Source organism: Pseudophryne corroboree, chromosome 3 (genome assembly GCF_028390025.1).
Source record: "Pseudophryne corroboree isolate aPseCor3 chromosome 3, aPseCor3.hap2, whole genome shotgun sequence".
In the NCBI taxonomy this organism is placed as follows: Eukaryota; Metazoa; Chordata; class Amphibia; order Anura; family Myobatrachidae; genus Pseudophryne; species Pseudophryne corroboree.
Genome location: NC_086446.1, coordinates 77037595 through 77181773, shown reverse-complemented (window position 1 = coordinate 77181773; position 144179 = coordinate 77037595). Strand labels below are relative to the sequence as shown.

General features: G+C 48.6%; 2 protein-coding genes across 4 annotated transcripts in view; both read right to left on the bottom strand.

Annotated features, from left to right (window-relative positions):
• Window positions 1-37641: 37641 nt before the first annotated feature.
• LOC135054791 (oocyte zinc finger protein XlCOF7.1-like) lies at window positions 37642-104049 on the bottom strand. 2 transcript variants are annotated; one of them, XM_063958122.1, is made up of 6 exons: window positions 103905-104049; window positions 85505-86008; window positions 40485-40634; window positions 39766-39939; window positions 39565-39688; window positions 37642-39449 (listed from the first exon to the last, which is right to left on the bottom strand). In XM_063958122.1, exons 2-6 carry the CDS (start codon window positions 85994-85996, stop codon window positions 38281-38283), a joined length of 2109 nt encoding a protein of 702 aa, XP_063814192.1. In that variant the 5' UTR covers window positions 85997-86008; window positions 103905-104049; the 3' UTR covers window positions 37642-38280. The 2 variants fall into 2 exon arrangements, with proteins under 2 accessions (XP_063814192.1, XP_063814191.1); XM_063958121.1 differs by having other exon boundaries at window positions 37642-39452; window positions 103905-104048.
• A 34711-nt stretch (window positions 104050-138760) lies between these two features.
• Window positions 138761-144179, bottom strand: part of LOC135054784 (oocyte zinc finger protein XlCOF8.4-like) — a 43338-nt gene continuing 37919 nt past the window's right edge. For both annotated transcript variants that reach the window (XM_063958104.1, XM_063958105.1), the window contains exon 6: window positions 138761-144179. This exon is cut by the window's right edge and continues 2435 nt beyond it. The gene's annotated coding sequence lies outside the window, so the exon portion shown is untranslated.

The following is a 144179-nucleotide window of genomic DNA, read 5'->3' as shown; positions in this document are numbered from 1 at the left end:
TGGGTGGGGTGTTTCTTGAAGGGTGTGACTGTGATACCAGAGCGGGGAGCAGTGACAGGGCGTTGTGTTACTTGTAGTGCCACGGGGAAACATGGAGCGCGTAAGGCAGTGGGGTGTATAGCTAGGCGTGTAAATGTAGACGGGCAGCGGGGTGACTAGGGGGGATGGAGGCGGCGTCTAACTTTGCACGGGTATCAGATGTGCAGCAGGGTGCCCAGGTGTGCTGGCAGACATGGGTGGGGTGTTTCTTGAAGGGTGTGACTGTGCTACCAGAGCGGGGAGCAGTGCCAGGGCGTTGTGTTACTTGTAGTGCCACGGGGAAACATGGAGCGCGTAAGGCAGTGGGGTGTATAGCTAGGCGTGTAAATGTAGACGGGCAGCGGGGTGACTAGGGGGGATGGAGGCGGCGTCTAACTTTGCACGGGTATCGTGGGGAATAGCGGGGGGTGGGGGGTGGAGGGTGTCAGCGTTGCAGATGTGCAGCAGGGTGCCCAGGTGTGCTGGCAGACATGGGTAAGGTGTTTCTTGAAGGGTGTGACTGTGCTACCAGAGCGGGGAGCAGTGCCAGGGCGTTGTGTTACTTGTAGTGCCACGGGGAAACATGGAGCGCGTAAGGCAGTGGGGTGTACAGCTAGGCGTGTAAATGTAGACGGGCAGCGGGGTGACTAGGGGGGATGGCGGCGGCGGTGTCTAACTTTGCACGGGTATCGTGGGGAATAGCGGGGGGGGAGGATGTCAGCGTTGCAGATGTGCAGCAGGTCAGGGTATTGTGTAGGTGCTGGATGTAAGGGCTAGGCAGGGATAGCGCTGTAGAGTGTTTTTCTATACTTGGCCTATTTATATGTCGATATATTAACTGTAGTGTCGGTCTATGGTTTGTCGATCTTCAGTAAGTCGATGTATTTGTTTGTCAAACAATTACTTGTCGGTCTATGGTTTGTCGATCTTCAGTAAGTCGATGTATTTGTTTGTCGAACAATTACATGTCGATGATTTGTTTGTCGACCTTACGTTGTTTCGCTGTTGTGCGTGATTGATCATCTTTTGTGTCGATGTATTGTTTGCCGAATATACGTATTGTCGATGTTCGGGGTTTGTCGATGTAATGTGTGTCGATGTTGGTGTGATGTCGATCTTGTGTTTGTCGATGTTCGATCACTGTCGATGTAGGTGTTGTCTATGTTGCGTGGTCGATGTTAGCGTTGTCGAACAAGCGGGTGCCGATCCATCGACCGGATACCGTCTACCGCTACTGCCTGAGGGTCACTTGACCTGGCACAATACCTCCGAAGCTTCTTGTTGAGGCGTGACGCCATCATGTCTATTTGAGGAAGTCCCCAAAGACTTGTTATCTCTGCAAAAACTTCTTGATGAAGTCCCCACTCTCCTGGATGGAGATCGTGTCTGCTGAGGAAGTCTGCTTCCCAGTTGTCCACTCCCGGAATGAAGACTGCTGACAGAGCGCTTAGGTGATTTTCCGCCCAGCGCAGAATCCTTGTGGCTTCTGCCATTGCCACTCTGCTCCTTGTCCCGCCTTGGCGGTTTACATGAGCCACGGCTGTGACGTTGTCTGATTGAATCAGAACCGGTAGGTCGCGAAGAAGATTCTCCGCTTGTCGTAGGCCGTTGTATATGGCCCTTAATTCGAGTATGTTGATGTGTAGACAAGCCTCCTGGCTTGACCATGTTCCCTGAAAATTTCTTCCTTGTGTGACTGCTCCCCATCCTCGGAGTCCGTGGTCACCAGAACCCAGTCTTGAATGCCGAACCTGCGACCCTCTAGAAGATGAGCACTCTGCAGCCACCACAGGAGAGACACCCTGGCCCTGGGGGACAGGCTTATTTTCTGATGAATTTGAAGATGGGACCCGGACCACTTGTCCAGAAAGTCCCACTGAAATGGCCTCGCATGCAACCTGCCGAAGGGGATGGCCTCGTAGGTTGCCACTATTTTTCCCAGTACACGAGTGCATTGATGGACCGACACCCTTTTCGGTTTTAACAGGTCTCTGACCATGTTCTGGAGTTCCTGGGCTTTTTCCATCAGGAGAAAACCCCTCTTTTCTTCCGTGTCCAGAATCATGCCTAAGAAAGATAGCCGAGTCGTTGGAACCAACTGTGACTTTGGTAGATTTAGAATCCAGCCATGTTGCTGCAGCACTCTCAGGGAGAGCGACACGCTTTTCAGCAACTGATCTCTCGATCTCGCTAAAATCAGGAGATCGTCCAAGTACGGGATAATTGTGACTCCCTGCCTGCGCAGGAGCACCATCATTTCCGCCATTACCTTGGTGAAAATCCTCGGGGCCGTGGAAAGCCCAAACGGCAATGTCTGAAACTGGTAATGACAGTCCTGTACAGCGAATCTCAGGTACGCCTGATGAGGGGGATATATGGGGACATGAAGGTATGCATCCTTTATGTCTAGTGACACCATAAAATCCCCCCCTTCCAGGCTGGAGATAACCGCCCGGAGCGATTCCATCTTGAATTTTAACTTTTTCAAGTACAGGTTTAGGGATTTTAGATTTAGAATGGGCCTGACTGAGCCATCCGGTTTCGGAACCACAAATGGGGTTGAATAGTACCCCTTCCCCAGTTGAACTAGGGGAACCTTGACAATCACTTGCTGTTGATACAGCTTTTGAATTGCAGCTAAAACTATCTCCCTCTCTGGGGGAGACGCCGGTAAAGCGGATTTGAAAAATTGGCGCGGAGGCATCTCTTCGAATTCCAGCTTGTATCCTTGGGATACAATTTCCATCGCCCAAGGATCCACGTCTGATTGAACCCAGACGTGGCTGAAGAGACGAAGACGTGCCCCACCGGGGCGGACTCCCTCAGTGGAGCCCCAGCGTCATGCGGTGGATTTAGTAGAAGCCGGGGAGGACTTCTGTTCCTGGTAACTAGCCGTAGCAGACATTCTTTTCCCTCTACCCTTACCTCTGGCGAGGAAGGAAGAGCCCCGACCTCTTCTGGACTTATGCGACCGAAAGGACTGAATCTGATATTGTGGTGTTTTCTTTTGCTGTGGGGGAACATAAGGTAAAAAAATAAGAATTTACTCACCGGTAATTCTATTTCTCGTAGTCCGTAGTGGATGCTGGGAACTCCGTAAGGACCATGGGGAATAGACGGGCTCCGCAGGAGACTGGGCACTCTTAAAAGAAAGATTAGGTACTATATCTGGTGTGCACTGGCTCCTCCCTCTATGCCCCTCCTCCAGACCTCAGTTAGGGAAACTGTGCCCGGAAGAGCTGACATTACTAGGAAAGGATTTGGAATCCAGGGTAAGACTCATACCAGCCACAGCAATCACACTGTACAACTCGTGATAACCATACCCAGTTAACAGTATGAACAACAACTGAGCCTCAGTAATAGATGGCTCATAACAACAACCCTTAAGTTAAGCAATAACTATATACATGTATTGCAGAGAGTCCGCACTTGGGACGGGCGCCCAGCATCCACTACGGACTACGAGAAATAGAATTACCGGTGAGTAAATTCTTATTTTCTCTGACGTCCTAGTGGATGCTGGGAACTCCGTAAGGACCATGGGGATTATACCAAAGCTCCCAAACGGGCGGGAGAGTGCGGATGACTCTGCAGCACCGAATGAGCAAAGGCAAGGTCCTCCTCAGCCAGGGTATCAAACTTGTAGAACTTAGCAAATGTGTTTGAACCCGACCAAGTAGCAGCTCGGCAAAGCTGTAAAGCCGAGACCCCTCGGGCAGCCGCCCAAGAAGAGCCCACCTTCCTTGTGGAATGGGCTTTTACTGATTTAGGATGCGGCAATCCTGCCGCAGAATGAGCTTGCTGAATCGTGTTACAGATCCAGCGCGCAATAGTTTGCTTTGAAGCAGGAGCACCCAGCTTGTTGGGCGCATGCAGGATAAACAGCGAGTCAGTTTTCCTGACTCCAGCCGTCCTGGCTACATAGATTTTCAAAGCCCTTACTACATCTAGTAACTTGGAGTCCTCCAAGTCCCTAGTAGCCGCAGGCACCACAATAGGTTGGTTCAAATGAAATGCTGATACCACCTTAGGGAGAAATTGGGGACGAGTCCTCAATTCTGCCCTGTCCATATGGAAGATCAGATAAGGGCTTTTACACGACAAAGCCGCCAATTCTGACACACGCCTAGCCGAAGCTAAGGCCAATAGCATGACCACTTTCCACGTGAGATATTTTAGCTCCACGGTCTTAAGTGGCTCAAACCAGTGGGATTTCAGGAAATCCAACACAACGTTAAGATCCCAAGGTGCCACTGGAGGCACAAAAGGGGGCTGAATATGCAGCACTCCCTTAACAAACGTCTGAACTTCAGGCAGTGAAGCCAGTTCTTTTTGAAAGAAAATAGATAGGGCCGAAATCTGGACCTTTATGGATCCTAATTTTAGGCCCATAGTCACTCCTGACTGTAGGAAGTGCAGGAATCGACCCAGCTGGAATTCCTCTGTAGGGGCCTTCCTGGCCTCACACCAAGCAACATATTTTCGCCATATACGGTGATAATGTTGTGCTGTCACGTCTTTCCTAGCCTTTATCAGCGTAGGAATCACTTCATCCGGAATGCCCTTTTCCGTTAGGATCCGGCGTTCAACCGCCATGCCGTCAAACGCAGCCGCGGTAAGTCTTGGAACAGACAGGGCCCCTGCTGTAACAGGTCCTGTCTGAGAGGCAGAGGCCATGGGTCCTCTGAGATCATTTCTTGTAGTTCTGGGTACCAAGTTCTTCTTGGCCAATCCGGAACGATGAGTATAGTTCTTACTCCTCTCTTTCTTACAATCCTCAGTACCTTGGGTATGAGAGGAAGAGGAGGGAACACATAAACCGACTGGTACACCCACGGTGTCACTAGTGCGTCCACAGCTATCGCCTGAGGGTCTCTTGACCTGGCGCAATATTTTTTTAGCTTTTTGTTGAGACGGGACGCCATCATGTCTACCTGTGGCCGTTCCCAACGATTTACAATCAGCGTGAAGACTTCTGGATGAAGTCCCCACTCTCCCGGGTGGAGGTCGTGCCTGCTGAGGAAGTCTGCTTCCCAGTTGTCCACTCCCGGAATGAACACTGCTGACAGTGCTAGCACGTGATTCTCCGCCCATCGAAGAATCCTTGTGGCTTCTGCCATCGCCATCCTGCTTCTTGTGCCGCACTGTCGGTTTACATGGGCGACCGCCGTGATGTTGTCTGACTGAATCAGCACCGGTTGGTTTTGAAGCAGGGGTTCTGCTTGACTCAGGGCGTTGTAAATGGCCCTTAGTTCCAGAATATTTATGTGAAGGGAAGTCTCCTGACTTGACCACTGTCCTTGGAAGTTCCTTCCCTGAGTGACTGCCCCCCATCCTCGGAGGCTTGCGTCCGTGGTCACCAGGACCCAGTTCTGTTTGCCGAATCTGCGGCCCTCGAGAAGATGAGCACTCTGCAGCCACCACAGCAGAGACACCCTGGCCCTTGGGGACAGGGTGATCAACCGATGCATCTGAAGATGCGATCCGGACCATTTGTCTAACAGATCCCACTGAAAGATCCTTGCATGGAACCTGCCGAAGGGAATTGCTTCGTAAGAAGCCACCATCTTTCCCAGGACTCGCGTGCAGTGATGCACCGACACCTGTTTTGGTTTCAGGAGGTCCCTGACCAGAGATGACAATTCCTGGGCCTTCTCCACCAGGAGAAACACCTTCTTCTGTTCTGTGTCCAGAATCATGCCCAGGAAGAGCAGACGCGTCGCAGGAATCAGCTGCGACTTTGGGATATTCAGAATCCAGCCGTGCTGTTGCAACACTTCCTGAGAAAGTGCTACGCTGACTAACAACTGCTCTCTGGACCTCGCCTTTATAAGGAGATCGTCCAAGTACAGGATAATTATAACTCCCTTCTTCCGAAGGAGTATCATCATTTCGGCCATTACCTTGGTAAATACCCTCGGTACCGTGGACAGACCAAACGGCAACGTCTGGAATTGGTAATGACAGTCCTGTACCACAAACCTGAGGTACTCCTGGTGAGGTGGGTAAATGGGGACATGCAGATAAGCGTCCTTGATGTCCAGCGACACCATAAAATCCCCCTCTTCCAGGCTTGCAATAACCGCCCTGAGCGATTCCATTTTGAACTTGAACTTCCTTACATAAGTGTTCAAGGATTTTAAATTTAGAATGGGTCTCACGAACCGTCTGGTTTCGGTACCACAAACATTGTGGAATAGTAACCCCGTCCCTGTTGAAGGAGGGGAACCTTGATTATCACCTGCTGAAGGTACAGCTTGTGAATAGCCGCTAGCACTACCTCCTGGCAAGGCTGATTTGAGGTAACGGCAAGGGGGAGTCGCCTCGAACTCCAGCATGTATCCCTGAGATACCACTTGTAGAACCCAGAGATCCACCTGTGAGCGAACCCAGTGGTCGCTGAAGTTCCGGAGACGCGCCCCCACCGCACCTGGCTCCACTTGTGGAGCCCCAGCGTCATGCGGTGGACTTAGTGGAAGCAGGGGAGGATTTTTGTTCCTGGGAACTGGCTGTCTGGTGCAGCTTTTTTCCTCTACCCTTGCCTCTGGGCAGAAAGGATGCGCCTCTGACCCGCTTGCCTTTCTGAGGCCGAAAGGACTGTACTTGATAATACGGTGCTTTCTTAGGCTGTGAGGGAACCTGAGGTAAAAAAGTCGACTTCCCAGCTGTTGCTGTGGATACGAGGTCAGAGAGACTGTCCCCAAACAATTCCTCACCCTTATAAGGCAAAACCTCCATGTGCCTTTTAGAATCAGCATCACCTGTCCACTGCCGAGTCCATAATACTCTCCTGGCAGAAATGGACATTGCATTAATTCTAGATGCCAGCCGGCAAATGTCCCTCTGTGCATCCCTCATATACAAGACGACGTCCTTTATATGCTCTATGGTTAGCAAAATAGCATCCATGTCGAGGGTATCAATGTTGTCTGACAGGGTATCAGACCATGCTGCTGCAGCACTACACATCCATGCTGAAGCAATAGCAGGTCTCAGTATAGTACCTGAGTGTGTATATACAGACTTCAGGATAGCCTCCTGCTTTCTATCTGCAGGCTCCTTTAGGGCGGCCATATCCTGAGACGGCAGTACCACCCTTTTAGATAATCGTGTGAGCGCCTTGTCCACCCTAGGGGATGTCTCCCAGCGTAACCTATCCGTTTGGCGGGAAAGGGTACGCCATCAGTAACCTCTTAGAAATCACTAGTTTCTTATCAGGGGAACACCACGCTTCTTCACACAATTCATTTAATTCATCAGATGGGGGAAAATTCACTGGCTGCTTTTTCTCCCCAAACATAACACCCTTTTTAGTGGTGTCAGAAATGTGCAACACATTTTTCATTACCGTAATCATGCATCGGATGGCCCTTGTGGACTGTACATTTGTCTCATCCTCGTCTACACTGGAGTCAGACTCCGTGTCGACATCTGTGTCTGCCATCTGAGCCAGCGGGCGTTTTTGAGCCCCTGATGGCCTCTGATACGCCTGGGCAGGCGCGGGCTGAGATGCCGGCTGTCCCAAGGATGTTACGTCATCAAACCTTTTATGTAAAGAGTTGACACTGTCGGTTAATACCTTCCACATATCCATCCACTCCGGTGTCAGCCCCGTAGGGGGCGACATCACACTTATCGGCTCCTGCTCCGCCTCCACGTAGCCCTCCTCATCAAACATGTCGACACAGCCGTACCGACACACCACACACACACAGGGAATGCTCTGACTGAGGACAGGACCCCACAAAGTCCTTTGGGGAGACAGAGAGAGAGTATGCCAGCACACACCACAGCGCTATACAACACAGGGATTTTCACTATACTGAGTGATTTTTCCCAATAGCTGCTTATTAACACAAATTGCGCCTAAATTTATGTGCCCCCCCTCTCTTTTTTACCCTTGTTGTACTGGATACTGCAGGGGAGAGCCTGGGGAGCGTCCTTCCAGCGGAGCTGTGAAGAGAAAATGGCGCTGGCTGTGCTGAGGAAGATAGCCCCGCCCCCTCAGCAGCGGGCTTCTCCCGCTTTTTATGTTAATGGCGGGGTTTTTTTCACATATACAGTGTTATACACTGTATTATGTGCTATTTGTGCCAAAAAGGTAAACTAATTGCTGCCCAGGGCGCCCCCCCCCCAGCGCCCTGCACCCAACAGTGACCGGAGTGTCTGGTGTGCTATGGGAGCAATGGCGCACAGCTGCAGTGCTGTGCGCTACCTTAATGAAGACAGGAGTCTTCAGCCGCCGTTTTTCATCTTTATCTTCCATCTTCTGGCTCTGCAAGGGGGACGGCGGCGCGGCTCCGGGAACGGACGATCGAGGTCGGGCCCTGTGTTCGATCCCTCTGGAGCTAATGGTGTCCAGTAGCCTTAGAAGCACAAGCTAGCTGCAAGCAGGTAGGTTTGCTTCTCTCCCCTCAGTCCCTCGTAGCAGTGAGTCTGTTGCCAGCAGATCTCACTGAAAATAAAAAACCTAACAAATACTTTCTTTTCTAGTGAGCTCAGGAGAGCCCACTAGGTGCATCCAGCTCTGGCCGGGCACAGATTCTAACTGAGGTCTGGAGGAGGGGCATAGAGGGAGGAGCCAGTGCACACCAGATATAGTATCCAATCTTTCTTTTAAGAGTGCCCAGTCTCCTGCGGAGCCCGTCTATTCCCCATGGTCCTTACGGAGTTCCCAGCATCCACTAGGACGTCAGAGAAAATAAGAATTTACTCACCGGTAATTCTATTTCTCGTAGTCCGTAGTGGATGCTGGGTACTCCGTAAGGACCATGGGGTATAGACGGGCTCCGCAGGAGACTGGGCACTCTTAAAAGAAAAATTAGGTACTATATCTGGTGTGCACTGGCTCCTCCCTCTATGCCCCTCCTCCAGACCTCAGTTAGAGAAACTGTGCCCGGAAGAGCTGACATTACTAGGAAAGGATTTGGAATCCAGGGTAAGACTCATACCAGCCACACCAATCACACCGTACAACTCGTGATAACTATACCCAGTTAACAGTATGAACAATAACTGAGCCTCTCTCAACAGATGGCTCATACAATAACCCTTTAGTTAAGCAATAACTATATACATGTATTGCAGAGAGTCCGCACTTGGGACGGGCTCCCAGCATCCACTACGGACTACGAGAAATAGAATTACCGGTGAGTAAATTCTTATTTTCTCTGACGTCCTAGTGGATGCTGGGTACTCCGTAAGGACCATGGGGATTATACCAAAGCTCCCAAACGGGCGGGAGAGTGCGGATGACTCTGCAGCACCGAATGAGCAAACTCAAGGTCCTCCTCAGCCAGGGTATCAAACTTGTAGAATTTTGCAAAAGTGTTTGAACCCGACCAAGTAGCAGCTCGGCAAAGTTGTAAAGCCGAGACCCCTCTGGCAGCCGCCCAAGAAGAGCCCACCTTCCTCGTGGAATGGGCTTTTACTAATTTAGGATGCGGCAGTCCAGCCGCAGAATGTGCAAGCTGAATCTTGCTACAGATCCAGCGAGCAATAGTCTGCTTTGAAGCAGGAGCACCCAGCTTGTTGGGTGCATGCAGGATAAATAGCGAGTCAGTTTTTCTGACTCTAGCCGTCCTGGAAACATAAAGTTTCAGGGCCCGGACTACGTCCAGCAACTTGGAATCCTCCAAGTCCCTAGTAGCCGCAGGCACCACAATAGGTTGGTTCAAATGAAACGATGATACCACCTTAGGGAGAAATTGGGGACGAGTCCTCCATTCTGCCCTTTCCATATGGAAGATCAGATATGGGCTTTTATATGACAAAGCCGCCAATTCTGACACACGCCTAGTCCAAGCTAAGGCCAAAAGCATGACCACTTTTTTCCACGTGAGATATTTTAGCTCCACGGTCTTAAGTGGCTCAAACCAGTGGGATTTTAGGAATCCAACACACGTTAAGATCCCAAGGTGCCACTGGAGGCACAAAAGGGGCTGAATATGCAGCACCCCTGTAACAACGTCCGAACTTCAGGCAGTGAAGCCAGTTCTTTTTGAGAGAAAAAAGGGATAGGGCCGAAATCTTGGCCTTTATGGATCCTAATTTTAGGCCCATAGTCACTCCTGACTGTAGGAAGTGCAGGAATCGACCCCCCTGGAATTCCTCTGTAGGGCCTTCCCGGCCACACACCAAGCAACCTATTTTCGCCATATACAGTGAAAAAGTCTTGCTGTCACGTCTTTCCTAGCCTTTATCAGCGTAGGAATAACTGCATCCGGAATGCTCTTTTCCGCTAGGATCCGGCGTTCAACCGCCATGCCGTCCAACGCAGCCGCGGTAAGTCTTGGATCAGACAGGGTCCCTGTTGCAACATGTCCTGACTGAGAGGCAGAGGCCATGGGTCCTCTAAGAGCATTTCTTGCAGTTCCGGGTACCGAGTCCTTCTTGGCCAATCCGGAGCAAAGAATATTGTTCACACTCCTCCGTTTATTACAATTCTCAGCCCTTGGGTCTGAGAGGAAGAGGAGGGAATATATAGACCGACTGGAACACCCACGGTGTTACTAGTTCGACCACAGCTATCGCCTGAGAGTCCCTTGACCCAGCGTAAAACCTTTTTTATCTTTTTATTGAGGTGGGACGCCATGTAGTCCACCTGAGGCAGTTTCCATCAATTTGCAAAACTGCGTGAAGACTTCCTGATGAAGTCACCACTTTCCCGGGTGGAGGTCGTGTCCACTCCCGGAATGAACACTGCTGACAGTGCGCTTACTTGATTCTCCGCCCAGCGAAGAATTCTGGTGGCTTCTACCCTCGCCACCCTGCTCCTTGTGCCGCCCTGGCGGTTTACATGAGCCCCTGCGGTCTGACTGGATCAGAACCGGTTGGTCGCGAAGCAGGAACTCCGCTTGACTTAGGGCGTTGTATATGGCCCTTAGTTCCAGGATATTGATGTGAAGGCAAGTCTGTTGGCTTGACCACAAACCTTGGAATTTTCTTCCCTGTGTAACTGCCCCCCACCCTCGGAGGCTTGCATCCGTGGTCACCAGGACCCAGTCCTGAATGCCGAATCTGCGGCCCTCGAGAAGGTGAGACACCCTGGCCCTGGGGGATAGGGTGATTAACCGATGCATCTGAAGATGTGATCCGGACCACTTGTCCAGTAAGTTCCATTGTCCTTGCATGGAACCAGCCGAAGGGGATGGCCTCGTATGATGCCATCATCCTTCCCAGGACTCGAGTGCAGTGATGCACTGACACCTGTTTTGGTTTTCAATGGATTCCTGACCAGTGTCATGAGCTCCTGAGCTCTCTCTATCGGGAGATAAACCCTCTTCTGGTCTGTGTCTAGGATCATGCCTACGCGAGGCAGGTGAGCTGTAGGAACCAACTGCGACTTCGGAATATATAGAATCCAGTCGTGTTGCCGTTTCACTTCCAGAGAAGGTGATACGCTGTCCAGCAACTGCTCTCTTGATCTCGCTTTTATGAGATCATCCAAGTATGTGATAATAGTGACACCTTGCTTCCGCAGGAGCACCATCATATCCGCCATTACCTTGGTGAAATTGGTAATGACAATCCCGTACCGCAATTCTGAGGTACGCCTGATGAGGTGGATAAATGGGGACACTAAGGTATGCATCCCTTATGTCCCGATTCATTTCAGGCTTGCAATGACCGCTCTTAGCGATTCCATCTTGAACCTGAACCTTTTCAGGTATATGTTCAGGGATTTTAATACAATATGGGTCTAACCGAACCGTCTGGTTTCGGGATTATAACATGGTCGAATAATAACACCCTCTTGTTGAAGGAGGGGACCCTTGACCACCACCTGTTGAAGATACAATTTACAATTGCAGTTAACACTGGCTCCCTCTCTTGGGGGGAAGCCCGCCGGGTCCTCGGTGAGGGGGCATCTTCTCACAGTCCAGCCTGTATCCCTGCGATACAATTTCTATTGCCCAGGGATCTAACAGGGAGTGAACCCACTTGTGGCTGAACTTACGAAGGCGTGTCCCCACCGGGCCTAGCTCCGCCTGTGGAGCCCCAGCGACATGCGGTGGATTTTTGTAGAGGCCGGGGAGGACTTCTGTTCCTGGGGACTAGTTGTGTTGTACAGCTTCTTTCCTCTGCCCCCGGCTCTGACAAGAAAGGACGCACCTCAGACTTTCTTGTTTCTTTATTCGAAAAGCTGCATTTAATAATGTCGTGCTTTCCTAGGCTGTGCAGGAATATAAGGCAAAATATCAGAATTACCAGCTATAGCTGTGGAGACCAGGCCCGAGAACCTTTCTCCACACAATCCTCAGCCTTCCATATGCCTCTTAAGTCGGCATCATCTGTCCAATGTATATTCTACAGGACACGTCAAGCAGAAATCGACATAGCTTTTGTCTCTAGGACCCAGTATACTCATGTCCCTTTGGGCATGCTTTATAATTATATATCTATCACTTAAGACAGCATCTTAACTAGGGTCTCAATCTCAGCTGATAAGGTACCTGTCCACGCTGCCACAGCGCTATAAACCCATGCCGACACAATCGCCGGTCTGGGTAGTATGCTAGAATGTGCACACTATCTGCAGGATCCCTGAGAATAGCTAGTGCAAACAGGACACCCAAGGGGAAGATTCTCAGCACATCCTGGCCCTAGTGGGGAAAGGATACAGCCTGAGAATTCTCTTGTGGGAAGCTGCCGTCTCTTGTCTGGAGATTCCCGCTCTTTTCCTCATGAGAGGAGGGAAATTTACCTCAGCATTCTTCCCCTTAACATGTGTACTCTCGTGTCAGGGACAGATGAGTCATCAGTGATATGCAAATCATCTTTTATTCCAATAATCATATATTGAATATCTTTTAGCCCTCTTGGCTGTAACTTTGCATTATCGTAGTCGACAGTGGAGTTAAACTCCGTGTCGATACTTTGTTATTTTGGATAGTGAACATAGAGAGACTCTGAAGGACTCTGTGACATAGGGACAGACCAGGGTAGATTTCCTTTCTGTTCCCTAACCTTTTGTGCAATAATTTTACCTCAGCACTTACACATATCCAAACAGGTGTCGGCGTTGTCGACGGAGACACCCTCCCACACACATATCCGCTCTATCACCTCCTTAGAGGAGCCTTTTACCTCAGACATGTCGACACACGCATACCGACACACCACACACACAGGGGATGCTCTATTTGAAGACAGTTCCCCCACCAGGCCCTTTGGAGAGACAGAGAGAGAGTATGCCAGCACACACCACAGCGCTATATAATACAGGGATGTACACTATACTGAGTGATTTTTCCCCTATAGCAGCTTATATACACAGTTTTGCGCCTAAATTTATGTGCCCCCCCTCTTTTTTACCCTTTGTGTACCAGGATACTGCAGGGGAGAGCCTAGGGAGCTTCCTTCCAGCTGAGCTGTGAAGAGAAAATGGCGCCGGTGTGCTGAGGAAGAAGGCCCGGCCCCCTCAGCGGCGGGCTTCTGTCCTTTTATGTACTTTAATGGCGGGGGTTAATGCACATATACAGTTTATCAGACTGTATTATGTGCTTTTCGCCAAGTAAGGTAATCTAATTGCTGCCCAGGGCGCCCCCCCCCCAGCGCCCTGCACCCATCAGTGACCGGAGTGTGTGGTGTGCTAAGGGAGCAATGGCGCACAGCTGCAGTGCTGTGCGCTACCTTAATGAAGACCGGAGTCTTCAGCCGCCGATTTTCAACTTCTCTTCGTTCTTCTGGCTCTGCGAGGGGGACGGCGGCGCGGCTCCGGGACCGGACGACCGAGGACTGGGCCTGTGTTCGATCCCTCTGGAGCTAATGGTGTCCAGTAGCCTTAGAAGCCCAAGCTAGCTGCAAGCAGGTAGGTTCGCTTCTCTCCCCTCAGTCCCACGTAGCAGTGTCTGTTGCCAGCAGATCTCACTGAAAATAAAAAAACCTAACAAATACTTTCTTTTCTAGGAAGCTCAGGAGAGCCCCTAGGGTGCATCCAGCTCTGGCCGGGCACAGATACTAACTGAGGTCTGGAGGAGGGGCATAGAGGGAGGAGCCAGTGCACACCAGATATAGTACCTCATTTTTCTTTTAAGAGTGCCCAGTCTCCTGCGGAGCCCGTCTATACCCCATGGTCCTTACGGAGTACCCAGCATCCACTAGGACGTCAGAGAAAGTAGATTTACCCGCGGTAGCTGTGGAAACCAGGTCCGCAAGACCTTCCCCAAATAAAACCTCACCCTTGTAAGGCAAAACTTCCATATGCCTCTTTGAGTCGGCATCACCCGTCCATTGGCGGGTTCACAGGGCTCGCCTAGCAGAAATCGCCATGGCGTTGGCTCTCGAACCTAGCAACCAAACGTCTCTCTGAGCGTCTCTCAAATATAAGACTGCGTCTTTAATATGACCTAAGGTCAATAAAATGGTATCCCTATCTAGGGTATCAATGTCAGCTGACAAGGTATCTGCCCAAGCTGCTACAGCGCTACAAACCCAAGCCGACGCTATTGCCGGTCTGAGCAAGGCACCCGTATGTGTATAAATTGATTTTAAGGTAGTCTCCTGTCTGCGATCAGCAGGATCCTTGAGGGCCGCCGTGTCTGGAGACGGTAGCGCCACCTTTTTGGACAAGTGCGTTAAAGCCTTGTCCACCTTGGGTGAGGATTCCCACCGTAACCTGTCCTGTGCAGGGAAAGGATACGCCATAAGGATTCTCTTGGGAATCTGCAGTTTCTTGTCTGGAGTTTCCCAAGCTTTTTCAAATAACTCATTCATTCAGCTCATGAGATGGGGGAAAGGTTACCTCAGGTTTCTTTTCCTTAAACATGCATACCCTCTTGTCAGGGACAGAGGGGTCATCTGTGATATGCAAAACATCTTTTATTGCAATAATCATATAATGAATACTTTTGGCCACTCTTGGGTGTAACCTCGCATTATCGTAGTCGACACTGGAATCAGAATCCGTGTCGGTATCAGTGTCTGCTACTTGGGACAGTGGACGTTTTTGAGACCCTGCAGGGCCCTGTGACACAGTCAAAGCCATGGATTGACTCCCTGTTTTATCCCTGGACTCTGCTTTGTCCAATCTCTTATGTAATAAAGACACATTTGCATTTAAAACATTCCACATTTCCAACCAATCAGGTGTCGGCGTTGCCGACGGAGACACCACAATCATCTGCTCCACCTCCTCCCTAGATGAGCGTTCCGCTTCAGACATGCCGACACACGCGTACCGATACCCCCACACACTTAGGGATATATCTATATGGAGACAGTCCCCCAATAAGGCCCTTTGGAGAGACAGAGAGAGAGTATGCCAGTACACACCCAGCGCCACCAGACACTGGAATAAAATCCCTGCTAGTACAGCGCTTTTATAGAAATATATATACAATTACACTCACTGCGCCAATTAATGTGCCCCCCCCCCCCGTTTTGCCCTCTGTAACCGTGTTCAGCAGGGGAGAGTCCGGGGAGCCAGCTTCTCTGCCGTGTGCTGTGGAGAAAATGGCGCCGGTGTGCTGAGGAAGAAGGCCCGGCCCCCTCAGCGGCGGGCTTCTGTCCTTTTATGTACTTTAATGGCGGGGGTTAATGCACATATACAGTTTATCAGACTGTATTATGTGCTTTTCGCCAAGTAAGGTAATCTAATTGCTGCCCAGGGCGCCCCCCCCCCAGCGCCCTGCACCCATCAGTGACCGGAGTGTGTGGTGTGCTAAGGGAGCAATGGCGCACAGCTGCAGTGCTGTGCGCTACCTTAATGAAGACCGGAGTCTTCAGCCGCCGATTTTCAACTTCTCTTCGTTCTTCTGGCTCTGCGAGGGGGACGGCGGCGCGGCTCCGGGACCGGACGACCGAGGACTGGGCCTGTGTTCGATCCCTCTGGAGCTAATGGTGTCCAGTAGCCTTAGAAGCCCAAGCTAGCTGCAAGCAGGTAGGTTCGCTTCTCTCCCCTCAGTCCCACGTAGCAGTGTCTGTTGCCAGCAGATCTCACTGAAAATAAAAAAACCTAACAAATACTTTCTTTTCTAGGAAGCTCAGGAGAGCCCCTAGGGTGCATCCAGCTCTGGCCGGGCACAGATACTAACTGAGGTCTGGAGGAGGGGCATAGAGGGAGGAGCCAGTGCACACCAGATATAGTACCTCATTTTTCTTTTAAGAGTGCCCAGTCTCCTGCGGAGCCCGTCTATACCCCATGGTCCTTACGGAGTACCCAGCATCCACTAGGACGTCAGAGAAAGTAGATTTACCCGCGGTAGCTGTGGAAACCAGGTCCGCAAGACCTTCCCCAAATAAAACCTCACCCTTGTAAGGCAAAACTTCCATATGCCTCTTTGAGTCGGCATCACCCGTCCATTGGCGGGTTCACAGGGCTCGCCTAGCAGAAATCGCCATGGCGTTGGCTCTCGAACCTAGCAACCAAACGTCTCTCTGAGCGTCTCTCAAATATAAGACTGCGTCTTTAATATGACCTAAGGTCAATAAAATGGTATCCCTATCTAGGGTATCAATGTCAGCTGACAAGGTATCTGCCCAAGCTGCTACAGCGCTACAAACCCAAGCCGACGCTATTGCCGGTCTGAGCAAGGCACCCGTATGTGTATAAATTGATTTTAAGGTAGTCTCCTGTCTGCGATCAGCAGGATCCTTGAGGGCCGCCGTGTCTGGAGACGGTAGCGCCACCTTTTTGGACAAGTGCGTTAAAGCCTTGTCCACCTTGGGTGAGGATTCCCACCGTAACCTGTCCTGTGCAGGGAAAGGATACGCCATAAGGATTCTCTTGGGAATCTGCAGTTTCTTGTCTGGAGTTTCCCAAGCTTTTTCAAATAACTCATTCATTCAGCTCATGAGATGGGGGAAAGGTTACCTCAGGTTTCTTTTCCTTAAACATGCATACCCTCTTGTCAGGGACAGAGGGGTCATCTGTGATATGCAAAACATCTTTTATTGCAATAATCATATAATGAATACTTTTGGCCACTCTTGGGTGTAACCTCGCATTATCGTAGTCGACACTGGAATCAGAATCCGTGTCGGTATCAGTGTCTGCTACTTGGGACAGTGGACGTTTTTGAGACCCTGCAGGGCCCTGTGACACAGTCAAAGCCATGGATTGACTCCCTGTTTTATCCCTGGACTCTGCTTTGTCCAATCTCTTATGTAATAAAGACACATTTGCATTTAAAACATTCCACATTTCCAACCAATCAGGTGTCGGCGTTGCCGACGGAGACACCACAATCATCTGCTCCACCTCCTCCCTAGATGAGCGTTCCGCTTCAGACATGCCGACACACGCGTACCGATACCCCCACACACTTAGGGATATATCTATATGGAGACAGTCCCCCAATAAGGCCCTTTGGAGAGACAGAGAGAGAGTATGCCAGTACACACCCAGCGCCACCAGACACTGGAATAAAATCCCTGCTAGTACAGCGCTTTTATAGAAATATATATACAATTACACTCACTGCGCCAATTAATGTGCCCCCCCCCCCCCCGTTTTGCCCTCTGTAACCGTGTTCAGTAGGGGAGAGTCCGGGGAGCCAGCTTCTCTGCCGTGTGCTGTGGAGAAAATGGCGCTGGTTAGTGCTGGAGGATCAAGCCCCGCCCCCTCAGCTGCGGGCTTCGGTCCCGCTCAAATTATTTATACTGGCGTTTTTTTTTTAATATACTGCCTCCGCAGTATAGATTCCAAATGCCATTGTCCCTTGAGGTTTATATTGCTGCCCAGGGCACCCCCCCCTGCGCCCTGCACCCTTACAGTGCCCGCTGTGTGTGTATGTGTGGAAGCAATGGCGCGCAGCGTTACCGCTGCGCGTTACCTTAGTGAAGATCTGATGTCTTCTGCCGCCTTTGAAGTCTTCTTTTCTTCTCAATACTCACCCGGCTTCTATCTTCTGGCTCTGTGAGGACGGCGGCGCGGCTCCGGGACGAACGGCGAAGGTGAGACCTGCGTTCCAACCCTCTGGAGCTAATGGTGTCCAGTAGCCTAAGAAGCAGAGCCCTTGAACTCTTAAGAAGTAGGTCTGCTTCTCTCCCCTCAGTCCCACGATGCAGGGAGCCTGTTGCCAGCAATGCTCCCTGAAAATAAAAAACCTAACAAAAGTCTTTTTCAGAGAAACTCACTAGAGCTCCCCTGCAGTGCATCCAGTCTCCTCTGGGCACAGGAACTAACTGAGGTCTGGAGGAGGGGCATAGAGGGAGGAGCCAGTGCACACCCATTCTAAAGTCTTAGAGTGCCCATGTCTACTGCGGAGCCCGTCTATACCCCATGGTCCTTACGGAGTCCCCAGCATCCTCTAGGACGTAAAAGAGAAATATTATATACCATTCCACTATTCACCAGGGCAGTGAATATTATTTTCTCTGTGAATTGCACCTTTTCACCGTCAGTAAAGAAAAGCAGCTGTAAGAACTGCACAAGAATTGGTCACGCATTCTCTCACAGCAAGCTCAGGAAAAGAAATAGCGGTGACGGGAACAGGTTATAGTGGAGTAAGGGCTCGATTCAAAACGCGATCCAACCGCAAAAATCATGCAGGTACATGCGCAGCGCCCGTCCTGTGCCCACATTTTCTGTGGGCGCCTGCATAAAATGCCTCTGCCTGTCAATCAGGGAGGGCGGTCAGAATGCTGGCCGGTCTTGCCCTGCGATGGGCGGCCCCCAGCAATCGTTCACAAGGATTGCAAATTTGCAATCCTTACTGAATCGGGCCCTAAATCCATGCTAGGACCCCTGCATTACGGAGTTTCCAGCACGGTAGCTACAGCATCTGCCTTTATGGAATAACACTAGCTTACGCTCTGGGCAGTGCTCCCCTTCACTGCATTTTTTTTAAATAGTCCAAGCTTATCCATCCACTGATATATTCATGATGTTTAAATCCTCTTCTAAATATCCATGAAAATACTTCAACCTGTACTCCCCCTTCGTAAGTACACATATCACCAAGTATTGTGGCTGAAGCTCTAGCTCCCTGTGCTCTCTGCCCAAGATAAAATTCACCACCTGTGCCAGGGGGTGGTCTTCAGTATGCCGACTGACGGGATCCCGGCGCACAGTATACCGGCTCCGGAATCCCGACAGCCGGCATACCGACACTTATTCTCCCTCGTGGGGATCCACGACTTCCCCCTGGAGGGAGAATAAAATAGCGTGCCCGTAGCGAGCCCGCAAGGGGCTAATTTGCGCTCGCCACACTGTCGGTAAGCCGGCGGTCGGGCTCCCGACCGCCGGCATACCATACTCAACCCGTGCCAAGTCTTCTTCTGTCTACTACAGGCCTTCCATTGCCCTGAACTGCTGTTGCCTTCATCCTCACAAGAGCGGAAGGTACAGTATACCCCATTAAAATAAGAATTTACTTACCAATAATTCTATTTCTCATAGTCCGTAGTGGATGCTGGGGACTCCGAAAGGACCATGGGAAATAGCGGCTCCGCAGGAGACTGGGCACAAAAGTAAAAAGCTTTAGGACCACCTGGTGTGCACTGGCTCCTCCCCCTATGACCCTCCTCCAAGCCTCAGTTAAGATACTGTGCCCGGACGAGCGTACACAATAAGGAAGGATCTTGAATCCCGAGTAAGACTCATACCAGCCACACCAATCACACCGTACAACTTGTGATCTGAACCCAGTTAATAATAAGAATTTACTTACCGATAATTCTATTTCTCGGAGTCCGTAGTGGATGCTGGGGTTCCTGAAAGGACCATGGGAATAGCGGCTCCGCAGGAGACAGGGCACAAAAAAGTAAAGCTTTACTAGGTCAGGTGGTGTGCACTGGCTCCTCCCCCTATGACCCTCCTCCAGACTCCAGTTAGGTACTGTGCCCGGACGAGCATACACAATAAGGGAGGCATTTTGAATCCCGGGTAAGACTCATACCAGCCACACCAATCACACCGTACAACTTGTGATCTAAACCCAGTTAACAGTATGATAACAGAAAGGGCCTCTTAAAGATGGCTCCTTAACAATAACCCGAATTAGTTAACAATAACTATGTACAAGTATTGCAGATAATCCGCACTTGGGATGGGCGCCCAGCATCCACTACGGACTCCGAGAAATAGAATTATCGGTAAGTAAATTCTTATTTTCTCTATCGTCCTAAGTGGATGCTGGGGTTCCTGAAAGGACCATGGGGATTATACCAAAGCTCCCAAACGGGCGGGAGAGTGCGGATGACTCTGCAGCACCGAATGAGAGAACTCCAGGTCCTCCTTTGCCAGGGTATCAAATTTGTAAAATTTTACAAACGTGTTCTCCCCCGACCACGTAGCTGCTCGGCAGAGTTGTAATGCCGAGACCCCTCGGGCAGCCGCCCAAGATGAGCCCACCTTCCTTGTGGAGTGGGCTTTTACAGTTTTAGGCTGTGGCAGGCCTGCCACAGAATGTGCAAGTTGAATTGTGTTACAAATCCAACGAGCAATCGACTGCTTAGAAGCAGGTGCGCCCAACTTGTTGGGTGCATACAATATAAACAGCGAGTCAGATTTTCTGACTCCAGCCGTCCTTGAAATGTATATTTTTAAGGCTCTGACAACGTCCAACAACTTGGAGTCCTCCAAGTCGCTAGTGGCCGCAGGCACCACAATAGGTTGGTTCAGATGAAATGCTGATACCACTTTAGGGAGAAAATGCGGACGAGTCCGCAGTTCTGCCCTATCCGAATGGAAGATTAGATAAGGACTTTTATAAGATAAAGCCGCCAATTCAGATACTCTCCTGGCAGAGGCCAGGGCTAGTAACATAGTCACTTTCAATGTGAGATATTTCAAATCCACCTTTTTCAATGGTTCAAACCAATGGGATTTGAGGAAATCTAAAACTACATTTAGATCCCACGGTGCCACCGGAGGCACCACAGGAGGCTGTATATGCAGTACTCCCTTGACAAAAGTCTGGACCTCAGGGACAGAGGCCAATTCTTTTTGGAAGAATATTGACAGGGCCGAAATTTGAACCTTAATGGATCCCAATTTGAGACCCATAGATAATCCTGATTGCAGGAAATGTAGGAAACGACCCAGTTGGAATTCCTCCGTCGGAACACTCCGATCCTCGCACCACGCTACATATTTTCGCCAAATGCGGTGATAATGTTTCACGGTGACTTCCTTCCGTGCCTTAATCAAGGTAGGAATGACTTCTTCTGGAATGCCTTTCCCTTTTAGGATCTGGCGTTCAACCGCCATGCCGTCAAACGCAGCCGCGGTAAGTCTTGAAAAAGACAGGGACCCTGCTGTAGCAGGTCCCTTCTCAGAGGTAGAGGCCACGGTTCGTCCGTGAGCATCTCTTGAAGTTCCGGATACCAAGTCCTTCTCGGCCAATCCGGAACCACTAGTATTGTTCTTACTCTTCTTTGCCGTATGATCTTCAATACCTTTGGTATGAGCGGCAGAGGAGGAAACACATACACTGACTGGTACACCCAAAGAGTTACCAGTGCGTCCACAGCTATTGCCTGTGGATCTCTTGACCTGGCGCAATATTTGTCCAGTTTCTTGTTGAGGCGAGACGCCATCATGTCTACAATTGGTCTTTCCCAACGGTCTATTAACATGTTGAAGACTTCTGGATGTAGACCCCACTCTCCCGGATGAAGATCGTGTCTGCTGAGGAAGTCTGCTTCCCAGTTGTCCACGCCCGGGATGAACACTGCTGACAGTGCTATCACGTGATTCTCCGCCCAGCGAAGAATCTTGGCAGCTTCTGCCATTGCACTCCTGCTTCTTGTGCCGCCCTGCCTGTTTACATGGGCGACCGCCGTGATGTTGTCCGACTGAATCAACACCGGCTTTCCTTTCAGGAGAAGTTCCGCCTGGCTTAGAGCATTGTAGATTGCTCTTAGTTCCAGAATGTTTATGTGAAGAGACTTTTCCAGACTCGTCCATACTCCCTGGAAGTTTCTTCCTTGTGTGACTGCTCCCCAGCCTCTCAGGCTGGCGTCCGTGGTCACCAGGATCCAATCCTGAATGCCGAATCTGCGGCCTTCTAATAGGTGAGCCTTCTGCAACCACCACAGAAGTGACACCCTTGTCTTTGGTGACAGGGTTATTCGCAGGTGCATCTGCAGATGCGACCCTGACCATTTGTCCAACAGATCCCTTTGGAATATTCTTGCATGGAATCTGCCGAATGGAATTGCTTCGTAAGAAGCCACCATTTTTCCCAGGACTCTTGTGCATTGATGTACTGACACCTTTCCTGGTTTTAGGAGGTTCCTGACCAGATCGGATAACTCCTTGGCTTTTTCCTCTGGAAGGAAAACCTTTTTCTGAACCGTGTCCAGAATCATTCCTAGGAACAGCAGACGAGTTGTCGGGATTAAATGGGATTTTGGAATATTCAGAATCCACCCGTGTTGTCTTAGCACCTCTTGAGATAGTGCTAAAGCTGTCTCCAGCTGTTCTCTGGACCTTGCCCTTATTAGGAGATCGTCCAAGTATGGGATAACTAATACGCCTTTTCTTCGAAGAAGAATCATCATCTCGGCCATTACCTTGGTAAAGACCCGAGGCGCCGTGGACAATCCGAACGGCAGCGTCTGAAACTGATAGTGACAGTTTTGAACAATGAACCTGAGGTACCCCTGGTGTGCGGGGTAAATCGGAACGTGTAGATACGCATCCTTGATGTCCAAGGATACCATAAAGTCCCCTTCTTCCAGGTTCGCTATCACTGCTCTGAGTGACTCCATCTTGAACTTGAACTTTTTTATGTAGAGGTTCAAGGACTTCAGATTTAGAATAGGCCTTACCGAGCCATCCGGCTTCGGTACCACAAATAGAGTGGAATAATACCCCTTTCCTTGTTGTAATAGGGGTACTTTGACTATCACCTGCTGAGCGTACAGCTTGTGAATGGCTTCCAACACCCTCTCCCTTTCGGAAGAGACGGTTGGTAAAGCAGACTTCAGGAAACGATGAGGAGGATCCGTCTCTAATTCCAACCTGTACCCCTGAGATATTATCTGCAGGATCCAGGGGTCTACCTGCGAGTGAGCCCACTGCGCGCTGTAATTTTTGAGACGGCCGCCCACTGTCCCCGAGTCCGCTTGAGAGGCCCCAGCGTCATGCTGAGGTTTTTGCAGGAGCCGGGGAGGGCTTCTGTTCCTGGGAAGGAGCTGCCTGTTGGTGTCTCTTCCCTCTTCCTCTGCCTCGTGGCAGGTACGACAAACCCTTTGCTCTCTTATTTTTGTAGGAGCGAAAAGGCTGCGGTTGAAAGGTCGGTGCCTTTCTCTGTTGGGGAGTGACTTGAGGTAAAAAAGTGGATTTCCCGGCAGTAGCCGTGGCCACCAAGTCTGATAGACCAACTCCAAATAACTCCTCCCCTTTATACGGCAAAACCTCCATGTGACGTTTTGAATCCGCATCGCCTGTCCACTGTCGTGTCCATAAGGCTCTTCTGGCTGAAATGGACATAGCACTCACCCGAGATGCCAGTGTGCAAATATCCCTCTGTGCATCACGCATATAGATAAATGCATCCTTTATTTGTTCTAACGACAGTAAAACATTGTCCCTATCTAGGGTATCAATATTTTCAATCAGGGATTCTGACCAAACTACTCCAGCACTGCACATCCAGGCAGTTGCTATAGCTGGTCGTAGTATAACACCTGCATGTGTGTATATATTCTTTTGAATAACTTCCATCTTTCTATCTGATGGATCCTTAAGTGCGGCCGTCTCAGGAGAGGGTAACGCCACTTGTTTAGATAAGCGTGTGAGCGCCTTGTCCACCTTAGGGGGTGTTTCCCAGCGCGCCCTAACCTCTGGCGGGAAAGGGTATAATGCCAATAACTTTTTTGAAATTATCAACTTTTTATCAGGAGCAACCCACGCTTCATCACACACGTCATTTAATTCTTCTGATTCAGGAAAAACTGTTTGTAGTTTTTTCACACCATACATAATACCCTGTTTTACGGTATCTGTAGTATCAGCTAAATGTAACGTCTCCTTCATTGCCAAAATCATATAACGTGTGGCCCTACTGGAAAATACGTTTGAATTTCTACCGTCGTCACTGGAATCAGTGCCTGTGTCTGGGTCTGTGTCGACCGACTGAGGCAAAGGGCGTTTTACAGCCCCTGACGGTGTTTGAGGCGCCTGGACAGGCATTAATTGATTGTCCGGCCGCCTCATGTCCTCAACTGACTGTTTAAGGGAAGATAAACCATCACGTAATTCCACAAATAAAGGCATCCATTCTGGTGTCGACCCCCTGGGGGGTGACATCTGCATATTTGGCAATTGCTCCGCCTCCACACCAATATCGTCCTCATACATGTCGACACCCCGTACCGACACACACCGCAAACTCACAGGGAATGCTCTAATGAAGACAGGACCCACTAGCCCTTTTGGGGAGACAGAGGGAGAGTCTGCCAGCACACACCACAAAGCGCTATATATACAAGGGATATCCTTATATTAAGTGCTCCCTTATAGCTGCTTTAATATATAATATATATATATATAGCCATTAATGTGCCCCCCCTCTCTGTTTTACCCTGTTTCTGTAGTGCAGTGCAGGGGAGAGACCTGGGAGCCGTCCTGACCAGCGGAGCTGTGACAGAAAATGGCGCCGTGTGCTGAGGAGATAGGCCCCGCCCCTTTTTCGGCGGGTTCTTCTCCCGCTATTTTTCCAGTCAGGCAGGGGTTAAATATCTCCATATAGCCCCTATGGGCTATATGTGAGGTATTTTTAGCCTTGTATAAGGTTTATATTTGCCTCTCAGAGCGCCCCCCCCCAGCGCTCTGCACCCTCAGTGACTGCCCAGTGAAGTGTGCTGAGAGGAAAATGGCGCACAGCTGCAGTGCTGTGCGCTACCTTATGAAGACTGAGGAGTCTTCAGCCGCCGGTTTCCGGACCTCTTCACGCTTCAGCATCTGCAAGGGGGTCGGCGGCGCGGCTCCGGGACCGGACTCCACGGCTGGGCCTGTGTTCGATCCCTCTGGAGCTAATGGTGTCCAGTAGCCAAGCAGCAAATCCACTCTGCATGCAGGTGAGTTTACTACTTTCCCCCTAAGTCCCACGTTGCAGTGATCCTGTTGCCAGCAGGACTCACTGTAAAGAAAAAAAACCTAAACTAAACTTTCTCTAAGCAGCTCTTTAGGAGAGCCACCTAGATTGCACCCTTCTCGTTCGGGCACAAAATCTAACTGGAGTCTGGAGGAGGGTCATAGGGGGAGGAGCCAGTGCACACCACCTGACCTAGTAAAGCTTTACTTTTTTGTGCCCTGTCTCCTGCGGAGCCGCTATTCCCATGGTCCTTTCAGGAACCCCAGCATCCACTTAGGACGATAGAGAAAGTATGATAACAGAAGGAGCCTCTGAAAAGATGGCTCACAACAACAAAAACCCGATTTTTGTAACAATAACTATGTACAAGTAATGCAGACAATCCGCACTTGGGATGGGCGCCCAGCATCCACTACGGACTATGAGAAATAGAATTATCGGTAAGTAAATTCTTATTTTCTCTAACGTCCTAGTGGATGCTGGGGACTCCGAAAGGACCATGGGGATTATACCAAAGCTCCCAAACGGGCGGGAGAGTGCGGATGACTCTGCAGCACCGAATGAGAGAACTCCAGGTCCTCCTCAGCCAGGGTATCAAATTTGTAGAATTTAGCAAACGTGTTTGCCCCTGACCAAGTAGCTGCTCGGCAAAGTTGTAAAGCCGAGACCCCTCGGGCAGCCGCCCAAGATGAGCCCACTTTCCTTGTGGAATGGGCTTTTACAGATTTTGGCTGTGGCAGGCCTGCCACAGAATGTGCAAGCTGAATTGTACTACAAATCCAACGAGCAATCGTCTGCTTAGAAGCAGGAGCACCCAGCTTGTTGGGTGCATACAGGATAAACAGCGAGTCAGATTTTCTGACTCCAGCCGTCCTGGAAACATATATTTTCAGGGCCCTGACTACGTCCAGCAACTTGGAATCCTCCAAGTCCCTAGTAGCCGCAGGCACCACAATAGGTTGGTTTAAGTGAAATGCTGAAACCACCTTAGGTAGAAATTGAGGACGAGTCCTCAATTCTGCCCTGTCCGTATGAAAAATTAGGTACGGGCTTTTATAGGATAAAGCCGCCAATTCTGATACACGCTTGGCTGAAGCCAGGGCTAACAGCATCACCACTTTCCATGTGAGATATTTCAAGTCCACAGTGGTGAGTGGTTCAAACCAATGTGATTTTAGGAATCCCAAAACTACATTGAGATCCCAAGGTGCCACTGGAGGCACAAAAGGAGGCTGTATATGCAGTACTCCCTTGACAAACGTCTGAACTTCAGGAACAGAAGCTAGTTCTTTTTGGAAGAATATCGACAGGGCCGAAATTTGAACCTTAATGGACCCTAATTTGAGGCCCATAGACAGTCCTGTTTGCAGGAAATGCAGGAATCGACCCAGTTGAAATTCCTCTGTAGGGGCCTTCCTGGCCTCGCACCACGCAACATATTTATGCCAAATACGGTGATAATGTTGTACGGTTACATCCTTCCTGGCTTTGATCAGGGTAGGGATGACTTCATCCGGAATGCCTTTTTCCTTCAGGATCCGGCGTTCAACCGCCATGCCGTCAAACGCAGCCGCGGTAAGTCTTGGAACAGACATGGTCCCTGCTGGAGCAGGTCCTGTCTTAGAGGTAGAGGCCACGGTTCTTCCGTGAGCATCTCTTGAATTTCCGGGTACCAAGTCCTTCTTGGCCAATCCGGAGCCACAAGTATAGTCTTTACTCCTCTCCTTCTTATGATTCTCAGTACTTTTGGTATGAGAGGAAGAGGAGGGAACACATACACTGACCGGTACACCGACGGGGTTACCAGAGCGTCCACAGCTATTGCCTGAGGGTCCCTTGACCTGGAGCAATATCTGTCCAGTTTTTTGTTGAGGCGAGACGCCATCATGTCCACCTTTGGTTTTTCCCAACGGTTTACAATCATGTGGAAAACTTCTGGGTGAAGTCCCCACTCCCCCGGGTGGAGATCGTGTCCGCTGAGGAAGTCTGCTTCCCAGTTGTCCACTCCCGGAATGAACACTGCTGACAGTGCTATCACATGATTTTCCGCCCAGCGAAGAATCCTTGCCACTTCCGTTATTGCCCTCCTGCTTCTTGTGCCGCCCTGTCTGTTTACGTGGGCGACTGCCGTGATGTTGTCCGACTGGATCAATACTGGCTGACCCTGAAGCAGAGGCCTTGCCTGACTTAGGGCATTGTAAATGGCCCTTAGTTCCAGGATATTTATGTGAAGTGACGTTTCCATGCTTGACCACAAGCCCTGGAAATTTTTTCCCTGTGTGACTGCTCCCCAGCCTCTCAGGCTGGCATCCGTGGTCACCAGGACCCAATCCTGAATGCCGAATCTGCGGCCCTCTAGGAGATGAGCACTCTGTAACCACCACAGGAGAGACACCCTTGTCCTTGGAGACAGGGTTATCCGCTGATGCATTTGAAGATGCGATCCGGACCATTTGTCTAGCAGATCCAACTGAAAAGTTCTTGCGTGGAATCTGCCGAATGGAATCGCTTCGTAAGAAGCCACCATCTTTCCCAGGACCCTTGTGCACTGATGCACTGACACCTGGCCTGGTCTTAGGAGCTTCCTGACTAGGTCGGATAACTCCTTGGCTTTCTCTTCCGGGAGAAACACCTTTTTCTGTACTGTGTCCAGAATCATCCCTAGGAACAGCAGACGTGTCGTCGGAATCAGCTGCGATTTTGGAATATTTAGAATCCATCCGTGCTGTCGTAGTACTATTTCAGATAGTGCTACTCCGACCTCTAACTGTTCTCTGGACCTTGCCCTTATCAGGAGATCGTCCAAGTAAGGGATAATTAAGACGCCTTTTCTTCGAAGAAGAATCATCATTTCGGCCATTACCTTGGTAAAGACCCGGGGTGCCGTGGACAATCCAAACGGCAGCGTCTGAAACTGATAGTGACAGTTCTGTACCACAAACCTGAGGTACCCTTGGTGAGAAGGGCAAATTGGGACATGGAGGTAAGCATCCTTGATGTCCAGAGACACCATGTAGTCCCCTTCTTCCAGGTTCGCTATCACTGCTCTGAGTGACTCCATCTTGAACTTGAACCTTTTTATGTAAGTGTTCAAGGCTTTCAGATTTAAAATGGGTCTCACCGAACCGTCCGGCTTCGGTACCACAAACAGCGTGGAGTAATACCCTTTTCCCTGTTGTAGGAGGTGTACCTTGATTATCACTTGCTGGGAATACAGCTTGTGAATGGCTTCCAATACCGCCTCCCTGTCGGGGGTAGACGTTGGTAAAGCAGAATTCAGGAACCGGCGAGGGGGAGACGTCTCGAATTCCAATTTGTACCCCTGAGATACTACCTGCAGGATCCAGGGGTCCACTTGCGAGTGAGCCCACTGCGCGCTGAAAATCTTGAGACGGGCCCCCACCGTGCCTGAGTCCGCTTGTAAGGCCCCAGCGTCATGCTGAGGACTTGGCAGAAGCGGGGGAGGGCTTCTGTTCGTGGGAAGATGCTGTCTGTTGCAGTCTTTTTCCCCTTCCTCTGCCCCGGGGCAGATATGAGTGGCCTTTTGCCCGCTTGCCCTTATGGGGACGAAAGGACTGAGCCTGAAAAGACGGTATCTTTTTCTGCTGCGAGGTGACTTGGGGTAAAAAGGTGGATTTCCCAGCCGTTGCCGTGGCCACCAGGTCCGATAGACCGCCCCCAAATAACTCCTCCCCTTTATACGGCAATACTTCCATATGCCGTTTGGAATCCGCATCCCCTGACCACTGTCGCGTCCATAATCCTCTTCTGGCAGAAATGGACATCGCACTTACTCTTGATGCCAGAGTGCAAATGTCTCTCTGTGCATCTCGCATATATAGGAATGCATCCTTTAAATGCTCTATAGTCAATAATATATTGTCCCTGTCCAGGGTATCAATATTTTCAGTCAGGGAATCCGACCAAGCCACCCCAGCACTGCACATCCAGGCTGAGGCGATTGCTGGTCGTAGTATAATACCAGTATGTGTGTATATACTCTTAAGAATATTTTCCAGCTTTCTATCAGCTGGTTCCTTTAGGGCGGCCGTATCAGGAGACGGTAACGCCACTTGTTTTGATAAGCGTGTGAGCGCCTTATCCACTCTAGGGGGTGTTTCCCAACGCGCCCTAACCTCTGGCGGGAAAGGGTATAATGCCAATAATTTTTTAGAAATTAGCAGTTTCTTATCGGGGGAAACCCACGCTTCATCACACACCTCATTCAATTCATCTGATTCGGGAAAAACTACGGGTAGTTTTTTCACACCCCACATAATACCCTTTTTTGTGGTACTTGTAGTATCAGAAATGTTCAAAACCTCCTTCATTGCCGTGATCATGTAACGTGTGGCCCTACTGGAAAATACGTTTGTTTCCTCACCGTCGACACTGGAGTCAGTGTCCGTGTCTGTGTCGACCTGAGGTAACGGGCGCTTTATAGCCCCTGACGGTGTTTGAGACGCCTGTACAGGTATTAACTGATTTGCCGGCTGTCTCATGTCGTCAACAGTCTTTTGTAAAGTGCTGACACTATCACGTAAATCTTTCCATAAGACCATCCAGTCAGGTGTCGACTCCCTAGGGGGTGACATCACTAACACAGGCACTTGCTCCGCCTCCACACCATTTTCCTCCTCATACATGTCGACACAACGTACCGACACACAGCACACACACAGGGAATGCTCTGATAGAGGACAGGACCCCACTAGCCCTTTGGGGAGACAGAGGGAGAGTTTGCCAGCACACACCAGAGCGCTATATATATATATACACAGGGATAACCTTATATAAGTGTTTTTCCCTAATATAGCTGCTGTATATATTTCTATGCCAATTTAGTGCCCCCCTCTCTTTGTTTTACCCTGTTTCTGTAGTGCAGGACTGCAGGGGAGAGTCAGGGAGCCTTCCTCCAACAGAGCTGTGAGGAAAAATGGCGCCAGTGTGCTGAGGAGATAGGCTCCGCCCCCTTCACGGCGGCCTTTCTCCCGCTTTTCTATGGAAATTTGGCAGGGGTTAAATGCATCCATATAGCCCAGGAGCTATATGTGATGTATTTTTTGCCAACAAAAAGGTGTTTTATTGCGTCTCAGGGCGCCCCCCCCCAGCGCCCTGCACCATCAGTGACCGGAGTGTGAAGTGTGCATGAGAGCAATGGCGCACAGCTGCGGTGCTGTGCGCTACCTTATAGAAGACAGGACGTCTTCTGCCGCCGATTTTCCGGACCTCTTCAGTCTTCTGGCTCTGTAAGGGGGCCGGCGGCGCGGCTCCGGGACCCATCCATGGCTGGGCCTGTGATCGTCCCTCTGGAGCTAATGTCCAGTAGCCTAAGAAGCCCAATCCACTCTGCACGCAGGTGAGTTCGCTTCTCTCCCCTTAGTCCCTCGATGCAGTGAGCCTGTTGCCAGCAGGTCTCACTGAAAATAAAAAACCTACTTTAAATTTTTCCACTAAGCAGCTCAGGAGAGCCCCTTAGCCTGCACCCGTCTCGTTCGGGCACAAAAATCTAACTGAGGCTTGGAGGAGGGTCATAGGGGGAGGAGCCAGTGCACACCAGGTAGTCCTAAAGCTTTTTACTTTTGTGCCCAGTCTCCTGCGGAGCCGCTATTCCCCATGGTCCTTTCGGAGTCCCCAGCATCCACTAGGACGTTAGAGAAAGTAGCAAATTATACTTACCGATAATTTCATTTCTTCAAGATACTCCATGGCAGCCATTACTCTGGGATTTATCCCTACTCCTAGATTTTAGACAGGAAGTTTTTTCTATTTTAGGCTCCGCCCCCTCAGGGAATATAGGTCCGTCCGCCTCTGGCTTCCCCAGTCTTTGAGTGTCTCCTTGACGGAGCCTGAGAAAAAACAAAGATATATTGAGGTGGGAAAAACTAGGCTGCCATGGAGTATCTTGAAGAAATGAAATTATCGGTAAGTATAATTTGCTACTTTCTTCTACGCTACTCCATGGCAGCCATTACTCTGGGATATACCAAAGCATACTAGTAGGGAGGGAAAATAAACCACACAGAACCCAAATGATGCTTAAAGTAAATTTTTATGCAGTTGCTTCCTTCAGTACTGCTTCTCCAAAGTGACCACCAGAGACATCTAAGCCATAGTGTCTGGTGAATGTATGGATGGACGACCACGTCGCTGCCGCACATATCTCTTTAATCGACACCTGCGCTCTCCTTGCCCAGGATGTAGCCACAGCCCTCGTAGAGTGTGCCTTAATGTGGTCTGGAATTGGTCGGCCATTCTCTTGATAGGTGAATGCAATCAATTCCGTGATCCACCTAGAAATCGTGTTTTTAGAAGGTGATTCACCTTTTTTGACTCCAGAGTGTAAAACAAACAGATTCTTAACTTTCCGGAAGTCTTTCACTCTCTCCAAATATATAGAGACTGCCCGCAGAACATCCAGCATATGCAGTCTTTCTTCATAATCATCCGTTGGGTATGGAAAGAAAGATGGTAGAATGATTTCTTGACTCATATGGAAGTCTGATACTACTTTTGGTAGAAATTCGGGATTATTCCTCAGTATTATTCTGTCTGGAAGAATCTTCAGGTAGGGCTCCTCAGCCCAAAGAGCCTGTAGTTCCCCGACCCTTTTCGCTGAGGTTATTGCCGTGAGGAAAACTACCTTCCAGGTAAGCATCTTTAACGGAATTTCCCGCAGAGGTTCGAAGGGTGAATCCATGAGTGTGTTCAGAACAAGGTTCAGATCCCAGGTTGGCATAACTGATCTGACTCTGGGACGTTCCCTCTTGATGGCTTGGCAGAATCTCTGTATCAAGTTATCCTCTGACAACTTCCTATCCAGCAGTACACTTAAGGCTGATATTTGTACCTTGATGGTTGATACTGCTAAACCCATCTGGAAACCTTCGCTTAAGAACTGCAGTATCTGAGGGACCCCAACCTTAGAGATTTCGGCATCATCTCCCAGCCATTCTCCAAATTTTCTCCACACTCTGTAATAGGATTTTGAAGAGGTGCTTTTTCTTGCCTTCATAAGTAAGGTGACAACCTGTTCTGAAAGGCCTTTAGTTCTCAAGATTGACCTTTCAACTTCCACGCCGTCAAATGAAGACTCTGTGGGTTCGGGTGAAAGACTGGTCCCTGACGCAGTAGCTCTGGTTCTACTGGTAAGACCCATGGACCCTGTATTGCCATCCTGAGTACCGTGGGGAACCACACTCTGTTTGGCCAGTGAGGTAGAATTATTATAACTACCGCTTTCTCCTCTCTGATTTTCCGTAGAACCCGGGGTATCATCGGTAGTGGAGGGAACACATAGCTGAGGCTGAAGTTCCACCTCTGGGAGAGAGCATCTGTCCCGTTGGCATTTGGGGACTGGTACCTTGAAAAGAAATGCTCCACTTTCGTATTCTGGGATGTAGCCATCAGGTCTATCTGAGGGTACCCAAACCTCTGTGTTATCAAGTGGAACACTTGAGGATTTAGCTCCCATTCTCCTGGTAATACCTCGTGTCTGCTCAGGTAATCCGCCACTAGATTGGATTCTCCTGGAACATGAAGGGCTGTTATGGACTTTAGATTTTGTACTGCCCAATCCAAGATCTTCGCTACTTCCAGCCCTAGATCTCGACTTCTGGTGCCTCCTTGCCGGTTTAAATATGCCACGACTGTCACATTGTCCGAGAACACCCTCAGATGAGACTGTACCAGCAGCATCTGAAAACAACATATTGAATTCCACACTGCTCTCATTTCTCGCTTGTTGGAAGACATGAGTTTTTCTTGGGTGGACCATGACCCCTGGCATGTGTGACTTAACAGATGACCTCCCCAACCTGTGGCACTTGCATCTGTTGTTAAGACAGCGTACTTGGGTTGTGCTAAGGACACCGACCTCTGCCTCAGACTCTGGTCCATCCACCAATCCAGGGACTTCTTTGCTCCTTGAGTAAGGATAATCTTGTGGTCTAGGTCTCTGCCTATACGGACCGCTCTGATTATGTCCCACTGGAACGTTCTCATCTTCCACCTGGCCCAGGGTACTACATCTATTGTAGAAGACAACATCCCCACAAGACGCAGACCCAGACGGAGTGAAATGCTGTCCTCTACCTGAACTAGAGATGAAAGATCTTGAATCTTTTTGCATCTGTCTTCTGATAATGCCACCGTGTACTTCTTCGAATCTATCCAAACACCTAGGAACTGCAGCCCTTGTGTTGGATCTAGCTTGCTCTTCTTCCAATTTACTAGCCAACCATGAGCTTGAAGAATCTGAAGAGTCTTCTGTACGGCTATTATCAGAGTTGCTTTTGTGTTCGCACAGATCAGCAAGTCGTCCAGGTACGGCCATAATGCTATGCCCATCACTCTCATATGTGCTACTAGAGCTAGAAGCACTTTCGTGAAGACTCTTGGCGAGGAAGACAGGCCGAACGGCAGGCAGGTAAACTGAAGATGTTCTCCAAGGACGTGGAACCTTAGAAACTTCTGGTCGTCCCGGTGAATTGGCACATGAAAGTATGCATCCTTCAGATCTATAGAGGCCATAAAGTCTTCCTGCTTTATCCCTAATAATATGGTCTTCAATGTTTCCATGTGAAACCTTTTCTTTATAAGGAATTTGTTCAAACTTCTTAAATCCAGAATGGCCCTGAATTCGCCTGATGGTTTCTGAATCAGGAACATCCTGGAATAAAAACCTCTTCTCTCTTCTGCCTTCGGCACCTTCACGACTGCCTGTGTTTTGATGAGGTTTTCTATAATACCCTGAAAGGCTATTATCTGTTCTTTTGATGTTAAGCTTTTTGACTTCACAAAATTCCGTCCTACCGGCTTCTTTATGAACTCTATACGGTAACCCTGGGAGATTACCTTTAATACCCAGGCTTCTTGAGTTGATTCCTGCCACTGACCTGCGAATTTCATTAATCTGCCTCCTACTGGCGCAGCATTCTGGGGCACTTTCTTTTCTCTCATATAGTCAGAATTTTCTATTTCCTCTTCTGCCAGACTGACGAAAGGACTGCCTGGTGGTTGTTGAATTGTATCTGCCATACTGCCTACCTGGTCTGTATGACCTGGCCTCTTTAAACTGTTGTTTAGGTGAAGAGGCCCTAAACTTCGTTTTCCTATCAAATGGCAGTTTTGCGGATTTACCGCCTGACATTACACTAATTATGGACTCCAGCTTACTTCCAAAGAGGCGAGATCCTTCATACGGAAGGGCTACCAACCTATTTTTTGAGTGGACATCTGCTGTCCAGGTACGCAGCCACAATGATCTTCTAGCCGCAACACCTGCCGCTAATGATTTTGCTGCATATTCTACCACCTCAAGAGAGGCCTCACACAGGTACTCCACCGCCTTCATCATCACGGTCAGGTCTTTCTGCAGGTGATGTCTTGATACCTGATCCTCCAAGTCACGGTGCAGATTGTTCCCCCAAAGCCTTAGGGTCCTAGTTGTTGACGCCATCGCTACCCCGGCCTTCAGCGTCACTGCTGATGCTTTATGGACCTTTTTCAAGGAACTCTCAACCTTCTTATCCATTGCATCCTTAAGCACCGCACCGTCTTCTAACAGAATTGTGGTTTTGGAAACTACTTCTGCCACAGCTGCATCCACTTTAGGTAATTCACACCACTTAGTGAATTCTGCATCTTGTATCGGAAACATACGTTCCAACCTCTTCATATAATTGAGACGCTTGTCAGCAGTCTGCCACTGCACTGACATGATCTCCTTTAACACCTTATGTACTGGAAAACACCGGCTTTTCTTAATTCTGTCTTCAAACAAAGGATCTTGAGCACCATCCTCCTGTGCTTCATCCTTAATATTTAAAGCTCTATACATATGCTTTAATAAGCCATCCACTATATCCAGATTAAATGACCTATCTGGCTCCTGAGCTTCCTCTGACTCTGCCGGCGAGGGACTATCAGCATAATCCAATACAACAAGATTATCAGAATCCTCAGCAACATCTAGGCTGGTCTGTGACCTGGACCTTTTAGCCCCCTGAAGTTCCTTTAATTCCTCTTTTGTCACAAATGATTTTTTCATCCACTCCATTAGATCCTGAATCTGTTTGGATTGGCCCTGGGATGCTTCACAATCCTCGCATAACTTGCTATGTTTACTTCCAGATATACTCTTTCTACAGCCAGAACAAGTTAAATTATGTTTCTTTTTATGTGTTCTTTTCCTAGACACATCAGACACACTGCAACCAAAACAGATGATACACTAAGCACCCTAACTATATAAAGTAATAATAAGTGCCCTAAATGAGGCTGCTTACCATTCCTGGGCACATGTAGGCGTGGAGGGGGACATCTCTCTGTCCATGTCTGCAGAATCCTTTCTCCAATATTGCTCTTTGTTAATATTAATAATCCACACTGCTCCTTCACTCTCAGCGGTGGACCGCGCCATTTTTATCCTCCCTTGACTCTCAGCCTCCGGGCGGCGCATGCGCAGACCGATGTACGGCACTTCCGGTTTTCGGCCGCGTACTTCCGCCCGCCGCGTCCAGCGCTGCCATCCAGGCTCAGCGCGACTTCCGCCCTCCAGTCTCCGGCGGTCACCAGCGGCAACAGGCGGGGGGAGCCCACAGCAATCAGTCAGGTACTTCACACTGCCACCAATGTAATATATTCCGTGCAGCAGGATATAAGCAGTGCCTTTCCATATTTGTACTGCCACAGGCAGCAATTATTATGGCTTTCCTTTACCTCCATATTTGTACTGCCACAGGCAGCAATTATTATGGTTTTTCCTTCCAGCATTTGTACTGTCACAGGCAGTCATACAATGCTCCTCCATGGGTCCTGGGTGCCAAACCCCTTCCAGCCGCGGCTCACAGAGGCGCATTAGGCCGGGAAAAATTCCTGGTAAGCCTCATATTTGAATAAAAATAACAAACGACTACACTGTCACTATCTAAGGAGACAGGAAAAAGACTGGGGAAGCCAGAGGCGGACGGACCTATATTCCCTGAGGGGGCGGAGCCTAAAATAGAAAAAACTTCCTGTCTAAAATCTAGGAGTAGGGATAAATCCCAGAGTAATGGCTGCCATGGAGTAGCGTAGAAGAAAATGGCTTTATTTTCGCTGATAAGGGTTATAAATGCTGTTTTATACCCTGACCAACAGCATACATCTACAAAGATAAAGCTTGCATCACCATGAGTTGTAGGTCCATGTGTACAATGGTGTCCAAAGGCTTTGGACTAAAATATTCCTATATAGGTTTTAGAGCAGGCCTGGCCAACCTGTGGCTCTCTAGATGTTGTGAAACTACACAACCCAGCATGCCCTGCCACAGTTCTAGCATTTATTAAGAGCAAAACTGTGGCAGGGCATGCTGGGACTTGTAGTTTCACAACAGCTGGAGAGCCACAGGTTGGCCAGGCCTGTTTTAGAGCAAATTCTAAATTAGGTGTCAGCCCATAACCAGCCCCATTAGGGTGCTGACCATTGCTGGATTACAAAATAACCTTGGTGCATTACCTCAGTTTATCTTTAATATGGCTACTTGATTAATATTTGTTTTAATGTTGAATGACGACAACTGAAATCCAGTCACTGCCCTATCTGCTTACTCCGTATTACTATATAAAGTCACATCCAATGCTCCCTTACCTGTTTTTGGTTACTTATAGGGGTCTAGTTATGAAGCAGTGAAAAAAGTGGAGAAGTGAGCCTGTGGAGAAGTTGCCCATGGCAACCAATCAGCTGCTATGTATAAATTTTATAGAATGTACCTTCTAAATGTTACCTCATCACTGATTGGTTGCCATGGGCAACTTCTCCACTGGATCACTTCTTCACTGTTTCATGAACAGACTCTTAAATACCTATCTAGTTATGCTCTTCAAACTCCCATCAACCTACACCTATTATTCTCCCTTTTTACCTTTCCCCCTATGCCGCTTTTAAAATTTCACCCGTTTAATTGACCTATGCCTGTAGACCAGATAATGCTCTGAGAAGAAACATGTACCATCTGAAAAATCCTAAGATTTGCCTGCAAAACTGCCCTTCTGGCAGCCCGAAGAAAACAAATACTGAGCATTTATATCTATACAGTAAAGGTCTGCCCACTACAGACCTTTTCAGAAAGATCACACAGAAAAAGCAGGTACACACTTGTACTAAACACTGCTAATCAGAACTATTATAATAAACTGCAGTTTCACAGAGTAAAGGTGCTTAGCATATTTTTGGCCAAATCCCGTGTTTTGGACTTGAACCTTAAAAAAAAAAAAGTTAGGGACCCACCTGATCGCGATAGGTGGGCCCATATTTTTGGCCAAAATTATGCCAAGCGCCTCAATTTTACTCTATGTTAAATTGCAGAATTCATTATAGCTGTTCTGATTAGCAGTATTTAGTCTTTTAGTGTGAGGCACTACAAGTCTCAGCATGGTAGCACCTCTCATTAGGTTTAGAATTAGGGTGTACAATCTAGCCCCCCTCCCGCATACTTTTCAGAAATATGGCAGTGTTCAGTCCTCAATTTCTGAATTATTCTTGGCAAAAGCAAAAGAAAATCATTCCTTAAAAATATATTTTTCTGGGTTATTTCCTCCCCCCCAAAAAAATGAAGACATGACACTTATTTACCTCAGCAAGATAATTAGGGTACAAGCATGTTTTATTACCAGGTTATTTATACGGAACAAGCACAGACGCACATCAAGATATTCAGGTCTTTAATAAAGACATTGTTATTTTCAATATGAAAGAAAAGAAAAAGAAAATAATGGAATTGTGCAAAATAATTAAAAAGTTTAACTTAAGATATTCCTTGGATCAAGTTTAGTTTGTCATTTTTTGAAAATAAAAACCAAAAAACCATAACTATCCCTGCAATAATGTAATATATGTATAACAAAAGGTTTCCCAGCAAGAAAATATATTCTCTCTTCGGTGAATCGTCTAACAGGAGCTATAAGGAACATATGGAGGCTTGCTGGAACAACTAATACTTTGGCCACGTGACGCAAAGGAAAGACTTGGGTGCTAAGAAAGAGCAAACATAAACGAGGTCGACAGAAGACAAAAGACAGACGGACACCATCAATGTGAACTTTGCATTAACTCGGAAGGGCAACGTCTGACAGACTTGACTGGCATGCTAATTGGCAAAAGATCACAAAGAGTCGGACTCCATTGATTATAAAACATGAGAAGAAGAATTCAGAACCATCTTTCATGGCATGAGGTTTGATCAATAGGAACTACACAGTTTATCGCTTGCGTAGTAACGGATGCTTCACAAGATCTGCTTTACATACAACACCTCTCCCACATTCCGGGCACCCAAAGGACTTCTCTCCATGTGAACTGCCTGGTGTACGATCAGGTTACTATTTCGGGTGAAACATTTACCACAAACTGGACACGAATATGGTTTCTCTCCCGTATGGCCTGTAAGATGGTTTAAAAGACTGGGTTTATTGGAAAACACTTTTCCACACTCGGGACACGTCAGCCTCTCTCTTCGGTGATCCCTCCGGTGATTGGCAAAATCTGATCGTCGGATGAACGTCTCTGGACACTCCGAACACTTATAAGACGTTTCTTTCTTGACGGACGAGGAGCTGCCTTCTTCGCCCGAGACACATTCGTCCACGGCAGGGGTAGATTTGGGTTTCTTATGATCTTTGGAGGCATACGTCTGAGTGTCTACAGGAATTTCATCTTCCTCTGAGGCAGAGCCCTCCTCAATTGGCGCAAATGTAAATTTGGTGTGTGCGTGTTTAATCAGTGCACAGACATCGGTGTCTATGCTGGTTCCTTCATCAAAGCCTAAGAAATCCTTCTGCATGTGGTTGTTTTCGAACATGGCTGGGGTATGCTCTGTGTGGGTAGATGTATGCGGAGTATAATTGGTGGGTATATAAGTGTCTGTGACATGTTCATCATCACACGAGTCAGTTTCCTCACCGACATAATTAGATGCATACCGTGTATGACCTGTGGGTGTATACATGTCGGTGTCTGTGAGATTATCTTCTTCATCGGAGACCGAAACCTCCTTAATATGTAGAGATGAATGATCTGCGGGTGAATAGTCATCCGTGTCTGTAAGATTTTCTTCTTCGCTTGACACAGTTTCCTCCTTAATACGAGTAGAGGTATATGGTTTATGATCTGTGGATGTATACATGTCAGTGTCTGTGAGGTCTCCTTCCTCAAATGCAACCGATTCCTCCTTAATACGAGTAGATGTATACAGTGTAAGATCTGTTGGAGTATAAACACCATCGTCTGTGAGATTTTCTTCCTCATACGACTCCTCCTTAATATCAGTAGGAGAACTTTGTATATGACCTGTGGCTGTGTACATGTCAGTGTCTGTGAGGCTTCCTTCTTCATGCAAGACTGATTCCTCTTTAATTGGAGTAGCGGTATATTCACCCAATTTATTAACCAATATATCTGCTGTGAATAATTGAGAAATAGATTTAAGAAAATAAAAGAAAACGATTTTGCACTCATACAATACACACTGAATATATATTCTGTATATAACACAGAACAAATGTCCTCTTACCAGGTGTCCTCAGGTGCAGGTGATTCTCCATCATCAAGTTCTTCTTTTGATCCTTGTGTCCTTCTAAATTGTCCAATTTGTCCATGGCGAAAGAGACCGTATCATCTTCACACCTTATAGGAACCTGACACATACAATAATAGTCACTATTTAGACACATCCCCTGATGTTACTGTATAATGTCCCATTCCCAGCAATCACCTCTCCTGTCAGCAGCTGAATGATTTTGAAGGTCAGCTCCAATATCTTCTGGTCATTGATTTTTTCATGTGTTGGTGGAAGTACTGTGATGGAGCCCTGGTTTATGCTCAATCCGTCTGAAACTCTGGGATGGGTGCTCGGTGTGACACTTTCACCGGACTTCACAACACACTCCTACACAACGAGAGACACTAATAAATATCACTGTGCTGAAAAGACAGACAAAAATGTTTCTATCAGGACCAAATTTCACATTACCCACAAGAGTATACATTTATATATAAAAAAAAAAAAAGTGCTATATTGTTTGAGGTCCCCATTATATTAATAGAGATAAGAGTGATGTCACTGTGACATGTCCCAGACTCCCTCACCTCCCCAGTCAGGTCCCTGTGTTAGTAATAGAGGTCACTGTGACGGTCCCAGGCCACCTCACCTCTCCAGTCAGGTCCCTGTATTAGTTATAGAGATAAGAGTGGTGTTACTGTGACACTTCCAGACTCCTTCACCTCCCCAGTAAAGTCCCTGTGTTAGTAATAGTGATGTCAATGTGACACTCCCAGAACCCCTCACCTCCCCAGTAAAGTCCCTGTGTTAGTAATAGAGATAAGAGTGCTCTCAATGTGACACTCCCAGACTCCCTCACCTCCCCAGTCAGGTCTCTGTGTTAGTAATAGAGATAAGAGTGGTGTCACTGTGACGCTCCCAGACTCCCTCACCTCCCCAGTCAGCAGGTAGATGATCTCCAGAGTGAGATTATATATCCTTTGAGTAATTTTACTTTTATCCTTGTCTGTACAGGATGTTTTGGTTTCTGTGGAAGGTTGTTGGAAACACTCAGTTGATCGGATTGTTGAATCTCTGTTAGCCTATAAATAACAGAAAATATAAGGAGATGACTACATAAAACACATTACACTGTTGGAAAACCACTCATAAACCCCAACTATACACATCTAGTGGTTGCCTGTTGTCAAAGACACAACATTATACCAGTTTTAAATATGTCAAAGCACTGTCTTGGAGGCATCCATACTTAACTGACGATTTTTTCCTTCAAAACTGTTAACATTGTTTTTTAAAATTTATTTTATTTAATAAAGTTTAAAAAGTATTTTTCTAAATATTTAAACATTATATTATGCACATCTGCAGAATGGATCTCCTCATCAAAAACGGGGGGACAGGGTGGGACGGCGCAGTCGCATGAAATCTGACCAGTTAAGTGGTTAAAAGGGAGATATTCATGTCACCATGCCTATCAGAGGAGACATTAACTACACGTTCCTGTCCACTGGCTTAGTTGGTATCAGTTCTGGTTGATGAGTGTAGTCTATCTCCTTCACAAGCCCGTCCATTAGTCCCAGGGCTGGTTCAGTCATCAACATACAGTATGTAGTTACATTTAAGGAGTGGACACAAATCTCAAGGTGTACAGTATGTAAGGGGGGGCAGTCTTCAAGGTCAATGGTTGCAACCTGCAGGAAACAGGGCGTGAATTCACGGTTGGTGTAGTGCACAGGTTCTCAAACTCGGTCCTCAGGACCCCACATAGTGCATGTTTTGCAGGTCTCCTCACAGATCACAAGTGAAATAATAAGCTCCACCTGTGGATCTTTTAAAATGTGTCTGTGAGTAATTAATACACCTGTGCACCTGCTGGGTTACCTGCAAAACATGCACCGTGTGGGGTCCTGAGGACCGAGTTTGAGAACCACTGGTGTAGTGGTTAGCATTACTGCCTCACAGCCTTGAGGCTTGCCACCAAGGCCCTTTATGTGGAATTTGTAGTACTCTGAAGGGGCCAATGTGTTACTACTGAGGTTACATGGGGTAATGTGTTACTAAGTGACAAGATGGGAGTTTTGCATTACTATTAGAGGTGGGGAGGTAATGTGTTACTACACAGGTAAGGGGGTCAATTTGTTACTACAGTGGTAAAAGTAAGAAATGTGGTCTTCAGAGGGTCAAATGTGTCATTACAAAGGTAACAGGGAAAACATGTCACTAAAAAATAAATTTACTTTGTGTCCCAGGGATCTAAGTTAGGGGAGGTCCAAAAGGGAGGTGCGGGGGATGTGGTGGAAAAAAAAAAAAAAATCACACAATCGTTACCCCCATTACTGTGGCATAAGGCCACTAATAGCGGGGCCATGTTGGCAGATTTCACACTCATCATGCCAGAGCCACTTCACCGGAGTAGTGGGCAAATCCATCCAAGAGCAGTGTCTACTATCCTGGGATCACTCCCCCAAAATCTGACATCTCCCGAAACCTCACAATGCCACAATTTTGACATAGGCCAGATATTAGCCACATCCACTATGAGTCCACAAACTCCCACAATCACTGGGACATTTTAACAAAGTCCTAGGGGGATATCCAATTATCCCCGGTAAAACATTGGGTCCAAAAAACGGCAGGATTTTGGACTTTTGTCCGATGTTTCACCGTTTTTTTTTTCTTCCCTTTTTACAGGATATCCAAAATGGATCGCCCGTAAAAAAAATAAAATAAGATTTTAAACCTACCGGTAAATCTTTTTCTCCTAGTCCGTAGAGGATGCTGGGGACTCCGTAAGGACCATGGGGTATAGACGGGCTCCGCAGGAGACATGGGCACTATAAAGAACTTTAGAATGGGTGTGCACTGGCTCCTCCCTCTATGCCCCTCCTCCAGACCTCAGTTAGAGAAACTGTGCCCAGAGGAGATGGACAGTACGAGGAAAGGATTTTGTTAATCTAAGGGCAAGATTCATACCAGCCCACACAATCCACACCGTATAACATGGAATATACTAACCTGTTAACAGTATGAAACAAAACAGCATCAGCCCGAGACTGATCAAAACTGTAACATAACCCTTATGTAAGCAAAACCTATATACAAGTCTTGTAGAATTTAGTCCGCACTGGGACGGGCGCCCAGCATCCTCTACGGACTAGGAGAAAAATATTTACCGGTAGGTTTAAAATCTTATTTTCTCTTACGTCCTAGAGGATGCTGGGGACTCCGTAAGGACCATGAGGATTATACCAAAGCTCCAAAACGGGCGGGAGAGTGCGGATGACTCTGCAGCACCGATTGAGCAAACATGAAGTCCTCATTAGCCAGGGTATCAAACTTGTAGAATTTTGCAAGTGTTTGAACCCGACCAAGTCGCCGCTCTGCAAAGCTGTAATGCCAAGACGCCTCGGGCAGCCGCCCAAGAAGAGCCCACCTTCCTAGTGGAATGGGCCTTTACCGAATTCGGTAACTGTAATCCAGCCATAGAATGAGCCTGCTGAATCGTGTTACAGATCCAGCGAGCAATAGTCTGCTTAGAAGCAGGAGCACCAATCTTGTTGGCTGCATACAGGACAAACAGAGCCTCTGTTTCTCTTACGTCCTAGAGGATGCTGGGGACTCCAAAAGGACCATGGGGTATAGACGGGATCCGCAGGAGCTTGGGCACACTGAAAAGACTTAAACTGGGTGTGAACTGGCTCCTCCCTCTATGCCCCTCCTCCAGACCTCAGTTAGACTTTGTGCCCAGGACTGACTGGACACTCACAGGGGAGCTCTCCTGAGTTTCTCTGGAAAAGACTTTGTTAGGTTTTTTATTTTCAGGGAGACCTGCTGGCCACAGGCTCCCTGCATCGTGAGACTGAGGGGAGAGAAGCAGGACCTACTTATTCTTAGTTTAAAGGCTCTGCTTCTCGGCTACTGGACACCATTAGCTCCAGAGGGTTCGATCACTTGGTGCGTCTAGCTGCTCGTTCCCGGAGCCACGCCGTCACCCCCCTCACAGAAGCCAGAAGTCGGGTGAGTATGAGAAGACCAGAAGACTTCAGGACGGCAGAAGACTTCAGTAAAGGTACAGCGCAGTGGCAACGCTGCGCTCCGTGCTCCCACACACATTTCCTCCAGCACTCAGAGGGTGCAGGGCGCTGGGGGGGGGGGGCGCCCTGGGCAGCATGTTACTGGGTCTTCTGGGGCCGGCAGATGTTGGTTTCGGGATCCCCGCCGGCATTTTCAGTAGTTTGAATTTGGCGGGCTGAAGCGCGCCGGGAGGGGGCGGAGCTTAGCCGCGCGGCTCACAGGCGCCATTTTCTCTGCATGTGCTGGCAGGAGATGCTGGTCCGGGACCTCCAAGAGCTCCATCAAAGTAACGGGGAGCTTATCGGGAGGGGGGGACACAGTAGCTGGTGCATATTTGTTTAATTAGGCAGCGCTGGTACATATATTTTTCATTCGTGGGATATATGGGCGCTGGGGTGTGAGCTGGCATACTCCCTCTGTGTTTCTCTGTCCGGGTTTCCTTGTGGACCTGTCCCCTACTGAGGCATTGTATGTGTGTGTCGGTGGGTCGATACTAGGTGTCGACATGTCTGAGGCTGAATGTTATTCACCGGAGGAGGTTTTGGGGGAGGCAGATCCGGGTATGGAGTTGGCTCTGTCGACGCAGCCGACACCTGACTTACTTGCACTGTTGAATACAATTAATTCTAATGTCACTTCCTTATCAAAGAGATTAGATAAATCTGAATCACAGACACAGGAGTGGAAAAGATCCGTGGAGGAAGCTTTATCACAGGTACAGACCCCGTCGGGGTCGATAAAGAGGCCGTTCACTCAAGTGGTAGATACGGATACCGACACGGATTCGGAATCCGAGGTCGACTTCACTGAGGCTCCTTTACACCCTAGATTAGTTAAGAGTATTCAGTACATGATTGTGGCTATAAAAGATGTGTTATGCATTTCTGAGGAACCTGCAGTACAGGAAACAAGGATTTGCTTGTTTAAGGAGAAAAAACCTGAGGTACAGTTTCCCCCCTCTCATGAGATGAATGCTCTTTGTGAAAAGGCTTGGGAGTCGCCAGACAAGAGGTGGCAGATTCCCAAGAGGATTTACATGGCGTATCCTTTTCCAGCAATTGATAGGGGAAAATGGGAGGCGTCTCCTAATGTTGATAAAGCTTTATCTCGTTTGTCTAAGAAGGTGGCCCTTCCGTCCCCTGACACGGCAGCTCTCAAGGATCCGGCGGATCGCAAGCTGGAGACGTCTCTAAAGTCCATTTTTGCCAATACAGGTGCGTTGCTCAGACCTGCTGTGGCGTCGGTGTGGGTGAGTAGTGCTATTGCTAAATGGGCTGAGAATTTAGCTTCTGATATGGATACCCTTGATAAAGATACTGACGCGGATTCCAAGAAAGCTATGGAAGCATTACCCTTCAAAGGTAATGTCCTGTTCGGGGAAGGCTTGGCGGACCTGGTGTCTACCGCGACGGCGGGTAAGTCCTCGTTTCTTCCCTATGTTCCCACACAACACAAAAAGCCACAACATCAGCAGATGCAGTCCTTTCGTCCAAATAAATACAGGCGAGGAAAGGGTTCGTCCTTTCTCGCTTCAAAAGGTAGAGGAAGGGGAAAGAAGTCGCCTGCGGTGTCAGGCGCCCAGGACCAGAAGTCCACCTCTGCCGCTACCAAGTCCACCGCATGACGCTGGGGCTTCCCTGGGGGAGTCCGTCCCGGTGGGGGCCGTCTGCAGTTCTTCAGTCAGGTCTGGGTCCAATCGGACTTGGATCCGTGGGTTCTAGAGATTGTATCTCAGGGCTACAGGCTGGAATTTCAGGAGACGCCCCCTCACCGGTTTTTCATGTCGACCCTGCCAGTGTCTCTTCCCGACAGGGAGGTCGTGCTGGCAGCAATACAAAAGTTGTGTCTTCAGAGGGTCATTGTTCCCGTTCCCCCATCTCAACGGGGGGAGGGGTTCTACTCGAGCCTCTTTGTGGTGCCGAAACCGGACGGTTCGGTCAGACCGATTCTAAACCTAAAATCCCTCAATCCATTCTTGAAAGTTTTCAAGTTCAAGATGGAATCTCTTTTTATGGCATCAGTGGACATAAAGGATGCCTACTTACACGTCCCAATTTATCCTCCGCATCAGGCTTTCCTAAGGTTTGCGATACAGGATTCTCATTACCAATTTCAGACGCTGCCGTTTGGGCTTTCCACGGCCCCGAGGATTTTCACCAAGGTCATGGCGGAGATGATGGTTCTCCTTCGCAGGCAAGGGGTTACAATTATCCCGTACTTGGACGATCTCCTGATAAAAGCGAGGTCCAAGGAACGTTTGCTGAGGAGTGTGAGTTTGGTACTGTTGGTGCTCAGGCAGCACGGTTGGGTGCTGAATTTGCCGAAATCTTAGTTGATTCCGGCCACTCGGCTGTCGTTTCTGGGCATGATGCTGGACACGGAGTTACGAAGAGTATTTCTTCCAGAAGAAAAAGCCCTAGAACTGCAGTCAATGGTCAGGGAACTTCTGCGGCCGAAGTCTGTGTCCATCCATCAATGTATTCGGGTTCTGGGGAAAATGGTTGCGGTGTACGGAGCCATTCCGTTTGGCAGGTTTCATGCCCGGGTGTTTCAGTGGGATTTGCTGAGCAAATGGTCCGGGTCTCACCTGCACATGCACCGGAAGATAAGCCTATCTCCCAGAGCCAGAATCTCTCTCCTGTGGTGGATGCAAAGTTCTCACCTCCTGGAAGGTCGCCGGTTCGGTATCCTGGACTGGGTGCTTCTGACAACAGATGCAAGTCTCCGGGGCTGGGGCGCAGTCACCCAAGGAAGGAACTTCCAGGGGAAATGGTCACTCCAGGAAGCTTGTCTTCACATCAATGTTCTCGAGTTAAGAGCCATTTACAACGGCCTGCAACAAGCAAGAAGCCTTCTTCAGGGTCGACCTGTCCTGGTACAGTCAGACAACATCACAGCGGTAGCGCATATAAACCGTCAAGGCGGAACAAAGAGCAGAGCGGCAATGGCGGAGGCCACAAGAATCCTTCGCTGGGCGGAACAACACGTGAGTGCTCTGTCAGCAGTTTTCCTACCGGGAGTGGACAACTGGGAAGCAGATTTCCTCAGCAGACACGATCTCCATCCGGGAGAGTGGGCTCTTCACCAAGAGGTATTTGCAGAGGTGACAACGCGTTGGGGAATTCCGTTAATCGACATGATGGCGTCTCGTCTCAACAAGAAGCTTCCGCGGTATGGTATAGTGCAGTGGACGCCCTGGTGTCTCCGTGGGTGTTCAGGTCGGTGTATGTATTCCCTCCGCTTCCTCTCATTCCAAAGGTACTGGGGATCATTCGACGAACAAGGGTTCAGGCGATTCTCGTCGTTCCAGATTGGCCAAGAAGGGCCTGGTACCCGGATCTTCAGGAGTTACTGATGGAAGATCCTTGGCCACTTCCTCTAAGAGAGGACCTGTTGTTGCAAGGTCCCTGTGTGTTTCCAGACTTACCGCGGCTGCGTTTGACAGTATGGAAGTTGAGCGCCAGATCTTAGCTCGTAAGGGTATTCCTGGGGAAGTCATTCCCACTCTCATTAAGGCTAGGAAGGAGGTTACGGCAAAGCATTATCACCGTATTTGGAGAAAGTATGTTTCCTGATGTGAGACCAAAATGGCTCCTGCGGAAGAATTTCACTTGGGTCGCTTTCTCCATTTTTTGCAGGCAGGTGTAGATGGGGGCCTAAAATTGGGCTCCATCAAAGTACAGATCTCGGCTTTGTCTATTTTCTTTCAAAAGGAATTAGCTGTCCTCCCAGAGGTTCAGACTTTTGTGAAAGGAGTAATGCATATCAATCCTCCGTTTGTTCCTCCTGTGGCTCCATGGGATCTTGACGTGGTCTTGCAGTTTCTCATGTCTTCCTGGTTTGAGCCTTTGCGTAAGGTTGAGTTGAAGTTACTCACTTGGAAGGTAGTCATGTTGTTGGCGCTGGCGTCTGCCAGGAGGGTGTCAGAATTGGCGGCTTTATCTCATAAGAGCCCGTATTTGATTTTTCATTCTGATAGGGCAGAATTGCGGACTCGTCAACAATTTTTGCAGAAGGTAGTCTCTTCATTTCACATTAACCAGCCTATTGTGGTGCCGGTGGCTACAGAGGCTGGGGCGGTTCCAAAGTCTCTGGATGTGGTGAGAGCTTTGAGGATCTACGTCGCCAGAACAGCTGTTGCCAGGAAAACTGAGGCGCTGTTTGTCCTGTATGCTCCTAGCAAGATTGGTCATCCTGCTTCAAAACAGACTATCGCACGCTGGATTTGTAGTACGATCCAGCAGGCTCATTCTTCGGCCGGGTTACCCGTGCCGAAGTCAATAAAAGCTCATTCTACAGAAAGGTGGGCTCGTCTTGGGCGGCTGCCCGAGGCGTATCGGCTTTACAGCTTTGCCGTGCAGCCACCTGGTCAGGGGCAAATACTTTTGCCAAGTTCTATAAGTTTGATACCCTGGCTGATGAGGATCTTACGCTTGCTCAGTCGGTGCTGCAGAGTCGTCCGCACTCTCCCGCCCGGTTTGGAGCTTTGGTATAGACCCCATGGTCCTTTTGGAGTCCCCAGCATCCTCTAGGACGTAAGAGAAAATAGGATTTTGGTACTTACCGATAAATCCTTTTCTCCTAGTCCGTAGAGGATGCTGGGCGCCCATCCCGGTGCGGACTGTTACTGGCAATGTTTTCGTGTTGGTTAACTTGGTTTATACACGGCTAGTGTATTTCTGGTTTTCAGCTTGTTGCTGTTGTTATTTCATACGGTTCTCTGGTTTACTATTACTCCGGTGATACGGTATGTTTGTGGTGTGGGCTGGTGTGTTTGTAGCCCTTAGTTTACACAAAGATTCTTTCCTCGAAATGTCCGTCTCTCCTGGGCACAGTTCCTATAACTGAGGTCTGGAGGAGGGGCATAGAGGGAGGAGCCAGTTCACACCCAGTTTAAGGCTTTTCAGTGTGCCCAAGCTCCTGCGGATCCCGTCTATACCCCACGGTCCTTTTGGAGTCCCCAGCATCCTCTACGGACTAGGAGAAAACGATTTATCGGTAAGTACCAAAATCCTATTTTTCCTAACCCGAGCCGTCCTGGCTACATACATTTTTAAGGCCCTGACTACATCAAGAGACGTGGAATCCTCCAAGTCCCCCGTAGCCACAGGCACCACAATAGGCTGGTTCATATGAAAAGATGAAACCACCTTTGGCAAAAATTGAGGACGAGTCCTCAATTCTGCTCTATCCACATGGAAAATCAGATAGGGGCTTTTGTGAGACAAAGCCGCCAATTCGGATACCCTCCTTGCAGACGCCAAGGCCAACAACATGACCACCTTCCAAGTGAGAAATTTTAATTCCACTATCTGAAGAGGTTCAAACCAGTGAGACTTTAGGAACTGTAACACCACGTTAAGGTCCCATGGCGCCACTGGAGGCACAAAAGGAGGCTGTATGTGCAGCACTCCCTTTACGAAAGTCTGGACTTCTGGGAGAGAAGCCAATTCCTTCTGAAAGAAAATTGATAGGGCCGAAAATAGGATTTTGGTACTTACCAGGTAAATCCTTTTCTTTGAATCCATAGGGGGCACTGGAGTACTCTTGGGATATGGACGGCTTCCACAGGAAGAAAGCACTGAATAAATTAATTTTGAAACTACACCTCCCCTCCATATCCCTGAGTACCTCAGTGTTTTTTACTGAGCCGAACAGGAGCGATAGAGAGGTTGACAATGGATAATTACATATAACATAACGGACAACAATAAAGTTGACACAACATTACTGACAACTAAACAGTTGACACCATAACCGATTAGAACTTGTTAATCTGAACCAGTCGGTGAAAATGTGTTACCATAAGATCTACTGAACCTACCCCAAACCAGGTAAACTGCTCTGGGTGGTCGTCCAGTGCCCCCTATGGATTCAAAGAAAAGGATTTACCTGGTAAGTACCAAAATCCTACTTTCTTTTTCATCCACTAGGGGCCACTGGAGTACTCTTGGGACGTACCAAAGTTTCCCCCGTGGGCGGGAGAGCTGTTTGGCACCTGTAACACTAGGCGGCCAAAGCTAGATGCTGATGCCGCAAACGTATCAAACTTGTAGAAGCGCACAAACGTGTGCACCGAAGACCATATAGCCGCCCGGCGAAGCTGTGTCGTAGAAGCTCCACGACTCGCTGCCCATGACGTTCCCACAGCACGTGTGGAATGAGCTGTTACTGATGTAGGCGGCTGTAACCTAGCATGAAGGTAAGCCTGACGTATGGTCAGTTTAATCCAACTGGATAAGGTCTGCCTAGAAGCTGGCCAACCCATCTTGGCAGCATCATAGAGAGCAAACAACGTATCCGTCTTACGAACTGTCGACGTTCGGGATACATAAATGCGTAATGCGCGTACCACATCCAACCTACCAGAGTCTCCTGTTAACACAGGAACTACTATTGGTTGATTGATGTGAAAAGATGACACTACCTTTGGTAGAAAAGCGAAATTCGTCCGAAGTTCCGCTCTGTCATCATGAAACACTAAATACGGTGGCTTGCACGACAAAGCACCCAAATCTGAAACACGCCTTGCTGACGCTAAGGCTAAAAGAAAAATTGTTTTCCCAAGTGAGAAATGTAATATCCACTTGTTGTAAGGGTTCAAAGTAAAAAGACTGTAAGAAATCTAAAAACCAGATTCAAGTCCCATGGCGCAGTAGGTGGAGTGAATGGAGGCTGAGCTCTGAGGACACCCTGCATAAAGGTGTGAACCGACGGCAATAGGGCCAATCTACTATGAAAATAAATTGACAACGCCGATATCTGCACTTTTAGTGTGGATAAACTCAGACCTCCATCTAACCCCATCTGTAGAAATAACAAAAGACGGGATAACTTAAAAGATGATGTCGGAAACTTCCGAGCTTCACACCAACCTACATAGGCACGCCAAATTCTGTAATAATGAGCTGCCGTAACCGGCTTCCTAGCTCGTAACATGGTTGGTATAAACGATTCTGGAATGCCCTCTCTTCTTAAGAGGGCTGTCTCAACAGCCACCCCGTCAAACGCGGCAGCGCTAAATCGGGGTAAAGGAACAGACCCTGCTGTAACAGGTCCGAACGTAGTGGGAGCGGCCAAAGACCGACTGCGAGTAGACCGCGGAGATCCAAGAACCAAGCTCTCCGAGGCCAAAGAAGCGCCACTAGTATAATTGTGACGGACTCTCCTTTGATCCGTTTTAGCCACAGAGGGAGCAGCGGAAACGGTGGAAACAGATACACGAGACTGTATGGCCACGTGATTGTGAGAGCATCCACCGCCACTGCTTTTGGATCTCTCGTTCTGGACACGACCTGGGGCGTTTGATGATTGTGGCGAGATGCCATCAGGTCCACCTGCGGGTAACTTCACTTCTGGACCAGCATGTGAAACACTTCTGGATTTAATACCCATTCTCCTGGATGAAAATTCCGACGGCTGAGATAATCCGCCTCCCAGTTGTCCACTCCCGGAATGACTACTGCCGACAATATAATTTGGTGATACTCGGCCCAATAGAGGATTCAAGCTACTTTCCGCATTGCCATACGGCTTTTCGTTCCTCCTTGTTTGTTGATGTATGCGACCGCCGTCGCATTGTCTGACTGCACCTGAACAGCCTGAGCCTGCAGCCTTGTGCACTGCTTGTCGTAGTGCATTGTAAATTGCCCGGAGTTCCAGGACATTTATAGACAGCAATCTTTCGTGATCCGCCCAGAGACCCTGGAGCTGATAATTTTGAACTACAGCTCCCCAACCTCTGAGACTCGCGTCCGCCGTGAGAATTATCCAATTCCAGGCGCCGAACCGCTTCCCTGCGGTTAGATTCTGTACTTTGAGCCACCAGAGTAGAGACACTCTGGCCCTTGGAGACAATCTCACCCTGCGGTAAATCTGCAGATGCGAGCCCGACCACTGTGCGAGCACATCCAATTGAAAAGGACGTGAGTGAAGTCTTCCGAACTGAAGCGCTTCGAAAGTCGCCACCATTGTGTCTAATAGGCGAATGCACAAATGAACAGAGACTGTGCGTGGCTTGAGTACCAGATGACGAATGACCTGTACTTTCTGTTCGGGTAGGTAAATTCTTTGATTTACCGTATTGAGAATCATACCTAGGAATTGAAGTCGTTGAGACGGAATCATTCAGGAATTCGCTTAGACAATGGTAGGAAATCAGATTCCCCCCCCCCCACTTGGTCTGCGATCTATCTCGTTTGGAATCAGACTCCGCCTGTTAGGAACGTAGCCAAAGTGGACGTTATGCGCCACTAGCGAAGCTGAAAACGCAAGAACCAACTGCCAACGTCCAAAGAAGCTGTAGGCAGCAAGAAGTCTAAGGTGGTCTTTATTTAGGGCAAACCTGGACTGGAGTGCCCTGCCACTACAGCCTTGTTACCTCAAACCCTTACCAAAGCAGGGCGAAGCAACAGCCCTACTGCTGTGTAGGGTACACTCCGATAGGTAGTTAAAAGCCCAATGATTGCAATTGTCTCTCATTGGAAATTGTTCAGCCTTCGCTGAGAACCTGACGTACTGGCCTGGTGCTATGAGGGCTGGCGGCGAATCGACCGCAACAATCTAACTGAAACAGTAAAAAAAAAATTTTTTTTATTTTTCTCTCTCAGGCAGTACATGACCCCGCATTCCCCCCAAAGAGGACCGGTAAGGGTCTGTCTGTGCAGTTTTTACGCAGAGTACTAACCACTATACGATCACGGCAACTTAAACGAGCCAGGTAAGAGACGAACATTAAGCAAGAAATTCCCTCCAATCCCAAAATCATTTATAAGAGGAATAAGTCCTTGAAACTAATATTAGCCCCAAGCCATCTGAGGAGCATTAAGGAAAATACAGATGAAACAGAGTAAAAATTGGCTAACCTCAATGGGAAAACCATGTGGTTTCTTTCAATGTGGACATAAAAAATGCACCACCTGTCAATACATGGGGAGAAGAACAACCCAGGTAGAGATACCATACAAAAAAAAGAGATACATATTATAAAATCTTTTATTAATTGTAACTCTTCATATGTAGTTTACCTATTAACTTGTAGTTGCAATCTCCCATATATAGGACGCACCACCAGACCGTTAAAAATACGGTTTCTGGAACATCGAAGAAACATACTTAGAAAATATATGAAACATAGTGTCTCGAGACATTTTTGCCAGAAACACAATGGTGATCCGGAAACTCTAAAACTTTTAGCTTTAGAGATTATATATCCGACAGCAAGAGGGGGGGATAGATATACCAATCTATGTAAAAGAGAAGTCTTTTGGATGCTTCAATTCAACTCTGTATACCCCGATGGTTTAAATGAAAGTATGGAGATTAATTCCATTATATGAATGTCCTTTAGTGATGTATACATATTGAGATCTATGGTCTCTATCCATTCCTTTCTATTTCGTTCGTATAATGATCCTAACGATGTGTAGATAATAATAATAACATAAAAACTGTGTTAACGAAAAATTCTTCCTTCTGCCCAGTAGCCATGTACAAGTGCCCTATATATGTTTCCCAAGATTCTTTCCATTTATTCTGTATAACCCTCTTCTAAAAAATCTATAATAAATGTAAATATAAAACCTTTTTAAAAATTCTCTCGTTTAAAAATTCTCTCCTTTTACTCTCTCTTTTTCTTTGTATATTTATATATATGTATGCATATGAGATTACTGAAACTACATCAATTATACAATCGTATTTATATCATATTGATACATACAAGGTGAAACACATGTATGTTGTCTGTATCCAGGCAACACATTCAGGAATGGTGGGGCGGACCGCTACGTTGGTCTGATCACGTGTCCACTCTGGGGCACGTGACGCTGTCCCAGGGAGCGTCGGGTGCGCTCCATTCATGCGGTTCACGGGCGTCTTCCGGTCTATGACCGATGGGACGTGGTGACGCATGGGGGAGCGTGACACAGGTGCGCTCACCCAGCATATGGGAGGGCGTCCCGACGGACCCTGGGGCACAATGGACCTAATAGCGGGATCACCACACATCTGATACCAATTAGGATATCGGTAAGTGACAAAATGGTCACATGACCGGCACATGTGTTTTTGTCTTTATTTATTTATATATATTACAGCTTGTCTTCTAATAAATTTATTTTTAAAAACATGTATTACGAGTGGTTTAGGACTGCCTTCCCAAAAAAGCTTACTAATGTCGGTTTCAAAACAAGGATCAGCTAATTAGAGTTGTAATTATTAGTGAGGTATAAAAATGGCTCCCGGTGTCTTTATGATTCACTTCTGAGGAAGCTGGACGACCTAGTCCAGGGAAACGCGTTAAGGCCCATGCTGAGGAACTTTTGCACCTTCTACCATCTATCATCGATCTGGATAAGGACTTTTCCCTTCACATTGGAATACAATTAAACCGCAGATACTCCCTGTGTTGAGCACTTCCAGCAATTTATGGAAACCCCTTCAATCACCTACACAGACGAATATTGAGAGTCATCTTTTTCGTGGAACTGTGGATGAGGTATATCTAGGGTATTACCAGCTGACTGTGCTTTTTACTGCTATTTGAGGAGGAGCGGATTTCCACTTAAGTCCGGGATCTTTTAAATTGATGGTACTGTTCCTATCAGCAAAACCTAATATTTTGATTATCTCAGAGCCATATAGGATCAACTATTGTTTCCTATTTTTTATATATATGCTGTTGGTGACTATTTAGTCTTTATTACGGTTTTTATTAATGTTTTAACAATATTATTTTATATCTATTAAGTAAAATAAAGATACTGATTAACTGATCCAACTGTTTCCTATCAATACTTTGGTTAAAACAACTCTTAGCGCTGGTATTTTCTTGCTTAATGTTCATTCACTTTCTGGAGGTCTGACAAACCTCTTCCAGCAGCTGTGACTTTCTAGTGGGTTTATATACATTTTTTCTTTTCACTACCAGGTAAGAGACGAACCTGTTAAACCAGGATCTGAACCAGTGTCCATGCAATCACAATGTTCACTGTGGCCGGGAAGCCTAACCACTTGGCTACAGAGCCACCTGTAAAAACAATAAGCAAAGCTGCTGCAGGTGAGGCCTGAACTCACCATGTTTGCAGTGCTCAACAGATACTGTTTAATAAGCACTGTGTGCTGACCAATTAGTCTTGCTTACTGCAAAATAGATTTTTAATGTCAGCATATTATATATATATCTGTCTACACATACATACAACAATGTATATTCACACATACTCAGACCTTAATATATACATATTCCATATATGCATACATACACATATATATTATATACCCATATACATATATCCAGATATATCCTGATACAGAGGTATAATAATTTTTAGAAGTCTGAAACTAAATGTGACCTCACACAGGCTTAAAACCTGAGATGACTGCTGCTTAACCACAGCTTAGTTAATGGGCCCTATCTAGTGGCCGGCGCCGGGAGCGCGCTCTTGGGAGCGGGCTCTGGAGAGCTATCATGACTGTAAAACCTACGGTAGGTTTATATTGATAGTGTAAGCCCAAACTGAGCTAACCAGAATGTATCTTTTTTTAACAGTTTAAACTAGCATGCATTAGTATGCAATCTAGTTGGATCACCAGTTTCCTCCCAGATGGCAAAACAATATGCAATTGAGTTTGGGCGTATCCAGTGTGGTGCGGCTGTAGATTAAAAATACCTACAGCACCTTGTACTCCCAGGTGGCTAATCAGGCCCAACACTGCTTAGCTTCCAAAATCAGATGAGATTGGGCGTATCCAGTGTGGTGTGGCCAAGTGAATTAAGCCAAAGCTGCTGCAGGTGAGACCTGAACTCACAATGCTTGCAGTGCTCCACAGATACTGTTTTATAAGCACCATGTGCTGACCAATTGTTATAACATATCTTACTTTACAACAGTGAACAAAGCCAGTATTTGGCTGCCACGGCCATGATTCAGATTTGCAGTCTTTAGGATAATATCATTATAAACAGTTATGATATAAATAATAGTAAGAGAAGTGAGTGTATATCCATGTAATACACTCTTAGACATGGCAGGGAAACTGCCTATTAGTAATTGCTGGTGTCTTACTCATTATGCAGACAGACAATACAAAAAATACAAAAGACAGACAACTTGCGCGACTCAGTAAATAGCACTAAGGTGTCTTTATAAATATATATCTGGCCAAGTGCAGTGCACGCCAGCAATATGCCTGATCCCAAATTCCCCTTAACACCCCTGCGCCTTCAATGGAGGAGAGATGTAACACAGGAAATTCTGGAAATACAACAGGAAAAACAACAGGAAGCATGGTTAATATGTCCCCATGCTCACAGTATAACACAAAGTGCGACTTATAATTATGTAAGCAGATTTAATAAACATCTTATGTTGCACTCAAAACCTGCACATATAACTTGTATCCTGTTTTAACAAAGACTTCATAGCCTATTGTAATACATATGCAGCGCTGCTGTATTCCCTTTATCAATAAGAGTTGAATCATGAGATTTCATCCAGTGACCCTGACATTTCTGTGTGCAGGGAACATCACTGTGGCAGCAAAGTTACTCACTAGGCTATGGAGCCTGCCTTTTAACTATCATTTGTGTGCCCCCCCCCCCCGTGCTCCGTGTACCGTTCTCTATACACGGAGCCGGGCTATGGTGGAGAGGGAGCCCGAATTGGCATCGAGGGCCGGGGAGCGCGCTGCATAGAGCCGTGGAGCGGCCTATGCATAAAACCACGTGGCCAACGCGGCTCAGAGCGGCGGGGGAGACAGCCTAAACAGCGGCGCTGGAAGCGGCGGCGGGCGGCTGAAGGCAGCGGCGGGCGGCCACACACACACAGTATCCCACACAGCGGGGCGGCAGCGTGAGCTGACCGCCCCGTTCAACATACCTGGACCCTGTGGTGAGGGCTATGACGGGGCTTCTCTGTAAATTCCATCCAGCCTTTACTGCAGGTTTTAGTCCTGCACGTGGTAGTGAGGGAGCTCTTTTTAGAGAGGTCCGACACCCACAGCTGCTATAGCAGCCTTCACTATCCCGGACCCACGCCTATTAGAAGGGGGGGAAGGGATGTGGTAAATCGTTGAAAAAAGAAAAAAACTTAGAAAAAATTCCAATGAAATGTGGACAAACTCCACAAGCCTTCTGTGTCGAGCACAGAAAAAACACTGAGGTACTCAGGGATATGGAGGGGAGGTGTAGTTTCAAAATTAATTTATTCAGTGCCTTCTTCCTGTGGAAGCCGTCCATATCCCAAGAGTACTCCAGTGACCCCTAGTGGATGAAAAAGAAATCTGTACCTTAATGGAGCCTAATTTCAGGCCCATATCCACTCCTGTCTGCAGAAAGTGGAAAAGACGGCCCAGATGGAAATCTTCCGTAGGAGCATTCTAGGCCTCACACCAAGATACATACTTTCTCCAGATACGGTGATAATGCTTCGCTGTCACCTCCTTCCTAGCCCTCATCAGAGTAGGGATGACTTCTTCCGGGATGCCTTTTCCAGCTAGGATTCGGCGTTCAACCGCCATGCCGTCAAACGTAACCGTGGTAAGTCTTGGAACACGCAGGGCCCCTGTTGCAACAGGTCCTCTCTGAGAGGAAGAGGCCACGGATCTCCTGTGAGCATTTCCTGAAAATCTGAATACCAGGCCCTACGAGGCCAATCCGGAGCAATGAGAATTGTCCGCACTCTTTTTCGTCTTATGATTCTCAAAATCTTTGAGATGAGTGGAAGAGGAGGAAACACATAGACCGACCGAAACACCCACGGTGTCACCAGGGCGTCTACCGCTACTGCCTGAGGGTCCCTTGACCTGGCACAATACCTCCGAAGCTTCTTGTTGAGGCATGAGGCCATCATGTCTATTTCAGGAAGTCCCCAACGACTTGTTATCTCTGCAAAAACTTCTTGATGAAGTCCCCACTCTCCTGGATGGAGATCGTGTCTGCCGAGGAAGTCTGCTTCCCTGTTGTCCACTCCCGGAATGAAGACTGCAGTCAAAGCACTTACATGATTTTCCGCCCAGCAAAGAATCCTGGCGGCTTCCGCCATTGCCACTCTGCTCCTTGGTCCGCCCTGTCGGTTTACATGAGCCACGGCTGTGACTTTGTCTGACTGAATCAGAACCGGTAGGTCGTGAAGAAGATTCTCCGCTTGACGCAGGCAGTTGTATATGCCCCTCAATTCCAGTACGTTGATGTGAAGACAAGCCTCTTGGCTTGACCATAGTCCTTGAAAGTTTCTTCCTTGTGTGACTGCTCCCCATCCTCGGAGGCTCGCGTCCGTGGTCACCAGAACCCAGTCCTGAATGCCGAACCTGCGACCCTCTAGAAGGTGAGCACTCTGCAGCTACCACAGGAGAGACACCCTGGCCCTGGGGGACAGGCTGATTTTCTGATGAAGATGGGACCCGGACCACTTGTCCAGAAGATCCCACTGAAAAGTCCTGGCATGAAACCTGTCGAAGGGGATGGCCTCGTAGGACGCCACCATCTTCCCCAGCACTCGAGTGCATTGATGGACTGACACTCTTTTCGGTTTCAACAGGTCTCTGACCAAGTTCTGGAGTTCCTGGGCTTTTTCCATTGGGAGAAAAACCTTCTTTTGTTCCGTGTCCAGAATCATGCCTAAGAACGATAGCCGAGTTGTTGGCACCAACTGTGACTTTGGTAGATTCAGAATCCAGCCGTGTTGCTGCAGCACTCTCAGGGAGAGCGCCACGCTTTCCAAAAACTGACCTCTTGATCTCGCCTTTATCAGGAGATCGTCCAAGTACGGGATAATTGTGACTTCCTGCCTGCGCAGGAGTACCATCATTTCCGCCATTACCTTGGTGAAAATCCTCGGGGCCGTGAAAAGCCCAAACGGCAACGTCTGAAACTGGTAATGGCAGTCCTGTACAGCGAATCACAAGTACACCTGATGAGGGGGATATATGGGAACATGAAGGTACGCGTCCTTTATGTCCAGTGACACCATAAAATCCCCCCCCCCCCCCCCCGCCAGGCTGGAAATAACTCCCCGGAGCGATTCCATCTTGAATGTGAACTTTTTCAAGTACTGGTTTAGGGATTTTAAATTTAGATTGGGTCTGACCGAGCCATCCGGTTTCGGGACCACAAATAGGGTTGAATAGTACCCCTTCCCCTGATGACCTAGGGGAACCTCCACCACCACTCGTTGTTGACATAGTTTTAGCTGCGATTCAAAAACTATCTCCCTCTCTGGGGGAGAAGCCAGTAGAGCCGATTCGAAAAATCGGCGAGGAGTCATCTCTTCGAACTCTAGCTTGTAGCCTTGGGATACAATTTCCATTGCCCAAGGATCCACGTCCGACTGAACCCAAACCTGGCTGAAGAGTCGAAGACGTGCCCCCACCGGCGCAGACTCCCTCAGTGGAGCCCCAGCGTCATGCGGTGGATTTGGCAGAAGCCGGGGAGGACTTCTGCTCCTGGGAACTAGCCGTAGCAGGCTGCTTTTTCTCTCTTCCCTTACCTCTGGCGAGGAAGGAAGAGCCCCGACCTCTTCTGGACTTATGCGACCGAAAGGACTGCATCTGATATTGTGGTGTTTTCTTTCGCTGTGGGGAAACATAAGGTAAAAAGGTAGATTTGCCCGCGGTAGCTGTGGAAACCAGGTCCGCAAGACCTTCCCCAAATAAATCCTCACCTTTGTACGGCAAAACTTCCATATGCTTCTTTGAGTCGGCATCACCCGACCATTGACGGGTCCACAGGGCTTGCCTAGCAGAAATCGCCATGGCGTTGGCTCTCAAACCTAGCAGACCAACGTCTCTCTGAGCATCTCTCATATATAAGACTGCGTCTTTAATGTGAGCTAAGGTCAATAAAATGGTATCAATGTCAGCTGACAAGGTATCCGTCCAAGCCGCAACAGCGCTACAAACCCAAGCCGAGGCTATTACTGGTCTGAGTAAGGTCCCCGTATGTGTATAAATAGATTTAAGGTAGTTTCCTGTCTGCCATCAGCAGGATCCTTGAGGGCGGCCGTGTCTGGAGATGGCAGCGCCACCTTTTTGGACAAGCGTGTTAATGCCTTGTCCACCCTGGGTGAGGATTCCCACCGTACCCTGTCCTGTGTCGGGAAAGGATACGCCATAAGAATTCTTTTGGGAATCTGCAGTTTCTCGTCAGGAGCTTCCTTTGCCTTTTCAAATAACGCGTTCAGTTCATGAGATGGGGGAAAGGTTACCTCAGGTTTCTTTTCCTTAAACATGTGTACCCTCTTGTCAGGGACAGAGGGGTCATCAGTGATATGTTAAACATCCTTTATTGCAATAATCATATAATGAATACTTTTGGCCACCTTTGGGTGTTACCTCGCATCATCGTTGTCGACACGAATCAGAATCCGTGTCGGTACCAGTGTCTGCTACTGGGGACAGGGGACGTTTCTGAGACCCTGAAGGGCCCTGTGACACAGCCAAAGTCATGGATTGACTCCCTGTTCTATCCCTGGACTCTGCTTTGTCCAACCTCTGATGTTTGACACATTTGCATTTTAAACATTCAGCATATCCATAGAATCATGTGTCGGCGTCGCCGACGGAGACACCACAATCATCTGCTCCACCTCCTCCTTAGAAGAGCCTTCCGCTTCAGACATGCCGACACACGCGTGCCGACACCCCCACACACTCAGGGATATATCTATATGGAGACAATTCCCCAATAAGGCCCTTTGGAGAGACAGAGAGAGAGTATGCCAGCACACACCCAGCGCCAACTGACACTGGAAACCAATTCCCAGACAAAAACAGCGCTTTTATATAAATATATACTCACTGCGCCAATAAAAAGTGCCCCCCCCCCTCTTTTATGCCCTCTGTCACCGTGTTCAGCAGGGGAGAGTCCAGGGAGCCAGCTTCTCTGCGGTGTGCTGTGGAGAAAATGGCACTGGATAGTGCTGGAAGACCAAGCTCCGCCCCCTCAGTGGCGGGCTTCGGTCCCGCTCAATTTTTCCATACAGGCGGGGGATTTTACCATATAGTGCCCCCGCAGCCCCTATATTATCATTAGCCAGTACCAAGAGGTTTAAAATCGCTGCCCAGGGCGCCCCCCCTGCACCCTTCAGTGTCCGCTGTGTGTGTGGGAGCAATGGCGCGCAGCGTTATCGCTGCGCGTTACCTCAGAGAAGATCCGAAGTCTTCAGCCGCCTTTGACGTCTTCTTTCTTCTTATACTCACCCGGCTTCTATCTTCTGGCTCTGTGAGGAGGAAGGCGGCGCGGCTCCGGGACGAACGGCGAGGGTGAGACCTGCGTTCCGACCCTCTGGAGCTAATGGTGTCCAGTAGCCTAAGAAGCAGAGCCTATCACTTAAGTAGGTCTGCTTCTCTCTCCTCAGTCCCACGATGCAGGGAGCCTGTTGCCAGCAGTGCTCCCTGAAAATAAAAAACCTAACAAAAGTCTTTCTCAGAGAAACTCAGGAGAGCTCCCCTGTAATGCACCCAGTCTCCTCTGGGCACAGGATCTAACTGAGGTCTGGAGGAGGGGCATAGAGGGAGGAGCCAGTGCACACCCATTCTAAAGTTCTGTATAGTGCCCATGTCTCCTGCGGAGCCAGTCTATACCCCATGGTCCTTACGGAGTCCCCAGTATCCTCTAGGACGTAAGGGGGGGGAAGCTGATCTCCCAAAAACACACAGTTTCAGTGAAACCTGTGTATTTTCAGATGAAACAGCCCCATTTTCGCACACAAAAACAGCTCCGTTTTCGGGGACATTGCTTCGCCTGCCTGAGGCAGGTGAAACAAAATCCCCGATAAGCCAGGTATCGTGCCCGCTTATTGGGGCTAATTAGTGCTCTGGCATCAACTGGAAAGGTGTCCAGACTTTCTTGTAGTAAATCCTACCTACCTATTTAACATGTTTGTTTAAGCAATCTATGTCTAACTACAGCTAGTTCCGTTTAGTTCCGTCTTTCCTTGGACAAAAAAAAAAGTTGTGTACCCCTTATTGAAGGTATTATACAAATAAAAATAAGCAGATTTATGGTAAGAACTTACCTTTGTTAAATCTCTTTCTGCAAGGTACTCTGGGTTCCACAGGGATAACATCAGGGTGTAGAGTTGGATCTTGATCCGAGGCACCAACAGGCTAAAAGCTTTGACTATTCCAAGGATGCATAGCGCCGCCTCCTCTATAACCCCGCCTCCGTGCACAGGAGCTCAGTTTTGTTAACCAGTCCAATGCAATAGCATGTAAAAGAGACAACAACCGTTAGTAGCCACTTACACCACATTCTCACGATAGGAGAAGGTATTAGCGGCTAATGCCATACAAACCCAAAGAAGCTAAGTGCGTCAGGGTCGGCGCCCTGTGGAACCCAGTGTACCTCGCAGAAAGAGATTTAACAAAGGTAAGTTCTTACCATAAATCTCCTTTTCTGCAGCGGGGTACACTGGGGTTCCACAGGGATAACATTGGGGATGTCCTAAAGCAGTTCCTCATGGGAGGGGATGCACTGTAGCGGGCACAAGAACCCGGCGTCCAAAGGAGGCATCCTGGGAGGCCGAAGTATATTAGAAGTAGTATTCCTCCTTCTTGCTTGAACTTCCTTATCAGCCTGGGTAGAAGGGACACCAGAGGGAACGCATACGGCAGCCGAAAGTTCCATGGAATTGCCAGTGCGCCCACGAACGCTGCTTGAGGATCCCTTGTCCTTGTTCCGAAGACCGGAACCTTGTGATTGTGTCGAGACGCCATCAGGTCTACATCAGGTAGGCCCCACTTGTCCACTAGGAGTTGAAAGACTTCTGGATGAAGACTCGACTCTCCGGCGTGTACGTCCTGACGACTGAGGAAGTCCACTTCCCAGTTGAGGACTCCCGGAATGAACACTGCCGATATGGCTGGCAGATAGCGTTCTGCCCAACGAAGGATTTTTGATACTTCCATCATTGCCATGCGGCTTCAAGTGCCGCCTTGATGATTTATGTACGCCACCGTGGTGGCGTTGTCTGACTGTACTTGAACAGGCCTGTTCTGTAGCAGAGGTAGGGCTAGTGTCAACGCATTGAACACTGCCCGCAATTCCAAAATGTTTATCGGGAGGAGAGATTCCTCCCTGGTCCACCGACACTGAAGAGAGTGTTGCTCCAACACCGCACCCCAGCCCCACAGACTGGCATCCGTCGTCAGAAGGACCCAGTTGGAGATACAGAAGGGACGACCTCTGCTCTGTTGCTGGTCCTGTAGCCAACAGCTCAGCGACAAGCAGACCTCCAGAGTAGGGAGGCCAATTCCGGGATAGGCGGGATCCCAGGATTTGGGCCCAAAAATGCCGGGATTTGAATCCTGGGATTGGAGCTTCCAATCCTGGGATTCAAGGGATTACAGTGCGCATGTGCGGGAGGGTGGGTGTAAGTAATGACATTTACTATTAGGCAGGCGGCCGCCATGGACTCACTGAACGCGGGAGCACTTCAAATGTAGCGCCGGCCGCCAGCCAATCAGAGCTGGCAGCTCGGCAGCCAATCGGGAGCCACTGCTGCGACCGCTTCCCTGATTGGCCGCCGGTCCACCAGCTCTGGTTGGCTGGCGGCCGGCGCTTCATTTGAAATGCTCCCGCGTTCAGTGAGTCCATGGCTGCCGCGGCCGCCCGCCTGATAGTAAGTGTCATTACTTACACCCACCCTCCCTCTCGCGCCGCTACCAACCCTTCCGCGCCGCTACCTACATCCTCCCTCCCGCACCACTAACTACACCCACCCTCCTGCACTGCTACCTACCCCCTCCCTACCTCCCGCACCGCTACCTACACCCTCCCTACCTCCCGCACCACTACCTACACCCTCCCTACCTCCCGCACCACTACCTACACCCTCCCTCCAGCGCTGCTCCCTACAACCTTCACTGGTCCCTACTGCAATCCCGGGATTGACCGTTTTTCAATCCCGAATCCCGGGATTGAAAAAACGGCCCAAGATTGGCCTCCCTACTCCAGAGTCCAGGAGATCATGCGAGTCCTGATCCGATGAGGCAGGCCGTCCCACTTGGAGAGTATCAACCTCTGCAGAGGGCGGGAATGAAATTAAGCGTACTCTACCATGTCGAAAGCAGACATCATGAGGCCTAGTACTTGCATCGCTGATTGTATTGACACACGTGGGCGAGAGAGGAAGCATCTTATCTTGTCCTGAAGTTTCAGGACCTTCTCCTAAGACAAAAACAACCGCTGGTTGTAGGTGTCCAATAGCGCTCCCAGGTGCACCATGCTCTGAGCAGGAACCAGGGAAGACTTCTTCCAGTTGATGAGCCACCTGTGGGCTTGCAGAAATTGGACCGTCGGCTCCAGATGACAAAGGAGAATCTCCGGAGAATTCGCCAGGATCAACAAGTCGTCCAAATACGGCAAGATCCTGATACCCTGACGGCGTAGTAGAGCCGTCATGACCTTGGTGAAGATCCGTGGTCAGACCAAAAGGAAAGGCCTGGAATTGAAAATGTAGGTTGCCAATAGCAAACCGCAGATAATGCTGATGCGACGCTGCAATAGGTATATGCAGGTAAGAATCCTGAATGTCAAGGGATATCATATAGTCCTTGGGCTCCAAAGCCAGAACAATAGAGCGAAGAGTCTCCATTCGGAATTTTGAAACTCTCACAAATTTGTTCAAAGACTTGAGGTTGAGAATGGGTCGGGAAGATAGATTCGGCTTCGGAACTAGGAACAGCGTTGAATAGTACCCCCTGCCTCTCTGAGTCAGAGGCACCGGCACTATCACTCCCATGTCCAGGAGGGATTGTACCACCAGATGGAGTGTTTTTGCCTTTACCGTGTCCGAAGGGATGTTTGTTGAGCAAAATTGGCGAGGGGGACGTTTCTTGAAAGAGATGGCGTATCTGTGAGCGACGACTTCCCTTACCCAGGCATCCGCAGTGGTCTGTAACCATACCTAAGCAAACCGCAGAAGTCGGCCTCCCACCCTGGGATCCCCTAGAGGGATGCCCGCCCAGTCATGCAGCAGGCTTATCTGTTTTGGAAGCAGGCTGACGGGCAGCCCAGGCATGTTTAGGTTTGGGCTTAGTGGATTTGGAAGTGCGAGCCTGTTTCGGGTACGCCTGACCCTTTACTTTACCTGGAGGTCGAAAGGAAGTAGTCTTAGCTTTCGGAGCTGAAGGAGTAGTACTAGGTAGACATGCAGTCTTAGCAGATGCTAAGTCAGCAACAATCTTATTGAGGTCTTCACCCAAAAAGAATGTTTCCCATAAAAGGGTTCACCTCCAAGGTCTTTTTAGAGTCCAGATCTACCGACCAGGACCGCAACCAGAGGATCCGGCGAGCCAGAATAGACGTAGAAGACGCTTTGGCTGCCAGGATACCTGCATCAGATGCCGCCTCCTGTATATAATGATAGGCTGTCATAATATATGAAAGACACGGTCTAGCATTATCAGGAAAATTAGACGGTAGTTCCGCTTCCACTTCCTGAACCCAGGCCTCTATGGCTTTAGCAGCCCAAGATGCCGCAATAATAGGCCTATGCACAGCTCACGCAAGAGTGTAAATAGATTTCAAGCAACCCTCCACTCGTTTATCTGTCGGTTCCTTCAAAGACGTGACGGTAGTGACAGGCAGAGCAGATGACACCACCAGACGCACCACTTGTGAGTCCACCGGCGGCGGTGTTTCCCAATTTTTAATTAACTCTGCAGCGAGAGGATAACGAGCTAGCATCTTCTTAGACAGGGAAAATTTCTATTCCCAGGATTCCTGATGTGTGTCAACTAAGTGGTCAGAATGAGGTAAAACTAATTTAGTAACCTTCTGACGCCTAAACTTATCTGGTTTCTTAGAGGTAGCCGGGGGTTCTTCATCATCATCATCAATTTGAAGAATCAGCATGATAGCCTCCAAAAGTAGTCTCCCCATCAGAAGCATCTGCATCATTGTCTAAGGGGCCAGTATATGCGCCATCTTCATCAGATGAAGTAATTGAAACAGGAGTGGATTGTGAGGAAGTTATGGCCCGTTTTAACGACCCCTTGGTCTTAGGTAGGATTTTGCTTGGCCAAAGACTGATTTAAATTGTTGTAACTGAGAGGACAGAGTATCTGCCCATGGCGGATTAACAGCAGGGAGAATATGTGGCTGTAATGTCACAGGAGGTCCCATAGGGGGCGCAAGTCTAGTTACAAGCGTAGTCAGTAAATTAGAAAATGTAGCCCACGACGGGTCATGATTTGCCCCCGTTGCTGTGGACTGATTAAGGGGAATAAAACCCCCTGTACCTGAACCCTCAGCTGCAATATTTTCCTCAGAGACATCTATGGCATTAGCGCTGCAGGGTGCAGGATTAGCCATAGAATTATCAGCCCTGTGTAGCGGACATGATATGAAAGCATATACGTAGGGCGAAATAGTACAATATAAGCAGACAAAGTACCTTACAAAAATCCCCCTGTATAGTGCGACTGCAAACAGAGCACACACGGAGAATTTAAGAGGTATATGGTGACTGTAAAACACAGAGAAAAAATAAGATTTTACTTACCGGTAAATCTATTTCTCGTAGTCCGTAGTGGATGCTGGGGACTCCGTAAGGACCATGGGGAATAGACGGGCTCCGCAGGAGACAGGGCACTTTAAGAAAGAATTAGGAATACTGGTGTGCACTGGCTCCTCCCTCTATGTCCCTCCTCCAGACCTCAGTTAAGGAAACTGTGCCCGGAAGAGCTGACAGTACAAGGAAAAGATTTTGGAATCCAGGGTAAGACTCAAACCAGCCACACCAATCACACCGTATAACTCGTGATAAACTTACCCAGTTAACAGTATGAATAACAACAGAGCATCAGATAACCCTGATGCAACCATAACATAACCCTTATTTAAGCAATAACTATGTACAAGTATTGCAGAAGTAGTCCGCACTTGGGACGGGCGCCCAGCATCCACTACGGACTACGAGAAATAGATTTACCGGTAAGTAAAATCTTATTTTCTCTAACGTCCTAGTGGATGCTGGGGACTCCGTAAGGACCATGGGGATTATACCAAAGCTCCCAAACGGGCGGGAGAGTGCGGATGACTCTGCAGCACCAAATGAGCAAACACAAGGTCCTCCTCAGCCAGGGTATCAAACTTGTAGAACTTTGCAAAAGTGTTTGAACCTGACCAAGTAGCCGCTCGGCAAAGCTGTAATGCCGAGACCCTTCGGACAGCCGCCCAAGAAGAGCCCACCTTCCTTGTGGAGTGGGCTTTTACTGATTTTGGAAACGGCAATCCAGCCGCAGAATGAGCCTGCTGAATCGTGTTACAGATCCAGCGAGCAATAATAAGAATTTACTTACCGATAATTCTATTTCTCGTAGTCCGTAGTGGATGCTGGGAACTCCGTAAGGACCATGGGGAATAGCGGCTCCGCAGGAGACTGGGCACATCTAAAGAAAGCTTTAGGATCACCTGGTGTGCACTGGCTCCTCCCCCTATGACCCTCCTCCAAGCCTCAGTTAGGATACTGTGCCCGGACGAGCGTACACAATAAGGAAGGATTTTGAATCCTGGGTAAGACTCATACCAGCCACACCAATCACACTGTACAACTTGTGATCTGAACCCAGTTAACAGCATGATAATAGAGGAGCCTCTAGAAAAGATGGCTCACTACAACAATAACCCGAATTTTTTTTTTTTTTTTTTGGTAACCATAATTATGTACCAGTATTGCAGACCATCCGCACTTGGGATGGGCGCCCAGCATCCACTACGGACTACGAGAAATAGAATTATCGGTAAGTAAATTCTTATTTTCTCTGACGTCCTAGTGGATGCTGGGAACTCCGTAAGGACCATGGGGATTATACCAAAGCTCCCAAACGGGCGGGAGAGTGCGGATGACTCTGCAGCACCGAATGAGAGAACTCCAGGTCCTCCTCAGCCAAGATATCAAATTTGTAGAGTTTTACAAACGTATTTGCTCCTGACCAAGTAACTGCTCGGCAAAGTTGTAAAGCCGAGACCCCTCGGGCAGCTGCCCAAGATGAGCCCACCTTCCTTGTGGAGTGGGCATTTTAAGATTTTTGGCTGTGGCAGGCCTGCCACAGAATGTGCAAGCTGAATTGTACTACAAATCCAACGAGCAATCGTCTGCTTAGAAGCAGAAGCACCCAGTTTGTTGGGTGCATACAGGATAAACAGCGAGTCAGATTTTCTGACTCCAGCCGTCCTGGAAACATGTATTTTCAGGGTCCTGACCACGTCAAGCAACTTGGAATCCTCCAAGTCCTTAGTAGCCGCAGGTACCACAATAGGTTGGTTCATGTGAAATGCAGAAACCACCTTAGGTAGAAAATTTGAGGACGAGTCCTCAATTCTGCCCTTTCAGAATGAACTATTAAGTAAGGGCTTTTATATGATAAAGCCGCCAATTCTGACACCCGCCTGGCTGAAGCCAGGGCTAACTCGTCACTTCCATGTGAGATATTTTAAGTCCACAGTGGTGAGTGGTTCAAACCAATGTGATTTTAGGAAAACTCAACACAACATTGAGATCCCCAAGGTGCCACTGGAGGCACAAAAGGAGACTGTATATACAGTACCCCTTTTACAAATGTCTGAACTTCAGGCACTGAAGCCAGTTCTTTTTGGAAGAAAATCGACAGGGCCGAAATTTGAACCTTAATGGACCCTAATTTTAGGCCCATAGACAGTCCTGTTTGCAGGAAATGGAGGAAACGACCCAGTTGAAATTCCTCTGTAGGGGCCTTCTTGGCCTCACCCCACGCAACATATTTTCGCCAAATGCGGTGATAATGTTTTGCGGTTACGTCTTTCCTGGCCTTGACCAGGGTAGGGATCTTCAGGATCCGGCGTTCAACCGCCATGCCGTCAAACGCAGCCGCGGTAAGTCTTGGAACAGACAAGGCCCTTGCTGGAGCAGGTCCTTTCTTAGAGGTAGAGGCCACGGTTCGTCCGTGAGCATCTCTTGAAGTTCCGGATACCAAGTCCTTCTTGGCCCATCCGGAACCACGAGTATAGTTCTTACTCCTCTCCTTCTTATGATTCTCAGTACTTTTGGTATGAGGGGCAGAGGAGGGAACCCATACACTGACTGGTACACCCACGGTGTTACCAGAGCGTCCACCGCTATTGCCTGAGGGTCCCTTGACCTGGCGCAATATCTGTCTAGTTTTTTGTTTAGACGGGACGCCATTATGTCCACCTTTTGTTTTTCCCAACGGTTTACAATCAGGTGGAAGACTTCTGGGTGAAGTCCCCACTCTCCCGGGTGAAGGTCGTGTCTGCTGAGGAAGTCTGCTTCCCAGTTGTCCACTCCCGGAATGAACACTGCTGACAGTGCTATCACATGATTTTCCGCCCAGCGAAAATCCTTGCAGCTTCTGCCATTGCCCTCCTGCTTCTCGTGCCGCCCTGTCTGTTTACGTGGGCGACTGACGTGATGTTGTCCGAATGGATCAATACCGCCTGACCCTGAAGCAGGGGTTTCGCTTGACTTAGGGCATTGTAAATGGCCCTTAGTTCCAGAATGTTTATATGAAGAGATGTCTCCAGGCTTGACCATAAGCCCTGGAAATTCCTTCCCTGTGTGACTGCTCCCCAGCCTCGCAGGCTGGCATCCTTGGCCACCAGGACCCAGTCCCGAATGCCGAATCTGCGGCCCTCTAGAAGATGAGCACTCTGCAACCACCACAGGATGGATACCCTTGTCCCTGGTGACAGGGTTATCCGCTGAAGCATCTGAAGATGCGACCCGGACCATTTGTCCAGAAGGTTCCACTGTGCGTGGAATCTGCCGAATGGGATTGCTTCGTAGGAAGCCACAATTTTTACCCAGAACCCTTGTGCATTGATGCACTGAGACTTGGTTCGGTTTTAGGAGGTTCCTGACTAGCTCGGATAACTCCCTGGCTTTCTCCTCCGGGAGAAGCACCTTCTTTCTGGACTATGTCCAGAATCATCCCTAGGAACAGAAGACAAGTCGTCGGAACCAGCTGCGATTTTTGGAATATTGAAAATCCAATCGTGCTGCCGCAACACTACCTGATATAGTGCTACACCGATCTCCAACTGTTCCCTGGATCTTACCCTTATCAGGGAATCGTCCAAGTCAAGGATAACTAAAATTCCCTTCCTTCGAAGGAATATCATCATTTCGGTCATTACTTCAGTAAAGACCCGGGGTGCCGTGGACCATCCCTACGGCAGCGTCCGAACTAATACAGTTCTGTACCATAACCTGAAATACCCTTGGTGAGAAGGGTAAATTTTGACATGAAGGTAAGCCTCCTTGATGTCCCGAGACATCATGTAGTCCCCTTCTTCCAGGTTTGCAATCACTGCTCTGAGTGACTCAATTTTGAATTTGAACCTCTGTATGCAAGTGTTCAAAGATTTTAGATTTTAAAATCGGTCTCACCGAGCCGTCTGGCTTCGGTACCACAATAGTGTGGAATAATACCCCGTTCCCTGTTGCAGGAGGGGTACCTTGATTATCACCTGCTGGGAATACAGCTTGTGAATGGCTTCCAAAACTGCCTCCCTGTCAGCGGGAGACGTCGGTAAAACAGACTTTTGGAAACGGCGAGGGGAATACGTCTCGAATTCCAATTTGTACCCCTGAAATATTATCTGAAGGATCCAGGGGTCTACTTGCGAGTGAGCCCACTGCGCACTGAAATTCATTGAGAACGGGACCCCACCGTGCCTGAATTTGTAAAGCCCTAGCGTCATACTGAGGGCTTGGCAGCGGCGGAAAAGGGTTTCTGTTCCTTGGAACTGGCTGATCTCTGCAGCCATTTTCCTCTCCCTCTGTCACGAGCAGAAAAGAGGAACCCTTTTGTCCGCTTGCCAACCAGGACTGCGCCTGATAATACGGCGTCTTATTTTGAGAGGCGACCTGGGGTACATCCCCTCTTTTAAGGCAATACTTCCAAATGCCGTTTGGAATCCGCATCACCTGACCACTTTACTGGAATAATTGGACAACGCACTTATACTTGATGCCAGTCGGCAAATATTCCGCTGTGCATCCTGCATATATAGAAATGCATCTTTTAATTGCTCTATAGGCAATAATATACTGTCCTTATCTAGGATATCATATTTCCAGTCAGGGAATCCGACCACGCCAACCCAGCACTGCACATCCAGGCTGAGGCGATTGCTGGTCGCAGTATAACACCAGTATGTGTGTAAATACATTTTAGGATACGCTCCTGCTTTCTATCAGCAGGATCCTTAAGGGCGGCCATCTCAGGAGAGGGTAGAGCCCTTGTTTTTACAAGCGTGTGAGCGCTTTATCCACCCTAGGGGGTGTTTCCCAACTCACCCTAACCTCTGGCGGGAAAAGGTATACTGCCAATAACTTTTTAGAAAATATCAATTGTTATCGGGGGGAAACCCACGCATCATCACACACCTCATTATATTTCTCAGATTCAGGAAAACTACAGGAAGTTTTTCCTCACCAAACATAATACCCCTTTTTTTGGTGGTATTCATATTATCAGAAAAGTGTAAACTTTTTCCATTGCCTCAATCATGCAATGTGTGGCCCTATTGGAAATCACGGTTGTCTCTTCACCGTCGACACAGGAGTCAGTACCCCTGTCGGCGTCTGTATCTGAGGTAACGGGCGCTTTAGGGCCCCTGTATGAGACGTCTGGACATGCACAAGCTGAGTAGCCGGCTGTCTCATGTCAACCACTGTCTTTTATACAAAGCTGACACTGTCACGCAATTTCAACAGTACATCCACTCAGGTGTCGACCCCCTAGGGGGTGACAACACAATTTCAGACACTCTACTCCGTCTCCTCATCATTTTTCTCCTCATACATGTCGACACCAACGTACCGACACACAGCACACACACAGGGAATGCTCTGATAGAGGACAGGACCCCACTAGCCCTTTGGGGAGACAGAGGGAGAGTTTGCCAGCACACACCAGAGCGCTATATATATATACAGGGATAACCTTATATAAGTGTTTTTCCCTTTATAGCTGCTGTATTGTTATATACTGCGCCTAATTTGTGCCCCCCTCTCTTTTTTAACCCCTTTCTGTAGTGTAGTGACTGCAGGGGAGAGCCAGGGAGCTTCCCTCCAACTGAGCTGTGAGGGAAAATGGCGCCAGTGTGCTGAGGAGATAAGGACGCCGAGAAAGGGGCGGAGCCTATCATCCTTTTTCTGTATGTTTTGGCAGGGGTTAAATGCATCCATATAGCCCAGGAGTTATATGTGATGCATTTATTTTAGCCATATAAGGTTTTTTTATCGATTTATTGCGTCTCAGGGCGCTGCCCCCCCCAGCGCCCTGCACCCTCAGTGACCGGAGTGTGAAGTTTGCTGAGAGCAATGGCGCACAGCTGCGGTGCTGTGCGCTACCTTATCTGAAGACAGGATCGTCTTCTGCCGCCGATTTTTCCGGACCTCTTCGCTCTTCTGGCTCTGTAAGGGGGACGGCGGCGCGGCTCCGGTGACCCATCCAGGCTGAACCTGTGATCGTCCCTCTGGAGCTAATGTCCAGTAGCCTAAGAAGCCCAATCCACTCTGCACACAGGTGAGTTCGCTTCTTCTCCCCTTAGTCCCTCGATGCAGTGAGCCTGTTGCCAGCAGGTCTCACTGAAAATAAACCTAAACTAAAACTTTCACAAAGAGCTCAGGAGAGCCCCTAGTGTGCACCCTTCTCGTCGGGCACAGAAATCTAACTGAGGCTTGGAGGAGGGTCATAGGGGGAGGAGCCAGTGCACACCAGGTGATCCTAAAGCTTTCTTTAGATGTGCCCAGTCTCCTGCGGAGCCGCTATTCCCCATGGTCCTTACGGAGTTCCCAGCATCCACTAGGACGTCAGAGAAAGTTTGCTTTGAAGCAGGAGCACCCAGCTTGTTGGATGCACACAGGATAAACAGCGACTCAGTTTTCCTGACTCTAGCCGTTCTGGCTACATAAACCTTCAAAGCCCTGACTACATCCAGTTTGAACAATGGTTTTGATCTTACACTCATGCGCCAAAAAAAGCAGCCTGGATTAGTGGTAAATAGTGTCACCCACACTAAAGAAATGTACAGAAGGAAATATATTACCACACCAATACACGGGCGCTTCACAGGGTCTGATCTGATGGTATGACTCTCATACAGAATCTAGTGTTGTATAAACCTAGGCGGAAAATGTATAATAGTGTGATACTGTATACAATTATAAAAGGAAGTGGTATTCTGGCGTGAACCCGTACCGGATGGATTGGTCTACAGATAGTAGACAAAATCACTTGTCTCAAAATCAAGACGTCAGGTCACCGTCAGAAAATCTCCCCTTCTAATCTTCAACGAATGGGATCTCCCTCCACATGAACCAATTGAAGATCATATGCAATGAAAGAGGGTCCAATAGTGTAATAACATAAAAACAATTTAATGAGTTAAAAAGTGGGACAGGTGGACTCTCACCAATTTTGTAGGTCTAACAAGTAGACAATTGAGCATGCAAAACAATCAGGCGTCCCCAAAGAGTAAAGATGCCAGCAAGGGAGTCCTCCACGTGTACCCAGGATACCGTTCACCGTGAACTTGTTAGACCTACAAAATTGGTGAGAGTCCACCTGTCCCACTTTTTAACTCATTAAATTGTTTTTATGTTATTACACTATTGGACCCTCTTTCATTGCATATGATCTTCAATTGGTTCATGTGGAGGGAGATCCCATTCGTTGAAGATTAGAAGGGGAGATTTTCTGACGGTGACCTGACGTCTTGATTTTGAGACAAGTGATTTTGTCTACTATCTGTAGACCAATCCATCCGGTACGGGTTCACGCCAGAATACCACTTCCTTTTATAATTGTATACAGTATCACACTATTATACATTTTCCGCCTAGGTTTATACAACACTAGATTCTGTATGAGAGTCATACCATCAGATCAGACCCTGTGAAGCGCCCGTGTATTGGTGTGGTAATATATTTCCTCCTGACTACATCCAGTAACTCGGAATCCTCCAAGTCACGAGTAGCCACAGGCACCACAATAGGTTCATATGAAAAGATGACACCACATTTGGCAGAAATTGCGGACGAGTCCGCAATTCTGCCCTGTCCATATGGAAAACCAAATAGTGGCTTTTATGTGACAAAGCCGCCAATTCTGACACACGCCTAGCCGAAGCCAAGGCTAATAGCATGACCACCGTCCACGTGAGATATTTTAACTCCACGGTTTTAAGTGGCTCAAACCAGTATGATTTCAGGAAACTCAACACCACGTAAAGATCCCAAGGTGCCACTGGAGGCACAAACGGGGGCTGAATATGCAGCCCTCCCTTTACAGACGTCTGAACTTCAGGTAGAGATGCTAGATCTTTTTGAAAGAAAATGGATAGGGACGAAATCTGGACCTTAATGGACCCCAATTTTAGGCCCAAAGTCACTCCCGACTGTAGGAAGTGAAGGAAACGGCCCAGCTGGAATTCCTCTGTAGGGGCATTCCTGGCCTCACACCAAGCAACATATTTTTGCCGTATACGGTGATAATGTTTAGCCGTCACGTCCTTCCTAGCCTTTATTAGCGTAGGAATAACCTCATCCGGAATCCCTTTTTCTACTAGGATCCGGCGTTCAACCGCCATGCCGTCAAACGCAGCCGCGGTAAGTCTTGGAACAGACAAGGCCCCTGCTGCAACAGATCCTTCCTTAGAGGCAGAGGCCATGGGTCCTCTGTGAGCATTTCTTGCAGCACTGGATACCAAGTCCTTCTTGTCCAATCCGGAACAATGAGTATTGTTCTCACTCCTCTTTTTCTTATGATTCTCAGCACCTTGGGTATGAGAGGAAGAGGAGGAAACACATAAACCGACTGGAACATCCACGGTGTCACCAGTGCGTCTTCAGCTATCGCCTGAGGGTCTCTTGACCTGGTGCAATAATACCTCTGTAGCTTTTTGTCGAGTCGGGATGCCATCATATCCACCTGTGGCAGTTCCCACCGACCTACAATCTGCGCGAAGACTTCTTGATGAAGTCCACACTCTCCCGGGTGGAGGTCGTGCCTGCTGAGGAAGTCTGCTTCCCAGTTGTCCACTCCCGGAATGAACACTTGACAGTGCTCGTACGTGATTCTCCGCCCATCGAAGAATTCTGGTGGCTGCCGCCATCGCCACCCTGCTCCTTGTGCCGCCTTGGCGGTTTACATAAGCAACTGCAGTGATGTTGTCTGATTGAATCAGCACGATTGGTTGCGAAGCAGGGTCTCCGCTTGACTTAGGGCGTTGTATATGGCTTTTAGTTCCAGGATATTGATGTGAAGGCAAGTCTCCTGACTTGACCACAGCCCTTGGAAACTTCTTCCCTGAGTGACTGCCCCCCACCCTCGGAGGCTTGCATCCACGGTCACCAGGACCCAGTCCTGAATGCCGAACCTGCGGCCCTCAAGAAGGTGAGTACTCTGCAGCCACCACAGAAGGGACACCCTGGCCCTGGGGGATAGGGTGATCAGCCGATGCATCTGTAGATGTGATCCGGACCACTTGTCCAACAGATCCCATTGAAAAGGTCCTCGCATGGAACCTGCCGAAGGGAATGGCCTCGTATGACGCCACCATCTTTCCCAGGACTCTCGTGCAGTGATGCACCGACACCTGTTTTGGTTTTAAGAGGTCACTGACCAGTGTCATGAGTTCCTGAGCCTTCTCCGTCGGGAGAAAAACCTTCTTCTGGTCTGCGTCCAGAATCATGCCCAGGAAGGGCAGACGCGTCGTAGGAATCAGCTGCGATTTTGGAATATTCAGAATCCAGCCGTGCTGTTGTAACACTTTCCGAGAGCATGCTACACTAATCAGCAACTGCTCTCTGGACCTCGCCTTTATGAGGAGATCGTCCAAGTATGGGATAATTGTGACTCCTTGCTTTCGCAGGAGCACCATCATTACTGCCATTACCTTGGTAAATACTCTCGGTGCCGTGGACAGACCAAACGGCAACGTCTGGAATTGGTAATGACAATCCTGTACCACAAATCTGCGGTACTCCTGATGAGGTGGATAAACGGGTACATGAAGGTAAGCATCCTTTATGTCCAGAGACACCATAAAATCCCCCTCCCTTGCGATGACCGCTCTGAGCGATTCCATCTTGAACTTTTCAAGTATATGTTCAGGGATTTTAAATTCAATATGGGTCTGACCGAACCATCTGGTTTCGGGACTACAACATGGTCGAATAATAACCCCCTCCTTGTTGAAGAAGGGGAACCTTGACCACCACCTGTTGAATATACAATTTGTGAATTGCAGTTAACCCTGTTTCCCTCACGGGGCGGGGGGTTTAAGCCGGCAGGGCCGTCAGTGAGGAGGCATCTTCTCAAAGTCCAGCTTGTATCCCTGAGACACAATATCTATTGCCCAGGGATCTAACAGGGAGTGAACCCACTTGTGGCTGAACTTACGAAAGCGTGCCCCCACCGGGTCTAGCTCCGCCTGTGGAGCCCCAGCGACATGCGGTGGATTTTCGTAGAGGCCGGGGAGGACTTCTGTTCCTGGGAACTAGCTGTGTTATGCAGCTGGTTTCCTCTGCCCCCGCCTCTGGCAAGAAAGGACGCACCTCGGACTTTCTTGTTTCTTTGTTCGAAAGGCTGCATTTGATAATGACGTGCTTTCCTAGGCTGTGCAGGAATACAAGGCAAAATATCAGAATTACAAGCTATAGCTGTGGAGACCAGGTCCGAGAACCTTTCTCCACACAATCCTCAGCCTTCCATATGCCACTTAAGTTGGCATCATCTGTCCATTGCATATTCTACAGAATATGTCAAGCAGAAATCGACATAGCTTTGCCTCTGGGACCCAGTATACTCATGTCTCTTTGGGCATGTTTTATGATATATATCTCTTAAGACAGCATCTTTAATATATATATATATCTATATATATCTATATATATCTATATATATCTATATATATCTATCTATCTATCTATCTATATATATATCTATATATATATATATATATATATATATATATATATATATATATATATATATATATATATATATATACATACATACATACATACTAGGGTCTCAATTTCTGCTGATAAGGTACCTGTCCACGCCGCCACAGCGCTATAAACCCATGCCGACACAATCGCCGGTCTGAGTAGTGTACCAAAATGTGCACGCTATCTGCAGGATCCCTGAGAATAGCTAGGGCTACCTTTTGGGCAAACGTGACACCCTAGGGGAAGATTCCCATCACATCCTGGCCCTAGTGGGGAAAGGATACTGCCTGAGAATTCTTTGTGGGAAACTGCAGTCTCTTGTCTGGAGATTCCCGCTCTTTTTCCTCATGAGAGGAGGGAAATTTACCTCAGCTTTCTTCCCCTTAAAATGTGTACCCTTGTGTCAGGGACAGATGAGTCATCAGTGATATGCAAATCGTCTTTATTACAATAATCATATATTGAATACTTTTCTGCCATTTTGGCTGTAACTTTGCATCATCGTAGTCGACACTGGAGTCAAACTCCGTGTCGATATCAGTGTCCATTATTTTGGATAGTGAGCATTGTGAGACACTGAAGGTCTCTGCCCCACAGGGACAGACATGGGTAGATTTCCTGTCTGTTCTCTAATCTTTTGTGCAATAAATTCACCTTAGCACTTACACATATCCAAACAGGTGTCGGCGTTGTCGACGGAGACACCCTCTCACACACATATTAGCTCCATCTCCTCCTTAGGGGAGCCTTTTACCTCAGACATGTCGACACACACGTACCGACACACCACACACACAGGGGATGCTCTATTTGAAGACAGTTCCCCCACAAGGCCCTTTGGAGAGACAGAGAGAGAGAGTATGCCAGCACACACCCCAGCGATATATGACCCTGGAATCACACAGTAACGTAGTGTTAACCCAGTAGCTGCTGTGTATATTGTTTTTACGCCAAATTTATGTGCCCCCCCTCTCTTTTCACCCTCTTCTATCGTGCTTCTGCAGGGGAGAGCTTCCTCTCAGCGGAGCTGTGGAGAGAAAATGGCGCTGGTGAGTGCTGAGGAAGAAGCCCCGCCCCCTCAGCGGCGGGCTTCTGTCCCGCGATTTTGTGTAAAATAATGGCGGGGGCTCATGCATATATACAGTGCCCAACTGTATATATGCCCACTTTGCCAAGAGGTCTCTAATTGCTGCCCCGCTGCCCAGGGCGCCCCCCCCCCCTGCGCCCTACAGTGACCGAAGTGTGTGGGTGTAATGTGGGAGCAATGGCGCACAGCTGCGGAGCTGTGCGCTACCTCATATGAAGACTGGAGTCTTCTGCCGCCGCTTTTGAAGTCTTCTTGCTTCTCACGCCGGCTTCTGGCTTTGCGAGGGGAAGGCGGCGCGGCTCTGGGATCGGACGACCAAGGGTGCGTTCCTGTGTTCGATCCCTCTGGAGCTAATGGTGTCTAGTAGCCTAAGAAGCACGACCTATCCGCAGTTAGTAGGGCTGCTTCTCTCCCCTCAGTCCCACGTAGCAGAGAGTCTGTTGCCAGCAGATCTCTCTGAAAATAAAAAATCTTAACAAAATACTTTCTATCTAGCAAGCTCAGGAGAGCTCACTAAAGTGCACCCAGCTCGCCCGGGCACAGATTCTAACTGAGGTCTGGAGGAGGGACATAGAGGGAGGAGCCAGTGCACACCAGTATTCCTAATTCTTTCTTAAAGTGCCCTGTCTCCTGCGGAGCCCGTCTATTCCCCATGGTCCTTACGGAGTCCCCAGCATCCACTAGGACGTTAGAGAAAATAAGAATTTACTCACCGGTAATTCTATTTCTCGTAGTCCGTAGTGGATGCTGGGTACTCCGTAAGGACCATGGGGAATAGACGGGCTCCGCAGGAGACTGGGCACTCTAAAAGAAAGATTAGGTACTATCTGGTGTGCACTGGCTCCTCCCTCTATGCCACTCCTCCAGACCTCAGTTAGGGAAACTGTGCCCGGAAGAGCTGACACTACAAGGAAAGGATTTGGAATCCAGGGTAAGACTCATACCAGCCACACCAATCACACCGTACAACTCGTGATAACTATACCCAGTTAACAGTATGAATAACAACTGAGCCTCACTGAACAGATGGCTCATAACAATAACCCTTTAGTTAGGCAATAACTATATACAAGTATTGCAGACAATCCGCACTTGGGACGGGCTCCCAGCATCCACTACGGACTACGAGAAATAGAATTACCGGTGAGTAAATTCTTATTTTCTCTGGACGCCCTAGTGGATGCTGGGTACTCCGTAAGGACCATGGGGATTATACCAAAGCTCCCAAACGGGCGGGAGAGTGCGGATGACTCTGCAGCACCGAATGAGCAAAATCAAGGTCCTCCTCAGCCAGGGTATCAAACTTGTAGAATTTTGCAAACGTGTTTGATCCCGACCAGGTAGCAGCTCGGCAAAGTTGTAAAGCCGAGACCCCTCGGGCAGCCGCCCAAGAAGAGCCCACCTTCCTCGTGGAATGGGCTTTGACTGATTTAGGATGCGGCAGTCCAGCCGCAGAATGTGCAAGTTGAATCGTGCAACAGATCCAGCGAGCAATAGTCTGCTTAGAAGCAGGAGCACCCAGCTTGTTGGGTGCATGCAGGATAAACAGCGAGTCAGTTTTTCTGACTCTAGTCGTCCTGGAAACATAGATTTTCAGGGCTCGGACTACGTCCAGCAACTTGGAAGCCTCCAAGTCCCGAGTAGCCGCAGGCAACACAATAGGTTGGTTCAAATGAAACGCTGATACCACCTTAGGGAGAAATTGGGGACGAGTCCTCAATTCTGCCCTGTCCATATGGAAGATCAGATAGGGGCTTTTATATGACAAAGCCGCCAATTCTGACACACGCCTAGCCGAAGCCAAGGCCAAAAGCATGACCACTTTCCACGTGAGATATTTCAACTCCACGGTCTGAAGTGGCTCAAACCAATGTGATTTTAGGAAATCCAACACAACGTTGAGATCCCAAGGTGCCACTGGGGGCTCAAAAGGGGGCTGAATATGCAGCACTCCCTTAACAAACGTCTGAACTTCAGGCAGTGAAGCCAGTTCTTTTTGAAAGAAAATAGACAGGGCCGAAATCTGGACTTTAATGGATCCCAATTTTAGGCCCATAGTCACTCCTGACTGTAGGAAGTGCAGAAATCGACCCAGCTGAAATTCTTCTATTGGGGCCTTCATAGCCTCACACCAAGCAACATATTTTCGACATATGTGGTGATAATGTTTTGCTGTCACATCCTTCCTAGCTTTTATCAGCGTAGGAATGACTTCAACCGGAATGCCCTTTTCCATCAGGATCCGGCGTTCAACCGCCATGCCGTCAAACGCAGCCGCGGTAAGTCTTGGAACAGACAGGGCCCCTGCTGCAGCAGGTCCTGTCCGAGAGGCAGAGGCCAAGGGTCCTCTGAGATCATCTCTTGTAGTTCCGGGTACCAAGTCCTTCTTGGCCAATCCGGAACGATGAGTATAGTTCTTACTCCTCTCTTTCTTATTATCCTCAGTACCTTTGGTATGAGAGGAAGAGGAGGGAACACATAAACCGACCGGTACACCCACGGTGTCACTAGAGCGTCCACAGCTATCGCCTGAGGGTCCCTTGACCTGGCGCAATATCTTTTTAGCTTTTTGTTGAGGCGGGACGCCATCATGTCCACCTGTGGCCTTTCCCAACGATTTACAATCAGCTGGAAGACTTCTGGATGAAGTCCCCACTCTCCCGGGTGGAGGTCGTGCCTGCTGAGGAAGTCTGCTTCCCAGTTGTCCACTCCCGGAATGAACACTGCTGACAGTGCTATCACGTGATTTTCCGCCCATCGGAGAATCCTTGTGGCTTCTGCCATCGCCATCCTGCTTCTTGTGCCGCCCTGTCGGTTTACATGGGCGACCGCCGTGATGTTGTCTGACTGAATCGGTTTTGAAGCAGGGGTCTTGCCTGACTTAGGGCATTGTAAATGGCCCTTAGTTCCAGAATATTTATGTGTAGGGAAGCTTCCTGACTCGACCATTGTCCTTGGAAGTTTCTTCCCTGAGTGACTGCCCCCCAACCTCGGAGGCTTGCATCCGTGGTCACCAGGACCCAGTCCTGTATGCCGAATCTGCGGCCCTCGAGTAGATGAGCACTCTGCAGCCATTACAGCAGAGACACCCTGTCCCTCGGGGACAGGGTGATCAGCCGATGCATCTGAAGATGCGATCCGGACCACTTGTCTAACAGATCCCACTGAAAGATCCGTGCATGGAATCTGCCGAATGGAATTGCCTCGTAAGAAGCTACCATCTTTCCCAGGACTCGCGTGCAGTGATGCACCGACACCTGTTTTGGTTTTAGGAGGTCTCTGACCAGAGATGACAACTCCTTGGCCTTCTCCTCCGGGAGAAACACCTTCTTCTGTTCTGTGTCCAGAATCATACCCAGGAACAGCAGACGCGTCGTAGGAACCAGCTGCGACTTCGGGATATTCAGAATCCAGCCGTGCTGTTGTAGCACTTCCTGAGACAGTGCTACTCCGACCAACAACTGCTCCCTGGACCTCGCCTTTATAAGGAGATCGTCCAAGTATGGGATAATTATAACTCCCTTCTTTTGAAGGAGTATCATCATTTCGGCCATTACTTTGGTAAATACCCTCGGTGCCGTGGACAGACCAAACGGCAACGTCTGGAATTGGTAATGGCAGTCCTGTACCACAAAACGGAGGTACACCTGGTGAGGTGGGTAAATGGGGACATGTAGGTAAGCATCCTTGATGTCCAGTGATACATGTAATCCCCCTCTTCCAGGCTTGCAATAACCGCCCTGAGCGATTCCATTTTGAACTTGAACTTCCTTATATAAGTGTTCAAGGATTTCAAATTTAGAATGGGTCTCACCGAACCGTCTGGTTTCGGTACCACAAACATTGTGGAATAGTAACCCCGTCCCTGTTGAAGGAGGGGAACTTTTATTATCACCTGCTGGAGGTACAGCTTGTGAATTGCCGTCAGTACTACCTCCCTGTCCTGGGGAGTAGCTGGTAAGGCTGATTTGAGGTAACGGCGAGGGGGAGACGTCTCGAATTCCAGCTTGTATCCCTGAGATACCACTTGTAGAACCCAGAGATCCACCTGTGAGCGAACCCACAGGTCGCTGAAGTTCCGGAGACGGGCCCCCACCGCACCTGGCTCCACCAGTGGAGCCCCAGCGTCATGCGGTGGACTTAGTGGAAGCAGGGGAGGATTTTTGTTCTTGGGAACTGGCCGTATGGTGCAGCTTTTTCCCTCTACCCCTGCCTCTAGGCAGAAAGGACGCGCCTTTAACCCGCTTGCCTTTTTGGGGCCGAAAGGACTGTACCTGATAATACGGTGCTTTCTTAGGCTGTGAGGGAACCTGAGGTAAAAATGTCGACTTCCCAGCTGTTGCTGTGGAAACGAGGTCCGAGAGACCATCCCCAAACAATTCCTCACCCTTGTAAGGCAAAACCTCCATGTGCCTTTTAGAATCCGCATCACCTGTCCACTGCCGAGTCCATAATACTCTCCTGGCAGAAATGGACATTGCATTAATTCTAGATGCCAGCCGGCAAATATCCCTCTGTGCATCTCTCATATATAAGACGACGTCTTTAATATGCTCTATGGTTAGCAAAATCGTATTCCTGTCGAGGGTATCAATATTTTCTGACAGGGTATCGGACCAAGCTGCTGCAGCACTACACATCCAAGCTGAAGCAATTGCAGGTCTCAGTATAGTACCTGAGTGTGTATATACAGACTTCAGGATAGCCTCCTGCTTTCTATCCGCAGGCTCCTTTAAGGCGGCCGTATCCTGAGACGGCAGTGCCACCTTTTTTGACAAGCGTGTGAGCGCCTTATCCACCCTCGGGGATGTCTCCCAACGTAACCTGTCCTCTGGCGGGAAAGGGTACGCCATCAGTAACTTTTTAGAAATCACTAGTTTCTTATCGGGGGAAGCCCACGCTTCTTCACACACTTCATTCAACTCATCTGATGGGGGAAAAACCACTGGTTGCTTTTTCTCCCCAAACATAATACCCTTTTTAGCGGTACCTGGGTTAATGTCAGAAATGTGCAACACATTTTTCATTGCCGCAATCATGCAACGGATGGCCCTAGTGGAATGTACATTAGTCTCGTCCTCGTCGACACTGGAGTCAGACTCTGTGTCGACATCTGTGTCTGCCATCTGAGGTAGCGGGCGTTTTTGAGCCCCTGATGGCCTTTGAGACGCCTGGGCAGTCACTGGCTGAGAAGCCGGCTGTCCCACAGCTGTTATGTCATCGAACCTTTTATGCAAGGAGTTGACACTGTCGTGTAAAACCTTCCACATATCCATCCACTCTGGTGTCGACCCCGCAGGGGGTGACATCACATTTATCGGCACCTGCTCCGCCTCCACATAAGCCTCCTCATCAAACATGTCGACACAGCCGTACCGACACACCGCACACACACACAGGGAATGCTCTGACTGAGGACAGGACCCCAACAAAGTCCTTTGGGGAGACAGAGAGAGAGTATGCCAGCACACACCACAGCGCTATATAATCAGGGATTTACACTAACACAAAGTGATTTTTCCCTATAGCTGCTATTCATATACAGTTTGCGCCTAAATTTAGTGCCCCCCCTCTCTTTTTTACCCTTTGAGCCTGGAAACTGCAGGGGAGAGCCTGGGGAGCTGTCTTCCAGCGGAGCTGTGAAGAGGAAATGGCGCCAGTGTGCTGAGGGAGATAGCCCCGCCCCTTCTCGGCAGACTTCTCCCGCTCTTATATTTATATTATGGCGGGGGATTTTTTCACATATATAGTTTTTTAGACTATATTATGTGCTGTTTGCCAATGTAAGGTACTCTAATTGCAGCCCAGGGCGCGCCCCCCCCAGCGCCCTGCACCCATCAGTGACCGGAGTATGTGGTGTGCATAGGGAGCAATGGCGCAGAGCTGCAGTGCTGTGCGCTACCTTAATGAAGACCGGAGTCTTCAGCCGCCGATTTCCAGGATGTTCTCCTTGCTTCTGGCTCTGCAAGGGGGGCGGCGGCGCGGCTCCGGGACCGGACGCCCGAGGCTGGGCCTGTGTTCGATCCCTCTGGAGCTAATGGTGTCCAGTAGCCTAGAAGCCCAAGCTAGCTGCAAGCAGGTAGGTTCGCTTCTCTCCCCTAAGTCCCTCGTAGCAGTGAGTCTGTTGCCAGCAGATCTCACTGAAAATAAAAAACCTAACAAATACTTTCTTTACTAGAAGCTCAGGAGAGCCCCTAGTGTGCAACCAGCTCGAGCCGGGCACAGATTCTAACTGAGGTCTGGAGGAGGGGCATAGAGGGAGGAGCCAGTGCACACCAGATAGTACCTAATCTTTCTTTTAGAGTGCCCAGTCTCCTGCGGAGCCCGTCTATTCCCCATGGTCCTTACGGAGTACCCAGCATCCACTAGGACGTCAGAGAAATACCAGGAGGAGTATATCCGGTGAAACACTATATTATATGAGAACCCTGAAGCACTTAGCCCCCCTCATGGTACAGAATATAGGGATAGCAGTCTATGTGAGATACACGGAATGGAAATCACACAGCAGCTATTGGCGCACAAACACAGTCACATATACAATGCAGAAATCATAAAAAACAATAAAACTGCACTGGACTAGCAATACTAAGTAACTGCACTACAAAGTAAAGCTTTGGGAATGAGGGAGGCAGAAAGAAAGCAGCTCCAGGGCGTGAACATTAGCAGTAAATGGTGCCTGGGGCTGGGGGAAGGACTACTGGTCAGAGCCTTATCCCCTTGCTGAACTTCACCACCGAGTACTGCGGGCCTTAGTAAAACGGATTATGAGGTAATCCGACCTGTGCACTTGCCCTGGTGGTCTAGTGGGGTCCCTGTATGGCCACACTGTCCACGCCAGCGCACACGATCCATCTCCTAAAGACCTCGCCGGATCACGATTTCCAGCGGGTCCCACCTGGGGGACCCTCTTACCTCCTCCCTTGATGCGGCCACGCGATCCCGGAGAGATGCGGCAGGTGTGTGTGCTCTAGATGAAGAACCGGAGCCCTCTGCTGTAAGTACCCAGCAACCAGGGCGCGGGAGTATACAGCGCCGCCGGAGGTGGTGAGGGAGCCGCAGCATGATATGTCAGAATGACATATAGCACTGGTAAGTGCCTATGCTGCTGCCCTTGAAGTATTCTATCTTCATAAAAGCTCTTTTCAGGGCTGCCTAGCGCAGCCCTCCCTGTTAGCTTCCTGCACTGCAGGCACCAACTTACAAACTGAGCTCCTGTGCACGGAGGTGCTGTTATAGAGGAGGCGGCGCTATGCATCCTGGGAACAGTCAAAGCTTTTAGCCTGTTGGTGCCTCGGCTCAAGATCCAACTCTACACCCCGATGTTATCCCTGTGGAACCCCAGTGTACCCCGCTGCAGAAATATAGATTTTTTTTTCCCCCCTGTAAGGATATTACACTTATTAATGTGAACGAACCAGGGCAGGTATGAATGCTATGGATCTTGTCAGTCAGTGTCACTTTTGCAAGAACGGACAGATGTAAGAACGGAGGGTCCTGTTACTGTTTTTGCTTTGTAGTTTTTTTTATTAGGGTCACTTTGTAGCAAAAGAGCCACAGTGGAGGACTAAAAGTCCCTCCTGTCAGTGCTAGTAGAGAGGCAGATGGGCCCTTTATTATATCGTCACTCTATAGCAAAAAACAGAATGTGATGGGTTTGCGAGCCCTTCCAATTAGTGTCACTTTAATTTCCTGCATTGAACTACTCATTGCTTTATTTCTAGATCAGATACGCAGCATATGGCCCCTTGGGCACAATATGCAATCATCTTTGATTAAAATGTGCTCTATTTTTTAAGCCATCGGAAAAACTAGGACTTACCAGGTCACCTTGCTGATGGCCAGGATTAAGTAAGGGGCTGATGTTAATGAGATCTAGCGACCGGTTGGAACTGGGTTTCAATGCGGGCCTCCTTTTACCATCACCTTGAGTTGCGTTTGGCACAGAGGAATAATCTGCAAGTGCTTTCTTACGTGGCGGTTCTAAACTCTCCTCACATAGATCTTCTGGTGGGACGTTATGGAAGATAGTCGGGATGGCATCTTTTTTCAACGTCTTCCGAAGTCCGAATGGTACGTAGGACTGTTCTGTGAAATGCTCTGAGCAGATCCGGAACTTGTCGGACCTCTTGCCCTTATATATTCTCTCGGCCATATTGTCGACGTTCTCGATGGCCTGGCCGCTCCGCTCGATGCACCTCAGCCACGTTTTGATTTTGTCCAGACTGTTCGGAAACACATGCAAGACTATATACGGGGAGGAAACCTTCTTTCTCCCAAACGTGTTGCAGCGTTCAACGAAGCATCTCGGCATTTTTTCTTATTTCTGGAGAAGAACAAAATGACCTTATGTACAAATGGACACAGAGTGAAAATATAGGTTTTGTCGGTTTTTCTTTTTGGCATTGAATTTATACAAACGAATGAGGAAGAGCTCTTCAGAGATCACAGTGACTGAAAACTAGGGGCAGAGGGTCACACCACCTGTCCTATTACAATTCTCCAGATAATTGAGGAGAGACCAGTGAAAAATAATCCAGAATGGTGTATTTGCATCAGTCACGAGAATTCTGAGAACTGTATCTTGGCAAGAATGAGAGATTTATTTATTTTTATGGTGGGAGGAGGAGTTGGTAGACACAACTCCTCCGTATTACCATTTAATTAAGGAAACATTTTAAACACGTATGATGACTTTCCATGCACAGAATACGAGGGACGATCCATACAGATGGGAAGGGTAATATTTTAGACCCATATCTGAATAAGTGGCTGTCTTATTTCAGGCCTTTCTCTAGATTGGGGTTGTTTTTCCCCCCAATATTAAATATTGATTTACATATTAAGTAAATTCTACAGTTTGAAACGTAGCTTTATTTAATCATTGCTGAATGACAATCATACTCTGATATAAAATGAGCCAACACCCCTTTATGGGGAAATATACATCTTCTGCTCCCATCTCATCTATGGAGGTTGGATGAATGTGGCTGAGGGGAAATTGGGTAACAGAGGGTGGCTGCTACTGACCCCTCCTTCTAAACGGCAGCATAACAATCTGAAATGACTCCCAGCCTTCCTCCCTATACAGATATTTCCTTATACATCTTTGCTGCAGTGATACCAAACAGACCCTCTTGGTACACGCCAGGCCCCGTGCGAATCTTCTAGCGTCCAGAGTATTTAGGCTTCCTTTTTTCTGAGAACACGTCTTAGTAGCAACACAATGCCACTAGAACGCACAAGGAGACTATGCGGATTAATTTCATATAGTTAGGGGTATTTAAGTGGTCGCAGCTAATGTATTCGCCCCAGGCTTATCCTATTGTCCCGGAAAAGCCAACGTGAGGCACGACTTATCTGGGATTTTGTTTCACCTACCAAAAGCAGGCGAAACAAAATCCCAGATAAGTGTCAGCTTTTTAGGGACACAACCGCGAAAACACACAGGTTTCACTGAACTTGTGTGTTTTCACGCGAGAAAGGATTTTTCTTTTCCGGGCGTCCTAATAGGATTGCCCTAAAGAAAAAAAAAAAAAAAAAAAATACTGGCGAAAAAATCAGGATGGATTGCAAAAAAATTAAATAAAAATAATAAGAATTTACTTACCGATAATTCTATTTCTCGTAGTCCGTAGTGGATGCTGGGGACTCCGTCAGGACCATGGGGAAATAGCGGCTCCGCAGGAGACAGGGCACAAAAGTAAAAGCTTTAGGATCAGGTGGTGTGCACTGGCTCCTCCCCCTATGACCCTCCCCCAAGCCTCAGTTAGGATACTGTGCCCGGACGAGCGAACACAATAAGGAAGGATTTTGAATCCCGGGTAAGACTCATACCAGCCACACCAATCACACTGTACAACCTGTGATCTGAACCCAGTTAACAGCATGATAACAGCGGAGCCTCTGAAAAGATGGCTCACAACAATAATAACCCGATTTTTGTAACAATAACTATGTACAAGTATTGCAGACAATCCGCACTTGGGATGGGCGCCCAGCATCCACTACGGACTACGAGAAATAGAATTATCGGTAAGTAAATTCTTATTTTCTCTGACGTCCTAAGTGGATGCTGGGGACTCCGTCAGGACCATGGGGATTATACCAAAGCTCCCAAACGGGCGGGAGAGTGCGGATGACTCTGCAGCACCGAGTGAGAGAACTCCAGGTCCTCCTCAGCCAGGGTGTGCCCCTGACCAAGTAGCAGCTCGGCAAAGTTGTAAAGCCGAGACCCCTCGGGCAGCCGCCCAAGATGAGCCCACCTTCCTTGTGGAATGGGCATTTACATATTTTGGCTGTGGCAGGCCTGCCACAGAATGTGCAAGCTGAATTGTACTACACATCCAACTAGCAATCGTCTGCTTAGAAGCAAGAGCACCCAGTTTGTTGGGTGCATACAGGATAACAGCAAGTCAGTTTTCCTGACTCCAGCCGTCCTGGAAACCTATATTTTCAGGGCCCTGACAACATCTAGCAACTTGGAGTCCTCCAAGTCCCTAGTAGCCGCAGGTACCACAATAAGCTGGTTCAGGTGAAACGCTGATACCACCTTAGGGAGAAACTGGGGACGAGTCCGCAGCTCTGCCCTGTCCGAATGGACAATCAGATATGGGCTTTTGTGAGACAAAGCCGCCAATTCTGACACTCGCCTGGCCGAGGCCAGGGCCAACATCATGGTCACTTTCCATGTGAGATATTTCAAATCCACAGATTTGAGCGGTTTAAACCAATGTGATTTGAGGAATCCCAGAACTACGTTGAGATCCCACAGTGCCACTGGAGGCACAAAAGGGGGTTGTATATGCAGTACTCCCTTGACAAACTTCTGGACTTCAGGAACTGAAGCCAATTCTTTCTGGAAGAAAATCGACAGGGCCGAAATTTGAACCTTAATGGACCCCAATTTGAGGCCCATAGACACTACTGTTTGCAGGAAATGCAGGAATCGACAGAGTTGAAATTTCTTCGTGGGGCCTTCCTGGCCTCACACCACGCAACATATTTTCGCCACATGTGGTGATAATGTTGTGCGGTCACCTCCTTCCTGGCTTTGACCAGGGTAGGAATGACCTCTTCCGGAATGCCTTTTTCCCTTAGGATCCGGCGTTCAACCGCCATGCCGTCAAACGCAGCCGCGGTAAGTCTTGGAACAGACAGGGTCCTTGCTGAAGCAAGTCCCTTCTTAGCGGCAGAGGCCATGAGTCCTCTGTGAGCATCTCTTGAAGTTCCGGGTACCAAGTCCTTCTTGGCCAATCCGGAGCCACGAGTATAGTTCTTACTCCTCTACGTCTTATAATTCTCAGTACCTTAGGTATGAGAAGCAGAGGAGGGAACACATACACCGACTGGTACACCCACGGTGTTACCAGAACGTCCACAGCTATTGCCTGAGGGTCTCTTGACCTGGCGCAATATCTGTCCAGTTTTTTGTTCAGGCGGGACGCCATCATGTCCACCTTTGGTCTTTCCCAACGGTTCACAATCATGTGGAAGACTTCCCGATGAAGTCCCCACTCTCCCGGGTGGAGGTCGTGCTGAGGAAGTCTGCTTCCCAGTTGTCCACTCCCGGAATGAACACTGCTGACAGTGCTATCACATGATTTTCCGCCCAGCGAAGAATCCTTGCAGTTTCTGCCATTGTCCTCCTGCTTCTTGTGCCGCCCTGTCTGTTTACGTGGGCGACTGCCGTGATGTTGTCCCACTGGATCAATACCGGCTGACCTTGAAGCAGAGGTCTTGCTAAGCTTAGAGCATTGTAAATTGCTCTTAGCTCCAGTATATTTATGTGGAGAGAAGTCTCCAGACTTGATCACACTCCCTGGAAATTTTTTCCTTGTGTGACTGCTCCCCAGCCTTTCAGGCTGGCATCCGTGGTCACCAGGACCCAGTCCTGAATGCCGAATCTGTGGCCCTTTAGTAGATGAGCACTCTGCAGCCACCACAGAAGAGACACCCTTGTCCTTGGAGACAGGGTTATCCGCTGATGCATCTGAAGATGCGATCCGGACCATTTTTCCAGCAGATCCCACTGAAAAGTTCTTGCGTGAAATCTGCCGAATGGAATCGCTTCGTAAGAAGCCACCATTTTTCCCAGGACCCTTGTGCAATGATGCACTGACACTTTTCCTGGTTTTAGGAGGTTCCTGACTAGCTCGGATAACTCCCTGGCTTTCTCCTCCGGGAGAAACACCTTTTTCTGGACTGTGTCCAGAATCATCCCTAGGAACAGCAGACGTGTCGTCGGAGACAGCTGCGATTTTGGAATATTTAGAATCCACCCGTGCTGTCGTAGAACTACTTGAGATAGTGCTACTCCGACCTCCAACTGTTCTCTGGACCTTGCCCTTATCAGGAGATCGTCCAAGTAAGGGATAATTAAGACGCCTTTTCTTTGAAGAAGAATCATCATTTCGGCCATTACCTTGGTAAAGACCCGGGGTGCCGTGGACAATCCAAACGGCAGCGTCTGAAACTGACAGTTTTGTACCACGAACCTGAGGTACCCTTGGTGAGAAGGGCAATTGGGACATGGAGGTAAGCATCCTTGATGTCCAGGGACACCATATAGTCCCCTTCTTCCTGGTTCGCTATCACTGCTCTGAGTGACTCCATCTTGATTTGAACCTTTGTATGTAAGTGTTCAAATATTTCAGATTTAGAATAGGTCTCACCGAGCCGTCTGGCTTCAGTACTACAATATAGTGTGGAATAATACCCCTTTCCTTGTTGTAGGAGGGGTACTTTGATTATCACCTGCTGGGAATACAGCTTGTGAATTGTTTCCAATACTGCCTCCCTGTCGGAGGGAGACGTTGGTAAAGCAAACTTCAGGAACCTGCGAGGGGGAGACGTCTCGAATTTCCAATCTGTACCCCTGGGATACTACTTGTAGGATCCAGGGGTCCACTTGCGAGTGAGCCCACTGCGTGCTGAAACTCTTGAGACGACCCCCCACCGCACCTGTTTGTACGGCCCCAGCGTCATGCTGAGGACTTGGCAGAAGCGGTGGAAGGCTTCTGTTCCTGGGAATGGGCTGCCTGCTGCAGTCTTCTTCCCTTATGGGGACGAAAGGACTGAGGCTGAAAAGACGATGTCTTTTTCTGCTGAGATGTGACTTGGGGTAAAAAAGGTGGATTTTCCAGCTGTTGCCGTGGCCACCAGATCCGATGGACCGACCCCAAATAACTCCTCCCCTTTATACGGCAATACTTCCATGTGCCGTTTGGAATCTGCATCACCTGACCACTGTCGTGTCCATAAACATCTTCTGGCAGATATGGACATCGCACTTACTCTTGATGCCAGAGTGCAAATATCCCTCTGTGCATCTCGCATATATAGAAATGCATCCTTTAAATGCTCTATAGTCAATAAAATAAGAATTTACTTACCGATAATTCTATTTCTCGTAGTCCGTAGTGGATGCTGGGGACTCCGTCAGGACCATGGGGAATAGCGGGCTCCGCAGGAGACAGGGCACATCTAAAAAAGCTTTTAGGTCACATGGTGTGTACTGGCTCCTCCCCCCATGACCCTCCTCCAAGCCTCAGTTAGGTACTGTGCCCGGACGAGCGTACACAATAAGGAAGGATCTTGAATCCCGGGTAAGACTCATACCAGCCACACCAATCACACCGTACAACTTGTGATCTGAACCCAGTTAACAGTATGATAACAAAACGAAGTAGCCTCCGAAAAGATGGCTCACAACAATAGTAATAACCCGATTTTTGTAACAATAACTATGTACAAGCATTGCAGACAATCCGCACTTGGGATGGGCGCCCAGCATCCACTACGGACTACGAGAAATAGAATTATCGGTAAGTAAATTCTTATTTTCTCTAACGTCCTAGTGGATGCTGGGGACTCCGTCAGGACCATGGGGATTATACCAAAGCTCCCAAACGGGCGGGAGAGTGCGGATGACTCTGCAGCACCGAATGAGAGAACTCCAGGTCCTCCTTAGCCAGAGTATCAAAATTTGTAAAATTTTACAAACGTGTTCTCCCCTGACCACGTAGCTGCTCGGCAAAGTTGTAATGCCGAGACTCCTCGGGCAGCCGCCCAGGATGAGCCCACCTTCCTTGTGGAATGGGCATCTACATATTTCGGCTGTGGCAGGCCTGCCACAGAATGTGCAAGCTGAATTGTACTACAAATCCAGCGTGCAATAGACTGCTTAGAAGCATGAGCACCCAGCTTGTTGGGTGTATACAATATAAACAGCAAGTCAGACTTTCTGACTCCAGCCGTCCTAACTATATATATATATATATATATATATATATATATATATATATATATATATATATATATATATATATATATATATATATATATATATATATATATATATATATATATATATATATATATATATATATATATATATATTTTTAGGGCCCTGACCACGTCTAGTAACTTGGAGTCCTCCAAGTCCCTAGTAGCCGCAGGCACCACAACAGGTTGTTTCAGGTGAAAACGCTGACACCCCTTTATGAAGAAACTGGAGACGAGTCCCAGTTCTGTCCTGTTCAAATGGAAAATTTTTAATATGGGCTTTTGTAAGACAAAGCCGCCCATTCTGACAATCGCCTGGCCGAGGCCAGGGCTAACAACATGGTCACTTCCCATGTGAGATATTTGTCAACAGCATGGTCACTTGCCATGTGAGATATTTCAAATCCACAGATTTGAGCGGTTCAAACCAATATGATTTTAAGAAATCCCAACACTATGTTGAGATCTCACGGTGCCCCTAGGGGCACAAAAAGCTGTATATGCAATACATCCTTTACAATCTGGACTTCAGGAACTGAAGTCAATTCTTTCTGGAAGAAAATCTACAGGGCCGAAATTTAAATGTTAATGAACCCCAATTTGAGGCCCAAAACACTCCTGTTTTCAGGAAGTGTAGAAATCGACCTAGTTGAATTTCCGTCGTGGAGCCTTCCTGGCCTCACCCACGCAACATATTTTCACCACATGTGGTGATGACGTTGTGCGGTCACCTCCTTCCTGGCTTTGACCAGGGTAGGTATGACCTCTTATGGAATGCCTTTTCCCTTCAGGAACCGGCATTCAACCGCCATGCCGTCAAACGCAGCCGCGGTAAGTCTTGGAATAGACATGGTACTTGCTGAATCAAGTCCCTTCTTAGCTCCCCGGGCCCTTAGTCCTCTGTGAGCATTTCTTGAAGTTCCGGGTACCAAGTCCCTCTTGGCCAATCCGGAGCCACTAGTATAGTTCATACTCCTCTATGTCTTATAATTCTCAATACCTTGGTTATGAGAAACAGAGGAGGGAACACCTACACTGACTGGTACACCCACGGTGTTACCAGAACATCCACAGCTATCGCCTGAAGGTCTCATGACCTGGCGGAATACCTGTCCCGTTTTTTGTTCGGGCGGGACGCCATCATGTCCACCTTTGGTCTTTGCCAACGGTCCACAATCATGTTGAAAAACTTCCCTATGAAGTTTCCACTCTCCCGGGTGGAGGTCATGCCTGCTGAGGAAGTCTGCTTCCCAGTCGTCCACTCCCGGAAAGAACACTGCTGACAGTGCTATCACATGATTTTCCGCCTAGCGAAAAATCCTTGCAGTTTTCACTGCCCTCCTGCTTCTTGTGCCGCCCTTCTGTTTACGTGGGCGACTGCCGTGATGTTATCCCACTGGATCAATACCGGCTGACCTTGAAGCAGAGGTCTAGCTAAGTTTAGAGCATTATAAATTTGCTCTAAGCTTATTTATGCGGAGAGAATTCTCCAGACTTAATCACACTTCCCTGGAAATTTTTTCCCTGTGTGACTGTTCCCCAGCCTCTCAGGCTGGCCTCCGTGGTCACCGGCATCCAATCCTGAATGCCGAATCTGCGGCCCTCTAGAAGATGAGCACTCTGTAATCACCACAGGAGAGACACCCTTTTCCTTGGATATAGGGTTATCCGCTGATGCATCTGAGGATGCGATCCGGACCATTTGTCCAGCAGATCCCACTGAAGAGTTCTTGCGGGAATCTGCCGAATGGAATTGCTTTGTAATAAGCCACCATTTTTACCAGGACTCTTGTGCAATGATGCACTGACACTTTTCCTGGTTTTAGGAGGATCCCTGATTAGCTCGGATAACTCCCTGGTTTTCTCCACTGGGAGAAACACGTTTTTCTGGACTGTGTCCAGAATCTTCCCTAGGAACAGTAGACGTGTCGTCGGAAAAAGCTGCGATTTTGGAATATTTAGAATCCACTCGTGCTGTCGTAGAACTACTTAAGATAGTGCTACTCCGACCTCCAACTGTTCTCTGGACCTTGCCCTTATCAGGAAAGCGTCCATGTTTCTTTTAAGAAAAATCATCATTCCGGCCATTACCTTGGTAAAGACCCGGGGCGCCGTGGACAATCCAAACGGCAGCGTCTGAACTGATAGTGACAGTTCTGTACCAGGAACCTGAAGTACCCTTGGTGAGAAGGGCAAATTTGGACCTGTAGGTAAACGTCCCTGATATCCAGTGACATCATATCGTCCCCTTCTTCCTGGTTCGCTATCACTGCTCCGAGTGACTCCATCTTGATTTGAACGCTTGTATGTAAGTGTTCAAATATTTCAGATCTCACCGAGCCGGTTGGCTTCAGTACCACAATATAGTGTGGAATACTACCCCCTTCCTTGTTGTAAGAAGGGTACTTTGATTATCACCTGCTGGGAATACAGCCTGTGAATTGTGTGAGGGGGAGACGTCTCGAATTTCCAATGTACACCTGGGATATTACATGTAGGATCCCGGAGTTCCCTTGCGAGTGTTGCTGAAACTCTTGAGATGACCCCCTACCGCACCTGAGTCCGCTTGTACGGCCCCAGCGTTATGCTGCGGACTTGGCAGAAGCCGTGAGGAGCTTCTGTTCCTGGGAATGAGCTGCTTGCTGCAGTCTTCTTCCCTTTCCTCTCCCCCTGGGCAGATATGACTGGCCTCCGCCCGCCTGCCCGTATGGGGACGAAAGGACTGAGACTGAAAAGACTGTGTCCTTTTCTGCCAATATGTGACTCGGGGTAACAAAAGGTGGATTTTTCAGCTGATGCCATGGCCACCAGGTCCAATGGACCGCCCCTTTATACGGCAATACTTCCATATGCCGTCTGGAATCTGCCTCACCTGACCACTGTCGTGTCTTCGTCTGGCAGATATGTACATCACATTTACTCTTGATGCCAGAATGCAAATATGCCTCTGCGCATCACACATATATAGAAATGCATCCTTAAAATGCTCTATAGACAATAAAATCCTGTCCCTGTCAAGGGTATCAAAATTTTCAGTCAGGAAATCCGACCAAGCCCCCTCAGCGCTGCACATCCAGGCTGAGGCGATTGCTGGTCGTAGTATAACACCAGTATGTGTGTATATACTGTTATGATATTTTCCAGCTTCCTATCAGCTGGCTCCTTGAGGGCGGCCGTATCTGGAAACGGTAACGCCATGTTTTTTATAAGCGTGTGAGCGCCTTATCCACCCTAAGGTGTGTTTTCCAACTCGCCCTTACTTCTGGCGGGAAAAGGGTATACCGCCCATAACTTTCTGTCGGAGGAACCCCACGTATCATCACACACTTCATTTAATTAATCTGATTCAGGCAAAACTACAAGTAGTTTATTCCCACCCTACAAAATACCCTTATTTGTGGTACTTGTGGTATCAGAAATACGTAACACCTCCTTCATTGCCCTTAACATGTAACTTGTGGCCCTAAAGGAAAAATACGTTTGTTTCTTCACCGTCGACACTGAGGTCAGTGTCCGTGTCAGTGTCTGTCGACCGACTGAGGTAAATGGGCGTTTTTACAAGCCCCTGACGGTGTCTGAGACGCCTGGACCGATACTAATTTGTCCGCCGGCTGTCTCATGTCGTCAACCGGCTTGCAGCGTGTTGACATTATCACGTAATTCCATAAGTAAGCCATCCATTCTGGTGTCGACTCCCTAGAGAGTGACATCACCATTACAGGCAATTTTCTCCGTCTCCTCACCAACATTTTCCTCATACATGTCGACACACACGTACCGACCTACAGCACACACACACAGGGAATGCTCTGATAGAGGACAGGACCCACTAGCCCTTTGGGGAGACAGAGGGAGAGTTTGCCAGCACACACCAAAAGCGCCATAATGTATATAACAACCCTAGAAGGTGTTGTTTCTATATATGGGCTCTTAATATATAATTATATCGCCAATTTATGCCCCCCTTCTCTTTAACCCTGTTTCTGTAGTGCAGGGGAGAGTGGGAGCCTTCCTCACCAGCGGAGCTGGTCAGGAAAATGGCGCTGAGTGCTGAGGAGAATAAGCTCCGCCCCTTTCACGGCGGGCTTTTCTCCCGGTTATTAGGAAAACTGGCCTGGGTTAAATACATACATATAGCCTTAATGGCTATATGTGATGTATTTATTTGCCTCTAAGGTAATCTATATTGCTGCCCAGGGCGCCCCCAGCAGCGCCCTGCACCCTCCGTGACCGAGATCAGTGAGCCGTGTAGCAACAATGGCGCACAGCTGCAGTGCTGTGCGCTACCTTCATGAAGACTGAGGAGTCTTCTGCCGCCTGTTTCCGGACCTCCGTTCTGCCGTTCTTCAGCGTCTGTAAGGGGGATCGGCGGCGCGGCTCCGGGACGAACCCCAGGCTGACCTGTGTTCCGACTCCCTCTGGAGCTCAGTGTCCAGTAGCCTAAGACTTCAATCCTCCTGCACGCAGGTGAGTTGCAAGTCTCTCCCCTAAGTCCCTCGTTGCAGTGATCCTGTCGCCAGCAGGAATCACTGATTAGAAACCTAAAAAAAAACTTTTCTAAACAGCTCTTTAAGAGAGCCACCTAGATTGCACCCTCTCGGACGGGCACAAAAACCTAACTGAGGCTTGGAGGAGGGTCATGGGGGGAGGAGCCAGTACACACCATGTGACCTAAAAGCTTTTTTAGATGTGCCCTGTCTCCTGCGGAGCCCGCTATTCCCCATGGTCCTGACGGAGTCCCCAGCATCCACTAGGACGTTAGAGAAAATACTGTCCCTGTCAAGGGTATCAATATTTCCAGTCAGGGAATCCGACCAAGCCACCCCAGCGCTGCCCATCCAGGCTGAGGCGATCGCTGGTCGCAGTATAACACCAGTATGTGTGTATATACTTTTTAGGATATTTTCCAGCCTCCTATCAGTTGGCTCCTTGAGGGCGGCCGTATCTGGAGACGGTAACGCCACTTGTTTTGATAAGCGTGTGAGCGCCTTATCCACCCTAAGGGGTGTTTCCCAACGCGCCATAACTTCTGGCGGGAAAGGGTATACCGCCAATAATTTTCTATCGGGGGAAACCCACGCATAATCACACACTTCATTTAATTTATCTGATTCAGGAAAAACCACATGTAGTTTTTTCACACTCCACATAATACCCTTTTTTGTGGTACTTGTAGTATCAGAAATATGTAACATCTCCTTCATTGCCCTTAACAAGTAACGTGTGGCCCTAAAGGAAAATACGTTTGTTTCTTCACCGTCGACACTGGAGTCAGTGTCCGTGTCTGTGTCGACCGACTGAGGTAAAAGGACGTTTTAACGCCCCTGACGGTGTTTGAGACGCCTGGACAGGTACTAATTGGTTTGCCGGCCGTCTCATGTCGTCAACCGACCTTGCAGCGTGTTGACATTATCACGTAATTCCTTAAATAAGCCATCCATTCCGGTGTCGACTCCCTAGAGAGTGACATCACCATTACAGGCAATTGCTCCGCCTCCTCACCAACATCGTCCTCATACATGTCGACACACACGTACCGACACACAGCACACACAAGGGAATGCTCTGATAGAGGACAGGACCCCACTAGCCCTTTGGGGAGACAGAGGGAGAGTTTGCCAGCACACACCAAAAACGCTATAATTATACAGGGACAACCTTTATATAAGTGTTTTTCCCTTATAGCATTTTAATATATATAGTCATATCGCCAAATAAGTGCCCCCCCTCTCTGTTTTAACCCTGTTTCTGTAGTGCAGTGCAGGGGAGAGCCTGGGAGCCTTCCCACCAGCATTTCTGTGAGGGAAAATGGCGCTGTGTGCTGAGGAGAATAGGCCCCGCCCCCTTTTCGGCGGGCTTCTTCTCCCGTTTTTCTGAGACCTGGCAGGGGTTAAATACATCCATATAGCCCCCAGGGGCTATATGTGATGTATTTTTAGCCAGAATAAGGTACTATCATTGCTGCCCAGGGCGCCTCCCCCAACGCCCTGCACCCTCAGTGACCGCTGCTATGAAGTGTGCTGACAACAATGGCGCACAGCTGCAGTGCTGTGCGCTACCTTATGAAGACTGAAAAGTCTTCTGCCGCCGGTTTCTGGACCTCTTCACTTTTCGGCATCTGCAAGGGGGTCGGCGGCGCGGCTCCGGGACGAACCCCAGGGTGAGACCTGTGTTCCGACTCCCTCTGGAGCTAATGGTGTCCAGTAGCCTAAGAAGCCAATCCATCCTGCACGCAGGTGAGTTCACTTCTCTCCCCTAAGTCCCTCGATGCAGTGAGCCTGTTGCCAGCAGGACTCACTGAAAATAAAAAAAACCTAACAAAACTTTTACTCTAAGCAGCTCTTTAGGAGAGCCACCTAGATTGCACCCTTCTCGGCCGGGCACAAAAATCTAACTGAGGCTTGGGGGAGGGTCATAGGGGGAGGAGCCAGTGCACACCACCTGATCCTAAAGCTTTTACTTTTGTGCCCTGTCTCCTGCGGAGCCGCTATTTCCCCATGGTCCTGACGGAGTCCCCAGCATCCACTTAGGACGTCAGAGAAATATATATATTCTCCACACCTGCTTATTTTATGTCGGTAATTGGATACCACCCATTGTGTGTAACGTAAGGAGGGTATGCACTAGGCGACATGCTCGATGAGCGACGTCGCCTAGTTTTTCCCCACCTTGGCCTGCGTGGTCGGCAGCAGGGAGTACACACTGAACTATATGACAACCATATTGCTCAGTGACGTCACGCAGCGTCTGGGCCGTGCATGCAGCTCTTGGATGACAGTCCAGATTGATCTGCCTGCACGTCCAACAGCGAGGGCCGGGGACGCGCATCGCTGGCCGGCGGCGGCACACACTTGCAGAGAAAATGAGCGACGTTGCTCTGGAAGAATGAAAAGGAGCGGCGTCGCTCATTTTCTCGGCAAATGTGTATGCACCTTGAGTCTCTGAATCTGTATACGAAGTGCTACAACGTAGCAGCAGCAGCTTTTCTCCAAGTTCTGTTCCATATACAGAATCACACACAATATACAAGTAGCATATATCACATTAATCAGCAGTCTCCTCGTGCGTACTAGTCGCATTGCGTTGTGACAGAGAAGCATTTTAGGTTGAAAAAAAATAAAAAAAGACGCCAGGTGTTATCAGAGTTGCACGGGACCTAGCAGCTCACTCACACCCGGCATCTGCCGCTGCACAAGGACACATCTGTACGTCAGTCCGTTCAGCAGGCATTTGGTCTCTAGGTCGACGAGTCAAAAGGTCCACATGAGTTTTTCAATTTTTTTTTCTTTTTTTGACCTTCTTCATACTTAATGATCCACGCGGACTATGGTTGGGAATAGTAGCCAGTGCCGAGCGCAGCTAGGCACCTTGCCCGAAGCATGGTGAGCAAAGTGAGCCCTGCAAGAGGACACGGTGCACTAATTGGGGTTCCTGGTCACTGTACTGAGAAAACGACACCAAAAAAAAATCATTAAAAACTCATGTCGACTTTTTGACCCGTCGACCAATGTACACCATGTTGACATAGAGACCCTGTCGACCAATAGTGGTCGACCTTGCATACCACACCCTGTTCAGCAGTGTGCTTGAACACAGGAGGTAGTTTCCAAGTACTGGTAATGAGGCTCTGCCTAAGCTTTCCAACCAACTTCACTGGGCCTAATTCAGATCTGACCATAGCAGCAACTTTGTTAGTTAATGGGCAAAACCATGTGCACTGCAGGGGAGGCAGATGTAACATGTGCAGAGAGTTAGATTTGGGTGGGGTGTGTTCAAACTGAAATCTAAATTGCAGTGTAAAAATAAAGCAGCCAGTATTTACTCTGCACAGAAACAATATAACCCACCCAAATCTAACTCTCTCTGCACATGTTATATCTGCCCCACCTGCAGTGCACATGGTTTTACCCATTAGCTAACAAATTTGCTGCTGCAATGAGATCTGAATTAGGCCCATTATGTAAACCCATGGGGCCATGGATAGCAGCAGATTCAGGAACAGGTACTGTGAGCCGGGAATTATTACAAAACTCAGTGGTGATGCTTTATAGGTTCATTTTAGACTAACCCTACAACGCACCCAACAACTACCTGTGCCCCTCTCCCTTCGGTAGCTCTCCTGGCCCTGAATCTCCTGTAGGCATATCTGTCTATTGTAGCTAGTTATTCAGGCAAGCCTGACTAATCACAGCCGATACTGAACATATCAACATACATATGTACATAATATGCTTTCTACACAAACACATGGAAGAAACCCATAATGGCTTGGAGATGCATTTCTGCATGCGGGACGACTGATATCGGGTGGTCTTCAGTATGCCGGCTGTCGGGATCCCGGCGCACAGTATACCGGCGCCGGAATCCCGACAGCCGGCATACCGACACTTATTCTCCCTCTTGGGGGTACACGATCCCCCTGGAGGGAGAATAAAATAGCGTGGCGCACGTAGCGTGCCACCAGCGTGGCGAGCCCGCAAGGGGCTCATTTGCGCTCGCCACACTGTCGGTAAGCCGGCGGTCGGGCTCCCGGCGCCTGTATGCTGGTCACCGGGAGCCCGACCGCCGGCATACCATACCACACCCCTGATATCATGTAGGGCGAGAATGTGTTTGTGATTTATGTGGGAAAGATGAAATACGACCATGCGTGAGGATTGGTGCAGAGAAACTCGCAGACCACACTCCTACATGTTGGTTACTTCACTCCGTCTGACAGCATAATGGGGGTCATTCCAAATTGATCGTAGCTGTGCTAAATTTAGAACCGCTACAATCATCCGCCCCGCATGTCAGTGCCGCCCCCCCCCCCCCCCCCGCACAAGTACAAAAGCATCGCACTGCGGCCATGCTTTTGTACCTGAAGAGTAACTCCCGGCCAGCGCAGCTCCTGCGGCTGGCCAGGAGTTACTCGTCGCTGTCCCAGGTCGCAGCGGCTGCGTGTGACGTCACGCGGCCGCTGTGGCCTGCAGGGTCGGGCCACACCTGCGTCGTCCGGACCCTGCCCCGAAAACTGCAGCCAGACGCCGCCGTTCCGCCCCCTCCCGCCCAGCGACCACCTCTGCCTGTCAATCAGGCAGAGGCGATCGCTAGGTAACGGCGGCCTTCGGCCGGCACATGCGCAGTTCCGACCCGATCGCTACGCTGCGAACTGCAGCGTACAATCGGGTCGGAATGACCCCCAATGTGTCACTGATTACGTCCCAAACTTACACAATTGGTGCTTTGTTCCCAAGTCATGCCTACCACTCATCATAACCTCCTGTCCTAGAGTGCCCTCTCCCCATCACTAACCATCACCTGCAGAGCAACACGGCTCATTCCACCCCCTCATCCTCTCCAATAAGACCTGCTCTCTTATCATTACCGGTTCTATACCCACTTATATGTATAACAAACACTAATTACTCCAGTATGTTCCCTCACCATTACAACCCAGCATCTGTAGAGCATCAGTAGGATCATGACACCCCCATCTTCCTTCCTATTCAATACATTTAAACAGTACACTTCCCATACTTGCCAGTGACATAGGGGGGTATTCAATTGAAGTCGGAAACTGACTTTTTCTTTTTTCTTTCTTAAGGGTAGGAAGGGGTTCCGAACTATTCAATCCTTTCCAACAAGTCAGCAATTCCGACTTCTCGGAAAGCACGTGGATCGGCGAACTAGCCGAGGATCCACGTGTTTTGTAGGTTTACGCTGCCAAATCCGACAATGTCAATCCGACTTTAAAAAAAGTTGGATTGGCATTGTCATGAACGGCCAAATCTGACATTGAATACTCAGATGTCGGATCCTTTCCGTCGGAAAGGATCCGACAACTATTGAATACACCCCATACTATCTAATAATTATGCCTTCACATTACCATCTCCCAACGGGATGTAGTTGTGTGACCGGCGGTCAGGAGACCAACAGTCACAATACAGTCGCCGGGATCTTGCACCCTAACAATCACGATAGTCGACACGCCGGCTAACAGGGACTATCCCCACTCCACAACACCCACAGAGTTGGAATAGAACCTGGGGCAACCACAGCTCGCCACAGAGTCTGCAAGCTGCTTCGTTGTGCTCACCGCCCCCCGATCATCTCGGATTCCGGCGTCGATATGGTGAGCAGCGGTCTACTGACCGCCGGTCACACATACCTAACCCCTCCCAACCACAGACTGATCATAGAGCTCATCGCACTGCCTTTTCCTATGGTTGAGGCTAGATCCAAGTCGCCTAAGGGACCTTTTCCGTCAGGGGGAGGAGCCACGACACAAGGGGGAGGAGCTAGGCCAGCGGGACAGTTGCTCTAGTATCCACAAAACCAACTATTACCTTTAGTAATTAGGTGGCGAGCTAAACGAGCCACCGTGCCCGAAGCGTGGCGAGTGAAGCGAGCCCGCGAGGGTACTTTTCGGGTACCTTGTTCGGCCGTAGCTCCTCCCCCTGGTGACGGGTCTCCTCCCCTAGGTACGTCACAAGGTCCCCTCTCCCACTCCGATATAGAATCAACCCTTTTCCTATCCCATGCTCCTGTACACTCCTCCAACATAAGCTTACCAGTATTATGCCCCCAAAATATTCACACCTACCACCTCCACGCCATTGGCACTACCAACTACAGAACATACCATGGATCATCACGCCTCTCATCCTATCCTTCTCAGCCCTATTTTAGATTTTGTTAGTACTATGCCCCCTAATATCATACCAACCAACCATTATTACCTCTCCCGCATTCCTGTATTCTGTGGGGTCTATGTACTAAGCCTTGGATAGAGATTAGGTAGGGGTGGGTACACAAAGGTAGATATATCTGCAGATTAATGGATCTGCAGATATATCTATAGACGGACAAAGCAGTGTGCTGATCCGTCGTGACTTGCGTCACGAACTGGGCGGGCATTTACATGCGCCCGCCCAGTTGAACCGTCAATCACCACCAGCTGCTGCAGGAGGTGTACGGACGGTTCTGTTCACACATACCTAAAACCCGGGTCGCTGCGCGTTCACATGCAAATAGCAGCTGGTCGCACCCTCTCTCCTGATGCTGTGCTTGAATAGACCCCCGTCATCTATCATTACCACTGAATGTTCATACCTAATCCCTATTACCATAACCCACTCCTGTATACCACCTACACGTGACCAGCCACTGCCTGCAGAGTATCACACAGTTCCCCGCGCCTCGCCTCATATCTCATCCTTCCACGCGCCCCACTTCTCCGTTACTACCAGCGATATCCCACCTATTACCCATACCTGGCTCCATTACCACCTTGGTTGTGTCTATGTTGCCTTCGTGCAAAGGACCTGGACCTGACAAAACGAGTGGGCAGGAGAGAACTTCCGCCCTTACAGCTCCTAAATGTTTTCTTCATTCTCCGTTCGTTTGGGGTATTTCTTTTTTTCTATGCAGCATTGGACGCTCGCCACGCATCGGGCTCGGTGTCTCGCTTCGCTCGCCACACTTTTCTATTCCAAATAGATTGTGACATGGACCCAGGGGGTTATGGGAAAGGTCCTCTGCACGAAGAGAATCTAGACGCTACCTTACACCCCCGAATTCCTTACCCATCTCTCACCCCACTATCTGTGGGGCATCACACCACACCCGCTCTTTGCATCCTGTGCTCCTATATGCCCCCACACTTCTACCCCGCCCCCACATTCTCACCCCTGCCCCAATAACCCCATCCTCAGTGCTGAATCAGCACCTCCCCACTCCCCAATTACATTGCACCCCTGCAGTGCTGTCCCTTGTCTCATCTTCTAATACTGGATAAAGAAACCCTGTAGAAATAATACTGCAATACTACAACACAGTAACAATACCAGTCTGGCACTGCCTTGTAGCAATGCTGTATGAGCGCTGCAGGGACACTGGCATGATAACGCAATATACTACAATGGCGCTAATGCTTCCCTAGCAATACTCGCCTCACGCCCCTCCGTCGGCCTCGGTATATCGCAACACAGTGAATTTATACGGCAGATGATCGGGACCGGTTGCTACGGGGCCCCCCGTCCCTGGAAACCGTTCTGCGCGGACCGGAACTTCCGGGTCAGACAGCCGACTGCCGAGATCAAGTGGCCCCCCTGCACCAATCGCAGCGCGGCGTAGGCACACTCCCGCCCTGCCAATCATACCAGGCTCGAGTGGGCCTGTTAGGGATAGGGAAGGCCTGCTGTGTGTCAGTGCTCTGCTGTAAGTCTATTGTGTGTCCTCCATTGGCGTGTCATGTGTCTTCTGTATACCCTCTCTCCTTTTCATAGGGCTCTCCCGTAGAGAGAGAGAGTGAGAGTGTGTGTGTGTGTATAGATAGATCTCTCTATCCCTCTATGAATATATGGCTCTAACTATCGGATGGCGGTCATTATGTCGACATTCGTTAGGTCGACATACATTGGGTCAACCACGTTTGGTTGACATGTATTAGTTCGACATGGTCATTAGGTCGACATGTACTAGGTTGACATAGAAAAAGGTCAACATGAGTTTTTCACATTTTTTTTTTTTAAATCTTTTCATACTTAACGATCCACGTGGACTACAATAGGGAATGGTAACTGCGCCCGAAGCATGATATGCGAAGCAAGGGGACACGGTGCACTAATTGGGGTTCCCCGTCACTTTTCAAAGAAAACGACACCAAAAAAAAAAACATGTCGACCTTTCTCTGACGTCCTAGTGGATGCTGGGAACTCCGTAAGGACCATGGGGAATAGCGGCTCCGCAGGAGACTGGGCACAACTAAAGAAAGCTTTAGGACTACCTGATGTGCACTGGCTCCTCCCCCTATGACCCTCCTCCAGACCTCAGTTAGAATCTTGTGCCCGGCTGAGCTGGATGCACACTAGGGGCTCTCCTGAGCTCCTAGAAAAAGAAAGTTTATTTTAGGTTTTTTATTTTCAGTGAGATCTGCTGGCAACAGACTCACTGCTACGAGGGACTAAAGGGCCCTACTCACTGGCCGACCCGCCGCCGAGCTGCCCGACGGCGGATACGAGCGACCCGGCGGCGGGGGGGCAGTGACGGGGGGAGTGAAGTTTCTTCACTCCCCCCGTCACGCGGCTCCATAGAACTGCAGGCAAATATGGACGAGATCGTCCATATTGGCCTGCATGCACAGCCGACGGGGGACCAGCGATGAACGAGCGTGGGACCGCGCATCGTTCATCGCTGGAGCCTCCACACTGAAAGATATGAACGAGTTCTCGTTCATTTATGAACGAGATCGTTCATATCTTTCAAAAAAATCGGCCAGTGTGTAGGGCCTATAAGGGAGAAGAAGCGAACCTACTGCTTGCAGCTAGCTTGGGCTTCTTAGGCTATTGGACACCATTAGCTCCAGAGGGATCGAACACAGGGCCCGACCTCGATCGTCCGGAGCCGCGCCGCCGTCCCACTTACAGAGCCCGAAGCAAGAAGATGGTCCGGAAAATCGGCGGCAGAAGACTTCGGTCTTCAACAAGGTAGCGCACAGCACTGCAGCTGTGCGCCATTGCTCCTCATGCGCACCTCACACTCCGGTCACTGATGGGTGCAGGGCGCTGGGGGGGGGCGCCCTGAGCAGCAATATTAACACCTTGTCTGGCAAAATAACACAATATATAGTCCTAGAGGCTATATATGTGTAAAATATCCCTGCCAGGATCCATAAAAAAGCGGGAGAAAGTCAGCCGAAAAAGGGGCGGGGCTATCTCCCTCAGCACACTGGCGCCATTTTCTCTTCACAGTGCAGCTGGAAGACAGCTCCCCAGGCTCTCCCCTGTAGTTTTCAGGCTCAAAGGGTTAAAAAGAGAGGGGGGGCACTAAATTTAGGCGCAAATCTGTGTATTATAGCAGCTATAAGGGAAAAATCACTGTGGGTAGTGTGAATCCCTGCATTATATAGCGCTCTGGTGTGTGCTGGCATACTCTCTCTCTGTCTCCCCAAAGGACTTTGTGGGGTCCTGTCCTCAGTCAGAGCATTCCCTGTGTGTGTGCGGTGTGTCGGTACGGCTGTGTCGACATGGTTGATGAGGAGGCTTATGTGGAGGTGGAGCAGATGCCGATAAATGTGATGTCGCCCCCTGTGGGGCCGACACCAGAGTGGATGGATAGGTGGAAGGTATTAACCGACAGTGTCAACTCCTTACATACAAGGCTGGATGACGTAACAGCTGTGGGACAGCCGGCTTCTCAGCCCGAGCCTGCCCAGGCATCTCAAAGGCCATCAGGGGCTCAAAAACGCCCGCTACCTCAGATGGCAGACACAGATGTCGACACGGAGTCTGACTCCAGTGTCGACGAGGTTGAGACATATACACAATCCACTAGGAACATCCGTTGCATGATCTCGGCAATGAAAAATGTGTTACACATTTCTGACATTAACCCAGGTACCACAAAAAAAGGGGTTTTATGTTTGGGGAGAAAAAGCAGACAGTGTTTTGTTCCCCCATCAGATGAGTGAATGAAGTGTGTGAAGAAGCGTGGGTTCCCCCGATAAGAAACTGGTAATTTCTATAAAGTTACTGATGGCGTACCCTTTCCCGCCAGAGGATAGGTCACGTTGGGAGATATCCCCCAGGGGGGGGATTAGGCGCTCACACGTTTGTCAAAAAAGGTGGCACTGCCGTCTTAGGATACGGCCACTTTGAAGGAGCCTGCTGATAAAAAGAGGCTATCCTGAAGTCTGTATATACACACTCAGGTACTATACTGAGACCTGCAATTGCCTCAGCATGGATAGTGCTGCTGCAGCGTGGTCTATTACCCTGTCAGGACAGGGATACGATTTGCTAACCATAGAGCATATTAAAGATGTCGTCTTATATATGAGGGATGCACAGAGGGATATTTGCCGGCTGGCATCCAGAATTAATGCAATGTCCATTCTGCCAGGAGGGTATTAGGGACCCGGCAGTGGACAGGCGATGCTGACTTTAGAAGGCACATGAGATTCTGCCTTATAAGGGTGAGGAATTGTTTGTGGATGGTCTCTGGGACCTCGTATCCACAGCAACAGCTGGGAAGGAAAAAATTTACCTCAAGTTTCCTCACAGCCTAAGAAAGCACCGTATTATAAGGTACAGTCCTTTCGGCTTCAGAAAAGCAAGCGGGTTAAAGGTGCTTCCTTTCTGCACAGAGACAAGGGAAGAGGGAAAAAGCTGCACCAGACAGCCAGTTCCCAGGATCAAAAATCTTCCCCCGCTTCCTCTGAGTCCACCGCATGACGCTGGGGCTCCACAGGTGGAGCCAGGTGCGGTGGGGGCGCGTCTCGGGAACTTCAGCGACCAGTGGGCTCGCTCACAGGTGGTTCCCTGGGTTCTGCAAGTAGTATCACAGGGATACAAGCTGGAGTTTCGGGGCGTCTCCCCCTCGCCGTTACCTCAAATCAGTCTTACCTACTGCCCTCGAGGAGAGGTAGTACTGGCGGCAATTCACAAGCTGTACTTCCAGCAGGTGATAATCACGGTACCCCTCCTTCAACAAGGCCGGGGTTACTATTCCACAATGTTTGTGGTACCGAAACCAGACGGTTCGGTGAGACCCATTCTAAAATTGAAATCCTTGAACACTTATATACGAAGGTTCAAGTTCAAAATGGAATCGCTCAGGGTGGTTATTGCAAGCCTGGACGAAGGGGATTACATGGTATCACTGGACATCAAGGATGCTTACCTGCATGTCCCCATTTACCCTCCTTACCAGGAGTACCTCAAAATTGTGGTACAGGACTGTCATTACCAATTCCAGACGTTGCCGTTGGTCTGTCCCCGGCACCGAGGGTATTTACCAAGGTAATGGCCGAAATGATGATACTCCTTCGAAAAAAGGGAGTTATAATTATCCCGTACTTGGACGATCTCCTTAGAAAGGCGAGGTCCAGGGAGCAGTTGTTCGTCGGAGTAGCACTATCTCGGGAAGTGCTACAACAGCACGGCTGGATTCTGAATAGTCCAAAGCCGCAGCTGGTTCCTACGACGCGTCTACTGTTCCTGGGTATGGTTCTGGACACAGAACAGGAAAAAGGGTTTCTCCCGGAGGAGAAGGCCAAGGAGTTGTCATCTCTAGTCAGAGACCTCCTAATACAAATACAGGTGTTGGTGCATCAATGCACGCGAGTCCTGGGAAAGATAGTAGCTTCTTACGAAGAAATTCCATTCGGTAGGTTCCATGCAAGGATCTTCCAGTGGGATCTGTTGGACAAGAGGTCCGGGTCGCATCTTCAGATGCATCGGCTGATAACCCTGTCTCCAAGGGCCAGGGTGTCGCTGTTGTGGTGGCTGCAGAGTGCTCATCTTCTAGAGGGCCGCAGATTCGGCATACAGGACTGGGTCCTGGTGACCACAGATGCCAGCCTTCGAGGCTGGGGGGCAGTCACACAGGGAAGGAACTTCCAAGGACTATGGTCAAGTCAGGAGACTTCCCTACACATAAATATTCTGGGACTAAGGGCCATTCACAATGCCCTAAGTCAGGCTAGACCCCTGCTTCAACACCAGCCGGTGCTGATCCAGTCAGACAACATCACGGCGGTCGCCCATGTAAACCAGCAGGGCGGCACAAGAAGCAGGATGGTGATGGCAGAAGCCACAAGGATTTTCCGATGGGCGGAAAATCATGTGTTAGCACTGTCAGCAGTGTTCATCCCCGGAGTGGACAACTGGGAAGCAGACTTTCTCAGCAGGCACGACCTCCACCCGGGAGAGTGGGGACTTCATCCAGAAGTCTTCAAAATGATTGTACACCATTGGGAAAGGCCACAGGTGGACATGATGGCGTCCCGCCTCAACATAAAGCTAAAAAGATATTGCGCCAGGTCAAGGGACCCTCAGGCGATAGCTGTGGACGCTCTGGTAACACCGTGGGTGTACCAGTCGGTGTATGTGTTCCTTCCTTTGCCTCTCATACCCAAGGTATGGAGAATACTAAGAAGGAGAGGAGTAAGAACTATACTCGTGGTTCCGGATTGGCCAAGAAGAGCTTGGTACCCAGAACTTCAAGAAATGATCTCAGAGGACCCCTGGCCTCTGCCGCTCAGACAGGACCTGCTGCAGCAGGGGCCCTGCCTGTTCCAAGACTTACCACGGCTGTGTTTGACGGCATGGCGGTTGAACACCGGATCCTAAAGGAAAAAGGCATTCCGGAGGAAGTCATTCCTACGCTGATTAAGGCTAGGAAAGATGTGATTGCAAAATATTATCACCGCATATGGCAAAAATGTGTTGCTTGGTGTGAGGCCAGGAAGGCCCCAACGGAGGAATTTCAACTGGGTCGATTTCTGCACTTCCTACAGTCAGGAGTGACTACGGGCCTAAAATTGGGTTACGTTAAGGTCCAGATTTCGGCTCTGTACATTTTCTTCCAAAAAGAACTGGCTTCACTGCCTGAAGTTCAGACTTTTGTTAAGGGAGTGCTGCATATTCAGCCCCCGTTTGTGCCTCTAGTGGCACCGTGGGATCTCAACGTGGTGTTGGATTTCCTGAAGTCGCATTGGGTTGAGCCACTTAAATCCGTAGAGCTAAAATACCTCACGTGGAAAGTGGTCATGCGGTTGGCCTTGGCGTCGGCCAGACGTGTATCAGAATTGGCGGTTTTGTCATGCAAAAGCCCTTATCTGATTTTCATATGGATAGGGCGAAATTGAGGACTCGTTCCCAATTCCTTCCTAAGGTGGTATCAGCTTTTCATGTGAACCAACCTATTGTGGTGCCTGCGGCTACGTGGGACTTGGAGGACTCCAAGTTACTGGACGTAGTCAGGGCCCTGAAAATATATGTTTCCAGGACGGCTGGAGTCAGGAAAACTGACTCGCTATTTATCCTGTATGCACCCAACAAGCTGGGTGCTCCTGCTTCTAAGCAGACTATTGCTCGCTGGATCTGTAGCACGATTCAACTTGCACATTCTGCGGCTGGACTGCCGCACCCTAAATCTGTAAGAGCCCATTCCACGAGGAAAGTGGGCTCTTCTTGGGCGGCTGCCCGAGGGGTCTCGGCTTTACAACTTTGCCGAGCTGTTACTTGGTCGGGTTCAAACATTTTTGCAAAAATCTACAAGTTTGATACCCTGGCTGAGGAGGACCATGAGTTTGCTCATTCGGTGCTGCAGAGTCATCCGCACTCTCCCGCCCGTTTGGGAGCTTTGGTATAATCCCCATGGTCCTTACGGAGTTCCCAGCATCCACTAGGACGTCAGAGAAAATAAGATTTTACTCACCGGTAAATCTATTTCTCGTAGTCCGTAGTGGATGCTGGGCGCCCATCCCAAGTGCGGATTGTCTGCAATACTTGTATATAGTTATTGCCTAACTAAAGGGTTATTGTTATGAGCCATCTGTTAGTGAGGCTCAGTTATATTTCATACTGTTAACTAGGTATAGTATCACGAGTTATACGGTGTGATTGGTGTGGCTGGTATGAGTCTTACCCGGGATTCAAAATCCTTACTTATTGTGTCAGCTCTTCCGGGCACAGTATCCTAACTGAGGTCTGGAGGAGGGTCATAGTGGGAGGAGCCAGTGCACACCAGGTAGTCCTAAAGCTTTCTTTAGTTGTGCCCAGTCTCCTGCGGAGCCGCTATTCCCCATGGTCCTTACGGAGTTCCCAGCATCCACTACGGACTACGAGAAATAGATTTACCGGTGAGTAAAATCTTATTTTTTCGTGTCGACCTAGCACATGTTGATCTAATGACCATGTAGACCTGGAGATCATGTCGAACTAATGCATGTCGACCAAACGTGTATGTCGACCTAATAAACCACACCCATAACTATATATATGACAAATGCTAAATCAGTGTTTTAGTTTTTTTACAAACATACAAACGTTTATTTAGCATTTGGCGCAAGTCGTGTATTATACTGGTCACTTTACAAGTCCTGGGCCTGCCGCCTCTGTTACCTTTGCTATTAGACCAGGCAAACACCCAGGCCATATTAAATATTGGGACAGTGCCGGCATCGTCTGTCTGTATACATCTATCTGTCCATACCATACTATCCATTTAAACCAGTATACCCATGGATTACACAGGTTCTGTGGCTGATTAATACCAGGTAAAATACAAGCTTGAAGTCAGCCAGCCGCAGAACCTGTGTTATTCATGAGTGTCCCAGTTTACTGGGATGATATGGCGATAGATATAAACTATAATTTATTTATTTATTAACAGTTATAAACCATAAGATCTATATGTGAATAATAGAAACCCTATTAAAAATTTGTAACTTGGTAGTTTCAGTTTTACTATTGCATAGCAGCTGTGGTTCTTGGGTTCATCTACTTAGCAGTCTTCCTGGGGTTGGTTCTAAATCGGAGTGGGAGAAGGGACCTTCTGACATCACTAGGGGAGGAGACACGTCACCAGGGGGAGGAGCTACGGCCAAACAGGGTACCCGAAAAGTACGCTCGCCACACTTCGGGCTCGGTGGCTCGCTTCGCTCGCCACCTGATTACTAAAGGCAATAATTGGTGGCATGGATAGTAGAGGAACTATCCCACTGGCCTAGCTCCTCCCCCTTGTGTCATGGCTCCTCCCCCTGACGTAAAAGGTCCCTTAGGCCATTTGGATCTAGCATCAACCGTCTTCCTGAGGCACATGTAATTGCAGGATCTGCAACTTCCTGGCCAGTCTGGTTGAAAACCAGGTTGGTGTTGCTGTTTAGGTGATTGCTACTTGAAAACTCAAAACTTGCCTGGATCTAGTAATATGGTATGTACTGTATATTTCTCTGACGTCCTAGTGGATGCTGGGACTCCGTCAGGACCATGGGGAACAGCGGCTCCGCAGGAGACAGGGCACAAAATTTAAAAGTTTGACCACTAGGTGTTGTGTACTGGCTCCTCCCCCTATGACCCTCCTCCAAGCCTCAGTTAGGTTTTTGTGCCCGTCCGAGCAGGGTGCAATCTAGGTGGCTCTCATAAAGAGCTGCTTAGAGTAAAAGTTTTGATAGGTTTCTTATTTTCAGTGAGTCCTGCTGGCAACAGGCTCACTGCAACGAGGGACCTAGGGGAGAAGAAGTGAACTCACCTGCGTGCAGGATGGATTTGCTTCTTAGGCTACTGGACACTAGCTCCAGAGGGACGATCACAGGTACAGCCTGGATGGGTCACCGGAGCCGCGCCGCCGACCCCCTTGCAGATGCCGAAGTAAGAAGAGGTCCAGAAACCGGCGGCTGAAGGCTTTTCAGTCTTCATGAGGTAGCGCACAGCACTGCAGCTGTGCGCCATTGCGCTCAGGCACACTTCACACCAGCGGTCACTGAGGGTGCAGGGCGCTGGGGGGGGCGCCCTGGGCAGCAATGAGATTACCTTTCTGGCTAAAAAGAATACATCACATATAGTCCCTGAGGCTATATGGATGTATTTCACCCCTGCCAGGTCTCAGAAAAACCGGGAGAAGAGCCCGCCGAATAGGGGGCGGGGCCTATCTCCTCAGCACACAGCGCCATTTTCCTACACAGCTCCGCTGCTAGGAAGGCTCTCAGGCTCTCCCCTGCACTGCACTACAGAAACAGGGTAAAAAACAGAGAGGGGGGCATTTTTTGGCGATATTATATATATTTAAGCAGCTATAAGGAAACAACACTTATATAAGGTTGTTCCTATATAATTATAGCGCTTTGGTGTGTGCTGGCAAACTCTCCCTCTGTCTCCCCAAAGGGCTAGTGGGGTCCTGTCTTCTATCAGAGCATTCCCTGTGTGTCTGCTGTGTGTCGGTACGTGTGTGTCGACATGTATGAGGACGATGTTGGTGTGGAGGCGGAGCAATTGCCGGTAATGGTGATGTCACCCCCTAGGGAGTCGACACCGGAATGGATGGCTTTGTTTATGGAATTACGTGATAATGTCAGCACGCTGCAAAAGTCGGTTGACGACATGAGACGGCCGACAAACCAATTAGTACCTGTACAGGCGTCTCAAACACCGTCAGGGGCTGTAAAACGCCCTTTGCCTCAGTCGGTCGACACAGACCCAGACACGGACACCGAATCGAGTGTCGACGGTGAAGAAACAAACGTATTTTCCAGTAGGGCCACACGTTATATGATCACGGCAATGAAGGAGGCTTTGCATATCTCTGATACTGCAAGTACCACAAAAAGGGGTATTATGTGGGGTCTGAAAAAACTACCTGTAGTTTTTCCTGAATCAGAGGAATTGAATGACGTGTGTGATGAAGCGTGGGTTACCCCTGATAAAAAACTGCTAATTTCAAAGAAGTTATTGGCATTATACCCTTTCCCGCCAGAGGTTAGGGCGCGCTGGGAAACACCCCCTAGGGTGGACAAGGCGCTCACACGTTTATCCAAACAAGTGGCGTTACCGTCTCCTGATACGGCCGCCCTCAAGGATCCAGCTGATAGGAGGCTGGAAAATACTCTAAAAAGTATATACACACATACTGGTGTTATACTGCGACCAGCAATCGCCTCAGCCTGGATGTGCAGTGCTGGGGTGGCTTGGTCGGATTCCCTGACTGAAAATATTGATACCCTGGATAGGGACAGTATTTTATTGACTATAGAGCAATTAAAGGATGCATTCCTTTATATGCGAGATGCACAGAGAGATATCTGCACTCTGGCATCAAGAGTAAGTGCGATGTCCATATCTGCCAGAAGAAGTCTATGGACACGACAGTGGTCAGGCGATGCGGATTCCAAACGGCATATGGAAGTATTACCGTATAAAGGGGAGGAATTATTTGGGGTCGGTCTATCGGATTTGGTAGCCACGGCAACAGCCGGGAAGTCCACCTTTTTACCTCAAGTCCCCTCCCAACAGAAAAAGACGCAGTCTTTTCAGCCGCAGTCCTTTCGTTCCTATAAGAACAAGCGAGCAAAAGGACATTCATATTTGCCCCGAGGCAAAGGAAAGGGTAAGAGACTGCACCAAGCAGCCCCTTCCCAGGAGCAGAAGTCCTCCCCGGCTTCTGCAAAGGCCTCAGCATGACGCTGGGACCTTACAAGCGGACTCAGGGGCGGTGGGGGGTCGCCTCAAGAATTTCAGCGCACAGTGGGCTCACTCGCAGGTGGACCCCTGGATCCTGCAGGTAGTATCTCAGGGTTACAGGTTGGAATTCGAGAAGTCTCCCCCTCGCCGGTTTCTAAAGTCTGCTTTGCCAACGTCTCCCTCCGACAGGGCGACGGTATTGGAAGCCATTCACAAGCTGTATTCTCAGCAGGTGATAGTCAGGGTACCCCTTCTACAACAGGGAAAGGGGTATTACTCCACGCTATTTGTGGTACCGAAGCCGGACGGCTCGGTAAGGCCTATTTTAAATCTGAAATCTCTGAACCTGTACATACAAAAATTCAAGTTCAAGATGGAGTCACTCAGAGCAGTGATAGCGAATCTGGAAGAAGGGGATTTTATGGTGTCCTTGGACATCAAGGATGCTTACCTTCATGTCCCAATTTGCCCTTCACACCAAGGGTTCCTCAGGTTCGTGGTACAAAACTGTCATTATCAGTTTCAGACGCTGCCGTTTGGATTGTCCACGGCACCCAGGGTCTTTACCAAGGTGATGGCCGAAATGATGATCCTTCTTCGAAGAGAAGGCGTATTAATTATCCCTTACTTGGACGATCTCCTGATAAGGGCAAGATCCAGAGAACAGCTGGAGGTCGGAGTAGCACTAACTCAAGTAGTGCTCCAACAGCACGGGTGGATTCTGAATTTTCCAAAATCCCAACTGATCCCGACGACACGTCTGCTGTTCCTAGGGATGATTCTGGACACTGTTCAGAAAAAGGTATTTCTTCCAGAGGAGAAAGCCAGGGAGTTATCCGAACTAGTCAGGAACCTCCTAAAACCAGGGACAGTGTCTGTGCATCAATGCACAAGAGTCCTGGGAAAAATGGTGGCTTCTTACGAAGCGATTCCATTCGGCAGATTCCATGCACAAATTTTTCAGTGGGATCTGCTAGACAAATGGTCCGGATCGCATCTGCAGATGCATCAGCGGATAAAATTGTCGACAAGGACAAGGGTCTCTCTGCTATGGTGGTTGCAGAGTGCTCATCTGTTGGAGGGCCGCAGATTCGGCATACAGAACTGGGTCCTAGTGACCACGGATGCCAGCCTGAGAGGCTGGGGAGCGGTCACACAAGGAAGAAACTTCCAGGGCGTGTGGTCAAGCTTGGAAACGTCTCTTCACATAAATATACTGGAACTAAGAGCAATCTACAATGCTCTAAGCCTGGCAAAACCTCTGCTTCAGGGTCAGCCGGTGTTGATCCAGTCGGACAACATCACGGCAGTCGCCCACGTAAACAGACAGGTGTTATGATTCCCGTACTCCAGACCAGAGGAGATCGTATGGCTGAGGTCAGAGTACTGGGAAGATATGCTGGTTGTGGGAGCAGGAAAGCCTAGTAACCCCTGGCGCCCTAACTCCGTTGTCTCGCCCGTGTTATCAGAAATCCCCTGCGAGACTATGGTTGCTTGAGCCCATGGCAGCCGCGTTCGAAGGGCGGATTATGTCTGCCCAACCCCGATGCCCCCTCAGGTCTTAATGGGAGACAAAGGGAAATCCGAGACAGGGTGATAACAAGGGGCCCTCTGACTAAGCAACCAGGCCAGGGGTTACAAGCTAACTAACTAAATCAAAAAGGTATGTGCGGACTAGCCGCCAGGGAAAAGGACAACCAAAGATCCACTGATCCGTTACTCCTATCCAGCACCGCTGGATACCAGAGTGGATCAGGGAGAGCGGAATCCTCCGCAAAAGCTCCAGGACACAAATATACTAAATAATAAACAGTAAGCGGACAAGCCGCAACACACGGCTGCGCCGTGACTCACGAACACCACAGGATGTTAAAGGTGCTCAGTCAGACTCCAGGAAAAGATGACAAATCTCTGAGTACAGGACCACTGAGGACAGGAACAACCGGCTTGAGCAGGACTGGATACTTTCTGCAACTGACATAGGCAAACAGGAAGCTGCCGACACCGACTTTCAGAACTGGAGGACAGGCAGAATCCACTGGAACTCAGGGTAGGACACGGGATCAGACACAGGGACTGACACAGGAATCCACACAGGGACTGACACAGGAATCCACACAGGGACTGACAGGAACCAGCTCAAACTTAAAGCAGACTGCAAACCAAGGAATATCATCAGCATCTGCTAACTGCAGTGAGCCAGCATATATCAGAGAGGCCTAATTAATTATCTCTTGCAGCTGGCCTGCTGCACGACTAAGCTGACAAGATGCAATCAGCAGCCAGATGAGGCTGAACACATGGGAACAAGCTGCAATTGCACAGACTCACCAGCGGCAGCAGACAAGAGTAATCCAAAACAGAGCAATGGGAAATCCTGGCATGCAAGACAACTAAATAAACATAAAATAGGAATGAACCACTACCTGTGGTTCATAACAGTATCCCCTCCTTAAGGGTGAGCTCCGAGCACCCCATGACACCCACGGGGAACATAAACAGAAGTATAACATGAAATACAGAACAAAACTGCAAAACAGGAATGAGCCACAGCCGTGGCTCATAACAGTACCCCCCCCCCTTGAGGAGGGGTCAAAAGACCCCAAAATTCAGACTATCCAGAACAAGGGATACAAAAAAAAACCTGACACATTGGTCTAACAGACACGAAAACAGAAACAAGCTGCAACCACAGCTTGTAACAGTGACCTCCCCTTGATGGTGGCCACTGGACACAAGACAAGGGAAAAAAAAAATCTTTTTTTTTTTTTTTTTTTATCAAGGCAAGAGTCAAAAAAATATTTCTTTTTCTTCTTCTTCTTTTTACAAAGCTCTTTAGGTCTGACCAAGGTAATTCCCCAAACATTGTCTGAACTGATGGTACCACCCAGCAAGGCTGCGTTCAAATCAGAGACAGGTCTCTTACCCTTGGGAGCTGAACTTTCTGGTAAAGTACTATTATTAGAAGAAGTAGTCAGAAAAGCACATCCTGCAGTCACAACAACGGGCTGAGACTCCTGTGCCGAGTTTACAGTATTTTGTGGACTCTCAGCAGACAAGACGGGTGACTTAGAGGAACCTGAACCAATTTCTTTGGAACCATATCTTTTAATAATTGCATCACTGAATGCTGGGGGATCCTGAAGAATGGGATCTTCAGCTTTCATTAGGCTGGTCGCCCACTCAAAAGGCTCTCCTCTAAAAGAATAAATAAGATAGAGCACAAGGTTCTCTGGAGTGATGCCCAGAAATGGTCTAGACAACATAATAATGTAATAGTGTTTGTAAAGCGCCAGAAATTGGGCTAAGTCCCCATCAAAGATTATGGATGTTGAGATATCAGAGTCAGGATCTGTTTCCTTCTCATCTGACTGACTGGAGTGCTTTGCTAGGACCTGGTCACTATTGACCTTACTCGAGGCTGAGACTCTCTGAACCCCACCCGGGGCTGAGACTCTCTGAACCCCACCCGGGGCTGAGACTTTCTGAACCCCACCCGGGGCTGAGACTTTCTGAACCCCACCCGGGGCTGAGACTTTCTGAACCCCACCCGGGGCAGTGACTTTCTGAACCCCACCCGGGGCAGTGACTTTCTGAACCCCACCCGGGGCAGTGACTTTCTGAACCCCACCCGGGGCAGTGACTTTCTGAACCCCACCCGGGGCAGTGACTTTCTGAACCCCACCCGAGGCAGTGACTTTCTGAACCCCACCCGAGGCAGTGACTTTCTGAACCCCACCCGAGGCAGTGACTTTCTGAACCCCACCCGGGGCAGTGGCCTCCGGGAACCCCGCTGGGGCAGTGGCCTCCGGGAACCCCGCTGGGGCAGTGGCCTCCGGGAACCCCGCTGGGGCAGTGGCCTCCGGGAACCCCGCTGGGGCCAGCACCTCGGATTCTTTTACTGGGACCGGGTCGTTGGCCTCCCTGACTGGGATCGGGCCATCGGCCTCCCTCTCTGAGTCGATAATAATCGAAAGTTCTCCCGGGACTATGACTTCCGGGACTTTTGCTGAAGCAATAACGTTCAGATCCTCCACTAATGCTATGCTTCTTAAGTTCTTTCCTGGGGAAGCGACTTCTAGACCCTTCTTTGGGGCTGCGTCTCTCGAGACCCCACTTGGGGATATTACTTCAAAGATCCCTTCTGGGGTTTTGCTTCTCGAGTTCCCTTCAAGAACTATGGTTTTAGATACCCTTTCTGAGGTTGCGCTCCTCAAGTCCCTACCTGGGGTAACAGCTTCTGAGACCCCTTCTGGTATGGAAACCTGAGCTACAATATTTGATGTCCCTCTATAAGCTTGGGCATCGGGTACCGCTCCAGCACTCTGGGCATCGGGTACCGCTCCAGCACTCTGGGCATCGGGTACCGCTCCAGCACTCTGGGCATCGGGTACCGCTCCAGCACTCTGGGCATCGGGTACCGCTCCAGCACTCTGGGCATCGGGTACCGCTCCAGCACTCTGGGCATCGGGTACCGCTCCAGCACTCTGGGCATCGGGTACCGCTCCAGCACTCTGGGCATCGGGCACCGCTCCAGGACCCTGGGCTACGGGCACCGCTCCAGGACCCTGGGCTACGGGCACCGCTCCAGGACCCTGGGCTACGGGCACCACTCCAGGACCCTGGGCTACGGGCACCACTCCAGGACCCTGGGCTACGGGCACCACTCCAGGACCCTGGGCTACGGGCACCACTCCAGGACCCTGGGCTACGGGCACCACTCCAGGACCCTGGGCTACGGGCACCACTCCAGGACCCTGGGCTACGGGCACCACTCCAGGACCCTGGGCTACGGGCACCACTCCAGGACCCTGGGCTACGGGCACCACTCCAGGGACTTGCAACTCCGCTTCCACAGGAACCTCAAGAGAGGAGAGAAACATTCTCTTTTGATTCCTGAATCTATAATGGGGCTCCCTTGCCCAAGGACCCCAATTATAGGACAGAGAGCTTTTTTGTGTGGGTTGTGTGACAAGTACCTCTGCCACAGTAGAGACAGGAGTAGGTCTTGTATCATGACTCAACTTGGCCAGAGGGCAAGACTCGTCACCACACTTTGGCTTGCGCAACTCACAGGTCTGCAGATAATGGCCTAAACCCCCACAATATAGGCATAAGTTTAAGTTTCTGCGACGCAGACGCTCCTCTTCTGAGAGCCTGGGCCGCAGAAAACTTTTAAACTTTTTCTCTTCAATTAAACCAGAGGATTCTCTTGTCACCATACTGTGAACAAGAGTCTCTTTAGAGATAGATGTACTCTCAACGACTTCTGGCAAAATAAGCAAGATTTTAGTCAGAAGGTTTTGCAGTTGCTTTAGGGATTGCTGCAAAACTTCTAGTCGCTCTGGTCTCAAAGCACTGAATACAGAGTTCAGGGCTGCGAGAGATGCCTGCAGGGCTTGCATAGTAGACATAGGAGGATTTAAGACAAGACAAGGCAAGACAAGGCAAGGCAAGGCAAGACAAGGCTAGACAAGGCAAGGCAAGACAAGGCAAGGCAAGACAAGGCAAGACAAGGCAAGGCAAGACAAGGCAAGACTAAATTTTGCTAAACAAAACAAGACTTTTTTTTTTTTTTTTTTAAACACCGGACTGGATTCTAAACACCGGACTGGATTCTAAACACCGGACTGGATTCTAAACACCGGACTGGATTCTAAACACCGGACTGGATTGGATTCTAAACACCGGACTGGATTGGATTCTAAACACCGGACTGGATTGGATTCTAAACACCGGACTGGATTCTAGACTAGACACTGGACTGGGCCAAAAAAGAAAAAAAAAAAAGTTTTATTTCTTTTTTGTGGTATGGCTGATGATAATGTTATGATTCCCGTACTCCAGACCAGAGGAGATCGTATGGCTGAGGTCAGAGTACTGGGAAGATATGCTGGTTGTGGGAGCAGGAAAGCCTAGTAACCCCTGGCGCCCTAACTCCGTTGTCTCGCCCGTGTTATCAGAAATCCCCTGCGAGACTATGGTTGCTTGAGCCCATGGCAGCCGCGTTCGAAGGGCGGATTATGTCTGCCCAACCCCGATGCCCCCTCAGGTCTTAATGGGAGACAAAGGGAAATCCGAGACAGGGTGATAACAAGGGGCCCTCTGACTAAGCAACCAGGCCAGGGGTTACAAGCTAACTAACTAAATCAAAAAGGTATGTGCGGACTAGCCGCCAGGGAAAAGGACAACCAAAGATCCACTGATCCGTTACTCCTATCCAGCACCGCTGGATACCAGAGTGGATCAGGGAGAGCGGAATCCTCCGCAAAAGCTCCAGGACACAAATATACTAAATAATAAACAGTAAGCGGACAAGCCGCAACACACGGCTGCGCCGTGACTCACGAACACCACAGGATGTTAAAGGTGCTCAGTCAGACTCCAGGAAAAGATGACAAATCTCTGAGTACAGGACCACTGAGGACAGGAACAACCGGCTTGAGCAGGACTGGATACTTTCTGCAACTGACATAGGCAAACAGGAAGCTGCCGACACCGACTTTCAGAACTGGAGGACAGGCAGAATCCACTGGAACTCAGGGTAGGACACGGGATCAGACACAGGGACTGACACAGGAATCAACACAGGGACTGACACAGGAATCCACACAGGGACTGACACAGGAATCCACACAGGGACTGACAGGAACCAGCTCAAACTTAAAGCAGACTGCAAACCAAGGAATATCATCAGCATCTGCTAACTGCAGTGAGCCAGCATATATCAGAGAGGCCTAATTAATTATCTCTTGCAGCTGGCCTGCTGCACGACTAAGCTGACAAGATGCAATCAGCAGCCAGATGAGGCTGAACACATGGGAACAAGCTGCAATTGCACAGACTCACCAGCGGCAGCAGACAAGAGTAATCCAAAACAGAGCAATGGGAAATCCTGGCATGCAAGACAACTAAATAAACATAAAATAGGAATGAACCACTACCTGTGGTTCATAACAACAGGGCGGCACAAGAAGCAGGAGGGCAATGGCAGAAGCTGCAAGGATTCTTCGCTGGGCGGAAAATCATGTGATAGCACTGTCGGCAGTGTTCATTCCGGGAGTGGACAACTGGGAAGCAGACTTCCTCAGCAGACACGATCTTCACCCGGGAGAGTGGGGACTTCATCCAGAAGTCTTCCACATGATTGTGGTCCATTGGGAAAGACCAATGGTGGACATGATGGCGTCCCGCCTCAACAAAAAACTGGACAGGTATTGCGCCAGGTCAAGAGATCCTCAGGCAATAGCTGTGGACGCTCTGGTAACACCATGGGTGTACCAGTCAGTGTATGTGTTCCCTCCTCTGCCTCTCATACCCAAGGTACTGAGAATTATAAGATCCGTGGCCTCTACCTCTAAGAAGGGATCTGCTTCAGCAGGGACCGTGTCTATTCCAAGACTTACCGCGGCTGCGTTTGACGGCATGGCGGTTGAACGCCGGATCCTAAAGGAAAAAGGCATTCCGGAAGAGGTCATCCCTACTCTGGTCAAAGCCAGGAAGGAGGTGACTGCACAACATTATCACCGCATTTGGAGAAAATATGTTGCATGGTGTGAGGCCAGGAAGGCCCCGACAGAGGAATTTCAACTGGGTCGATTCCTACATTTCCTGCAAACAGGATTATCTATGGGCCTCAAATTAGGGTCCATTAAGGTTCAAATTTCGGCCCTGTCGATTTTCTTCCAAAAAGAATTGGCTTCAGTTCCTGAAGTCCAGACTTTTGTAAAAGGAGTACTACATATACAGCCCCCGGTTGTGCCCCCAGTGGCACCGTGGGATCTCAATGTAGTTTTGGATTTTCTCAAATCCCATTGGTTTGAGCCACTCAAATCGGTAGATTTGAAATATCTTACATGGAAAGTAACCATGCTACTGGCTCTGGCTTCAGCCAGGAGAGTGTCAGAATTGGCGGCTTTGTCGTATAAAAGCCCATATCTGATTTTCCATTCGGACAGGGCAGAATTGAGGACGCGTCCTAATTTTCTGCCTAAGGTGGTATCAGCGTTTCACCTGAACCAGCCTATTGTGGTGCCTGCGGCTACTAGCGATTTGGAGGATTCCAAGTTGCTGGACGTTGTCAGAGCATTGAAAATATATATTTCAAGGACGGCTGGAGTCAGAAAATCTGACTCGCTGTTTATACTATATGCACCCAACAAGATGGGTGCGCCTGCTTCTAAGCAGACGATTGCTCGTTGGATTTGTAGCACAATTCAACTGGCACATTCTGTGGCAGGCCTGCCACAGCCTAAATCTGTCAATGCCCACTCCACAAGGAAGGTGGGCTCATCTTGGGCGGCTGCCCGAGGGGTCTCGGCATTACAACTCTGCCGAGCAGCTACGTGGTCAGGGGAGAACACGTTTGTAAAATTCTACAAATTTGATACCCTGGCTAAGGAGGACCTGGAGTTCTCTCATTCGGTGCTGCAGAGTCATCCGCACTCTCCCGCCCGTTTGGGAGCTTTGGTATAATCCCCATGGTCCTGACGGAGTCCCAGCATCCACTAGGACGTCAGAGAAAATAAGATTTTACTTACCGATAAATCTATTTCTCATAGTCCGTAGTGAATGCTGGGCGCCCATCCCAAGTGCGGATTGTCTGCAATACTTGTACATAGTTATTGTTACAAAAAACTCGGGTTGTTTATTGTTGTGAGCCATCTTTTCAGAGGCTCCGCTGTTATCATGCTGTTAACTGGGTTCAGATCACAAGTTGTACGGTGTGATTGGTGTGGCTGGTATGAGTCTTACCCGGGATTCAAAATCCTTCCTTATTGTGTACGCTCGTCCGGGCACAGTATCCTAACTGAGGCTTGGAGGAGGGTCATAGGGGGAGGAGCCAGTACACACCACCTAGTGGTCAAACTTTTAAATTTTGTGCCCTGTCTCCTGCGGAGCCGCTGTTCCCCATGGTCCTGACGGAGTCCCAGCATCCACTACGGACTACGAGAAATAGAATTATCGGTAAGTAAAATCTTATTTTAATTTTGCAGAGAGCGTTGCACTGGGTTTTAAGAAGCTGGTTGCCAGTCGGTGCACCTTGACCACACAAATGGGTGATTCAGTGTTGTACACAACTCAGTTGCACATACACATGGTGCTGGAGTGACGTAACCTGGTGTAACAAAGGGTTTGCACATACTAAATTCAGCGAGGGATTGCAGGTCAATCACAGTTGTGCGCACATGTAAATAGGTCTGTTTTTGGATGTATCTTTTGCACCAGGAATAGGGATGTGTAAATAGACGCCACTTGCCGGTTTCTCTAATCCGCTGCGCTTTGGACGATCTGTTTGAGCATTGGATCATCTAAGTAACCCTCAGGTTACTCAGGATGACCAGGAAATTCGCGCTGGTGAAGCCAGTCAGGGCCGGTTCTAGCTCTTTTGGCACCCTGGGCGGAAAATAGGGTGTGGCTTCATACAGGGGGCGTGGTCAGTTACGCCCCCTGTAGAGTTGTGTCCCCACTTGTGCCCCCTGTAGAGTAGCGCCGCTTACACAAAAAAACAAAATACTTACAATCCCCGCTCCTGATTCCCGACCGCTGCAGACCTCCGCCGCGCCTCTCCTCGGATCTATGGAAGAGACGTCATGACGTCTCTCCCATAACACAGCATACACAGACACTAGAGGTCAAATATGACCCCTAGCGTCTGTGTCAGTCCCACAATGCTGTGCGGTGCGCGATGACGTCATCGCGCACCACACAGCAAAGGTCCTCTCCACAAATGGAAACTAGACACGTAGCGTCTAGTTCCCTTCACAGCGGGGGACCAGCGGGATACAGCGGGGGGCACAATAGCAGATCTTGCCATGGTGCGGCGCCCTCCGGATGGCGCCGGCACCCTCCGGAAGGCGGCGCCCTGGGCAAAAATCCTGCTTACCCGTGGCAAGATCCGCTACTGAAGACAGTAAAGCTACGTCCAAGGATGCAGCCACTGGCTTCAGCGTGCCCAGAAAATGGGGCTGACATGCCACCTTTTCTGAAACACCCCCATCGTTGCAGACACATGCACCGAATGCAACCATCGGAGATGTATGTAAATTATCGGTTTTGCGAACATTTCTGAATTAGGCCCTCAGTTGATACATTTCATTCTCAAGCAGTTTATTTTCTCTAACGTCCTAGTGGATGCTGGGGACTCCGTCAGGACCATGGGGAATAGCGGCTCCGCAGGAGACAGGGCACAAAAGCAAGCTTTTAGGATCACATGGTGTGTACTGGCTCCTCCCCCTATGACCCTCCTCCAAGCCTCTGTTAGGTTTTTGTGCCCGTCCGAGAGGGTGCAATCTAGGTGGCTCTCCTAAAGAGCTGTTTAGAAAAGTTTTTTTTTAGGTTTCAATCTCAGTGATTCCTGCTGGCAACAGGATCACTGCATCGAGGGACTTAGGGGAGAGATTTCCAACTCACCTGCGTGCAGGATGGATTGGAGTCTTAGGCTACTGGACACTTAGCTCCAGAGGGAGTCGGAACACAGGTCAGCCTGGGGTTCGTCCCGGAGCCGCGCCGCCGATCCCCCTTACAGACGCTGAAGAGACGGCAGAACGGAGGTCCGGAAAACAGGCGGCAGAAGACTCCACAGTCTTCATGAAGGTAGCGCACAGCACTGCAGCTGTGCGCCATTGTTGTCACACGGCTCACTGACTCAGTCACGGAGGGTGCAGGGCGCTGCTGGGGGCGCCCTGGGCAGCAATATGATTACCTTTAGTGGCAAAATAAATACATCACATATAGCCATTAAGGCTATATGTATGTATTTTAACCCAGGCCAGTTTATTAAAAACCGGGAGAAAAAGCCCGCCGGAAAAGGGGCGGAGCTTATTCTCCTCAGCACTCAGCGCCATTTTCCTGCTCAGCTCCGCTGGTGAGGAAGGCTCCCAGGACTCTCCCCTGCACTGCACTACAGAAACAGGGTAACAAAGAGAAGGGGGGCATAAATTGGCGATATTTATATATTAAGAGCGCATATATAGTAAACAACACCTTCTAGGGTTGTTTATATACATTTATAGCGCTTTTGGTGTGTGCTGGCAAACTCTCCCTCTGTCTCCCCAAAGGGCTAGTGGGTCCTGTCCTCTATCAGAGCATTCCCTATGTGTGTGCTGTATGTCGGTACGTGTGTGTCGACATGTATGAGGAAAATATTGGTGAGGAGGCGGAGCAAATTGCCTGTAATGGTGATGTCACTCTCTAGGGAGTCGACACCGGAATGGATGGCTTATTTATGGAAATTACGTGACAATGTCAACACGCTGCAAGCCGGTTGACGACATGAGAGGGCCGGCGAACAAATTAGTATCTGTCCAGGCGTCTCAAACACCGTCAGGGGCTGTAAAATGCCCATTTACCTCAGTCGGTCGACACAGACCCAGACACGGACACTGATTTCAGTGTCGACGGTGAAGAAACAAACGTATTTTCTTTTAGGGCCACACGTTAAGGGCAATGAAGGAGGTGTTACATATTTCTGATACTCCAAGTACCACAAAAAAGGGTATTATGTGTGAGGTGAAAAAACTACCTGTAGTTTTTCCTGAATCAGATAAATTAAATGAAGTGTGTGATGATGCGTGGGTTTCCCCCGATAGAAAATTATTGGCGGTATACCCTTTCCCGCCAGAAGTTAAGGCGCGGTGGGAAACACCCCTCAGGGTGGATAAGGCGCTCACACGCTTATCAGAACAAGTGGCGGTACCATCTACGGATAGGGCCGTACTTAAGGAGCCAGCTGATAGGAGGCTGAAAAATATCCTAAAAAGTATACACACACATGCTGGTGTTATACTGCGACCAGCGATCGCCTCAGCCTGGATGTGCAGAGCTGAGGTGGCTTGGTCGGATTCCCTGACTAAAAATATTGATACCTTTGACAGGGACAGTATTTTATTGACTATAGAGCATTTAAAGGATGCATTTCTATATATGCGAGATGCGCAGAGGGATATTTGCACTCTGGCATCAAGAGTAAATGCGATGTCCATATCTGCAAGAAGATGTTTATGGACACGACAGTGGTCAGGTGATGCAGATTCCAAACGGCACAAAGATGTATTGCCGTATAAAGGGGAGGAGTTATTTGGGGTCGGTCCATGGGACCTAGTGGCCAGGGCAACTGCTGGAAAATCCACCGTTTTTTACCCTAAGTCACATCTCTGCAGAAAAAGACACCGTCTTTTCAGCCTCAGTCCTTTCGTCCCTATAAGAGTCATATCTGCCCAGGGATAGAGGAAAGGGAAGAAGACTGCAGCAGGCAGCCCATTCCCAGGAACAGAAGCCCTCCACCGCTTCTACCAAGTTCTCAGCATGACGCTGGGACCGTACAGGACCCCTGGATCCTACAAGTAGTATCCAAGGGGTACAGATTGGAATGTCGAGAGGTTTCCCCCCTCGCAGGTTCCTGTAGTCTGCTGTACCAATGTCTCCCTCCGACAGGGAGGCAGTATTGAAAACAATTCACAAGCTGTATTCCCAGCAGGTGATAATAAAATTACCCCTCCGACAACAAGGAAAGGGGTATTACTCCACACTATATGGTGGTACTGAAGGCTAGGTGAGACCTATTCTAAATCTGAAAAATTTGAACACTTACAAGGGTTCAAATCCAGATAGAGTCACTCAGAGCAGTGATAGCAAAGAACAAGGGGACTATATGGTGTCCCGGGACATCAGGGATGCTTACCTCCATGTCCCAAAATTTGCCTTTTCTCACCAAGGGTACCTCAAGTTCGTGGTACAGAACTGTCACTATCAGTTTCAAGACGATGCCGTTGGATTGTCCAAGGCACCCCGGGGTCCTTACCAAGGTAATGACCGAAAGGAGGATTCATCTTCAAAGAAAATGGACGACCTCCTGATAAGAACAAGGTCCAGAGAACAGTTGGAGGTCGGAGTAGCACTATCTCAAGTAGTTCTACGACAGCACGGGTGGATTCTAAATATTCCAAAACCGCAGTTGTTCCGACGACACGTCTGCTGGTCCTAGGGATGATTTTGGACACAGTCCAGGAAAAGGTGTTTCTCCCAGAGGAGAAAGCCAGGGAGTTATCCGAGCTAATCGGGATCCTCCTAAAACCAGGAAAAGTGTCAGTGCATCATTGCACAAGAGTCCTGGTAAAAAATGGTGGCTTATTACGAAGCGCTTCCATTCGGCAGATTTCATGCAAGAACTCTTCAGTGGGATCTGCTGGACAAATGGTCCGGATCGCATCTTCAGATGCATCAGCGGATAACCCTATATCCAAGGACTAGGGTGTCTCTCCTGTGGTGATTACAGAGTGCTCATCTTCTAGAGGGCCGCAGATTCGGCATTCAGGATTGGATGCTCGTGACCACGGAGGCCAGCCTGAGAGGCTGGGGAGCAGTCACACAAGGAGTGTGATCAAGTCTGGAGAATTCTCTCCACATAAATATACTGGAGCTAAGAGCAAATTTATAATGCTCTAAGCTTAGCAAGACCTCTGCTTCAAGGTCAGCCGGTATTGATCCAGTGGGATAACATCACGGCAGTCGCCCACGTAAACAGAAAGGGCGGCACAAGAAGCAGGAGGGCAGTGGCAAAACTGCAAGGATTTTTCGCTAGGCGGAAAATCATGTGATAGCACTGTCAGCAGTGTTCATTCCGGGAGTGGACGACTGGGAAACAGACTTCCTCAGCAGGCACGACCTCCACCCGGGAGAGTGGGAACTTCATCGGGAAGTTTTCCGCATGATTGGGAACCGTTGGGAAAGACCAAAGGTGGACATGATGGCGTCCCGCCCGAACAAAAAATGGGACAGGTATTGCGCCAGGTCACGAGACCTTCAGGCGATAGCTGTGGACGTCCTGGTAACACCGTGGGTGTAACAGTCGGTGTATGTGTTCCCTCCTCTGCTTCTCATAACCAAGGTATTGAGAATTAAAAGACATAGAGGAGTAAGAACTATACTCGTGGCTCCGGATTGGCCAAGAGGGACTTGGTAACCGGAACTTCAAGAGATGCTCACAGAGGACTAATGGCCTCGGGAGCTAAGATGGGATTTGCTTTCAGCAAGAACCATGTCTGTTCCAAGAGGAACCGTGACATCTGCCTCTAAGAAAGGACCTGCTCCAGCAGGGACCTTGTCTGTTCCAAGACTTACCGCGACTGCGTTTGACGGCATGGCGGTTGAACGCCGGATCCTAAGGGAAAAGGCATTCCGGAAGAGGTCATACCTACCCTGGTCAAAGCCAGGAAGGAGGTGACCGCACAACGTTATCACCACATGTGGTGAAAATATGTTGCGTGGGTGAGGCCAGGAAGGCCCCACGAAAAAAATTTCAACTAGGTCGATTTCTGCACTTCCTGAAAACAGGAGTGTCTATGAGCCTCAAATTGGGGTCCATTAAGGTTCAAGTTTCGGCCCTGTAGATTTTCTTCCAGAAAAAATTGGCTTCAATTCCTGAAGTCCAGACGTTTGTCAAGGGAGTATTGCATATACAGCCCCTTGTGTGCCTCCAGTGGCACCGTGGGATCTCAACGTAGTGTTGGGATTCCTCAAATCATATTGGTTTGAACCGATCAAATCTGTGGATTTGAAATATCTCACATGGAAAGGGACCATGTTGTGGCCCTGGCCTCGGCCAGGCGATTGTCAGAATTGGGGGCTTTGTCTTAAAAAAAGCTCATATTTGTTTTTCCATTCGGACAGGGCAGAACTGCGGACTCGTCCCCAGTTTCTTCCTAAGGTGGTGTCAGCGTTTCGCCTGAAACAACATATTGTGGTGCCTGCGGCTACTAGGGACTTGGAGGACTCCAAGTTGCTAGACGTTGTCGGGGCCCTAAAAATATATATATATATATATATATATATATATATATATATATATATTTCCAGGACGGCTGGAGTCAGAAAGTCTGACTTGCTGTTTATATTGTATGCACCCCAAAAGATGGGTGCTCCTGCTTCTAAGCAGACTATTGCTCGTTGGATTTGTAGTACAATTCAGCTTGCACAGTCTGTGGCAGGCCTGCCACAGCCAAAATCTGTCAATGCCCATTCCACAAGGAAGGTGGGCTCATCTTGGGCGGATGCCCGAGGGGGTCTCGGCTTTAAAATTTTGCCGAGCAGCTACGTGGTCAGGGGGGAACACGTTTGTAAAATTCTACAAATTTGATACCCTGGCTGAGGAGGACCTGGAGTTCTCTCATTCGGTGCTGCAGAGTCATCCGCACTCTCCCGCCCGTTTGGGAGCTTTGGTATAATCCCCATGGTCCTGACGGAGTCCCCAGCATCCACTAGGACGTTAGAGAAAATAAGATTTTACTTACCGATAAATCTATTTCTCATAGTCCGTAGTGGATGCTGGGCGCCCATCCCAAGTGCGGATTGTCTGCATTACTTGTACATAGTTATTGTTACAAAAAAATCGGGTTATTATTGTTGTGAGCCATCTTTTTTAGAGGCTACTTCATTGTTATCATACTGTTAACTGGGTTCAAATCACAAGTTGTACGGTGTGATTGGTGTGGCTGGTATGAGTCTTACCCGGGATTCAAGATCCTTCCTTATTGTGTACGCTCGTCCGGGCACAGTACCTAACTGAGGCTTGGAGGAGGGTCATAGGGGGAGGAGCCAGTACACACCATGTGATCCTAAAAGCTTGCTTTTGTGCCCTGTCTCCTGCGGAGCCGCTATTCCCCATGGTCCTGACGGAGTCCCCAGCATCCACTACGGACTATGAGAAATAGATTTATCGGTAAGTAAAATCTTATTTTTACCACTGTTTCCTGATCATGTAGCCGGTCTATGTAAAACCTGTTCTACATTCCATGACATTTAGTTATTTTTCCATCACACAGCTATACTAATACTCTCCAAGGTTCATTTTATTTAGACACAATCATATTAATTAAATAATATCACAGAACCAATGAACGGACCCACCTAATTAAGAAATAAAGAGGTTTGAATCCACACGATTAAGGCCAATGCATAATTACGGGAGAAAGGCAAAGTTTCATTTCTTTCCATATGCTGGAAAAACCTAGTGATTGACTTCTGCGGGCCCATATTTGACTGAACATAATAGGAGTGTTGAGATAATAGTTGTTTGGTTTTTGTGTACTGGTGTCTAAAGAGAGATGTTTTAGTTTACATTTTTTTGGCAAATGACTGATGGGAAGTTCAACTTAGCCTTGAAAAAATAGCCGTTCTCAAACCAGAACTGAAAAACATGTAGCTTGCCTCATATATTATGTATAAAGGTCAGTATATTTGTACATTCCAAAACTCAACTTAAGGTAACCATCACTGTATCAGAACTTTAACCATTACACCATCTTCTAGAGTTGGTGCATGCGAGTTTACCACAATAGCTTGGATCCTCTAATCATGTGATATAAAGAGATAAGCAATAAAATTAGAACTTATCTCTAAATATGAGTACATGTATACTGTGGGAGTATACGTCAGTGTATGTGAGGTCTCTTCCATCACAAGTCCAGTTCCTACTTAATATAAGTAGATGTATACGGTGTATTATATGTGGGTGTATCCATGTCCGTGTGTGTGAGGTCTCCTCTGTCACATGAGACAGGTTCCTCCTTAATATGAGTAGATGTATACTGTGTATGACATGTGGCTGTATACATGTCAGTGTCTTAGAGGTACAGTGCCTTGCTAAAGTATTCACCCCCTTGGCTTTTTACCTATTTTGTTACATTACAACCTGTAATTAATTTTTTTTATAATCTGAATTTTATGTGATGGATATGCACAAAATAGTCTAAATTGGTGAAGTGAAATGAGAAAAATTTATATAAAAAAATAATTTTTATAAATAAAAATGTGAAAATTGGCATGTGCATATGTATTCACCCCCTTTGCTATGAGGCCCGTCAAAAGTTCTGGTGCATCCAGTTACCTTCAGAAGTCACATAATTAGGGAAATGAAGTCCACCTGTGTGCAATCTAAGTGTCATGTCAAAGTCAAATTGCATATTTCGATATTTAGAATACACTATGGCATTTACTAATGGACGCGTCTACGACGTATGCGTAAAATACGCATGCTATAGGTAATACGGTAGGACGCGAATGACCATAACGGCGAGTTACTGTGCACATTACGGTAGAAGACGCATTTGTTAATAAATATACTGTAACACATAGCAAATATTTCTGTCCAAACAGGCATTGTGTCATAAAATGAGGTATTCCTTTATTAATGGAAGATAGACCTTTGACTGATTGGATGTGTAAATACCGTTGTTTGCCTCAATTGTTAGCATGAACAATTGGGACTTGGGGAGTCAGTTGATCCTGGGCTGTCATTGTCTCTGACTTGCAGTATAACAAACAAGAAGCCAGATACCATACAATTGCTAAGGAAATGCAAATTTCTGAATGTGTGCTCTAAACTCTGCATTCTTTAACACACCCCTGCACATACCAGAATCTTGTGTGCATTTTAAGTGATCTAAGCCATGTGACCAAAACTTGTATTCAATATAATACAGACCAGACATTGATATTTGAATTAATAGTGATATGTCAAATGCATTATGTATTCTGGCTTTGTGGCTTACACAGTACTGACTTGTCTCCTACACAATGAGTTACACATAGGGGTATATTCAATGAGTCGGGTCCATTCCGACATGCAGTTGTCGGAATGGACCAGACAACCCCTATTCAAAGAGCGGCCAAATCCGACTGTCGGATTTGGCCGTTCCCTGTGTCCTGTCCTGACGCTGCTGTCAGCGGCTGCCAAGTGCGCTGACAGCAAAGGTGGGGTGAGCAGAGAGCGGCAGGCGGGGGGAGCAGTGTGAGGCGGCCGGCGGGTGGAGCAGCGCGAGGTGGCTAGCAGGGGGGAGCAGTGTGGCGATCGGCGGCCAGAGTTGGCAGCGGGGGTGATGCCTGCGGCGGTGGGGGAGGCACTGCAGTGAGAGAGGTGCCTGGCTGGGGGACGGCCGTCAAGGTACCTCTTATCCCCGTAGCCCGCCGCACCGCTCCCCGTCTCCTCACCTCAATCTGACTTGTTTTCAAGTCTGATTGAGTTTGTCGGAAAGGGGGTCAAAATCTGTCGGATTTGGTCCAGTTTCCGACAGCAGCAGGCGGATCGGCTGGTATTCCGCCGATCCACCTGCTTTCCGACAAGTCAGGTTTCCCGACTTGTCAGAAAAAATGTGCCCCTATTGAATAGGTCGGAACCCCTTCCGACCTATTCCAGTCGGAAACTGCCATCTTTCCAACAAGACGGCAGTTTCCGACTTTTATTGAATACACCCCTATGTCTTTACACAGCTAGCCAACTGTATACATATATATATATATATATATATATATATATATATATATATGTATGTATATATATATATATATATATATATATATATACATACATACACACTGCTCAAAAAAATAAAGGTAACACTTAAACAACACAATGTAACTCCAAGTCAATCACACTTCTGTGAAATCAAAATGTCCACTTAGGAAGCAACACTGATTGATAATCAATTTCACATGCTGTTGTGCAAATGGAATAGACAACAGGTGGAAATTATAGGCAATTAGCAAGACACCCCCAATAAAGGAGTTGTTCTGCAGGTGGTGACCACAGACCACTTCTCAGCTCCTATGCTTTCTGGCTGATGTTATGGTCACTTTTGAAAGCTGGCGGTGCTTTCACTCTAGTGGTAGCATGAGATGGAGTCTACAACCCACACAAGTGGCTCAGGTAGTGTAGCTCATCCAGGATGGCACATCAATGCGAGCTGTGGCAAGAAGGTTTGCTGTGTCTGTCAGCGTAGAGTCCAGAGCATGGAGGCGCTACCAGGAAACAGACCAGTACATCAGGAGACGTGGAGGAGGCCGTAGGAGGGCAACAACCCAGCAGCAGGACCGCTACCTCCGCCTTTGTGCAAGGAGGAACAGGAGGAGCACTGTCAGAGCCCTGCAAAATGACCTCCAGCAAGCCACAAATGTGCATGTGTCTACTCAAACGATCAGAAACAGACTTCATGAGGGTGGTATGAGGGCCTGACGTCCACAGGTGGGTGTTGTGCTTACAGCCCAACACCGTGCAGGACGTTTGGCATTTGCCAGAGAACACCAAGATTGGCAAATTCGCCACTGGCGCCCTGTGCTCTTCAGAGATGAAAGGTTCTCACTGAGCACGTGACAGACGTGACAGAGTCTGGAGACGCCAAGGAGAATGTTCTGCTGCCTGCAACATCCTCCAGCATGACCGGTTTGGCAGTGGGTCAGTAATGGTGTGGGGTGGCATTTCTTTGGGGGCCGCAGAGCCCTCCATATGCTCGCCAGAAGTAGCCTGACTGCCATTAGGTACCGAGATGAGATCCTCAGACCCCTTGTGAGACCATATGCTGGTGCGGTTGGCCCTGGGTTCCTCCTAATGCAGATGCTAGACCTCATGTGGCTGGAGTGTGTCAGCAGTTCCTGCAAGACGAAGGCATTGATGCTATGGACTGGCCCGCCCGTTCCCCAGACCTGAATCCAATTGAGCACATCTGGGACATCATGTCTCGCTCCATCCACCAACGCCACGTTGCACCACAGACTGTCCAGGAGTTGGCGGATGCTTTAGTCCAGGTCTGGGAGGAGATCCCTCAGGAGACCATCCGCCACCTCATCAGGAGCATGCCCAGGCATTGTAGGGAGGTCATACAGGCACGTGGAGGCCACACACTACTGAGCCTCATTTTGACTTGTTTTAAGGACATTACATCCAAGTTGGCTCAGCCTGTAGTGTGTTTTTCCACTTTAATTTTGATTGTGACTACAAATCCAGACCTCCATGGGTTAATAAATTTGATTTCCATTGATAAGTTTTGTGTGATTTTGTTGTCAGCACATTCAACTATGTAAAGAACAAAGTAATAAGAATATTTCATTCATTCAGATCTAGGATGTGTTATTTTAGTGTTCCCTTTATTTTTATGAGCAGTATATATATATATATATATATATATATATATGTACAAAGTTCCTTAATGCGCTATTAAATATATAGTGGATATGAGCACAATATTTTTAATCTAAAGTGGATTGTGAAAAGTTTAGATCACAGCCATTCGCTAAATAGCCATTTACTCAATTAAAACTCTTATGCTGCTTCCTCAAAGGTAAGCCCCTTGCCAATATGGGCCCAAAATAATATTATCAATAAGGATTTTTTGAGGAGCGCTCTATTAGAATTACCTCAGGCGTATTATTTAGACCTTAGGAATTAAATCTGAACATATATGAACCGAGGCTGAACTGATACTTCATTATATATAAATATATCCTATGTTTAACCGAATACAATTTTTCTTTATTAAAATGTTATTGAAATAACATACTATTAAAAATTCATTTTTACAGACTTCTCACCAGAAGTACATTAATACACCAATTTACAGACTTTCATTTGCCTATTAATTTCGTACAGCAAAAAAATGTAACAAAAAAAATGATAGACAATGTTTTTTTCACCCGTAATTTTATTTATTTTTCTTTACACTGCACTGCTCCAGTACACACACAGAGTTACACTGCACTGCTCCAGCAGACACACACTGGGTAACACTGAACTACTCCAGCACACACACATGGTTAAACTGAACTGCTCCAGTACACGCACCCACACACAGGGTTACACTGCACTGCTTCCACACACATACACACAGGGTTACACTGCACTGCTCTAACACACACACACACACACACACACGGTTACCCTGCACTGCTCACACACACTAGGTTAAAGTACACTGCACACGACACACATATTGTACATGTATAGCTGTCCGTCTGTCCCTACTTTTACACACTTCTAGTGCTGATCTGCTGTATCAGTCAGTGCCCCCTCCTCTCAGTTTCTGAAGCGCGCCTTCACACACACACAGTGCTGGCAGTGGATTATATGTGTGTGAAGTGGCGCCTCTGTGCTTCCAGGAAGCAGATCTCCGGCGCGTCCTTGAGCAGCGGAGTGGTACGGCGCCTCTTCAACACCCTGCGCTGTCCTGCACTGCATGTTCCCACTTGCCGCCTCGCGCTGGCGCCCTCTCTTATTCCGCGCCCAGGTCGTGTGCCCCCTAGCCCCCCCTAGTTGCGGCTGTGGTTCAGGGTCACATAAGTAGTAATCAGGTGGTTGTGAGGATATTGTCACATATTGCGGCAACAAGTTATTAGCGATACTGGATTCATGTATATTCTTGTATGATACTGTGGTCGGTTTGAATTGGTCTTTAGGCGAGAGCTCAGAGGTAAACAACTGTAATCACATCCCAAGATTAGGCATCGCTCAGTGTTCGAACTGACCAATGACTCACGGTGTACTGAATATGTCCCGCCCCTGGACCAATGGAAGAAGATCTTGCATTCCCCATTGTACTGTTTTTGGAACATTGTATAAAAGGACACACACCTGGCCCAGGTTTCAGTCACCTTTCTCAGAGGTCATCTTGCTAGACAACTGAAGCCTGGATCCAGTGGCACAGCGTATGTATTTGGTTTGTTACCTGTAAGCCCTTATTGGTATATTATACTGTACTTGCATTTCTCTGAATATTTGTGTTAATTGTTTGATCAACGCTTACTGCATTCTGTATCTGTTTTCCCCTTTTCTCTTTATTAAATGTTTGCGGGTTGGAGCGCAGTACACTTGTAACGTATTAATTTAAGGTAAAGTGCTACACTTCTCATCAGAGTTGCGTTCATACACTCACAGGTTTGAGTTTTCGCATTCATAGCACCGGAGGTGCCGTATGCAAATTGACGCAGAGTTGCGTCCGGTTACATTAACTATTGCACTGGGTTTTTAAATTTTGTCAACTTTTACAGTCACATGATCTGTCAGTATAAACACACCTTTTCTGAAAGGCCCCAGAGGCTGCAACACCACTAAGCAAGAGGCATCACGCCATGAAGACCAAGGAGCTCTCCAAACAAGTCAGGAACAAAGTTGTTGAGAAGTACAAGTCAGGGTTGGGTTATAAAAAAAAATAATATCCAAATATTTGATGATCCCCCAGAGCATCATCAAATCCATTATCTGCAAATGGAAAGAACATGGTACCACAACAAACCTGCCAAGAAAGGGACAGCCACCAAAACTCACAGACCGGGAAAGGAGGGCATTAATCAGAGAGGCAGCACAGAGACCAAAAGGTAACCCTGAAGGAGCTGCAGAGTTCCACAGCAGAGACTGGTGTATCTGCACGTGACCACAATAAGCCGTACACTCCATTGACCTGGGCTTTATGGAAGAGTGGCCAGAAAAAAACCAATACTTAGTGTTAAAAATAAGAATGCAAGTTTTGAGTATGCCAAAAGGCATGTGGACGACTGCCTAAATGTATAGAGGAAGGTGCTCTGGTCAGATGAGACTAAAATTGAACTTTTCGGCCACCAAGGACAACGCTATGTCTGGCGCAAACCCAATACATCCCATCACCCCAAGAACACCATCCCCACAGTGAAACATGGTGGTGGCAGGATCATGCTGTGGGGATGTTTTTCAGCAGCAGGGACTGGGAAACTGATTCAAGTAGAGGGAAAGATGGATGGTGCTAAATACAAGAATATTCTTGAGCAAAACCTGTTTCAATCTGCCGGTGATTTGAGACTGGGACGGAGGTTCACCTTCCAGCAGAACAATGACCCGAAGCATACTGCTAAAGCAACACTCGAGTGGTTTAAGGGGAAACATTTAAATGTGTTGGAATGGCCTAGTCAAAGCCCTGATCTCAATCCAATTGAGAATCTGTGGTCAGACTTGAAGATTGCTGTTCACCAGCGGAAACCATCCAACATGAAGGAGCTGGAGCAGTTTTGCCTTGAGGAACGGGCAAAAATCCCAGTGGCAAGATGTGGCAAGCTCATAGAAATTTATCCAAAATGACTTGCAGCTGTAATTGCCGCAAAAGGTGGCTCTACAAAGTACTGACTTTAGGGGGGTGAATAGTTATGGACGCTGAAGTTTTCTGTTATTTTGTAATATTTGTTGTGTGCTTCACAATAAAAAAAAAAAATCTTCAAAGTTGTAGCCATGTTCTGTGAATTTAATGATGCAAACCTTCAAACAATCCATTTTAATTCCAAATTGTGAGGCAACAAAACATGAAAAATGCAAAGGGGGGTGAATACTTTCGCAAGGCACTATATACCCCATAACTTTTCTTAATATGTGCAGATGTATAGTGGTTTGAAAAGTTTTGCCCCCGTCCTGTCTATTTTTGCACATTTGCCACACTTAATTGTTTCAGATCTACAAACTATAGATTGTAAACTTGTGAGCAGGGGCTTCATACCTCTATGATTGTTATTACTCCTCAGTTCTGTTTTATCATTGTTCTTTCCAATTGTAAAGCACAATGGAATTTGCTGCGCTATATAAGAAACTGTTAATAAATAAACTAAATAAAATTAAATATGAGATAAAGGCAACCTGAGTAAATCCAAAATAACGTTTTTAAAATGATCATTTCATGTATTGAAGGGGAAAAAAGTTATCCAACACCAACTGGCCCTGTGTGAAATAGTAATTGCCCCTTAGTTACTCACTGAATCAAAATGGGTGATAATGGGGTTCATTCAGGCTCGACTGTGTATAAATGTCTGCAAATCTAAACATAAGATAGAACCTTTCCATGCATGTGACGTTGACTAAAGGGTCTCAACAAGCAGCACAGTATACCGCAATCAAAAGAAATTCCAAATGGAGAAAACATAGAACAGTGTGAAACTTCCCAGGAGTGTCCGGCCTAACAACATTTCTCAAAGATCGCATTAATGACGCATCCAGTTAGTCACAAAGAACCCAGAGTAACGTCTAAGGAACTGCAGGTCTCGTTCATGTCAGTTAATGTCAGGCCTCGTTCATGTCAGTTAATGTCAGAATGCACGATTCCATCATAAGAAAGAGTCCAGACAAAAATGGTATCCATGGGAGAGTTACAAAAAAGGCTCATCTCACATTTGCCAATGTGCATTAATTACCCCAAGCCTTTTGGACTTATGTTCCATGTAGAAATGAGTCATGATGGAGCTTTTTGGAAGACATGGGTCCCATCAGGTCTGGTGTAAAGCTAACACAGCGTTCCACAATGCAAACATCATACCAACAGTCAGACATGATGGTGGTAGTGTGATGGTGTGGGGATGCTTTGCTACTTTAGGACTTGGGCGACTTGCCAAAATTGACGGAATCATGAATTCTGCTCTCTACCGGGAAATTCTAAGGGAGACTGTCCGGTCATCAGTACATGATCTGAAGTTTACGAGCAACTGGGTTATGCAGCAAGACAACAATCCGAAGCACAAGAACAAGTCTACCTCTGTGTCTCAATGGAAACAAAATTAAGGTTTTGCAGTAGCCTAGTCAAAGTCCTGACTGGAATCCAATTGAGATACTGTGGCAGGACCCTAAAGACGCAGTTCATGCTTGAAAACCCTCCAGTGTGACTGAATTAATGCAATTCTGCAAAGAACAGTAGGCCTCCACAGTGATTTGAAAGGTCGATCTTCATCTATCGGAAGTGTTTGGATGCAGTTGTTGCTGCTAAAGGTGGTACAAGTTAAGGGGACAATTCATTTTTCACATGGGTGATACAGGGGTCGGAAAACTTTTTCTCCCTCAAGAAATTAACATTTAAAAACTATTTTGCATTTATTCAGGTTGTCTCTCTTTTATATTCAATTTTGTTTGAAAATCTGAAACAATAATGTGACAAATATGCAAAAAATAGGAATTTATTACCTACCGGTAATTCCGTTAGTCTGTAGTAGATACTGGGGTCTTGTACTTTAGTACCATGGGGTATAGATCAGGTCCTCTAGAGCCTGGCACTTTAAAACTTTTAGTGTGTGCTTGTGTGTGCTGGCTCCTCCCCTCTATGCCCCTCCTACCACACTCGGTTTAGGAAAACTCTGTGCCCGAGGAGACGGACAAAATATGAGAGAAGAAACAATACAACAGCAGTGAGGCAACAAGCCAAAACACAACCATAAACGGAAGGAGGGCGCTAACCAGAACAGAGGATAGCAACACCAACCTAATCCGGATAGCACAGCCATCCCAACAACAGAAGGGACCACAACACTGGTCCAAACAAATACACAGGTAAGCAGGATTGAAGCACTGAGGCGGGCTCCCAGTATCCACTACAGACTAGGAGAAAAGGAATTACCGGTAGGTATTAAATTCCTATTTTCTCTTACGTCCTAGTGGATACTGGGGTCTTGTACTGTAGTACCATGGGGAAGTCCCAAAGCTCCCAAATGGGTGGGAGAGTGCTGAGACCCTTGTAAAACCGCCTGACTAAACTGAAGGTCATCCTTGGCCAAAGTATCGAACTTAACAAAAATGTTCGAACCAGACCAAGTTGCAGCTCGGCACATTTGTAGGGCCGAAACACCCCGGGCAGCTGCCCAGGAAGATCCCACCGACCTCGTCGAGTGGGCCTGAATAGACGTCGGCAAAGGCATAGCTGCCGAAGAATAGGCTTGTTGAATGGTCAACCTGAGCCAGCGAGCAAGAGATTGCTTAAAAGCCGGCCGATCAATCTTGGAGGCATCATAAAGGACAAACAGCGAGGCAGAAATCTGATGACGGGCCGTCCTGTTGACATAAATCTTCAGAGCCCTGACCACATCCAAGGACTTGGGACCAACGGAAGCAGCAGACAACACTGGAACCACTACAGGTTGATTCACATGAAAAGCAAAAACCACTTTTGGCAAAGACTGAGGACAAGTCCTAAGTTCTGCCCTGTCTGCGTGAAATATCAAATAAGGGCTCTTTCAGGATAAGGCCCCCAATTCAGAGACACATCTGGCAGACGCCAATGCCAATAACATCTCCGTCTTCCAGGTGAGAAATGTTAACTCCACCCTATGTAAGGGTTCAAACCAATCCGATTGAAGAAAGGACAGAACCACATTGAGGTCCCACAGAGCTGTGGGAGGCACAAAGGGCGGTTGCAGATAAAGAACTCCCTTTAGGAAAGTCTGTACTTCAGGCAACATGGCAAGTTGTTTCTGGAAGAAAATAGAGATGGAGCATAACCGTAATCCACCCCCCGCTTGCAGAAAAAGTAGAAAACGACCAATTCTAAATTCCATGGGAGAAACCTTTCTACCTTCACACCAGGAAACATACTTTTTCCAGATACGATGATAATGTTTTGATGTAACCATCTTCCTGGCCTGGACCATGGTGGAAATGACTCGGGAGGGAAGACCCTATCTAGCTAGAATTTCCCTCCCAACTTCCAAGCCGTCAAACGCAGCCGCTGTAAGTCTGGATAAACAAACGGACCTCCGACCTTGCTGAAGATCGTTTTGTAGCGGCAGAGGGCAGGGATCCTCCAGAGCCATGGTTAGGATGTCCGAGTACCATGACCGTTGAGGCCAATCCGGGGCAATTAGAATTGCCTGTACGCTTTCCCTTCTTAGTCTTTTGAGAACCTTTGGGATTAGCGGTAGAGGAGGGAACAGGAAACAAACTGGTACATCCACAGGGTCGTCAGTGCGTCCACTGCAGCAGCCAGCGGGTCCCGCATTCTGAAACAGTAACGGCATAGCTTCTTGTTTAGACGAGAAGCCAGCAGAGATATCTGCGGACAGCCCCACCGGTGAATTAACTGTTGAAACACCTGGGGATGTAGGCCCCATTCCCCTGGATGGAGGTCGTGCCTGCTGAGGAAGTCTGCTTCCTAATTGTCCATGGAATGAATATGGCTGAGATGGCCCTTGCGTTGGCCTCCACCCAGAGTATGATTTTTGACACCTCTCGCATCACCACTCTGCTTCTTGTTCCCCCTTGTCGGTTGATGTACGCCCCCGCCATGGCGTTGTCCAACTGAACCTGGATTGCCTGATCCTTCAGGAGATGAGAAGCCTGCAGAAGGGCATTGTAAATTGCCCTGAGTTCCAGAATGTTTATCGGCAGAACAGATTCCTGTCTCGACCACCCTTGGGTCACAGCCTCCCCAACCCCGGAGGCCGGCATCCGTTGTCAGAAGAATCCACGAGTGTATGTTGAAACTCCTGCCCTCTACCAAGTGAGAAACTTGTAGCCACCATAATAGAGAAATCCGGGCTTTTGGAGATAGTGTCACTTCCTGATCCATGTGAAGGCGAGACCCCGGCCATTTGTCCAGCAGATCCAGCTGAAATGGTCGGGCATAAAATCTGCTGTATTGGATTGCCTCGCAAGCAACCACCATCTTGCCCAGTAATCGGATGCAAAGATGTACGGATACCCTGCGAGGACTGAGCACCAAGCGAACCATAGTCTGGATAGCCAAGGGCTTGTCCATCGGGAGAAACACCTTTTGAGACACTGTATCCAGTATCATTCCCAGGAACTGAAGATGTTGGTTCGGTTCCAGGAGAGATTTCTGAAAATTCAGGATCCACCCATGATCCATAAGCAGGCAAGTCGTCAGGTCGATGCTGTGCAGCAGACAGTCCCTGGACTCAGCCTTTATCAGGAGATTGTCCAAGTACGGGACTATGTTCACTCCCATCATGCACAGTTGTAGCATCATTTCCACCATGACCTTGGTGAAGACCCTCGGGGCTGTGGATAATCCGAAGAGTAAGGCCTGAAACTGGAAATGGTCGTCCAATATGGCGAACCTGAGGTAAGCTTGATGAGGGGCCACATGGGAATGTGTAGGTAAGCATCCTTGATGTCCAGAGACACCAGGAACTCCCCCTCCTCCAGAGCAGACACCACCGCCCACAGTGATTCCATCTTGAATTTGAACACCCGCAGATACGGGTTCAGACACTTCAGGTTCAAGATGGGGCGCACCGAACCGTCTGGTTTGGGAACGACAAAAAAACTGGAGTAAAAACCCCTGTTGCGTAACGGAGGAGGTACTGGAACCACCATCCCTGTCTGCAAAAGTTTTTGAAGAGCCTCTTGTAAGGTAACTTTTGCTGCGGGTAAAGCTGGTAAGCCCGACTTGAAAAATCTGTGGGGAGGGAGCATTTTAAATTCCAGCCGGTATTCCTGGGAAATGAGGTCCCTCACCGAAGTGTCCTGGCAGGACTCCGCCCACACGTGGTGAAGTGTTGAAGGCGAGCACCTACCTGAAAGCCGCCTTGCTGCTGGGGCTGTCACGCGGAAGGGGATCCGGTCTTCTGGTCCAGGGAAACAGCAGGTGCAGGTTTATGGGACTTACCACGAGATCCTCTGGAAGTGGTGGAGACCCCTCGGCTCCTGCCTCTGAACCTTGCCACACGAAAGGACTGCAAGGAGGGTCCTGTGTAAGAACGTCTAGCAGGCAGCGCAACCGACGGCAGATAGGTAGACTTACCCGCTGTTGCTTGGGAGATCCATTTATTTAATTCTTCTCCAAATAATGCATCACCTGTAAAGGGAAGATTTTCGACACCCTTTTTGGAATCAGCGTCTGCTGACCACTGATGTAACCACAGTGCTCTATGCGCCGAAACAGCCATAGTAGTAGTGTGGCCATTAAGCTTACACAACTACTTAATAGCTTTGCTCATAAAATCTGCAGCATCCTCTATATGTTGCAGTAGAGTAACTACCTCATCCCGGGGCAAAGTGTCTAAACCGTCAATAACGTTATCAGACCATTTGACTTATTGCCCTGGAAATCCACAGCAAACAATTGTGGGGCGTTGAGCAGCGCCTGCCGCCGTATAGACTGCCGTGAGCGTGGTCTCAATTTTACGATCAGCTGGCTCTTTCAGGGATACAGCCCCAGGCACCAGCAGTACCAATACCTTCCTGTCCTCATCAGGGAAAGGAAAAGTAGTCAATAACCTCTAAGGAATGTTACATTTTTTATCAGGGTTTATTGGGTCTAGCATTAAAATATAACTCCTCATCTGGTTCCACCTCCTGATCCGGTATCTGGAGGACCTCTCTTACAGCAAAAATGAGAGCCTCCACCACAGGGAACAGAGAGCTGTCCTCGTTCATATCATCATCATCATCATCCACATCTGGCTGATCAGAAACAGAATCAGACTGGAGCACCTGTGGCAGTGAGCGTTTATGTGAAGCCACTAGAGGTGGCTGAGATGCCTTCTTGGTATCTGCTGCTTTAGCCAAACAAGCAATGGAGTGTTTTATCACCTGTCTTTCTCTTTTAGCTGCAGCTAATTCAAAATTTACAATTTGAATCATGCTCTTAAGGCTATCTCACCAGTCAGGTGTCTGAGCTGGGCCCTTGCGGAGACAAAGAACATTGCTCACACATGAGAGACCCCGCTGAAGACGGGGTAGAATTACAAGCAGCACACATAACCATGTCCACAGACATTATACAGGAAACTATAGCGCAGCCCACTGAACTACACCCCACACAGACTCTAGAGAGCCCCTGGAGTGACACTGAGGAGCGGACACCAGCACACAGAACACAGCAGCACAATGTGTTGAAATATGTGTATGTGATATAAGTGTAGTGGCATTACCGCTGACGTGCTCCCCCCTGACTATGACCCCCTGGTACCAGGTTTTCTGTAACAGCATGGGTCCTGGAGGAGCAGCGTGCATGCAGCCTTGGTGATCTGCAGCAGCAGTAAAATGGCGCCTTCTCGCCGCTGGTCCCGCTCCGGGAAGCCCCGCCCCTTGCAATGGCGCACGGTCCCTCACAGAGATTATAATGGCCTCAGTACTAAAAACACATCAAAATGTATTAAACAGTCCAAACAACGCCTTAGAGACAGTGAGCAATGCAGGGCAGCAGCCCTGAGCCAGTTTGTCCGCGGCAGGCACCGCAGCTCCGGGCCTGTGACCGCTGCGTGACTTGCTGCTAACCGGGACCCCAGTGTAACACTCACCACACCTGGATCTTTGGCATCTGTTAGAAGGTGGCGGCTAGCTGCTGGCGTGGGCACACATACTAACGATGAGTGATCAGCACCTCAGGAACTCAGTGTCCTGTCAGCAGGGATTATGAACCATTAACCCTCAGGAGGTTGGTTCAGTCCCCCCTCTAAGTCCCACGAAGCAGGTAGCCTGGTTGCCAACCAGTACTACCTGAAAATAATAAACTAAAACAAAAAATAAAGGAAACTCCTTGGAGTTCCAGAGAAATGCACCCGGCTCCTTGGGCACATTTTTCTAAACTGAGTCTGGTAGGAGGGGCATAGAGGGGAGGAGCCCATGCACACACTAAAAGTTTTAAAGTGCCAGGCTCCAGTGGACCCAAGCTATACCCCATGGTACTAAAGTACAAGACCCCAGTATCCACTAGGACGTAAGAGAAATAGGGGAATAAAAACTTTTTCAATACACCGTAT

Bases quoted from the DNA above. Each gene is read 5' to 3' on its own strand.
- LOC135054791 (XM_063958121.1), bottom strand. From the start codon at position 85,996: ATGCCGAGATGCTTCGTTGAACGCTGCAACACGTTTGGGAGAAAGAAG. The intron at 40,635-85,504 runs GTAAGTCCTAGT...TGTTATTTATAG, and splicing joins GCCATCAGCAAGGTGACCTG to GCTAACAGAGATTCAACAAT. The intron at 39,940-40,484 runs GTGAGGGAGTCT...CTCGTTGTGTAG, and splicing joins TCTACCTGCTGACTGGGGAG to GAGTGTGTTGTGAAGTCCGG.